We start from the raw sequence: 116430 nt of genomic DNA, 5'->3' as shown, positions 1-116430 counted from the left end.
TAAGCCACGGCAGGCCAAAGACGATGTCGTATTCGAGGTCGGTGACGTAGCATAACATTTGCTCGTGATGATCGCCTATGACTACGTCTACAGGGGCCGCGTGTGTAATCTGCCGCGCAGTGGCCGTTCCATCTCCCAGTGTTAGTCGTCGGCTTTGCGTCAAAGGGATCAGGGGTATTGTGTATTTGCGTGTGAATTTCCAGTCAAGAAAGAGAGAGGTGGAAGCAGAATCTACAAGGCCTCGAGCCTTTCTCTGTTGTATCATTACGGGTAACACTATGTGAGGGTACACAGCTGGCTGTTGCTTATCCAGTGCGCATGCCGATATCTTAAGCTCCTCACTATAGTCTGTTACCGTCTCTTGCGTTCCGTGTCTCTCAATCTCATGCTCTTTCTGTCCTAGGAAGTTCGGGTGACCGCTGTCTACCACGCTTAGGCAGCGGTCGTGCCATTTCCCTGCCGCGGATCGGCGGCTAGGGAACTGAGGTTCGCGTTCGGATTCGGCGTGGTATTGCGTGGACGCGGTGGGCGATAGTCGCCATCGTACCCATACATTGGGCATTCAGGGTTGGTCGACACGTGAGAACCTGTACGGCAGCGGTAGCACTTACCCTGCTTCTTAAGGTCTTCGCGCTGCTCACGGTTGAGCGTAGGCAGGTTCTGTAGATGTGTCGGCAGATCCTCCTTCTTCTTGGTACCAGCGTACTGTAGTGGGCGCTGTACCAAGGCACCTGCTACACCGGCAGCGGCACTAGCAACTGCGTTGCCGTTGTTCTGGTTGTTCTGGCCGCCATTGCTGTTCGAGTTGCCATTGCCCCGGGGGCGCTCCTTCTGCGGGTATAGTCGATCTGTCTCGTAGAAACTCTCGTCCAGTGCGGTGCACTCCTCGATAACGTCTTGCATGCTGTCTAGGCGGCGGTCGACTTCGCGGTCGCCGAAGGTCTTGATGAAGTACTTGCGGTTCAGTCGGTTACGGAACAGCATGAGCTCGGTCTCATCGGTCCATGACATCCAGGCGCGCAACTTCGAGTAGCGGGCATGGAAGGCTACAAAGGTTTCGCCTTGTTCTTGCTTGCAGGTAGCAATGTCAACCATAGCCTTGGTTCCCTCATTGCGTGTGCCATATTGGCGTGTCATCCAGTCTAATAACTCTTCTCCAGTCTTGAACTCGTTGAAGGACTGCTGTCCAGGCACAGGGATCCTCGGCTTGATGCTTCGCTGAGGATCACCTTGTGTCCACCCATACACGAAGCGCAGACCATCTGCCTCAGTGCGGAAGGTTGCTACAGTCAGCTTTAGGAGAACACTGCTGTACCAGCTGTCGAAATTGGGGTCGTCATCGTTCTTGAAGTGCTTAGGGTCGGGCACACCCTTGCCGATCTCCATGCCGCGAGTGAGGGTGCGGTCAATGGTGAAGAGACGTTCTGGAAGGTCAACCAGTGGTGTCTGGGTGCGGGTGTTGCGCATTCTCGAGTCACGACTGTTGTTGGGTCCTGGTCGCGGACGGTCGTTGTCACGTCCTCGGCCATTGTCGCCACGGTCATCGTCGTCTCCATCGTTATCGTTATCACCACCACCGCCACCGCCCCCTCCACCAGCAGCTTCGCGATACCTACGCAATAGCTGCTCGAGTGAGGTCTCGCGTGGGCGGGAACGAGAGGGTCGGCGGCCTGAGCGGCCCCTACCTCCGTTCTGTGTGGTGTCTCCTGCCTCAAGCCGAGCCTTCAGGTCATCGACTTCTTGTTGTAGGGCCTGGTTCTTCGCCTCAGCATCTTGTGCCTTCTTCTTCTCCTTCTCGCAGATCTCGCTGAACTGCTTGCACAGGTTGTTGGCTTCCTTGTATTTCTTCCCCAGCTCTTGCAACTTAGCTGGGTCGCAATCCTTCTTGCTCTTGAGATCTGCTGCCATTTTCTGTGTGACAAGCTCTTCACTTCGCAGCATCTTGTAGATGCGGTCGTATTCGGTGTACAGCGTGGTGTACTGGGTGTTCTGGAGGTCGTTGGCTCGCTCCATTACATCGAGTTGTCTGCCCTTAGTAATTGCCGTGTTGACTGCTTGTAGCACGAAGTCGTGGGTGGTCTTCGGGTGTTGGGATGCAAGGGTCGTGAGGTTGTCTGGGGTGACATTCTGGTATTCGGATGCGAGAATGTGTTCTGCCTCGTCGAGTGATAGATACACCTCGTCTGGGTCGCCGCCTGGGTTCTCTTCGAGCTTGAACTCGAACAGTTCTGTAAAGTCAATCTCACCACCTTCTTCTCGCTCGAAGGCCTTCTGGTAAGCTTTATCAATCTCTTGTTGTAGCGCGACACCGGTGTCTACTGTGACCCGCCGGTTGTCGTCCTGTGTCTGACTCTGAGGAAAAGAGGAGAGGTCGGGGAAAAGAGATGTGCGCTGCTTGCTTTTGCCCTTAGGCTTAGGTGGCGGTCGCATGCCGCCGTTCGCTGTTTGTGAAGTCATGTTGTCTGGGTTCGGGGGAGGCGTGACGGTGCCTGTATCCTGACTGTCTACGAGCGCGCGACCACCTGCTGATGGTGTCGCCGCGTTGCGTTCTCTAGGCATCTGCGCGCTGTGCGCCTTACCGTGTTCTGTGTTCTGATGCGGCTCTGCGCGTTCTCGAGTTCTGCGGTTCTGTCTGTTCCTGTTGTTACGCGTCCCTTACCTAGATCCGCGATCTGGGTAGTAAGGTAGAACAAACTGTAAGGGCGCGCGTACCATAGGGTCCGAATGAGATAGTTGTTGTTCTACGAAGCTACGAAAGAGGAGCGCGAGGCGCGGCGAAGTTATAAAGTAAAGCCAAGCCGCGCTAACCCGATGCAGAAGGTCCGCGGTTCAGCCGGGCCGACGCAGCTACAGTGAGGGGTCGCGGGCTGCCCGTGACAACGACTAATACTAGGAGATAGAACGGCTACTACGCGGTAGATTATACACGCGGCCCTTATAGACGTAGTTATCGGCGATTATTACGAGTAAATGTTATACTACGTTACCGACCTCGAATACGATATCGTCTTTAGCCTACCGTAGCTTATAGCGTATAACCTAGACATCTTCTAGGAGACAGGCGAGGTGGCATTTAGATCGGATTACTACTTTAGTCACTGTCTATAGAATAAGACATCGACAATAGTATAATCCCTAAACTACCGCGAGAAGAAGAAGTAGGTACTAGTACGGTATAGACTAGAGCCCTTTACTAGAGAAGTAGCGAGCTTTATAGCAGGAGGGGTAGAGCTAAACGTCTTATTATATGACCTAGAAGACATAGACGATAAAGAAGTGGACTACTAGGGCGTTTCTTAACGCGCGTAGGGAATGTACGCGTACCGGCCTAGGGCTAAGTACTTCTATATTATGCCTACTAGGCGTAAGAGCGACGGCGGAGAGCTTAAGCTAAGTATAATAGCTACTAATAATCTAGACTAATTCTTGAACAAGCAGTTCAATCATAACCTAAAGGAGAAGTTACCGCCGATATACTACGATATTACGGACGCTTTCTTAGCTAAGGATCATGAAGGACTCCCACCTCACCGACTAGGCGTAGATCATGAGATTCACATTAAGCCTGATGGTCCACAAGAGCTACTATACCGCAAGCCCTACGGCCTAGCTAAGAAGGAGAACGAGGCAGTTAAGAAATAGCTAGACGAGTAAACATCTAAAGGGAAGGTACGGAAAGTAGGGTAAAAGACGAGCTAGTCTCCTGTACTAGTACTAGTAGTACGTAAGCCTAGAGGTAGGCTACGTGGTTATATCGACTATAGAGGATTAAATACGATCACTATTAAGAACCGGTATCCGATTCCCTTGATATAAGAGACGCTTAACCGTATATACGGTAAGAAGTACTTTACGAAGCTAGACATTATAGTAGCCTTTAATAAGTTACGGATAGCTAAAGGGCACGAGTAGTTAACGGCGTTTACGACACGATACGGTATCTACGAGTGTCTAGTGTTACTATTCGGCTTATATAACGGACTAGTATCGTTCTAATTATACATTAATAAGGTCTTATAAGAACACCTAGACGACTTTGTGTCGGCCTACCTAGATAACATACTTATCTTTAGTGACACCTTAGAGGAGCATATTAAACACGTACGGAAGGTTCTTACTAAGCTACGCGATGTAGGACTTGTAGTAGACATCGAGAAAAGCGAATTCTACTAATAGAAGGTGAAGTATCTTAGGCTAATTATAACCTCTAACGGCATCGAGATAGACCCCGAGAAACTCGAATATATTTAGACATAGGAAGCTCCTAAGAACCTAAAGGATGTCTAGGCCTTCCTTAGATTTGCCAACTTCTATAGGCGGTTCATCGAAGCATTTTCGTATATAGCTACTCCTCTTATAAACCTGACTAAGTCGGACGGACTAAGCAATCATAAGAACAGAAGGATTCAATAGTCACTAGATTGCTAACGAGCCTTTAACAATTTGAAAGCTACGTTTAGTAAAGCCGGTATACTCGTACATTATGTACTAGGTAGGGAAACAGTAGTAGAGACAGATTCTTTAGATTTTATAAACGCTAGCGTACTTTCGTAGTATAACGAGAATAGTATACTACATCCTATAGCCTTCTACTCGAAGAAGTTAAGTCTATAGGAGTGTAATTATAAAATCTATAACAAGGAACTATTAGCTATTATTAAGGCTTTTAAGGAATAGAGACCCGAGCTCGCCTACGAGGTAGATAATAAGGACTTATAGCTAGTTAAGATTTATACCGACTATAAGAACCTAGAATACTTTATAAAGACAAAGTAGCTAAATCGGCGACAAGCGCGTTAGGCTAAGTTCTTGTTATAGTTCAACTTTAAGATAATATACCGTCTAGGACTTTAAGGTATAAAGCTAGATAGCCTAACGAGACGTAGCTAGGACCTTCCGTAGAGGGTAGACGACCCTCGGAACTAGCATTAGCATCAGATATTACTACCTCCTAAGCGATTCCTTAAGATCGCCTTACTATAGGTAATAGTAGAAGATACGCCGGAAGAAGAGGAACTAGTATAGCTAAACCCTAAAGCTAAAGAGTTTATGCCTATAGAACGAGATGCGCCTACTAAATAACCGGCGACGCGTAAAAGTTAGCGGGAAGCCGAACTCGAGTATCGAATATCGACGGCGTACGTAACCGATAACGAGCTTAAGACCGCGATTAAGGACCTATAGAAAGACCGTACTCCTATACTACTATAGAGAGCGAAGATTCACCTAGTACACTATAAAGTAGATAGCGACCTACTATATATTCGAAATTAATACGACGGCTAGAGCTTATAGGTACTAAATGACTAAGCCTTATAGACTAGGATAATCAAGATAAACTATAACGCTCTAGTAGTAGGCTATCTAGGACGAGCTCGTACTTATAAACTCGTAGTACGTGAATTCTACTAGCCTAGATTAGCGAGATCCGTATATAGATATACCGTAAATTGCCGTACCTACCGTATAACAAAATCTCTATACTCCTAGCTACTAGGATTATTATAGCTACTTCCTGTTCTAGATCGGCCTTAGAAACATATTATAGTCGACTTCGTTATCGGACTCCTAGATAGCACTCTTAACGGTATAGTCTATAACAATATTATAACCGTTACTAATAGGCTTACTAAGGAAGTCGAGCTAATCCCTATTAGCGCGATGACAGTATAGAATACGGTAAGGCTTTTCCTTAAATATATGTTCTATCGGCGCGGGTTTCCTAACACTATTATATTAGACTATAGTAAGTAGTAGGTTACTACCTTCTAGAAGAAACTCTATAAGATACTCCGTATAAATCGTAAGCTAAGTTCTTCGTATCACCTAGAAACTAATAGATAGTTAGAACGTACTAACTAGGCGATAGAACAGTATCTTCGTATATTTACTAATAAGGTATAGGATGACTAGGTAGAATAGCTATACCTTGCTTAGTTCGCGATTAACAATTACCTATCTAAGACTACTAGTATGTCGCCGTTCTACGCTACCTTAGGCTATAACCCTAAGTTTATAGAGCGAGTTGACCTAAACGCTAGAAAGGAGGGAGGACTAACTACTCTCTAGCAACTAGATACGCGATTAGTAGAAACCTTTATACGTCGAATTTACGAGCTTTATAAGCACCTTTAAGAGAATATACGAATGTTATAAGCTCCCTAAGTAGAAGTAGTAAACCGCTACCGAAGCATTCCTCTAGACTATAAGGTAGGTAATTAGGTATATCTTAGTACTAAGAATATCTATACGACTCGACTATCTAAGAAGCTAGATAGGAGATATACCGGCCCTTACTAGATTACGGAAGTTATACCGGCTAGACTCTCTTATCGACTGAAACTATTAGACGCTCTAGTAGGACTTAATAACTGCTTCTACACCTTACTACTATAACGAGCCGACCACCCCGATTTCCTACTACTTAAAGGGCAGTATCTAGCGCCGCTACTACCGATAACTATTAAACCTAACACTACTAAGGCTAATATAGTAGCCGATATAGTAGTAGTACCTACGTATATATACGAGGTAGAAAAGATCCTTAATATATACACCCGTAAGCGGGTAGGTAAGGTGAAGAAGGGGTATAAGCGTAAGGTAGATATATAGTATAAGGTGAGATAGGCTAGATATTAGAACGAGGAGGATAGTAAGACCTAGTAACCTATAGAGGATATACTTAAACACGTAGCCGCCGCTATTATAGACTTTTACTATAACCGGCCGGAGTTGTCTACGCCTATAGGCTTCGTAGCTCTATCTAACTAGTCCCTACTAGCTACTAAGGTGCTCGGGCTTAATACGATTAGGGTCATTCCGAAAGACATCGTTACGAATAAGTCGCCTCGAGCCTTACCTCTAATAGAATCTACTCCGTATATATTCGATACTCGAGTAGAGCCTATAGAGCCTATAATAATACCTAACTTTAGTTATAAGAATTATACGTAAGTACTAGCCGAAGACAGACTTAGGTCTAGGGTAAGCTAGCTAACTAGGCAATATGTTTCTTAAAGGAAGCTAGTCGAGGATAGTCTTAATAGAGCGAATACAATGTTATCGGATGACGATAGGGCACTAGAGGATAATTAGGCGTTTACGCGATTATAGAGCTTAATAGGTAAGTGGCCTTATAAGGTAGATAACGCTTAGAGGACTAAGGTGTGTTTTAGGAAGGGGGGTACTATTACAGGTAGCCCGCGACCCCTTACTATAGTTACGTCGGCCCGGCTAAACCGCGGACCTTCCGTATCGGGTTAGCGCGGCTTAGCTTTGCTTTATAACTTCGCCGCGCCTCGCGCTCCTCTTTCGTAGCTTCGTAGAATAATAACTATCTCGTTCGGACCCTATAGTACGCGCGCCCTTATACGTTACTATCGATATAGTACTTCGTCTTTATATAGTTCGAAGCACTAGTCGTAGAGACGTTAGTCTTATAGATGCCCTTCTCTTTTCTACTAGCGCTATAGTATAGCTTATAGAGCTTGTATTCGAGCCTATCTTTGTCCTTAATAGGCTAGCTGTAGTTCTAAATAAATAATAAGTGGTTACGGTCTTATAAGGTACGGCAATAGGCCTTTAGTCGCGTCTAATCTAGCTGGTTAAGCAAGTCGTACTTTCTCTTCCCTAGTACCTTAGATATGTCAGCTTTATTGCTTACGGCGTCGATCTCGATAGTCGGCGCGAATAGATCTTTATTATCTAGTACGGTTGAAAGCACACTGCGAGTTTCAACTTGCTACGAGTCTATGTTGTGGTATAGTAAGGTCGTGAAGTTGATGCTTGGAGGTTGAGATAGACGCGTCGGAATTAAGAAGTCGGGAAAACTGAAGCGGGAAAGCACGTGACCATCGGTACGTGATCCGATTGGCTTAGAGATAGGTCCGCACTTCCTAGAATTCTACCTTCTTAGATCGACATGACCTTGAATATCATTAACAACACCTTATAAAACGACACAGACATGCTCACAAGGCTTGCAAACGAAGGAGAAAACACCGCTTGATTGTTTGAAAATACTGACTAAGCTATAGGCTTCCAACTTGCTTGCTTGTGACAAGGCTTGATTGCAAACCTTGGAGAATGACTTGCTTGTTGATCAGACTGATCGTGCTCGACAAGCTGCTTCTTATGGCATGAAGTCGTTCGAGCCAGAGCTGCTGTTCTTTTTGTCTCCGAAGCAGTCTTTCGCTGATTAGGCTTCCGGTGACTGTGCTACAGCAATTGTGAAGACGTTGCCTCCCCAAACCACTGCAACTTTCACATGAGTAACGGTCTGTTCAGTTCGCATAATGCAGCCAGTGAAGCGACGGAGCAGTGCGGAGTATTCACTAAGATTGTCGGCTGCAGCATAATCATCGCGATATTAAGCCGTACCTCCATCCTCGACATCAGAGTAGATCTGCCCAGCGCGATTAATACGAATGTCTCTCCTCTTTTTGCCATCTTTGCTGCCAAGGGACGTATGCCTCGTCCAAGCATAATATACCTCCGACTCCCCCTCACCCCTGAACAGCACTCCTAGCATGAATGGCGCAGTCAATGAAGCACCCAAAATAGTTGCAGAGACCACATATTTGGCTGGAGCAGTGGTGAGTCCGACTCAGGTTCGAGTCAGGTCTCCTTTGCTCTGCCTTGAGCTTTTCGAGCTAGGAACGCTGTTCTTTTTGCACACAATGCAGCTTTTGCTCACAGATCTCATCATTGGGATCTCGTCAGTAATAGAATGTCCCTTCAAGCACCATGCAGTGACCTTGAAGTACGATTCTCGACAGCATCCCGGGGCTAGGTGGCGCAGTCAATGAGGCAAATTCCAATCGCGGGTAGAGATTGCATAGATTGTAGCGTTGCAAAAGTCCCGATCCTTGCCACATGCCATCTTTGGGTAGACTTGCGAGAAGCCAGTATGGCACTCAGGTCAGCCTTGCTATCCTTTCTGTCAACGACGTGATCCTTTTGCACGCTGCCTTACCTTTACGACTCTCACAAGCCGACACATCGGCACCAATCTTGATAGACCATGTCGAGATCTGCTCCTCGACAACAACCCTGGCCTGGATGGCTCAGTTAGTAGGGCACTCTCAATACCGATGCTCATACTGACTGCTACGTCTGACTCTGCGAGAAGCATAAGGGTACCATCATTGTGCTGGTCCAGGGTTTCCTGTCCACCATCCGGACCAGAGTGGTTGTTCTTTTTGCTCGTGCCTCTGATAACCTTCTTTCCTGCATTTTTGACTGGGTTTGTCGTGCGATGTGAGCCTGAAAGATCAGGACTATATACCAAACGAACCCACATGCCCCTCGACAGTCGCTTTAGGTCGAATGGCGCAGTCAAGGAGTAATGGATACTTTCTGCCGCGGTGCCGATACATTCTTCGGCGTATCTAGAACATTGCAGTTCTGGTAGGACGATGGGTGTACGAATGGTTATCCGAGCTAAGGTGGCTGTTTTTTTGCTCGTTCTTGTCACGCTGTTCGAAGTTGATAGGCATTGAACCGTCGCTTTGAGCGGAACACGCAGCATCGAAGCCGCTGCATCGTTGTAAGATATCTCTTCCCACATCTACATCCTACCATGACGCATCCCATCATGTCTCCGCCGCACCATAACAAATGCCATCCCAACAACTCCTCTTATGCGCCTTCTCACTTCATGCCTCCCCATCCCACCATACATCATTTCGATCACCTCTTCCTCTCAAAATACCCACTCGAACTCATAACCGCGACACTCTGATCCATAATCGTCTCCCCCACCCAGAGGTAATTCTCAATCCACTTCTTGATCGAGGGCGATTCGCTGAACGTGTCGGGCTTCAGGCTGGGACTGGGGTGTTAGGTCAGATCAAAGTGTACTTTGTTTGTCTGGCCTGTTCGAGCTTGCGTGTTGTGGGAGAGGTATCATGGACGCGAGGGAGTCTGAGGCTCGGGACTTACGTGAGACCTGTTGATCGCTTTACGCCAGCGAGGAAGGCGGAGACGAGGACGGCGTCGAAGGTGTAGTGGGCGAGGCGGCCGAGCTGTGGAGGTGGTTAGTGGGAGGGTGGAGGGTCGGGATGAGTGGTGTGGCATACGACCATGGCTGCTTGAGGTTGGGGCGCTGTGCGCCGGGTGTGTCGGGAGCGCGCAGAGGTGAGGCTTGGCCAGATGCTGATGATGGAGCGAGGGGAGGTGCTGGGCACGGGTATAGAGCACGCGACTGAGGTGTGGGATGTTGTGCGGGTAATCGATATGGTTGCTATGGATGAAGCTATGAACATCGATGTCGGCGCATGCACGCTAGCTCGTCGACACGTGACAGAGACCATGCAGGGATGCCGAAGCTCCGGTCCGCGCGCTTGGTCAACTCAATTTGCGATTTCTTCTGCGGCGCAGATCTGGATAAGATAAGGAACAAGGCGGCGGTGCAGCAGAAGGAAAAGTGCGTCACGCACGTCCCAGACAAGAAGAAAAGCTATTGCAGGACGCGGGATCAGTTTCAGCATCAAGTCATTCGATGGATGATCGGGTGGTCGCTGTACCAATGATTCGTCCCACGCGGGAGTCGGAGTTGGTATCCCTGGTTCATGTGCTTGATTTTGGCTGGGCTGCTTATTACACGCCGTATCCAAGCTCTCAGCAGTTTTTTGGCGTGTTGAGCTCCTGTAGCGGGGCCTGATCACTTGTTCACCGACTGACGGCCTTGAAGTCCATTACACTCCTACTCATCCTACCTCTCTCGTACAAGCCATCCACCTTTGGTTCCCTGATCGCAAGTGATTGAAGAGCAGCATACTGACCCCTTCAGCCAAGTCGGGGAACACGTGGCTGCGACGCGCCTGATCAGTTGCTGAGGACCCCCACCTGCCGAAGTGCTAGCCCACGGCCAGCAACAACTTTTTCCTATACTACGACACACCACCCACACCCCTCCCTACACAGTCTACGAACAAGACAGCAAGATGGGTGATTCGCTCGTTCACCAGGAGTATGGCCGCACTCGTGTGCAATGGCTCGCCTCGCTCAACACCGAGTACAACCCTCCCAACCAGTTCCGCCGGACGAGCATCATTTGCACAATCGGTAGGCATAGCAATGACTGATTACACGAAGAGGTAGCTAACACAGTATTGCAGGCCCAAAGACCAACTCTGCTGAGAAGATCAACATGCTCCGCCAAGCAGGTCTCAACGTTGTGCGCATGAACTTCTCCCACGGCAGCTACGACTACCACCAATCCGTCATCGACAACGCCCGCAAGGCCGAGAAAGAGCTCGAAGGCCGTCCCGTCGCCATCGCCCTCGACACCAAGGGCCCCGAGATCCGAACAGGCAACACACCCGGTGACGAGGACATTCCCATCTCCGCCGGCACCGAGATCAACATTACCACCGACGAGAAGTACGCCACTGAGAGCGACAACAAGAACATGTACGTCGACTACAAGAACATCACAAAGGTCATTGAGAAGGGACGCATCATCTATGTGGATGACGGTGTTCTTGCGTTTGAGGTGTTGGAGGTTGTGGATGAGAAGACGCTGAAGTGCAAGACGATCAACAATGGCAAGATTAGCAGCAAGAAGGGTGTGAATCTTCCAAAGACGGATGTTGATCTCCCTGCTCTGTCAGAGAAGGACAAGGCAGATCTCAGATTCGGTGAGTGCAGACTTGAAAGAAGCCAGCTAGGCAAAAGATCAGGGTCGGATAGTGCAAAACGCATCCGCCTCGAGCTCCCAGCTGAGTGACCTTGCTAACATTTGTTTTCCCAGGTGTCAAGAACAACGTCGACATGGTCTTCGCCAGCTTCATCCGCCGAAAGGAGGACATCCTGGCCATCCGCGAAGTGCTCGGAGAGGACGGCAAGGACATTCAGATCATCGCCAAGATCGAGAACCAGCAGGGAGTCAACAACTTCGACGAGATTCTCAAGGTCACTGACGGTGTCATGGTCGCTCGTGGTGACTTGGGTATTGAGATCCCACCAGCTCAGGTCTTCATCGCACAGAAGATGATGATCACCAAGTGCAACATTGCCGGCAAGCCGGTCATTTGCGCCACACAGATGCTTGAGAGCATGACATACAACCCACGTCCAACACGTGCTGAAGTCAGCGATGTTGGCAACGCTGTTCTGGACGGTGCCGACTGTGTCATGCTGTCGGGAGAGACAGCCAAGGGTAACTACCCCAAGGAGGCTGTCACCATGATGAGCGACACTTGCTTGTTGGCAGAGGTCGCCATCCCATACATCAACGCATTCGACGAGCTCAAGCAGCTTGCACCACGACCAGTTCCTACCACCGAAAGTGTCGCAATGGCTGCCGTGTCCTCTTCTCTCGAGCAGAACGCAGGCGCCATCTTGGTGCTGACCACATCCGGAAGCACCGCGCGTCTTCTGTCGAAGTACCGCCCAGTTTGCCCGGTAAGTCACGCAATGCTCTACAACTGCGACGTCTTGATCACCTGCTAACATTATATCTTCACAGATCATCATGGTCACCCGAAACGCCAGTGCCTCCCGCTACTCCCACCTCTACCGTGGCGTCTATCCCTTCCACTACGCACAAGAGAAGCCCGATTTCACCAAGACCCCCTGGCAAGAAGACGTTGACGCCCGTCTCAAGTGGGGCATCAAGAACGCCATCCGTCTGGGCGTGCTCAAGAAGGGCGACGCAGTCGTCTGTGTACAAGGCTGGAGAGGCGGAATGGGCCACACCAACACTATCCGTGTCGTGCCGGCCGAGGACGACTTGGGTCTCGATCAGAATGCTTAGGCGCCTTTCGATTACATGAGGCTCTTGTGCAAGTCTAGCGTGAGCACGCCGGTCGCGACGACGCCGGTGCTGAAGCCGATGGAGGCTGTGCCCGTGCTGAAGTCGATGGAGGCTGTGCCGGTGGTGCATCCTACGTTGGGTGTGGACTGGATTCCTAGACCGAGCTCTGGACTGCGTATGGCTGTGACGACTACTTCGGAAAGCTGAACGACATTCCACAGCACATAGCGATGAAACATACCGATAGAGATATGAGGCATGTGGGTGGTATGGCATGGCATGGCATGAAATGGTGTGAATGTGTCAATGGAGTTCTGTGTTCATGCGATGCGATGTGATGCGATGCGATGCGAGATAGGTAGTTAAATGATACCATGGATTTTCACATGTTCGATGAGCTACGACTTCCATCCCCCATCGATCTCTCCGACCAGTATGTTCGCCGGACATGATTAGCTATCACCTTCCAAGACTTCCCTCTAACATCGAGCCATATGATATCGTCGACCCGCCTCCTCCAGCCCCTTTTTCCTTCACACATTCTGCCCCTTCGCCCGCTCCTTTACACCCTCCATCTTCCCACTCAACATCGCATGCAGCGCTCCATTATCACTCGCCCACTTCGCCACCGCCAATGCACTTTCCATCCACTTAAACGCCGCTCCATGGTCTCCATTCACGAAGAGATCGATGCCGTGGTTGAAGCTCGTGGCGGCCAGGTAGTGGATTTCGGATTGTGGGTAGGGGTCGTGTTTACCTTTGTAGCCATTCTGTGTCATGAGCGCGGCTTGGGTTAGGAGTTTGTAGGAGAAAGATGTAGCCGTATCTGCAGCGGATTCATGATCGAGGCACAAGATGAAAGTGAAGCGGACCCAGCGGGCGACTTTTTGGATGTTTTTGTCGCGTTTCCAGGTTTCGTTGATGCAGCGTTGGAGGAGCTGGAGTAGTTGTTCGGTGTGTTCGTGTTCATGTTGATGTTCATGTTCGTGGGCTGTTTGGGTTCTGGCGTCGAGGTGAGAGTGTATGATGATGAGCAAGTCGGCGAGCGAGTCCCAGCGTTCGACGTCTTTGGTGTTGAGGCAGTCGGTCAAGGTTTGGGATAGTCTGTGCCATTGGTCCAGGTGCAGGATGCATTCGAGTTCGAATTTGAGGATGGTGAAGGTGTGTTCTTGGTCCGTGGGATGGGTCTGGCTGGCTTGGACTTTCTTGAAGGTGTCGATGCGTTGTTGAGCGTGGAGGAAGCATTGTTGTTTGTATTCGGGGTTGTTGTCGGTTGAGCGTGCTTTGACGATGAGGGCTGTTGTGGAGAGGTAGGCGCAGAGTAGTTTATATTCTTCGACACGCTCTTGCTGTCGGAGTGCTGCGTCGTTGGGGTAGTGGTCCAAGAAACTTGCGCAGACGTCGAGCAGTCGCATAACGTGTTCAGGATCGGCAGCCGGGCAGAGGCGCACGGCTAGGTTGTATGCGTTTTTGCTCCACCATTGCACTTCGCTTCGCCATTGTTGTTGAGGTAGCTGTTTCAGCTCCTCCATACTGCGTCCTGCCGTTTCGAAGATCTTGACAGCTTCTTGAGCCAGTAGGTCCATGCACTGACCTTGTCCATCGGTCTCCGACATGATGAGTCGTGCTGTACAACGAAGTAAAGATGGTAGGTGTACTCCGGGCGGTCTTTGGTCCAGTATTGCTTGCAGCGCTGCCACTGCCATTGGTCGCATCTCTGATCTCTGTGCTTCCAGAGCACATGCATAAAGATGCGTGGGATCCGTATTGGCATGCTTCATGACGATCTGAAGACTGCTCATGGCGAGCTGTTCGTCTTTCGAGCCCAGAGCAAGCTTGAAAGCCAGATACCGGGTCTGACTGTCGTTTTGTGCGGCTGTAGGCATTTGGAAGAACGCCTCTCGAGCGGCGGGAACGTTGCCATTGTCGAGCGCGAGGCGCATGAGTTTTCTGTCATTGTCAGAAAGAACTCTCATCTCGCAGGATCACCCTTCCTCACCTGCCGATTCGACCCTTATTCACATGACCTGCGTTGTCAAAAGCTGGGTGAATCATCATTTGGCACCATCCGTAGGCCTCCTCGTTGTTGAACTTGGTGCTGGCCTTCCAGAGCAAAGTCTGCATTGCATGTGTGGCCTTCGTTGAAAGGCGAGGATGTCCATTGTTTCTCATTGTGTCGAGCAATTCTGTCAGGCTGGTGGGGAAGGCTTGCAGTGAAGTGTTGGGCTGTGATGTTGCAATCAGGACATAAGTCATGAGTGCTTTCTCTAGCCAGGTGTTCGCAGTTTCGTGCTCGTCCACTGCTGGCAATAGCCTTGTGCAGATCAAAGCTCGCAGGGCGACGAACGCTGCTGGTGGTGAAGTTTGACATGCTTTGCGCAATGTCCGCATCGTCCTTGACCCAGGTCAGCCAGCGCTTTCATCTTGACACATGGCTATCGAACTCACATCTTCACGCTGTCTTCGCTGAGCATGGTCAGCTGGACGACATTGAGTAAAGTACGCGGTATCTCTTCGGAGTCAGTTTCGGGCTGATGCGCCAGGATCTTGTACCGCAGGATCGGTATAGCAACACGATGGCCGAGACTATGCGTGGCCTGGAGGCTATCGGCAACCTCCAGAGCACGTTGGCTCTTCCGTAACGCCAGAAGTCGCTCGCCTTTCTCGTGTCAGTATGCTATGGTCAAGAATGGCAGAATTCGTCTCACTGTAGGATATGCCAATACTCAGCCGTAGATCTGCAGCCTCTGCGCTGATTGTATCCTCATCCGAGGCGTCCAGCGCCGCGAAAGCGCGATCAAACCATTTGAGAGCGTCTTCCCCCTTGTCGTTGTCGCTGAGCGACTTGGCGATGTCGTAGAAAAGATCGGCTGCCTTGACGATGATTCCGTTGGCTTCAGATGAGCCAGTGAGCTGAACCTTGCCATAGAAGAGTTCTCCCATGTCCAGGCGATTCGACTTCCAAACATGCAACAACCTCAGTAGGTGATATTCGCTGGCCAAAGTCTTCGGTATAGATTCCTGATGAACATCTTGGTGGTCCTGCTCAGGAAGAGCTATCAGCGGTTCTGGCTCCGAATTCTCCTCGATGTACAAGGAGCATAGTTCGAGTGCAATGAGTGCGAGGTCCAGCTGGCCTTTGTCGAGACACAACTTCGATGCCCTCAGTGCTATCCTCAAAACTCTGATCTTCTGCTCGGGGGTCTTCGGGCGTCGGGTCGAAGTACACTGCGCGGCGTGAACCAAAGCCAGCGCAAAGAGGCGGACGAGTGCGCACAATCGTGCGGTGCCATCGGGTGGCTGCCTTGCGTCTGGTTGAGATGGCTGAGCATTGGCGAGATCAGTCGAAGCGTTCCATATCTCTGTTCCGAGAAGGTCCAACGTCTTTCCTCGACCTCCCGAAGTAACGTTGATGTTGGCGGCAGGTACCTGCTTCGAATGCCGTTCCAGTTCTGCCTGCAAGGTTGGTGGTACACTGCCGCGGTTTTGTAGGATTTGATGCAGCCTTGAGCCGGTATCTAAGATGGTATCAGTATGGAGGTGAGCGCGGATGGTGTGTTGAATGCCATCGCCCGACCAATGATCGCTGAAACGAGCTTGTCAGCAGTGCTCTTCTTCGCCGCTTTCGCTTGAGCCATGTGCTGTGGTTGCGGCGGTGGCGATCGAGATATGGCGAGCAGGTGTATATGCAAGTCCTAACATGTAGAATCGTGCGTGCTGTCCAAATGTCGATGCATGTTGTGCAGGTCGTGAAGGACACGAGAGAAGTGAAGTTGCATGTTTCCACGCGCTAACCTGCAATACGCGAGATGGTGCCTTCCAAAACAGCCATTTCATCCTTGCGCCTGCCTTCGCGGTCAACTCAGCCCCACATGCTCGTCTCTAACAAGGCATCTACAGCATCACCACCAGCTCATAGACGTCTGCTCAAGCCTACATGTACACGTCGCCGTCGTCCATCCGAAGTATTGACCATCAATATGCGAGAACGATCACCCAGCGGTGGCGCCAAGTATACCAATGCCATCATCGACGGATGACACGAAGAATGTCTCCGGCTACCAAGAGCTTTCATCTCAGCAAAAGCAAGAGTGAGGAAACACTGCAGGAAGTAGCGATCAGAAGCTCCCGTACCATCCGGCGCCAAGGTGCGTGTCTGACTGCGCAAGAAACGCCATCATGGCAAGCCACCGTCCCTCGCTCCAACGCTAGACATTCCGCCTTTTCGCAAGAATGCATCTCGCTGACAGCTTCTCGCTTGTTGTATGAAGAAGAGAGCACCCTTTCTGAATGACGGCCACCGTAGGCAGAACACACAGCAGGTTCTTCGCAAGCCCTTACCAGCAGATTCTGCTTTCAGCCATTGCCAAGCGGCCAAGCCCAGTTTATCGAAGTTGTCACGCCTTTTGTCTGTGTCTTTCTCTTGTCGTGTTGGCTGCTTGGCTGCTGTTTGTCAACGCATGCCTTCTCTGGCCATGCTTGCGCCCAAGATGCCCTCTTCCTCGTGCGATGGTCACGCAGCTACAGCAGTAAGCAGGCAGACGAGTTTGTCCGCAATCGTTCGCTTACACGACGAAACATGCAAAGTCTTGGAAGGGCAAGTGGTTCTGTGGTTGGCTGGCGGTACGACGTCTTCTTGTGGCATTGCAAGCACAAGCCACGATTGGCAAGATCGGTCCGTCTTCGAATGCGGCATTCGCACAATCTGTCCGATAGCAGAAATGACTACATACGTACGTGTGGGACCTGAATACTCGACACGAGCCTTGGTGTTGTTCTAGTCGGCGTGACAAAAGGCGTGTCGGGAAAGTGGTCGGTGACGAAGACACTCTGGGTTTTCGCATGCTTGGACGTACGCACTTGGCGCTTGTCGAAGCTGGACGACAATCAGCACATGTGCATTGCCAAGTAGTCTTCGTGCTCTACAAGTGCGCGAGAAACGAACGCGGTGTCAAGAAGGCAACCTTTGTTGTGCTGTGGAACAGCGGAGGTGCGACTTGTAGGACCCCTTGCTGCGCCTTGGCGGTGGAAGCTGTGCTGCGCTCCCTCATCTCTTCCCGCGTAAACGCCGTCTAGGTATTCTTGAGTATCAAGACATACACCACCGCCCGGAGCGCAACATGCGGCGCGGCAGGCAAAGACGCGTCGCAGATGTCTGGGCAAAGCCAATGAGGCCTGCAACGGCGATCCTTGGACCTGCAAACCAGCTGCGCCTGTGCTTGGTCTGCCGATTTATCTTTGGGGATGCCAAGCTCATGCCTCTTCTACTTCCTTGGCCGCCAAGGTCTTTTCAAGAAGATGCGTCGCGGCGATGTGGTACTTATGAGCTGTCACCACCCCGTGCGACTGCCGCACTGCTATCGTGACTCCACTTGGTTCATGTCTATCTCATCATCACCCTCAGCCAGAGCTCATCAACCGCTTCAACCTGGCTGCTAACATGATCGATTCCACCTTGGCACCAAGAGCCAATGACCAAGGGTTGGGCGATGCCGTAGCAAGTGATCCGTTTGCGACGCCTACGCTGAACCCAGCCGACCTGCCAACTCCGCCAGCACCCGCCGCACAGTTACCGTATCGAGTGCAACGAGACGAGTCGACGAGTCGACCAAGTACACTATATGGTGGGCCGCATCATGAGCAAGCTGCCTACCCATACAAGTCTGCGTCGATGTCCTCTGCTGGGAACAGCTCCACCATGACACCAATCTCATCAATCGATTTGGAGAAGGCGAGTCTTGGGAGGGAAATCCGCCAACAAAAGCATCACAGTATAAGCCGCGATCAAGAAAGCCGGGATCGACGGATAAGAGATCCTGAGAAGGCGGCAGCGGCAAGAGACTCGCGTAGTCGTTCAATACGGCACGAGACAGACAGAGTGGCTTATCTGGAAGAGGGCGAGGAATTGGACGAGAGAGAGTTGCAAGAGAAGAAGGCCGGCAAGATTCTGCTCTTTCTCGCAGGGCCGGTTGTGGTTCTATCGTTCTTGAACGCCATCTGGACCTTCATATCGCTCTTCATCACCGCCATGGCTCAACCAGTACGACTCTGCGCTCGACGACCGACGTTTGGCCAACAGTTAGGCGGACTGCTCGGACCAGCCTTGAATCTACAACTGAGAAGGCTATACACCCCACTTACACCACATGCCGACGAAGATACATCATATCGACCTGGGATGCTTTTGGTAGTCCAGCTTCTTTCGCCATTTCTCAGCCTCGGCATGATGGTCGCTGCGTGGGTCGTGGCAGTGTTCTGGCTGTCGTCTGCGGTCGTAGGAGATCCAGCGGGTACGGACAAGCGTGATGACGGGAAGGAGACTGTATTGGTACTGCGAGGGTGGTGGGAGACGTGGCTTGAGAAGGCTATTCAGGAAGAGTGACTTTGGAGCACGCAGCTTGTGCTTAATGTTTGATGACCGATGATTGGGTTTAGCGTTGGAGCTGGAGGCGTTACGAAACTTGATACCACATCTGTTATGTGTATTACATACTTGCTGAATGGCTGCTTGAGAGGCAGAGTTGATAAGATCAGAATGTTCGCTACTGTGATGTTGAGATCAGTGTCAGTCTCACTCCAATTCCAATTATGACTTTGCTCTGTGCACATTTTCACACAGTTGGAACGCAAAGTCTTCACATTGACATACGCTGATACAGGCATGTTCAGATGCCGTCAACTCTGCATACAGTTCCGGATGATCGCCATTGATCGACCGCTCTGCATGCTGCGTAGTTGTCAGCGCCAAGTCTGATGTTGCTGACCAGCTGAGTGGTAACTTCAACAAAAACACAGAACCTTCCGTCTTCGACATGTAACTCGATTACCCATGTCTCCGCATTGTATAACATCTATCGCGATGGGTGTCATATGTCCGGTGATCACCACTCGTAGAACTTCCGCTTCGGGACAACTTTCACGAGCCGCCAAGACTTTCTCGGCTTCACTGCAAAACTTCAACGGCATCAACACCGCGGTGATTGACGGGCATGAAGATCGTTCTAGGAGTTTGTGGGGATTGTTAGGAGCATGGAGAAGGATCTGGCTGTATGAAATTGGCGCAGGATCGTTTTGCAAAAGAGAAAGATGGAAAAGTATTCTACTCCTTCTACCTTGAGCTAGAGACCAAAAAGAAATGTCTTGTAAAGCCGCTTGGTGCTCCTCGACAGGGAATCGAACCCTAGATAATTGTCAGGATTGGCATAAAGTGCTGCAAAGCGCTTGAACGGACCTGGTCTCCCGCGACTTGCGAATCGGTTGATTGACAAGCGGCTGCAAACTGTTAGAATGCGCAAGTCAACGGTCTTGATCGAGAGCTTTACAAATCATAGCCACTAGACCATCGGGGACGTTAATGCAGTACATTAGATGGTAGATGATTGATGATGGGAGCTCCAAAACAAATATATAGCTCGTAATATGGTAGAGCGGCTTTTGAGCTCCAGTCCCTTGCACAACCCACCTAAGAACACTCCTCTGCCTTCTTTAATACTTCTTAACAGCCCTTCTAACGATTGAGAACTCACATGATCGATGTTGAGCCAGGCACAAGCCCTACGGGCCCCTGGACTGGAATTATGCATTCTCTACAATCCCGGCGATGAGACTGTCCCGACGGCAAGGACAAGGCTCAGAAAGCATTCTGCTACCTGACAGGAAGTACTACGTGATCAAGAAGTGCTGCGATATGTAGCTGGTATAATGCCACTAACCCAGTGCGGTATAATATTCCTACTGGCCAAGATCCGGCCACTAGCATATAGGCCTTCCGGACGTCAACCTATGAACATCTCCGGACATCGTAGCCGTAAAGGCTGTTGCTATCGCATCCAACGAAGACTATCTGTCAGCTTTCAGCCTGAGTGTAGGAGTGTCACGATACGAGCCATTGTTTGGAACAGCCCAATAGCATCCGAACGAGCATATTACACCATACTTGCGACAGCAGGATCTGAGCATCACATCGGCACCAAGATCATGAAACTGTCTCGCTGGCTGAATCGACTTACGGTTTCGACAGATGCAGATCTGACATACACGTACCGCGTCAGTGGGGCTGCACTTTATCACCCAAAGTTGAAGAGTATGCAACCTGTGCTTCAAGGCAGAAGAGGAGAGACATACTTGCAACCGCCACATCATGTGCTTCAACCTTTAGTCGCTGCCTCTGCATCGTACTGATCGGTCTGAACTGCCATCTAGGACGAAGTGAGCGAAGTAGTCCCCTGGAAGCGTATGGACCAGGACTTTTCCTTTGGCTTTCAAGAAGCAATGAAAATATGCTAGCCACATCTAGTCTTCCTCAATCAGTGGCAGCGTACTGATCAGGCCGTCGATCACATATGGCACATCCATCGAGCTTATAACCTGGATGTATCAGCTGCATCAGTACCACACTCGCGAGGAGAGTAGCTCCTTCTGCTGAGCTATACAAAGGCAACAGCCATCATTCACGGAAGCTACTATATGCTTTGGCGGTCATGCTGTGTGTAAGTAGGCATTGCTTGATGTGACGGGACGACTCTCATCACTCGCTACGACTTCCAACGATACCGATACCTTCGCTGAGCCTTGCTACATGGAAACCACGATAGAAATAATGGAAGTGTGCTGAAGTTGGAAGCGATCAATGCAGTCTCTCCATGCCTATGCCTTAGACGACTCTGCAGTCAACGACTAGCGTGTGCACGGGCTTCAACTCACATGCCACAACACAAGCAACATACCGTATGCACGCGAACGCACCAAGAAAACGACAAGACAGATCCTCATCGAACATGTCAAGGTTGTCACTCACCATTTAAATACTACGGCAGGCTATCGCCCGCCAAACAGTGGCTCAAAGTGACCGTCCTCGTCAGCAAACAGCAAAATCATCGTACCATCACCACACTTTCGCAAGCATCAGCGGAGCTGTAATCGAGAAAGTTACACTTCTTCCCCAACCCTGTGTACCACCATAAACCTCGACCTCATCCACCTTACAAAGCTCACCCCACCTCCCCAACACCCTCTGACTCCACCACAATCTCCACCTCCCTCTGCCTCTCTCCCAGCCTCACCAGCCATAACCTCTTAGCTCTACTTCCACCCCAAGGAAACTCCGGATTCAGATCGATCTCGACGTCCTCCACTTGATCGACTCAGCCTGTTCTGAGAATATCAATCCACATCATGTCCGTCAAAGCGGAGTTGAAGACGAAGTATCGACGCGTGAGATGCATCTATAAGTCCTCATGACAGATATAGTGGTTTGTGACGAGGAGGCTGCTACCGGAACCTTGACTTCGGCGTTGGATGCTGTGGGAATGAGGGTAACGGGTTTCGAGGACTGTGAGGTTATAGATTTTGTTTCGAGTTTCCGGCCGGTGGTGGGAGCTTTCTGAGGAAGGCGGAGTGCTTTGGCGGGTTGGTTTGCACAGGAGGGGTTTCCTTGACGTACTCACTGAGCGGCTTGGGTCTGGAAGGTGGTCGTCGATGGGAGAAGATGTTGTGGGGGTTTTGGGTTGGTAGGAGTCTTTGGGAGAGACCCATGAGTGGTTCGTCTCGGGGTCCTCTGCGCAGGGTAGAGCAGTGGCGTCTGCGGTGCTGAGGCATGACCATAGGTGTGGTTTTTGATAATAGTGTTGAGAGAACAGTTAGAGGCTGCAATATGCGGTGTGGGCCTGTTTTGTGAGTAGCTATAACACTGGACACTCCCGTCGAGTCGCTCTTCTAGCCAACAATGTCTTTATTCAAGCGTTCTCACCAAACTGCTCGATCAACCCGGGGTCGCAAGATGCTTCCCAGAACCGCAAAATCAACCCCTAGCCTTCCCTCTAACCACAATGACAGCACCAGTCTGCTCAATCCTCCAGCCAGCATTCCTGAGAGCCTTACTCACAGCTGGACCAAGCTTACTCCTTCCACCTTCGCTATGCCGCCCCAGCCCAACCACAATGTTGTACCCAGCCTGTCGTTCATCAGCCCCCCTTCTTCCATCAACACGATGCTCTCCAAGATTGGTCCACCATTGCTCAACTCTCTGCTGGGAGATTCTAACACCATTCAGAACGTCGACGCCGTGGAGGTCCAGCTGGTTTCTTGTTGATTGGGACGCTGCTAGTTGGTCTGCTGCTGCCGCGGAGGCTTTCGATGATAGCGCTGCGTAGTCGCGACCGACTTGACCGTAGTATGCAGCGGCACCTCCCATGAGGCGGTCCGACTTCGCCCTTCGGTGAGCGGCGTACGCTTGCGATAGTGCTGCGCTCCTAGCTGCAGCGTATGCAGACGCACGGTCGGCTGAGCTTGATCCATCAATGGGTGAGGCATCTAGTGATGACCTTGACACTGTTCTGTCGTCGTAGTCCGAGTCGTCGATCTTGGGTCTGACATAATTTGGTACTATCTTGATGCCGCCAGTGGTGCCGGTAGGCCGGGTCGTCAAAGCTTTGGCAAGCTCATGTGCTGCCGCTGTCGATGGATGTGTCAAGCGAACAAGGGCTGTCCTGTACTCGAATGCTATCGTCGGAAACTCGGTGCCCAGATCATGCACGTTGACTGCTATGATGGGATCGTTCTCGAGCTCAGGCTTCGCATTCAGGTTGTCCTTGAGTACCGCTCCAATGGTCTGAGCAAGCGATGCAGAATGCTTATAGTAGATTGAAGCCACCGAGGAGAAACTCAGTCCTGTCCGGCTGGTAATGTATTCGATGCCCATGTTCGAGTCCTGCCACTGATTCACTGGCCCAGCAGGTGACTCCGTTGGCGAGGGCAAGGAACTCGATCGTGTCTCGTCGAGGTATCTGACTTTGTTCGCCTTGGTCTTTTTCTTGCGACCTCTCTTCGCTATGTTCTCCTCTGAGAATGCATCAATGCCCTTAGCCGCTATGCGCGATCCGTCCTCGCTGTTCTCTGCCTCGTCAAGCCATATGTGGTTCAGCAGCTCATCGAACGCCGCATGCCATTTGCCGTTGCACTTCCTCAGGGTATATTGTATCTTCTGCCGGCTGACGCGATCTTGCAATACTGCCTCCAATCGCACAATCTTCGTCTCTTCATCCGCATTCTCCAGGTCTTCAGCTATGTCGCCATGTATAGGTGTGCTGCTTCCCTCGCTTTGCAGGTCAATGGACGAGACATCATTTGACAAGCTGGTCAAGTCTGTCTCGCGCGACAGTGATGTGCTTGTTCCAGGACATGAATCAGGTCGAGTCGCGTTGAGAAGCTCTCCATCTCGAGCACCTCCAGTACCAGACGCGTCGAAGCCTGCCGCTTCCTCTACCAGTGCCGACTCTTTCAAAGGCTCGAGGATGGCTCTTGCTTCTTGAACGTTACTCTCTACATTCAAGTCAAAGTCGGACACGATCGCAGATAACAGGGCAGGGTCGAGAGGTGGGCCTGAAGAGGTGGTTAGCATCTATCAGGAGTCGAGATTGTGGTAGGCTTCGTACAGTATTCAGCCTGCGACAAGATCTGTTACTACCGTCTGTACCATCACAGCGACAACTTCCTCTTACCTCGAGTCTGGCAAAAGTATCACCCATCTTCGATATCTTGATAGAAAGTCTTGGAGCCTGGCTTTCGCGTTGCCATTATGCTGGTCGGATAGCGCCAACCATTGAGTACATCGAGCCGAGTTCGTATTGCGAGCATATGCGGTGTAGATGTCTGTAGGTGGGATGTGCAGCAGTGTCGAGAAAGATATATAGCGAAACAATGACGCTTTGAGGGCCAGAGAGACTCGAGATTCGGGACCCACCACCACGCTCCCCGGCAAAAGTCGAAACCATTTCGGGTATCGACGGCGATGTCAGTTTCCTCATCAAGTGATCAACCAAATATCAACCACATTACAACATCACTTCTGAAGCACTGGAGGCTATCGGAGTCAGAAGTCGACGACTGAAATCCACCCGGTGAACATGCCAGCCGCAGACTCACCAGCACTGATAGTGGCGAGATACCTGAAGGCCAACAACTACAACGAGGTACGCACTTGAACTCATCTCGAGAAATGATCACTGACATCTGACAAGATCTAGACATTCGAAGCCTTCATACAGGAAGTCGGCTTGCCATACGACTCGGGCAATGTGAGCAAGGGAGATCTCACGCTCGAAACACTGCTAGAGGAGAAGAAGACATTTGATATCTCAGTCCAATTCGAGAAGTTGGGTGTCGATGATGGGACTAACAATACCGGCTGGACGTCTCCAGCTCCTTCAAATGCTGTTGAAGTAGCTAGTTTGCCAACCACGTCGAATATCCTGAGTGCTCGGATCGAGCATCTTGTAGATGGCGACGAGTCCGCTCAGCCTATCCTGTTGGCATCGACAGCAGACAGAAGACTGCATCTTCTAGATGGATCAGGCGAATTGCAGTCTTCACTTGTCGGCATGCACGACTCGCCCGTACTGTCATGCACAGCACTCGGTAGGAGCCACCTCTTAACCTCATCCATGTCCGGCCAACTCCACGTCAGCGACCTCAAAGGCCAAGTCATCGAGAAGCGACGGGACCATCTCAAGTACGTGGTCAAAGTCGCTGTCTACCAGGAAGGCACAGACGACACCATTGTCGCCACAGCGGGTTGGGATGGCAAGATCCTGATCTACAGACCGACAGACATCACTTTAGGAGAGCCAAAGGCAACGATCACCTTGCCCACCAAGCCGGAGGCGATGCTATTCGTTCGACATCCTGATAATGGCAGGCCAGTGCTACTGGTAGGACGGACAGACTCCAGCTTCATCTTCTACTACAGCGTCGAAGATGAGCCACGACTGCTGGGAAAGCAGAATCTTGCACCGCATTCGAATGCTTGGGTTGCCTTCACACCATCCTCGATGGAGCTATGCCCGACAGATCCATCTCTGGTAGCAGTGGGCACGTCCACAGTTCCTTCGATGAAGTTGCTCATCGTGAAGCTGCTCTTCCCGCCCTGGACCGCCGACACAGTCATCCCAGCCCAACTATTGCGAACATCACTCCTCGACGACGGCCCAGCGACCGAGACCCAAGCATCACAAGCAAGAGCAGCACTGGCCACAGCAGACCGGGAGGCAGCAGTGATCCTCATCCACTGCACAACACACGCGCCGCAGACGGCATACTCAACTCCCGCGGTAGCTTGGAGACCTGACGGCAGTGGAGTGTGGATCAATGGTGACGATGGTGCGGTGAGAGGCATCGAAGCCAGCACAGGTAAGGTGATCGCTACGCTCCAGGGTCATGAAGCGGGCTCGAAAGTGCGGTGTCTGTGTGCTGGAGTCGTTAAGGATGCGGATGGGGAGAGGGAGATTTTGGTGAGTGGTGGGTTTGATCAGAAGCTCATTTTGTGGAAAGTGTGATCGATTTAGGTCTTGCGGCTCGATGGCGTCTGGACACAGTGTCGAGTCAGTACGCTGTCTCTCTTCGATGATGCTGCCAATGCAACCGTACATGCGTCGAGACCTCTTATGGCTTGCGGCCGATGCTCGGAAGATGGCCAGGCATGGAGATCTCGAAGATCATGGACGCAGGGTTGTTGAGCTTGGAGATGAGGGGAAATCTTGGGGATGGGAGGGATGGCAGTGGAGCGCTCCCATCGCAACCACGCTCCCACAATCTCCACGCCCATCTCACGCCCTTCACAGATCATCCATAGCATTGAGGAAAGTCCCTCACGGCCTCGTGCACGCCATGATACATGTTGAGCGCCTTGGCCCCATGCCACTTCGCACAACCAACAAGCCTCTCACCCACAATCACCTCATCCACCTCATCCCTTCACACACCATAGTCCAGAGCACGTCCCGACGCACAGATCACGCACTGCATGACCGGGCATCAAGTCCAAACGTGCAGTCGCGTGAGGCGAAAGCTCAACGATGATGAGATGTGGCGGTCATACCACCGAGAGGGCTGCAGTGCTGCTTGACGTGCAGTCGAAAAACACCCAATCACAGCGTGCGAGGCGGTGGTGGCGGTGGTGGTGATGGCTGGCGAAGTAGAGAAGGACCGAAGACGAAACCTTTCAGGCGCTGTAGAACGGTAGCCGTTGTTGCCGCTGTTCTAGTGCGCTTCTAGCGCGGCTTGGGTTACCGGGCGATGGCGACGGCAACTGCAGGCTTTGTGGGAGAGTCCTGTTGGCGAGCATCACCACTTCTCCCGGGAAGAAGTACACACGGTACAGTCTCAGGTGATGTGGTCTTGGCTACGAGATGCGGCAGAGGAGAGGGGTATGGTGTCTGTATGTGATGTGAGCACGAATGGACAGGACGAGATCTACGGGTTGAAGATAACCAGATTGCGAAGATCTCTTCTTTGCGACTTCTTCTCGAACTCCACTCGCTGCTGTGCACCCACCCACCGGCATCGAGTTCATGCCATCAGGCAAAACTATCACCCTAGCCATGCGAACGCCACGGCCCTATGCGCGGAGCCCCATGGAGATTGAGCACGACCTTGAACCTATGGAGACGCATTCACAGCAAAGTGACGGGCCGATTGTGATTCTGGAAAAGCAGCCTCGACTCCAAACTTCACCGACTAGCTGCAGACTTCCCGCCTGCCAAGGAGGAGCTACGATTGCAGTAGCGTGAACTTACTGCGTAGTAGACTTGCCTGAACGGTGGACTTCACGATGGTAAGTGGGAATGGTGGTCTTGGAGCGCGGTATAGCGAGGTGAGTGAGTTTGGTATAAGATGTGGTTGTCCTTCCATCATGATATTGCTCATCATCCAGCACAAACAGCCAACCAACGAGCTTGTTCATAGTCGGTCTTTCATTACCGATACAATCAGGTCTCTCTCTTGCAATCCCAGCATCGTTTGCCTGTGATCGAACGATACCGGACGTCCATTACCCGCTCCTTGCAACAACCATCGACATTACTATACCGCTACCCCACGACAACATCACAACCCACTCACTACAATGGCAGGCGGTGGCATGCCCACAGATGCCCCTGGCGTTGCTGGGGGTTACCTCACCGGCAAGAAATTGATCTACCCTCTCTGTCTGGTCATCTCGCTCTTCTTCCTCTGGGGCTTCTCCTACGGTCTCCTCGATGTAAGTAAGATCGGGTACAGAAGCTTTGACGAGACGCCCGCGACTCGGGACGCTCATCGCTCCTGCCGCCCACACTTGGAGACATTTCGGCTAACATACCATAGGTCCTGAACAAGCACTTCCAAACGGTCCTCGGCGTCACCCGTCTCGAATCTACCGGTCTCCAGGTCATGTACTTCGGTGGCGGTTACCTCGTCTTCTCGCCGATCGCCGCTGAGGTCCTGAAGCGCAGAGGCTACCGCTTCACGATCATCATGGGACTCTGCCTCTACTCTCTCGGCGCCATCATGTTCTGGCCCACTGCACATTTTTCATCGCCATCGAATGAGAAGGCAGCTTTCGGCGGCTTCCTGGTCTGCACCTGGGTCATCGCTTGCGGTCTTGCAACTCTTGAAACCTCCGCCAACAGCTACGCTGTCGTCATCGGACACCCTGCCACGGCATCTGCCAGGCTTCAGTTCTGTCAATCGTGGAATGGCGTCGCTTCCTTCATTGGACCACTGATCGCATCCAAGGCTTTCTTCTCCGGCGAGAACCAGAACTCCCTCACAAACGTCCAGTACGTCTACCTCGCTGTAGCTTGCGCAGGTGCCGCCGTCGGTATCCTGTTCTTCTTCAGCAAGCTCCCAGAAGTCGCCGAGGCCAAGGTCCGCTCCGCATCTATCGTTGCAGCTGATTCCGAAGAGCTCGGTATCGACCAGTATGGCAACACCTTCGCCCAGCGACCACTTTACAAGGAGTACACGATGATCTTCGGCTTTATCGCCCAGTTCGCCTATGTCGGTGCTCAGGTCACTTGTGCGACTTTCTTCATCAACTACGCTACCGAGGCTGCTACCTACACCACTGCCCAGGCTTCCAACATGCTGTCATATGCGCTGATCGTCTTCACCGTTGGTCGATTCGTGGCTACCGCTTTGGCCACCGTCTTCGAGTCCAACTTCATCCTGACAGTGTACGCTTGCTGCGCTATCGCTCTGACTGCGTACGTCTCCAACGGTACTGGCAATGCTGGTGTTGGTGTTCTTATCACCATCTTCTTCTTCATGGCGCCGATGTACCCAACTATCTTCACCCTCGGAACTGCCAACCTTGGCAAGAACACTCGTCGCGGAGCCGGTATCCTGGTTATGGGAGTCTCTGGCGGAGCTGTCTTCCCTCCAATCCAGGGCGCCATCGCCGACGCCGCCTCCACCAAAATCTCCTACCTCGTCCCCATGGTCGGCTTCATCGTTGTTCTGATGTTCGCCGCCGTCTCTTGGGTTCAACACGGCTACCACTTCCTCCGCGTCAAGGGCGAGAACATCGTCGCCGCCTCCCTCGAAGGCGGTGCCCTCGGTGGAGTCGTCCAGACAGTCCACTACGACGAGCGCAAGCTCTCTGTCGCTGACGCAGAGGCGATCCGCAACTCTAGCCTTGGCGGCGCACGTCTCAACACCGTCACTGGAGGGTACAATATCAACACTGAGAAGAATGGCGAGCGCATTCGGTCGTCGAGTATCAGTGGTGCGCATGTGGAGACTGTGGATCATAGCTATAAGCTTAAGATGTAGAGTACAGTGAAGGGATGGGAGGGATGGGTGGGGAGTATATTGCATGGCATGGCGTTTTGTGATGGCATTTTCTGGTGGGGATCTGGACGATTCATGGGTGATGAGATACCAATCGAGTTTGACGATGAGTTGAGTTCTTGTATATACTTGCTTAATAACGGCTGAACGCTTCAAAGCACAATATCCCTCGACTTCCTGATATCCGGCTGAACAAAGAGACATGGCTTTGCTGACTTAGTGCAGCAAACAGGCCGTGGACCATATATCCTCCCGCCCTCCGCTCCCGGGCAGTTTCCACATACTTCATCAATCAGATGCCTAGAGCATCGCGACTGTCCTCTGTGCGACGCCAAAGCCCCATTCCAAATGTCCTCCCGAGCAAACACCAAGGCATCCGATCTGTCAATGCAAGCACCCAGCACGTTGCATTCGACAGTGACAGCTGCTGAACGTGTTGAGTACACGTGAATGCCGCTGAAGATAACATTTGCACATGGTGATTGAGAGTGTGAGCTGGACTCCATCGGTCAACGTTGTTACTTCAGCGACTGAGATGGGCCGGTGCTATCAGATGCTGCTCATTATGACTGCACGTGCAGGACAAACCTGGAATGGAGCATGAGCGAGCTTGATGAGACTTTTCGTCTATTTTATACACCAGCTCGACGAACGGTAACAGTATAACAACCACCAAAGTGACACTCCTAAGAAACACTACCAACTACTGAAGAAGGCAACCTCGACATCCACACCAATGACTAAGTTTGTACCTCCAGCGTATACTACCAACCGCCCGAAATCACAACCTCGAAACCCACCACCAACCCCCCAACCAATCGGCAAACACCACCCTCACCGCCACCATGCTGTTCGCCTTCCTCACCACTCTCGTCCTCCTCATCGCCACCACTGTCGGAGCACCAACAACACTCGACCCAAACCCAGATGTCCTAGCCACCCTCAACTCAAAAACTTCGACATCATCCTCCCGCCTTCTCGTCCCAGCCCCGAACACCCAGAACTGCCTCGCAGCCAAGCACGGCGTCGGCAACACAGTCCGCGTCTGCTACACCATCACCATCGGCGCGATCTTCGACGACGGCAAGGGCTGCGACGGCGTCCACGACCACGTTGATTCCGTGAGTCCTCCTTTCCACAAATACAAATTCTCGAGACGGTGGCTGACTGATGATCTAGGGCACCGACGGCCGTCTCAACCACTACACCTGGGAATGCACCGGCGAGAGCGGTGATGGTAATGAGGATTACACGCGCCTGTACTTTTGTCTGCTGGGAAGCAAGGATGTGAGTGGGATGAATGAGGAGTTGGAGGTGTGCTATCCGATGGTTAATGGGTTCAATTGTCCTAAGGATGAGAGAGGGGAACTTCGCTGTTGCCTAAACCTGTGCTTGGAGGTCGACGGAGATGACTTATGGGATGGCTGGCTCATCATCAACCATGTACTGCCTCGCGGGCTCGGTGAGAGACCGAGGAGATGTACTCCTGTCGACCACGACAGTCCAAGTGGGCGAAGACTCGCAGATACAAGAAGAACAGCTCAATACAACCTCCTTCCTCGTCGTCATCTTCAGACGTGTGGCATTGCGGCCGTATGCATCCTTCTGCACGTCCGAGTGAACGCCTGGACTGGGACAAGATCGCTTCTGTTCGCTCCTGTTAGTAGCAGCCACATTGAAGCTCGAAGCCACGTCCATTCACTGCATCCCATGCTCTCCGTAACACCCGCCGTCTATACAATCCCGACTTCGCACTCACACTTACACACAAACCTCGACCTCAGCGTCGCAACCACCACCATCACCACCGGACACTAAGCACACCACCACCCAAGACCCTCCCACTCCACCATGCCATCTCGCGACTTCACCTTCGACCCCTCCATCAAAGTACTCCGCGAACCAGGCCTCCCGCGCGCATCCCGCATCCCGCCTCACCCGCACCGAAGCCATTCCCATCTCCACCAATCGACTCCAGAGCCTCACAGAGGACCGCGCCGCAGCATTACGAAACTCCACTCAAGCGGTCAAGGATGCCATGGATGATTGTTTTCGCCGGCAAAAGATCGAGGTCTCTGAGGCGCAGCTGGCCGCCAACACGATGACATGGCCTGGGAGGATGGTGGCGAGTTCGAGGGGTCTGGTGGGTGGTAAGATGGGTAAGTTGGGGGCGAAGTTGTCCGTGGAGAGGTTGCTGGATGAGGATGCTGTGCGGATTGCTTGAGGAGGGTAGAGAGAGCGTCGGGGAGGGGTAGAAGGAAGAGGATGAGGAGAGGGGAGGCTGCAAATCACTGGCAGATGATTAAGAGGCAATTGAGTCCAGTGTGTGGCTCAACGCTTGCTTCTCCTGAACATACTGTGGTCGACCGTGGCCGCGAAGATAATGGTAGCAACCACCGGGCCTTGTTCACTTGATTTCTCCAGACCAGGTACATACCGGCGGCGGATATTCCTCTTTACATACCTCAAACCAGCCGCACACGAGTATTCACCTCACACACCAAGACCCACCTTAAAAAGGCGGCCACAAGTTCCAAAACAAATCTCATTTGATCACCCTTCTCTATGTAACTCCCTCCGCTTTCCAACACTCCCACACCCGTCTAATAAACCTCAAGGACATACCTCAACTCCTCCTTCAACCTCTCAATCTCCTTAGCACCACTAACCTTCTTCCTCCCCTCAGCCTTCGCCTGCACCTCCACCGCCTCCTCCAACACATTCGTCACATCCGGCACGGGCCACGTCGGCCCGCAAAGATAAAACGCGCCCTCCTCCTTCAAATATGTCCGTCGGATATCCGACAATGTCTCACGCATGCGGTCCTGGATATAAATTTTCTGCGGCTGATCACGGGAGAAAGCGCAGCCGAGGAGCGTGATAATGCCGGCATCTTGGTACGCCTCCCATTCTTCGCCGTAGAGGTATTCTTCCCGCTGGTGGCGAGAGCCCATGTAGAGGAAGACGTCGCCGATGGGCATACCCTGGTCGCGCTGCCATGCGCGTTCCTGGACGAAAGCGCGGAAGGGGGCGAGACCTGTGCCGAGACCGGCCATAATGATGGGTTGGGTTGTCTTTGGTGGGAGCTTCATGACGGAAGGCTTGACGGAGACGGTGACCTTGGCGCCGACGGGCAAGCCGTTGAGGTAGCGGGTGGCTTGACCGAAGCGATCGCGGCCCTTGGGGTCGACCCAGTTGACGGTGACGATGAGGAGGCTGACGCTGTTGGGTGTGACCTTTTGAGACGAGGCGATGGAGTACTCGCGGCGTTTCATTGGTGCGACGATGCGGACGATTTCGTGGAAGCTGGGGTGTGCGGATGGGAAGTCGAGGAGGACATCAGCGTAGGTTACGGTGTCGACTTCGGCGCGGCGCTTGAATTCTTGCTGGGCTTCTTGGTTGCCGCCGGTACCGAGGAGAAGCAGTTCGGTCTTCTCCTTGTCATCGTCGGCGAACTCGGCGAGAGCCTCGTAGAAACGCTTTGGTGGACGACCGAAGATGTCGACGTTTTGCATCATCGCTTGGTAGACGGTGCGGTTCTCGAAGACAGAAGGATCCTCGCGAGACGGAACTTCGACAATCTCCTCTGGGTTGAGGCCGTACCACTTGATGAAGGTCTCGACTTCAGTCTTGTCGTTCTCGGCGTGAATGCCGAGAGCCTCACCGATCTCGTACTTGACACCACTGTTACCCAGATCGAACTCGATGTGGAAGATGTTACGGTCGTAGGTCTCTGGTGTGAGTCGTCTGTGCTCCTTGACGGTAGCAACGGCAGTCTTGACAGTGAGTTCTGGTCGGAGAGCAGTAGTCGTGCCGTAAGCCTCCTTGAAAGCAAGACCCTTGGCAGCGACCTTCCAGTCGTGCAGCTCAGTCGGAACATCTTCGTCAAGGTCTTCGAACGAAGCGTAGCTGTTGACGTTGAGATCCTTGGTATCTGGAACGGCCTCGTTCTCCTCGAGCTCAACGGTGAGCCAGTGCTCTGGAACCTCGACTTGCTTGAGAGCCTCCTCGAGCTGCTGTGAAAGAGTGTCCAGAACGTCGCCAGCAGCGGACGTCTTCAGCTTCTTCAAGCCAGACTCGAAAAGCTCTGCCTTGGCCAGCTTGAGGAAAGCAAGCTGGAGCAGATACGATTCCAGCTCACTGTCCTCCTCAACCTTGGAGATCTTCGCAGGATCAAGAACGTATAGCGAAAGGTGCTTGGTAGCGATAGCCTTCCTCACTGGCGTCGAGAGCTTCTTCTCAGCATCTTCGTCCTTCCAACCAGCAGCCTTGAGCAGCACGATACCACCCTCCTTGATGCTGCTGATGATATTGTACTCCTTCAGGAGCTTATCACTGCCAACAACGACAACATCGGCATCTTTGACACTGTACGGAGCCTCGATGCTCTTCGACGATGTGCGAATGTCGCTTCGAACAACACCTCCCTGCACAAGGTTGTCGTGACCAGTGCGAACAGCCACATTCTGTGCGCTATCGTCCGAAAGTAGTTGTCCGAGCAAGACGGGAGCCGTGACGCTCTTGCTGGCGTCGACATCCCAGAAGGTGTACTGCTTGGTATCCTTCGATGTCAGGTTCAGCGGCGAATCAATGTCCATAGCATCGCCAGACTTAGCACCCAGTCGTCGGAGGAGATTCTCGACCTTAGCCACGGTCCACACCGTCTCGCGGGCGTACTTCACATCGTACACAGCCGGTGCCCGCCCAGAAGAAACACTGCCAAAGTTAACAGCAGCCAGGACATCCGCATAAAGACTGCTCGTAACGCTGTGATCCTGCACACCAGCCTGACCCTTGACCTGTCCAAGGACAGTAACCTGCTGTGCGCTTGCTGGTAGAGCCAGGAGGAAGTCCTCCTCAATGAAAGGCCTGTAGATCCTCACATTGATCACACCAACCTTGACACCCCGCTCAGCCAGCGCATCCGCAACCTGCGCCGTAAGGCTTCCCTCAACCGTGCCGAAGACGACCAGGACATGATCCGCCTGCTCGTGTCCATGGTATTCGAACGCCTTGTACTCCGTGCCCAACTCCGCATTGAAAGCCAGCAGCAATTTACTCATCTTGCCCTCATGCGTGAACCTCTTACTCCCCAGATCCTCCCTCACCACCTCCAGCACACTATCATACGTCCTCTTCAACGCCTCCGTGCCCAACACATCCACAACCCTCGTCGTCTCCCTCCCCACCGTAATCCCATCGTACGCATGAATAGCCGGGAGCGCATTGCTCATCAACAGCGCCAGCAGACTCATATGCTGCACCTCATACGCGCTCTTACTGCTCACCAGCCCGAGTCCCAGCTCTTCCGCAATATTCAGCGAGCTGACATAGTCCGTCACAAAGCCCTTGCCAGCCTCATACTCCACAGCCGCAACCTGCAACGCCGTGGGGTTCGCGACGTCGTACAGGAGACTCAACTGATCGAGACTCCCTCGCAGAAAATCCAGCGATCCAGCGGAAGCAATGATGCTCTGCGGCACCGCTCGTTTCGCCAGATCAAAGTCCGGCGAGAACATATACCCCAACGCCAACGCTCCTGCACCACTCCTCGTCTGCAGCTGCTGCACGCCCGTAACATCGCCGTATCCATTCCTGCTCCCCTCTTGACTCCATCGTATCGCAGCCTTATCAAGGTCGAAAGTCTCCGGGCTGAAGGAGAACAATTTATCGCTAAGTGCATACGCGACCTGCTGCACAAGAGTCTGCGCCGTAATATACGTCGGGCCAGAAATGCTCTTCAAAGCAACAGTCTGACCAAAAGGTGCCGTCGTCGCCTGCTTCGAGTCCGAGTGCATCGCCGACGACCCGGACGCAGCGATTGGCGCGATGGGATTGTGCATGGTTCGTAGCCAATTGTGCGTCTTTGCACGTCTTTTGGCCTTGGATATGCTCGGAACACCTTCAAATGGGTGTTTCTAATGACAATATTGTCGCTGAAAGTCTTAAAGGACGACGAACACTTTTCGCGACGGCTCCGAGAGGCGGCGAACAGTGTCTGGCCAATTTCTCAGCAGAAAAGTCGAGCACGCAATCGCCCGTGATCGGCCATTGAGCCACGAGCGCCTTTGAGCCGCAAGGGAAATTGTGGAGACTTTCAGATGCCGTTGATTAAGGGACTGGAATGTCACTTTCACATGTGCTGTCCATTCTTGGCAATCTCTTCTCTTTGTTCAATCGAGACTTGGTCATAGATATGAAGAATTGCAAAGCACCGTTTCAACACAGCATCAATTCCTCGCACACAACGCACTCGACTAGGGTATAAAGGTAAAAGAAAAGCAGGCAAAATGCAATGCATGCCCTCATCAACCAGTGGTGCAACATCGTCCACTCTCAAACTCCATCCTTTGTGCTCGCTTCCCTCGCATATCCTTTCTGCTCTACCGCACCTGACTCCTCGACATCGTCCTCAACAAGTCGACCGAGTGAATCGAAGCTGATCGTCGATAATCTGTATCACATCACAAAGACTCAGCATAACAGTTCATGATAGATATCATCGTCTACTTCGCAGGGGCAGCAGCAGCGGGAGTCTCTTCAGTGGTAGAACCTTCAGGGTAATCAGCCAAAGGGCCAGAAGTAGCACTCATGCCTGGTGCTGCTTTGTAGGTCGGTGCTGACGCTGGAGTTTCCTGCGCCGTTTCTTTCTCGTCGCCGGTGAGCGGTTTGGTCAATGTGTTGCCAGCAGCGGTCTCCGTTGGCTTTGCGTCAGTCGCTGGAGCGGCTGCGCTGGTCTCCTTTGGCACTTGGCCGGCGGGCTGGGCGGTTGTGCTGTTTGGTGCTACAGAGGAGATGGTCGCGTTTGCGGCCGACTGTGCTGGGTCATTGGCTGGTGCGTTCGAGCTGGCTGGGTCAAGCTTCGAGGCTGCCAGTGTGTTGTACTCGGTCTTTGGCGCAGTCAGAGGGTTGCTTGCTGCGGTTGTAGTAGGTGGAGCGTTCCCCTTTGCGCCGTCGGTCACTGCGAGTGTGTCAATAATGCCTCTCCTATCCTTTCCCATCTCGTGTGATATACCTGGTGCTGCGGGGCTCGAGTCTGTGTTGCCAACGTCCTTCGCAGGTACTGCAGGTGCGGCATCTTTCTCTACAGCTGAGACTGGCGCGGAGCCGGCTGCTGGTGTGGTCGAAACAGGCGACACACCTTGTGCCTCGAATCTCGTGGTCGCATCGTTTGCGCCGTCTGGTGGGCCCGGTTGCGCTGCGTGGTTAACTGGGACAGCTTCTTGTGGTTTGCTGTGCTCGCCAGTCGCTAGAGGGTGGGTAGCGGGCAGAGGCTTGTTTGTGTCTGCTGCTGCGCCAGTCTGCTGTTGGGTTGCGGGAGGCGGGGAGGCTGGGGCTTGCGATTGCGATGCCGGCTGTTGCTGGGCGGCGGTGCCAGTCTGGCTCGTTTGCGTGGTCGGCGCAGAGGTGTCTTGCTTCTTGTTCTTGCCGCGCTTGAAGAGGCCCTTGAAGAGCTTCTTCACGTTGTCGACAGCATCAGGAGCTGTGCGGCATGGCTGATAAGCTGACTGTCGCACGCAGACTGAAGCGTTGGGAGCTTGACTTACGAACGCCCGGCATGGTGGGCTGTGCTTTGCGACTCGCGCTGGGACTTCTCACTGCTGGTCACCGTCGTCGCAAGTGCATATACGTAGCTCGAGTGTCGAGGTTGAGGAGCAGTCGCACGCAGTGGCCGGCTTCAGCTGAGCTTGCACGCTATGTAGTAGTAGAGTTGAGAGACCTCGTGCTCGATCCTTCTGTTCAGTTGGTCTCAGTCGCAAGTAAGGTGCTCACGCCGGTCAACGCTTCCGCTCGACGCCGCCGCTTCCCAAGAGAAGTCGCGATCGCGTGTCCCGCTGCAAGCAAACGATCAATTTCACTAAATGAGGGCATGCTATTTCAATTCAGCGGGTCAACATCGTGACTTGCCTCCGCTCGTCCAGAGAGCAATTTCATGTGACCTTGCGTCTTTGCAGGAGGGTGAGCTACGATCTCGCTATGGCTATCACCCTCCCAGAATAGTAACAAAGTGGACCACGCAACTATAACAGCTCCTCCTGCAGCTCTACCGGATGTCACACGCCGAAACTCCGTTTCTCGTCCAGCCACTCCCGTGGAGAGAGCGCTCGGCTGCTGCACAGCTGTTTGTGGAGCCGTGTCACGCGCGAGAAACGCTGTGTTTCAGCTGCGCTTCCAGACAACGGCTCATCGCGTCCTCGGAATCGGCTTTTACTCTCAGCCCTCGAGCCTCCTTCATGACTCGTTTACCATTCCAGTCATTGGAACCCGTGATTCATCCCCAGCATACTCGACGATTTGCATGTGCATGAGCCAGGGTCGTCGTTCATCTCGTCGTATTCTTCTTGGCCCAAGGAGCTGCTGTTGGCGCCATTCCTTGAGCAGGCATTCGCTGGGTATTCGCCCAAGGCGCTGCCGTACCCGTGGCCGGCATGCCCATGTTCGATGCCGGCATTGGCCTCCCTGGACCACCACTCGATGACGCCCACGGAGCTCTAGTCGAAGGCATACCGGTGCTTGCTTGCATTTGGGACATTGCAGCACTGCCAGATTTTGCCCAAGGAGCTGTAGTACCAGGCGTATTTGTCACCGCTGGTGGTACATCCTTGCTTTGCAGTGGTTGCTGCTGTGAATGTACACTTGACGGTGCTGCAGTCGCTTGCGGGTCCTTCTCCCATTGGAAAAGACTCCCAAATGGAAAATGCTGCACCACTGGGAACTTGCCCAAGACCTCTGCGGCGTACATTTTGAGCATGCCCTTGTTGATTTTGCCCCAGCCAGCCGTGATGCCACTAATGTTGTAAAGTGTAGGCGAATGCTCCCAGAATGGTCCTTTCTTGACATCGTGAATGAATTGTATGGCGGAAAAGTACATGTTCGAGTCTTTGAAGTCTACTACCATGGTCTTGTCGGCCACAGAGGATGGCGAAGGAGCTCCTGGCAGGCACCCTTCGGTGGGTGCGAGTGAAGTGTGGTCATCCTCTGCGATGGCGGGTCCGAGCTGTGCTGAACCGAAAATATAAGGCAGGAAGCTATGGTCGTCAAGGCCCCAGACGCCATGCGATCCTGCTGGCTCCAAGGTGTAGGTCACGATAAGTCGACGAACAAGATCGAGGTATGGCTGAATGATGCCTACCACAATCGCGCGCTCCTCGCCAACCTCGAAGACGCCTAGCTTCCATAGGCATGCTAAAAAGGCAAGAAAGCTGAGCTCATGCCCCGTGCCATTGTCTAGTCGTTGCGCACTTCCAAAGCTGCCCAGCAGATAGGCTTGGAGCTCGTCTTTCCCTCCAAGTCGCTGTTCGTCGTGGTGCACTCGATGTAGCACAAAGTCCAGGTGGTTATCCAGAAGTGCTGATGTACAATCCTCGGCCAGTGCATACCATTTCCGAAAGGCGACATTTCCAAATCTTCGTGGTCCTGTGTCTGGTGGCGCTTCCTCGATCAGCTTTGAAAGATCGGCCAGGAGCTGTCGAATCTTCAGGACAGCTGACGAGAGTTCCGGGAGTTTGTCAAGAACACAAGCATCGGTCTTGCCATCTGCTCGCTTAATCGGAAAGATTGCTCTGTTGAGCTGTAATAGCCATTGTGTAATGTCCCGATAGGCAGTCGACGTAAAGAAGAAGGCCAGGTCATCTCCATCGTTGATCTTCTTCGATGGAGTCTCAAACTTGTGTAGCGCGATGTCATCGAGCTGCCCCAGAGTTGGCAAGGGTTTGATGGTAGCCATAAGAAAGGTCATTGATGTTGAAACATTGAAGTCATTTCTAGAGGCGATTCTAGAAAGCGCGCTAAGTTTGGGCGGGGCCGAGATAGCGGAAACCTCATCGTCGCTGCAGGAACCGCGCCAACTTCGAACTTCATCAACACTCCTACAACATGTAGACGGCCAATGGGTGAGCCAGCCACGTTGTTGGCAGCGATGACAAGACCTTACACATCGTCGCCCATGATCAGACGCGCCCTCGAGCAAGCCAGAGCTGTCAACCGACGCAAGTCTGATCTGAAAGGCACAGCACAGTCGGGAGACGCGACGAGCAACATTGTGAGCGAAGCCAATGGGCTTGTAGAGCACCTTGGAGATGAACTACCCGATGCCATTGGGTATACAAGTGCAGACGACCAGCAGAGTGCTGAGCACCAACTGTTGGCAGAAACAAATGCTAGACCCACTGCTCCAACAACTCAGCGTATTCGAAAAGAAGGTAAACTAAGGAAGGTCGGCCACATTGGTCTCGGTGCCAGCTCTCAACGACGTCTGGGAAAGACTACAAAAGCGCGCCCGGATCAATATGACTTAGGCGGTTCTCCTCAGAAGCCACGACATGCACCGACTGGTCTGCTGGATGGACCGCCGCAGCCATCGCCACTGAAGAAACAACGCAAGGCTCAGCAAGCTGAACAAGCTCGTGCACTGGCAGCGACGACTACCCTTAACGACGCAACGAGTACGTTGCAAGTGCCACCTTCCGACCTGGTGGAGACCGAGGGTGCTGCCATCCCACGACGTTCGCCACGCAAATCTAAAGGTAGCGAGCGAGGCCAGTCGCCACAGGTGATGGTCAAGCAAGGCCACCTCGATGCACATGATATTCTTCCCGACGCTACACAGGTACATGCCGGTGAGTCTGGGCGGACTGAACCCAACGAAGACGAGCCAGCACAGTCGTCACCTCAAAAGAGATCTCATGGCAGGCCGCGAAAGCACAGGGAAGAAGCCGCTGGGTGCATCGAAGCTCGCGGTACAGCCTTGGGGCCACAAGAACAACAGCCAGTTTCACCCACTCCAGCAGGACAGCGCTCGTCTGGAACAAAGCGCGACTCAGCTGGAGCACACGAAGTGCAAAGTGCCATTCCCGAGGAAGTACCCACGAAGTCTCATGCCGAACAACCACCCCCTGTTGGCGAGCTCGATCCGGAGGAGGATCAGGAACCTGTCGGCACCGATGAGCCCAGGAACGAGCCCGGTCCGCCGAGAATAGACAGGGTACGAACGACGGGGCTCCTTCCCGAGAATACGCCCGACAACATCGTGGAAGATACTGAGCTTGACGCACGGCCAACACAGCAAGCACAGAAGCGTAAGCGACTTCCTGAGCAGGCAAACACATCCACAAAACGTCAACAGAAGGAGCGTCGATTCACATCCCAGGCAGATGTACCCCAGACTACCGATGCATCGATTGGAGAGCTCGAGGCCAACCAAGATGACGAGAATGATCAAAGGCTACTTGGGCAATGGCAGGCTCTGAACAGAATATTTCGCAGCGTGAAGAAAGTCGGAGTCACTGTCAAAGATGGAGAGGAGCAAGATCCTGTCAGGCTCGATCTGAAAGCCCAGGACGTTATCGAGATCAAGCGTTTATGTTCGAAGGCGAAGGACGTCTTGTTACGTTTCCGGGACGAACCAGGCAGTAGGAACGACCTTCCAGATCCTCCGGAAGAACTAGATGAGGTATGTGGACTCAGTTTGGATTTTGACATAGCGCATACTAATGAATACTAGATCAGGGCTCGGATACGTGGTCTTTGTGGCAAGAATGGCGACTATCCTCCCAACTTCAGCTCTAGGCGCAAGCCATTGGACATATACTTCCACTTGATACCTAGGATTCTGGTCAGACTGCTGCGGACTATGGTTCAAGTCTACTATGATACGGACAAGCGAACCGGCGATGCAGCTAGTGATCTGACTGAAGCTCATCTCACCACGATCGCAGACTTCATTGGCGTAATCCGACTTATGGGGGCAGGAGCTGAGCTCTACACTGCCCGCCCTGACACCGAGCTGGCGCTGGTCAAGTCGGTCAAGAACGGCCTACTGGTCCCTTTACGGAACGTTAGATCTGTTTTCAAGGAACATCTCGCTAAGTGCGGGCGTGCTCGACAAGCTGAAGCTCGTCGCCTTGAAAGAGAACAAGAAGACGCTCGACAAGAACAACGCGAACAGCAAGATAAACGACACAAAGCCGAGCGAGCTAAGCTTCTCAAGAAGTGGATGTCCCTCCACGATCATCGTCGCTTTGTAGAACGTGGTCTCATCTCCCGCGAGAAGCAGAAACATCTACGATTCCCCGATCCCGCCGAGGCTGAACTCGAGTACGATGCAACAGGCGGGCATTTTCAACGACAAACAGTCTTCCCAGCTCGAATCGGTCCTCCACCCGCCGCGGCCGCCAAAGCTCGAGCTGCGATCTGGCCCTTGAAGGCAATAGAAGCTCTATCACACGGCCTGGAGCGTCACGCAGGACCCCTGGTATATGAGAACATCTTCTCCGAGCATTGTCGCGATGCACGGGGTATGTTAAACCAGTACAACGTGACTGAAATTGTTATCGCTGCAGCCGATCTGAAGCCGCTGCTGGAGCAGTTCGACATGAACGAGCTGGGGTATGTGAGGGAATGGATCGATAGTATACCGGTGTGGCCGAAGGTGTATCAATATGTTGATGAGGAGGACGGGATGGAAGACGAGGCGGTCGAGAATCATGTTGACGGTACTGGCGAGGGGTAAGATGCTCAACACGATGAGGTTGATTGTCCGAACGAGGGAGTTAAGAATCCTTTATTGCGCCCTGAAGATCTCGGACGATGTACAGTATTCGTAGTCGTACTGTACAGTAGTCGTATGGGACAGCTCGCCGATGAAGGAGCGGCTGCGCACTTGACATGACATAATGTCGCAGAACAACGTTGGAGTGGACATCAAGGTTTCACATGTCTCTTCAGAAGATCCTTCGTTCCTTAATTCGCGCAGCGACCGCGAATGAAAAGCACGAAGGCATCATCGCCCACATCATTTCAAGTCGTAGCACCACAGCCATGCTGACATGTCCCGCTGGTACATATGTACTACCTAGCTACACGTACAGACAACAATGATGTGGCAGTGCCACCTTGCCACCGTGCTGAGTAACCAATTCCCTTATACTGCAGCTGAAAGCATGCCGTGACCCGGGTAGCGTGTATCCATTCGTACCCGAACGAGCCGTTCGATCTGTGATGCGGCCGCGGGAGCACCGAAGCCGCGCGATGCCGGTTGGATGCTTGTTCCTTCAGCGCTGCGTGTGTTTGCACTGCCTCTGGTGGGACCTGAGGCGTCCAGATGACAGGAGCATATGTGAGAGATTTTGTGGGCGAAGGATGGATCTTTCGCGGTTCCCGGGTAGGACGTCATTCTTTGGTGAGCTGAAGCAGCAGCAGCCAGCAGCCACTCCGTGTAATCCGAGCGAGAGGAAACGGTCGTGATACATCGTATTACCTTGCACTTTAACGCCTCTGTGGTATAATTACTACTAGTAGTCCCTCTCTTCCTTGGCTAGGTGCCCTCCTCTCCTTGCTCTTGTCTCGCTTCAACAACAACGACAGCACACAGCAGGTATCAGTACCACACCCCAGCATTACTCACTACCACTAGCATGAAGCAGACAGCATTCATAGCTGCAGCTTCACTGCTCGGCTCCGCTGCAGGTACGCGACCAACATCCCAGTTGGCACTCAACCACTGACACTACACCACCAGCCAACCCATACCCCCATCAACTCGACGCAGAAGCCGCAGTCGGCGCTCTCGCCCTCCTTAAACGCGCGCTTCCAGCCAACGCGCCGCATGGATACACACCTCAAACGACCGCCTGTCCAGCAGCGACGCCCACGATCCGAAGCGCGGCGAGGTTATCGCCGAACGAGACAGAATGGCTGCAAGTACGAAGGAACGCGACGTTGGATCCCATGAAGGAGTTGCTAGGGCGCATGAATATCGCGGGCTTCGACGCGAATCAGTATATCAACGATCACCAAAACAATGCAAGCGCGCTGCCTAATATCGGGATTGCGATCTCAGGAGGTGGATACCGTGCCATGTTGAATGGTGCCGGTGTTTTACATGCGTTTGACTCTAGGACGCCGAACTCGACGAGTGCTGGACAATTGGGTGGGTTGCTGCAGGCGGCGACGTACCTCTCTGGGTTGTCGGGTGGAAGTTGGTTGGTTGGATCACTTTATTCGAACAACTTTACCTCGGTGAACCAAATCCTTGCTATGGATACGGACGCTGATGACAGTGGAGATGTGTGGCAGTTGGGGAATAGTATCTTTGAGGGTCCGGAATCTGGCGGCATTCAGCTGTTGAGCAGTGTGAACTACTACTCAGCGCTGCTTGATCAGGTCCATGGAAAGGAAGATGCCGGCTTCAATACTACCATCACGGATTACTGGGGTCGTGCACTAGCATATCAGCTTGTCAATGCTACGAATGGAGGGCCCGAGTACACATTCTCGTCGATTGCGCGTCAGGACTGGTTCACGCAAGGTACTGCGCCGCTTCCGCTTATCGTTGCGGATGGGAGAAATCCAGGCGAGCTCCTCGTTGGAACCAACTCGACCATCTACACGATCAACCCCTGGGAGCTGGGATCAGATGATCCGACCGTCTACGGTCATGCTCCCCTCCGATATGTTGGCACGAACTTCACAAATGGATCTCCTCTGAACAACGACCGCTGCGTGGTGGGTTTCGACAGCGTCAGCTACGTGATGGGAACTAGCAGCTCCCTCTTCAACGCCATCCTGACGACAGTCGGTGCCGTCAACACCACAGACCTGCTCTCAGATGCGCTCAAGTCAGCCCTCGAAGCAATCCTCAAGCCCATTGGCGCCGACAACGAAGACATTGCCGATTGGGTCAACCCCTTCCTCGGCTACAACAACGACACGAACCCCGTCGCCGGCTTAGAAACCCTCACCCTCGTCGACGGCGGCGAAGACGGCCAAAACATCCCCCTCCACCCTCTAATCCAGCCAAACCGCCACGTCGACGTAATCTTCGCCGTTGACACCTCCGCCGACACAAACGCTTCCCTCCCCACCAACGCCTCCTCCACCGGCTGGCCCGATGGCGTCTCCATCATCACAACCTACGAGCGCAGCCTAGCAGAAATCGGAAACAACACCGCCTTCCCCGCCGTCCCAGATATCAACACTTTCTTCAACCTAGGCCTGAACAACAACATCACCTTCTTCGGCTGCGACGCCGCTAATATCTCCGGCCAGGCACCACTCGTTGTGTACATGCCCAACGCCCCGTACGTCTACTTCTCCAACACCAGCACCTACAAAATGGACTACAACGACACCGAGCGCAACGCCATGATCCTCAACGGCTACAACCTCGCCACCCAAGGCAACTCCTCCCTCGATGCGGAATGGCCTGCCTGCGTCGGCTGCGCCATCCTCAGCCGCAGTTTCGGCAGGACGAACACGGACGTGCCAGAAGTTTGCACCCAGTGCTTCTCGAGGTACTGCTGGGATGGAAGGGTCGATTCGAGCCCGCCGGGGGATTATACTCCGCCGTATAAGCTGGGAGAGGAGAATGTGTTGAAGGTGACGAGTAGTGCAAGCAGGGAGTGGGAGGTAAGTGTTTTTGTGGCGATGAGTGCGGCTTTTATGGTGGGGGCTTTTGTTATTTGATGATAAGTTGGGGAGAGATGTAATGGAACAGGGGATTTGGATGTGATTTGATACCCAGGGTCAAATTTCGGGATAGAGAGATTCTAGGGGATTTAGGATTGGATGATGTTTTATGAGATCTTCTTGTTTGTTTGTTCTGTGGACTTCTGCGGAAGATTTGGAAATCTGTGCTTGTACAACCCGTCCGAGAGGGAAGTGTAGCTGACGAAATGAGTGTCGCCACCCCATTTACGTGGGTGCCTTCCACGATCTCCGCAGCACCTCTTAGTAATGTGGCGTCCTCCAAAGCAAAGAGAAGTCGATACGCTGGCGCCTTTGTACTCACACCGCACGCCATTCAATCCGTAGACACTCCATCCATCCGAATATCAGTGAAGTGCTCAGCCCAGGCTCCACTCTCCACCCCCACCCCCCTCCGCCGCCATAATCCTGACCTATACCAATATCTTTGTCGAGAACAGCTTTGCCGCTTATGCGACTACTCCTCGCCAGATCTATTGTAACTAATCGTCATCGTCCTTCTCGACGAACTCCTGAACGCGCCGCGCGAGATCTGCGATGCCGAAGATGACAAGCAGGCCGACTAGCATCCCAGAGAGTAAGGTGGAGGAGTCGAGGGTCTGGTGCGTTTCTGTTAGTAGGTTATGAAGTAGGAGGAGGGTGGAGAGGTCGAGTGCACAGTTGACGTACCAGGGGGTGTGAGGTGGTGGCGGGTGGGTCCTTGGTGTGGGCGTGGGTGAAGATGTTGAAGGAGTTGATGGGGCTGGGGCAGGTGATGGTGGTGGTGGTAGCGTTGCGGATGGTCTTGCAGTTCTGCGGGATGCCGTGGAGGTTGAGGACTTCGTCGGAGGTGATGATGATGGTGTTTGGGTTTGCCATCATGGTGGTGGTGTCTTGTTGTGATGAGGCGGGTGGTCGGGTCCTAGATGTTGGTGTTGCAGGGAAGGTCTGGAGGTGCTTTTTGTAGAAGTGTATCACCAGTAGCGGACGCACGAGAAGGAGGAACGGCGGTGGGGTCCTTGCGCGGCATGTGAAAGAGAAAGTTTCCTCGAGGCGTTCATCTCGAGCAAAGCTCATAATGTCACAGCAGCGAACGTCGCACTTCGCACTATCTATACTCGACAGCTCCGGTAATGCTGAAAGAAAATCTGATGCCTGATATCAGCCACAGCGCCGACCATGCTGCACGAACATGAGTCTTCAGAGTTACAGCAAGGCGCAAAGAGATCCCACCTGAGGTCTCGAGGTACGGATGCAAAAAGCTTGCACTCTCGTGAATAGCGTCTCGTCATATGTCCATTATCACGATAGCAAAAAGCTGCCTCCAACCCAGGACTCGACCTCCCAACCCCAGAACAGCAAAAGAAACCCCACCTGAACCGAATCAGATGGGGTCAAGAAACATCAACTTGTAATGACAAGCTGCTGAAATACTGGATAACCTAATCTCCTATGCTTATGGCGGGAGATTTTGTCGCTATGGTCTTGTTTGCGCAGAGCGTTCACTGCGGGTTATGCCAACAATTCAGACTGTTTACTTGATTGGTAAGCTTCATCTTGAACATGTATATATAGGCTAGTACGGGAGCGGCCGCGCTGCATGTGAAGACCTGAATTTATCGGATGCCCGGGTTTTCAGGTTTACAATCTGCCTTTGATGCTTTGGTCCTCGCCAAGAATGTGGTAGCGGCGACGACCTGTCTCGTCTTGTCGGCGGGCTTCGATGATGGCGCGGCCGTTGCTGCTTATGACCGGTCTTGAGTCTCCAACCGGCAGGATGATCGTCAGACCGTTCTCAACCCATGGCGGGAGGAAAACGCCAGTCTCTATCTCGAAGCTCACTCGGACCTCGGTAGCGGAGGCTGCGTAGCTGAGGGTGAACTTCGCAATCCGAGCCGGAGGTGGCGAGATGCCATCATCCTCGAGCCAGATATTGCTGAACACAGTCCCATCCGCCAAATGCTCCGGCGCAGGGAAGATCTCAAGGCCACGCCAGTCATCAGCAGGAAGCTTCGCCTCATTGATTTTATCCCCAGAAGCCACCACTTGCTTGTTCTTACCAACAGGTATCGCACCACCAATCTTCGCAAGGAGCGGTATGCTGTTCTTCCAAGGCGAGGCAATGGCATGCCACTGTCCTGCTGGAAGATATTGGTACGGCGCACTGAGGTTGAGAAAGCCGGGGTCTGAAGCGCTGCGCTTGGGTGCATAGATCTTGCCTTCGGTGGCTCCAGGTGCGTAGACGCCACCAACCAGCAAGCTATCGCCAAGCCAGTACTGCTGCTCGCCGTCCTTGAGTACTCTGCTCGTCCAGACTTCTGGGTCCGACTCGTAGCCCCAACCGACCCAGCGCTGAGGCGGCATAGCCGTGAGATGGCTCTGTAGCATCAAGCTGTATCGGTATGGGATCAGCTCGTACAATCGTCGGATAGCTTTCCGCACTTCGGGAATGATCTCGGGATACATCCACGGCTCGATGACATCTCCCACAAGATTATCATCACCAGTCTTGTAGCAATTGATAGCGAAGCGAGGGCTGTGAATCCCAAGCTGGATCCAGCGGAGTAGGAGTTCAGGCGTGGGCTGAGGTCCTTCGAATCCACCGATATCGTGGCCGTAACACTGCATCAAGCACATGCCAGCAGTCAACGAAAGTGCATTGGCCCCACGCATGCCGTCCCAACTCGTGATGTTGTCGCCGGACCAAGAGCTGCAGGAGTACTTCATTGTGCCAGCGGTGGCGCTCCGCGTCAGTACGAAAGGTCTCTCATCTGGCCGGACCTCTAGCAGAGCATCATGCGAAGCTTTGCCATGGAGTTCCGTGTGCATTGCACGACCCCATAGACCAAGGTCGCTACGCGGCTCTTTGATGTCCTTCACACTTTCCTGGTCCAAGGAGAGCTGCCATGTGTCGTCCGGCACGACGTACTCGTTGTTGTCATTCCACATGCAGTCCATGCCGATTTGCCGCAACTCCTTCACGCCGTTATACCAGAAGTCGTAGCCAGCCTTTGATGTAAAGTCAATGTGACCACCTTCACCACTCTCACCACCACCAGCACTCCACAATCGAGCAATACCCGAGCCGCCTGTATTCAGGTCCTTGAACAAAGCTCCGGCTTTGACAAGCTTCTCATATTCCGGGTGGCTGCCCAGGATATAAGGCTTGATGTTTGCAATCAACCTGATTCCCTTTGCATGGAACGCATCGCAGAAGCTCTTCGGATCGGGAAAACGATGTCTGTTCCAGGTAAAGACATTCCTCGTCTTTGGCTCCGTTTCAGCAACAGTATAGCCCGACGACATCTGAAAGCCTGAACACGGGATGTCGTGCTTCTCGAGCTTGCTCGCCCACTCCAGCAGTGCGTCGCTCGCACGCGGCTCGTCGAGCATGGAGTATTTCATGCCACCTCCAAGGTAGCCGAAAGCCCATCTTGGTACTAGGAGCGGGTAGCCAACGAGGTCTGCGTAGATGGTGATCACTTCTTGGAGCGTCTTGCCAATGAGAATGTACTGCTCCAATCCGCCATGGTCCTGGCGATACACCTTGAAGAATCCCCACATACCGTCCATCTCCGAGCCAACAGAGTAATGTCCTCGTGAGTGAGACGCCGAGAAAGTCGCAACCACGCCTTCTGGTCCTGCGCGAATGAGAAGTGGAATGTGCTTGTACATTGGATCAGTTCGATGCACATCATAGCCGAACGAGTCCGTCGCCGATAAGGTAAAGTGCCGATTCGACAGATCCATTGGAGCTGCCTTCTCCCCAAGCCCAACATGAAGACTGCCTCCAAAGTAGCGGGTATAGTGAGCAACACCACTCCCATCCAGAACGTAGGAGCGGTTGGGCAAATCTGTGTGCAGTGGCTGCTGGCCTGCGAATCCCACAGAGACGATAGGCACGCCACTCCAGTCTACTGTTGCCTCAATATCATTGTATGTGAAAGTCTTGGAATTCGCGCCAGACTTGGTCGTGGCGTAAGTGGTAGCATGAGCTTTCGGTCTTGCCGCACTTGGGAAGGGTGGAAGTGGATGTGTATCTGAAGTGAACGTCGTCCGGAACAGACCTGGTCGTATAGCCTCAAAGGTGAAGTCTACTGCTTGGTTCCTCTCGTTGCTTCGTAGATGGACTGATGATGAAGTCGATGTAGGTCCATGCTCCAAGCTATACGACTTGGGTATGAACTCTTGCTGTGGCATCTCGACGACCGTGTTGACGATGTTAGTCGTATTAGACTCTTCTCGAGTTTCGAGAGTCCAATGTTGCAAGAGAAGCGACCTCTAGTTATGCTTCTTCAATGTGGTGGTGAGACCAAACGCTTCAAGCTAGGTGGACTTTGGTGGAGCCAATGGAGAGCTCCTGCTCACTCGCGTGTTGAGAAACTTCTCGATAGGGCATATGGACCAGATCGACACATCATCGGACGACGATATCCCGTTGAGGTCCAGGATTGATACAGCATCCCAAGTACCTGCAATTGCCGCTCTACAGCCAAGTGATCTATCATCAGTCTTTCCAGCCGAAATGCGACGCTACGCAGGAAAGAAGGCATGATCGGTTGGTTGCCCTTATAGGCTTTCCGCTCTGCTGAGGAGCTTCCGAGTGGGCCAAGAACCGAGCATTGGCAGGATCCTTCGGTGTTCAAGGGTCACATCTCCGAGAAAGTGGTCGCTTAAGGTGGGGAAGGGACAATTGATCGGCTACTACCACATGCTCTCCACGGGGTATCGTGCGATGTATCTGGGGATGGTGGAGCATTGGCATGGATCGGTGTGCTGATATAGACATACCGTTGTCTGTCCGGCTGCTTCGTTTGGTTCGCTTTAGTCCTGCTGCGAACACTCCGCCATCATCCCATTTGGTTGGAAGAAACAAAGCCCATCATGGCTCATATCAGAGATGAGACCGATGTCGAGATGGTCGCGCACGGAACATACAAGCCTCACGACATCCACGCCGAGACTATCGAGGCGATTGACACCAATGTTGCTAGAAAAGACAAGGCAGCGCAACTTCTGCAAGCAGCCGGACACTCCGTCGTTGTAACACCAGAGGAGAACAAACGGATCCTGCGAACGATCGATTGGCACATCCTGCCCATTATCCTTGCAATCTACTACCTCCAGTCTTCAGATAAGACAGCGCTGTCGTATGCTTCAGTCTTCGGCATCGTTCAAGATCTGAACCTGGTAGGCCAGGAGTACAGCTGGTCCGGCGCGATCGTCTACGTCGCACAATTGATATGGCAACCGGTCATTGCATACTTCTTGGTCAAGCTACCTCTTGCGAAGTTCTGCGCTGCGATGGTGTTCTGTTGGGGTGCGACTCTATGCGGTATGACGGCCTCGAAGAACTTCGGCGGTTTGATGGCATCGCGATTTATCCTTGGATCGTTCGAAGCGTCTGTCGCTCCAACCTTCATCGCCCTTGTCCAGATGTGATATCGAAGGAGTGAGCAGACGAATCGCAACGCAGCTTGGTACTCAATGTTGGGCATCGTCAATATCGTACGTTTCTCGCCATGTCTCGGTGGTTATTTTCACTGACAAAGAGCATTTTGGCAGTCTCTTGAGCTACGGCCTGGCCAAGATTAAGTCGGACACGCTACGACCGTTCCAGATCATCTTTCTGTTCTGTGGACTGCTCACTGTGGCCTTCTCGGTCGTCGTCTTCTTGTTCCTGCCAGACTCGCCAATGACAGCCCGCTTCCTGAAGGGCGATGACAAACTTATGGCCGTAGAACGATTACGAATGAACCAGATGGGTGTGTCATCTGGCGTATGGCGTTGGGACCACGTCAAAGAGTGCGTCCTCGATCCAAAGACCTGGATCTGGTTCGCCATGCTGACGGCTGTTTCCATACCGAGTGGTGGCATCACCACTTTCGGCCCTCTGATAGTCCAATCTTTCGGCTTTGACCCTTTCACGACAATCCTCTTCAACATGCCGTTCGGAGCAGTGCAGTTGGTTGCCACCCTGGGCGGCGCCTGGGCTGCGACTCGCTGGAGGGCGAAGTCACCAATCCTGGCTGTCTTGTGCATACCTCCTATCATTGGCGTATCGTTGCTGCTGAAGATCGAGCATACACCAGGCAACCGAGGCGTGCTTCTATTCGCGTACTATATCACCAGTGTGTATCCCGCGATCTCTCCTTTGATCTACAGCTGGTCTGGCCAGAATACTGGTGGTGACACGAAAAGAAAGGTCACCACCGGCATACTCTTTATTGGCGCCTCGGCAGGAAACATTCTTGGTCCTAACCTCTACCGCATGGACCAGAGACCCAGGTACACCGATGGTCTTGTGAGCAACCTTGCAATGTTCATCCTGATCATCATCCTCGTTGCCGTCGGTGTCGGCTGGATTCGATTTCTTAACATGAGACATGCAAAGGCCAGAGAGCGTGTCGGCAAGTCCGCGAACGTTGTAGACCTGTCAATGGAAAGCAAGTATGCTCTGCAGTCCAAGGGAGAAATTGTAAACGATGTTCAGGGCGCTGGTGTCGGCGACAAAGCCTTCGATGACATGACGGACCTCAAGAATGAGGATTTTATCTATGTATATTAGTGTCCGCATAGCCCTGGCGACAGCACGTAGCTCAAGCAGTAGCACCGAAGTCGAGAAACAGATCTTGCCAGTCGAACGGAATGTAGCAGAGATTCAAGCCTGGGAAGTCCCACTCGAGGGTGAACTCCTTGGGCACGAAGCTCTGAAAGTCTATGTCGCTAGACTCTGTCGATTCGCGTGCCTGGCCGTGTCGTGCACAGCGTCGAATGGCGCGCTGAATGTGGTCAGCAAAGTATATCCATCCAGTAGTAGGCGCGCTGTGCAAACTCACCTCGCACTTCTCCACTGTTTGCAAAAGGATCCGTATATAACTGATGTTCGTGCCCATGCCAGCTTTGTCCAGTTCTGCTAGAAAGGCGCGAGCTTCCGACAGTCGTAGTGCCAGCGTGTCGATGTGGTCACCAAGCAGTATTCCAAGCCTGAGGACAATGAGCACACTGAAGGCATTCTTAGCCCAGACAAACTCCATAGCATACTTGAGGTTCGCCACATACGGCTTCGTGGAAACATTTCCTGGCATCTCTACATTGGTCAGCAGCAGTTGCAGGTGGTGTTCCGAAGCAGCTTTGGCCGCGACTGCAATATTGCGTTGGGCGTCTGTCATGAACGCTATGTTCTCCACGCCAGAAGCTGTCAAAGCTGGAAGATGTAGAGTGAGGACAGCCCACGCATGCTGTATCTGGAGGTTCAGTAGCATGACCGGATGCTCTGTAGTCATGGTGGTGTCGTTGAGCTCGATGGCGTGCCACTCGGAAAGCCACATCCTGAGGTCGAGCAAGGAGCCAGCCATTGTTTGCGAGATTTGGACTTGGTCAGTAGCTCCTGGCGAGCCGCTCGCGACGCTGCTATAGAAAGAGGACCGAATGGCGTTCAGCTCGACTTGTGCAAAAAGGCGCAGATCTGTTGTCGTCCGTTGGCTGTGACTGATCAAGGCGCGTATACGGCGCGGCGACGACCGTATATAGACACTTGGTGGCTTACCGCCGTCGAGCGACAGTATTTGGTCGAGGACAAACACTGCAAACCAGACTCTAGCTTGCCGAAATAGCATGGCGATGTCGCCCGCTCTGTCCTGATTATTGGCGATTGTCATCGCAAAGAGGTCGTCCAGGCGATCCGGAAGTCCCGCATTCACCGCAGCTTTCAAAGCAACGTCCGACAAGACTGCACCACTCTCAGAGAACGAAGCAATCACTAGAAGAGCCTGTATGTCCTCCATTCGTGGCATGGCATGCGAGACCTGTGACATGAGCAGGACAAGATCAGACGTACGCCGTCGCAGGAGACTCGATAATGCTTGATACTGCTTCGATAGAACACCCGTGGCTGCTCGGCAGCCGTAAGTAACTATCGCGTCGAACAAAACATTTGACCGTGTCCTGACGCTGTCGTAAGTGTCGAAGGCAGGATCGAACGCCGGGATGAAGCGATCACACCCTAGAAAGAAGGTCTCAAACCAGTACCTGGCATCTTGCACAGACACTACGCCGGCTGCAACAAGGTCCAGCGTCGGCGGGTGCCTGATGGCGAAGCTCGACAGGCCTGTAAACGTGCCAGGTACCGAGAAGCTCGAGCGCTGCTGTGTCGGAGCCGTGTCTGCTTGAGATGGGCCAGAAACGTAACTGGCCGCTGGCGATGTCTGTCCATGAGCAGAGTCCAATCGTCCTTGAAGGTAGGAAATCGTGCTCTCAAGCCTTTCGAATCGTTCAGCAATTGGATCCTTGGGCCTTTCGATGTACACACAATCGACCCCAGTACTCACACATCGACTGCATGGCCGGTTCTCGTCGCACCGGAGCTTCGAACGGCGACATGCTGAACATGCCTTCGGGATCCGTCGCTTCTTCGCGGGAGGTGATGCCTCCTCAGCCGGCTGATCCATTTGAGACCAAAGGCGCGTGCTTGGCTAGATATACCATTGAGGCCATTACTTCCATCATCATTGAGTTGACAACAATCCAGCCTTGAGACGTGCGTAGGCGGATGTCGGCATTTGGTCGCGCCAGGAAGAGGAGGACGAGTTGCGTGGAGAAGCGAAAGGTGGAAAGCGCGGCCAAGAAGCCCCGAGACGAGGCCAAGAAGCCCCGAGACGAGGCCAAAGACTTCCTTTCACGACTTCCTTTTCCATCATCACTATCTTACATCACAAAACCAGAACGGCAGTCCAACAACACGAAGTATCAGCTGCTTTTCATGCACGGTGAAGGATGTTGTCAAGCTTGAGCATGCCGTACAACATGAAAAGATTCAGCAAGTGCCCAGTCCGGCAAAGACAGATTCAGATCTTGGGTCAGATGCAAAGAGATTGCTCCAGCACCAGATCCTGAACCTCAAAAAGCCTGGTCAGACATTTGGCCCCGTGTCCTATGACCCCACGTCGCCACCAGCCACGCGTAAGTTGAAATTCTAAGAGCGTCGAGCGCCAAGGCATTCACAGTGCCAAAGACTCCTATACAACGACGCAGTAGAAGTGCTGAATCGCAGCCTACGAACTCCAACACAGCATACACTAAGAGATTATCGGGAGGGAATGCGCAACCTGAACATGCGTCAGACTATGTACGAAGCCCGGCATGGAAAGCTATCGGGTCCAAATGATCTCTGACCAGTGCAGGGGAGCACTGGCTAACTTCAGAATACTGTAGTGGCGTAGGCGTGGCGTAGATGAGGACTTGGTCAAGTAGTGGACGAAGGAATCTGCTGCTTTACCGAGCGACGTCCCGAGTAGGGCGAGGAGATGAGAGGACATGTTTTGGAGTTGAGCATGAAGCGATTCGAAGTGGTGGCGGTTGGAAGAGAAGTGACATTGCGATTGAGGTGAGTTACGATGAATGTCACTTTCAGAGAGTGTTCAAGCAGTACGGCGGGCTCGCAGGATAGTGCAGCATCTCGGCTCTCAACTAGACTGCTTGACAATCTCTCTCTCAACGGCTTCCCGAGCGTCCTATGTCAAACCAAGCAAAGTCCTTTCTCCGTCATCTAGCGAGCTGTGTAGTAGCGCAACTCCACAACCCAGCAAGGCGGCTGTACCCTAGTGTCTCGTGCATCATCCTCTCAGATCTCCACACGATTACGACTCTGGAGCACTGCCACCAAGAAGCCCGTACGACAGCGACTAGTACACATGCATCATCCTCGCGGATCTCCACATGTTTTTTGTTGTACTTCTCGCTGCCGTGTCTTCTTCTGCAATGCTGGGCTGTTGGCACATCTCTACCCGCTCACGACTTGGTCAACTGAACCGGCCCCGGAATCGCTAGTCCGGCCTTCAACAGAGCCTCGTCCCTGTTCCTCCCGAGATCGTTAATGGCATCCTTCAACCTCTTTTGACCGGCTGTAGTGTCGTGCACAGTGTCGATGATCTCTGCGAATTGGCGGATCCAAGGTGATGGAACAGCCGCTTTTGCCTTTGCAAGCTGTTCTTTGTCGAAGTTGGCATTTGTGTACTTCTTCCTGAGCAGATCGTCGATTTTGCTCATCATTGTCTGACGTATCGTGTCTCTTGCGCCCTCTCGAAGCCAACTCTGAGCCGTCTGTATGTATTGCACGAAGGGGTCTGTCTCATTGTCCTTGTTGGCCTCCGTACTAACCGATTGACCTGATGAGGTAGGAGTTGGCTGAGATTTCTTCGGCTGCGCCGACCGCTGTGATTGCTGTGATCGCGGCTTCAGGCTTCCACGATGCTGCCATCCGCCCTTGATGCCTTCCATCTTTTCCTCGAATCTGACGCGGCTGTCGACCATCTTTGCAAACCATTGCGCAATCCTCCCAAGTTTCTCTTCCTTCTTTCTCTTCTCTTCGATTGCTGTAGCGAGCTGTTGCTCGGCCTTCTCACGCGCGTCTTTCTCAAACTTCAGAGACTGCGCTTGTATCACATTGTTCCTCTCCAGTTGTTTGATCTCCTTTTCCGCAGGCGTTTTGTGCGTGCCAAAGATATCTGGCTTGGCAGATGCACCTGCTCCTTGGGTGGAGTTAGACTGCCCGGCGGTCTGCTCGCTCACGACTAGTCTCCTCTTGAGCTCGACCACAATCTCGTTCTGCTCTTGAGACTTTGCTTCAAAGCTCTCGAGTGCCTCGCCGAGCTCTTGCTTCATTGCCGACATATCTTTCCGAGCATGTTCCAGCAAGGTGTCGGCGGTTTTTAGCGCTCGTACTACTCGACCTGTGGTCTCTCGCTGCTGCTCCAGCTGATCAGTCAAGCGCTTGTTACTCACCTCGAGCAACTTTGTCTTCTGTGAAAGTGCCTCAACTTCAGCAAAGTGCGGCTTGATATCCTCGATCGTCTGGGCCACCAGATTGTCTTTCATGTTCAACTTCTCCTGCATCTCCTCGATCGTCAGCTGTGAGTCTCGCAATTCGCTCTCAAGAGCAGATTTCTTCCCCAACCAGCTCATCTTCTCTGCCACGCGGTCAATTTCAGTCTCGACCATATTGTCGAGCAATTGCTTGGTCCTAGCGTGTTGCTTCTCCTCGTGATCAAGCAATGTCTTCGCCCTGTCGTGTTGCTTCTGACCATGGCTCAAAGCAGAGCGCGCCGCCGCTTTTGAAGCCTTGAGATGCCTCTTCAACGCCACAGTCTTTCTGACAAGGTTGGTGTTCGCCTCATTTCGCGTAGCAAGCTCCTTTTGCGTTTCGCACTGCTGCTTTCGTGCATTCACAATCGCCAGATTTTTCTGCTCCAGCTGATGGTTGTGCTTTCGAAACCTGGTCGCGTGATGGTTCTCCAAATGGCCCGTCTTCCTGCGTGTTGAGCGGCTCAAGATCTTCTACTGCTGTAGAGCCAAGATCATCCTCCATGCCTGTATCTTCCGCATGCGCCGGTCCTGTCTCGGCAACATCCGACGACTGCACGTTGGGGTTGCCATCCTCGCCGACGTGTTCCCGCGTTGGACAGTCTTGATTAGAGCACATCGTGCCCGAGTAGAACCAGTCACAGGCAACGCACTTCGTATACGCGACGCTGTTGTCGATGTCGGCTGGCATCCTGTCGGTGAAAACTTTCAAATCCCGCGCGAGACAGCTGGCGCAGAAGTCCCCATCGCGCCGAGAGCTACATGAAGGACAGGGGCTCTTGGACTCAGCATCAGTCACTGTCGTCGAGTTCGTGACCTTGGCGTCGGCTGCAGCAAGCGTACGATCGACACGTGCTTTCTCGTGTAGGCAGGTCCGGTTCCGACACTTGCCATCGTCGAGACCGCGACCACATGGACAATACCGAGCGTCATGATTCGCCGTGGGCACTGTGTCGTCACCATTGGGTTGCTGTGTGGCAGTAGCCTGCGCTTGCTCAATACCTTGCATCTGGCCTTGCTCCACACCTTCCATCCCCTCTTGCGCAATGCCCTCCATCTGTTCTCCGTCCATACCCTCCATATTCTCATCCTGTACAGTTGCTTGCTCCACTTGTGAAGTCTGTGGATCCGGTGTTTGTGCAAAGATCGGCGCCGGATCATTAAGCAAGTTCTGTCCGAGTTGCGCAAAAGGGTTGCTCTGGAACGGGTTCGACGATGTAGTCCCCGGAACCACCGGAGTTGGTACAAACACAGAGCTCGGTGCTGGACCATTCGATGAGTTCTGCGCAAATGGCGCAAAGAATGTACCCTGGAATGGATTCGAAGATGCCGCGGCAGTATCATGCTGTAGTATGATCTGGGTCGGTTCAAATGCAGAGCTCGGCGCTGGAACATTGGATGAGTTCTGCCCGAATGTGACAGATGGAGCATTGCCAAACACATTCGTGGGTGGGATGACAGCATGTTCCTGAGTAGTCGTGGTGTTTACCGCAGCTTTCTTGACAGCTGCCTTTGCACCGGGCTTCCTGTGTGTCGATGCTGCTTTGGGCACACTCTGCGAGGGGCGAGGTATGTTGGGACGTGCAAAATCGAAGCCAGATGCGAATGTGGTGGAGGCTATCGCGCCGAAAGGGGTTGGCTGGCTCTGCTGTGATGGTTCGTTCGATCCTGAGGCTGGCGTGCCAGCAGAGCCAAATAAGGCCGAAGTGACAGGCTGTGCTGGTGGCTGTTGCTGTAGATTCTGTTGCGAGGTCGATGTGCCACAGAAATTAATCGAAGTTGGCTGGGCGGGCTGTACTGGTGGCGGTGGCTGCACATTCTGCTGCGAGGCTGCCGAGCCTCCGAACCCAAACAACTTCCGCTCTGTCGTAGCCTGCTGCGAGGTCGTCGCGTTACCATCGCCGAACAAACCCGTCGGCATGGACAGAGCCACCTTTTGCTCCTCAGAAAGCTGCTGTGACTTGCCTTTAGCCTTTGCGATTGGTCCAGCCCCGGGCTCCGAAATCGAGCCCTGTCGACACGAACAGTCTTTCACCTTCTCCTGGGCAGCTGTAAGCTCAGCTTTAACCTTGTTGAGCTCCGTCTCCTTGGCCTCATCAGCTGCCTTCTGCTTCTTAGCTTGCTGCTCGAGCTCCTTCTGCTTCACCTCATCAGCTTTCTTCTTCTTCTCAGCCTCCTGCTCCAGCTCAGCGATACGATCAGCCTGTGATTTGGCACGGTCTTGGCTCTCCTTCTGCTTCACCTCATCAGCCTCCTTGTTCTCCTCAGCTTGCTCCTCAAGCTCTGCGATACGATCAGCCTGGTTCTTCGCACGCTCTTCACTCTCCTTCCTTTCCTTCGCCACCTTCTCATCCAGATCCTTCTTCTCCTGCTCAAGAAGCTGATATTTCCGCTCCTCTTCTGCCACATCATTCTCTCTCGCCGTCTTCTCAGCATCAAGAGTTTTCTGTAGGGTCGTCAACTTCCCGTTAAACTCGGCGACTTCCTTCCCCCGAGCAGTCTTCTCGGCAGAAAGCTCATCGCCCAGTGTTTTGACTTGTTCGCTGAGCTCGACGATATCCTTATCCTTCGAGTCGAGCTCTGTACGAGTCTCTGCATATAGACGTCGTTCGTCGGCGATGGCTTCTTGCGCTGTGTCCTCCGCGGTCTTGAGCTGTGTTTGGAGTTCGGTGTTGGCATCGTTCAGCTCTTCGATAGAAGCATCCCTTCTGCCAACTCTATCTTTCGTCTTCTGGTGCTCCTGCTGCTCCAGTTCCAGCTGCCTTCGAGCGTTCGCCTCCGTAGCATCAGTCTGCTTCTTCGCATTGGCGGCGTCAGTCTGGAGCTTGGCGATCTCATTGTTCCTCGAGGTCAGATCATTTCGAGTGCTGTTATGATCGCGTGTCTCCTTCTGCAGCTTGGTGGTGAGTTCTCGATTCTTGTTCTCCTGCGATGCCAGGAGCTTTTGGACCTCCTTCTCACGCTGTTCAGATAGCTTCGTCTTCTCATCAAGTTGCTTCTTCAACTCGCTAATCTGCTCGACGTAGTAATGATCCGGCCTCCTCGCATCATCTCTCTCCTTTCTTGCTTCGGCAAGCTGGATCTCGAGCCGTTCCTCCCTCTCTCTCGACACTCGGGCGACCGCTTCTCTAGCATATTCCAGCTTACGGTCATGATCATCGCCCATGCCGATCGCGTTGTGATGAAGGTCATCCTTAGCATTCCGTAGTCGCTGATGTGCTTCTGCCATCTTGCCTTGGAGCAAGGATATCTGTCGCTTGCACTCCGCAATGCTCTCGGCGGTGCTGTCGCCCTCAAGACTTTTCTTCTCATCTCTGAGATCACGAACGTCCGCTTCCAAGTCCGAGATTGTGGCTAGAAGAGTTTCTTTCTCTTCACTGTCAAGCTGTGTACGCGCTTCTCCACGGGATGGTGCAGTGCACAGAGCTTGCAGTGAGGCGTTGTCATCTTCGAGTGTCTTCTTTTCCTCCTCAAGCTCATGGACGTGCGCTTTCAAATCCCTGATCTCGACCAAGTAATTTGTCTCCTCGTCCTCGTCGCCTTCGTCGTCCTTCTCCGACTCTGCCCCGTCCGCTTTGGATGAAGCATCATTCAACTCCTCCTGCTCCGCACTCTCCTCAGTACCAACCGACCGCACTCTGAAATGCCGCACAGCGCAAAGACCCACAGTCACTATCAAGCCGATGGCCACGGCGACGGTGATGTTAGAAACCATTGCTGCTAATCTTCCCTCCTTATCGCTGTACCTGCAGCAACTATACTCGCCCAGTGAAGTCTGCGAAACTCATGCAAAAAGATGCAGCGAACTGCGATGCAGAAAGTCTGCTCTTCGAAACGATCATCCGTGCACAGAAACAAAGAACCACTGTGTCATGCGTTAGCGCAATTAAAGATACAGTTCCGCTCATTCACTGCCATGTGCAACAAAGAATATCACCACAAAGAAATCAATACCGGCCTTATGTGCCTGTAAGAGGAAGGTATCATGCTCCTCACATCTAGCCTTCTACATCCAGAAGGTCAGTGATTTGGAGAAAAGTCTTGGCAGCCACATGCTCGATTGCAAGAGAAGGGCAGAACGTCGAACAAGCCTCACCTTACCGACTGCGCCCCAGCACATACATCAAAGCCCCATCTCAAGATCCGCAAACCGCTCTTCCCCTCCATCCAGATCCTCCGCCTCCGGCTTTTAACACCCCAATCCACCTCTCCAAGGTTTCTTCCCCTCAGCCTTCGACTGCTTGAGCCGTTCCATCGCCTCGCCGCCGTGCGCTACAGGCGAGACAATCAGCGACGAAACAATCTCCACAAGCTCCGCATGCGCCTCACTCTCCCTTTTCAATCGCGCCTTTTCCCTCTTCCGATTCCGTTCCTCCATCTCCTCCGCCGCCGCCGCCGCCGCCGCCTCTTTCGACTTCGTCACTGCATCGTTGGCAGTTCTGCTCAAGAGCTGAAGCAAGACTGTTGAGACTTTCGTGATGAATTGGCCAACTATGGATCGGATCCGTGCTGCGTCTTCTTGGCTGTGTCCTTCCAGCTTGCCGTCGAAGAAGTTCAGTACCATTTCGGGATTCACGGGTACTTCATCGTTCCAGTTTGTGTCGAGGCCCAGAGTGCGCGTGATGTCGTTAGTCAAGCCAGCCACGTAGAAGCTTTGGAGTTCGAGGATCTTGAACCAGGTGTTAGAAACTCGCTACTTTTGTTCCCTTTCTGCGCTCAAGACTTCCGAGAGATTCTGGACTCTGCCTTCGAGGGATGAGATGTATGTTTGTTGCCTGTGATGTTCTCTTGTGGACGTGTACGTGTACCCGCGGAGCTCTTTGCTGCAGTAGAAGCTCTCCAGGTCGTGCTTTGCTTTCCGAGCCGCCTTCAGCGCAGCGTCTCTCTCGTGAACGAGGACATTAGCTTCGGTGTGCATTCGCTTGGCTTGCTCTTCCGTGGCAATGATGCTCTCCGCCAGATGATTTCCCAAGTCAGTGATAGTCTCCGTCAGACGCTGTGTCGCATGCTCGTGAACGCTACGTAGAGCTGCCAGCTCCTGGTTCTGTGTCTCGATATTTTGGTTGCAGGCTGCCATCAGAATGTCTTTTTGACGCAGCTGAGCACTCAAGTCAACCAATTCGCCCTCAACGTAAGCACTGTGGCGCTTCTCCTCATTCACATCAGACTGAAGACTTTTGATCCGAGCATTCTTGATCGCCAGCTCCTCTTTCCAATGGTTCTTCTTGCGTGACGTTACTGGCACGCGGGGCATCGCCATGCGAGTCTTCTGCGTGCGACCTCTTGTCCAGTCGCCAACGATGATGGTTCCAGTCTTTGAAGACTCGCTGAAGCAGAAGCCAACCAGCCCACCAATTAAGAGACAAGTGATCAGTGAGAGTATCGAATAGCCATGCTCGCTGAGATATGCGGATGCGAGTGTCAAGAAAGGTCCAATAGGTCCTGCGATTGCCTGCGAACCTCGTTGTATGGCGGCATGATCGGGTAGATATCGAACAAGATGGAGATGGTCCGTAGCGAGTGACAGTATCGGCAGCATTTGAGCTGAATAGCTTGGTCCTGGAAGATGTGTGTTCAGGCCTCCTCTAGCGGAGCAGCATCAGGCAGGAAGCGGTACCACGGAATATGCTCTAGTATCATGATGCTGGGTAGTGTGTCTTTGGAAGTGTGCAACTTGATGGCCTTGGCATGCACGCCTGAAGCATCGAAGGGCTCCCCAAGCAGCTCAGATAACTTCTGCTTCATGGAGAATCTACGTCGCGAACCACATTTCCAGACGCAGGTGCACGTAGTCCAGACGTGCCCTAAGCGTCTGAGCAACAAAGAGCTCTTTGACACTTGGTTACGATGGCATCTTTCTTCTTTCTCATGCGGATTTGGCAAGCTCGCTTGTCCGCGCATATCCATGACTACCGGCAGTCAGCAACATGATATCGCAATCATTGATGGAAGTAGAGTGGCAGAATAGCTGGCTGGCTTATAGGCTCGGTTCCCGCTGTCAAAGTAATCAATACGTTAATTCAAAAGCGCGCAGTTCCGCGGCTCGTCGAGTCGTCTTGAGTGCGCAAGGCCGATGGCACAGATCCTCGTGTGGTCCGGATGATACAGCATCAACAGCAGACCACGTCTCCAAGCGCCGGGTCGATAACGCTGACATAGTCGTCCCACCAAGCTGCACGTATCAACCAACGGCAAGCGTAGGCGACAGGCAGGACATGTGTGGTCCGGCTGTTGTGAATGGCGTCCAGAACCACGGCAGGCGCGTCAGGGTACAGGCGGTCAGTGGTTCTGAGTTCATGTGCATGGCTACGCCTGTCTGTGGCTGCGGAGAAATGCAGTCACACGCGCGGTGATGGCGCAGATCAAGGCGAGATGCATGTGAAGTGTAGAACTATCTCTTTCTCCAAGGCGGGGTCGCGGGTCACGGGTCGCGGGTCACGGGTCACGGGTCGCGGGTCGCGGGTCACGGGTCGCGGGTCGCGGCGTCACAGCAACTGCGCATCGAGGCTCGTGCTCACAATGTGAGATTGAGGTGGGACGTTGCTTGCACGTTGCTTGGAAGCGAGGGTCGTGTCGTTACTCAACGGAATTGCATGCGGTGGCAGGCTGCTTGTGATTCTCAGTCGCGATTGAATGACATTTGATACCAAGTGTGTTGTTCCTTGAAGACGAGTCCAATCATTGAACCGACGTCCGTCACTGCCTGCAGGCATGAGCTAGAAGCTCCAGTCCAGAGCTGCCATCCACCCGCCGATCCTCAGACCGAGTGCTCTACGAAGCCATTCTCTCGCGCCATTGTGCTTCCCTTCCACCACATATCGCCGCCATGGCGGACGGGGAGGATGTGTACTGCACCGTGCGTATCAGCGAGCGGAAAGGCGTGGCGATATCTTAGCTGATCTCCATCTAGTTGGCCATTGGAGATGCGTATCTACCGGGTACGGACTGCCTTCACATGCGACCAATGCAACAGCACTGACCGATATGCACGATCCTAGGCGCAGCAGTACTGTCCCATTCCTTACGAGATGCCGGCACCAAGAAGAAGCTGGCATGCCTCATTGTGCAGGACAGCCTACGATCGAGTACCATCGACGAGCTGCGCGTGAGCTACACCCATGCAACACACTTGCCTACACGCACAACGACATGCTGATGATGGTGGGTAGTCGCTCTACAACTATGTCATCCCTATCGAACGCATCGCCAACCCGAACCCTGCGAACCTCTACCTCATGAACCGACCTGACCTGCTCTACACCTTCACCAAGATCGAGCTATGGCGCCAGACGCAGTTCCGCAAGATCGTATACATTGACGCAGACGTCGTCGCGCTGAGAGCGCCCGAAGAGCTGTTCGACATCACCGAGCCCTTCGCAGCAGCACCAGACGTTGGCTGGCCCGATGCCTTCAACACTGGTGTCATGGTCATTACACCACACATGGGCGAGTACCATGCGCTGAAGGGATTGGCAGCGGCAGGAGACAGCTTCGACGGCGCAGATCAAGGTCTGCTTAATCAATACTTTGAACATCGCCCATGGAAGAGGATCAGCTTTACCTACAACACCACGCCGAGCGCCAACTACCAATACGCGCCGGCATATCGATACTTCAAGAGGGATATCAGCATCGTACACTTTATCGGTAGTGAAAAGCCATGGCAGCGCAGCAGGTCAGCACAAGGGACGCCGGGCGCCTTTCAAGAGATGTTGAGCAGATGGTGGGCAGTTTATGACAGGCATTTCCATGTCTCGGTGAGTATGGGTGTGACATCAAGACAGGCTAATGCTAAGAGCTGGCGTACAGACAGCGGACTATACTGCATATGGGCAACGGAACGAAGTCACCCGCCATGTCCATGAAGGCTTCCAACCTCAGCAACACGAAAGTTACTCTGCTGCAGCCTACCCAATCGACTCAACCGGACCTGCGCCACCACCCGATCAGTCACACCACCATCCACCGGGTACTACCACACCTTTGATGACAGAACCCGGCGAGCCGGCGGAGAACATCAGTCAAGGTCATCGTGAGCCCACTCCCACTGTCGAGCAACGCAGGTTCTCAGCGCCTCAAATGGAGTGGGACGCAACTCGTGGAGCGCCTCCGATTGAGTCGAAACCTGAAGCGGCTAACTTCCCTACTCAGCAATACGACTTTAATACCAATCCAGAACCCTTCCGTCCTCCGAAGTCGTATCCCGAGCCACCAAAAGACATGTGGTATCCAGTGCCTCAAAAGCCACAGGAAGAAGAAAAGCCGAAACCTATATTCCCGTGGGAGGAGCGGCAAGACTCCAAGCCGACAAGAAGGTTCTTCGACGATGAGCCTCTGCCGCTTCCGCCTGTACTGGAGCGTGAAGCGGAGCGATATATGGACGAACTGGAGGTGACCATGGAGCCCGTCACACCTACCATCAAAGTCAATGACATTGACACTTGGGCATCGTTCGCCCAGACCAGGAACGCATGGGATGAAGTTGCTGGTATCAACGACTACGTTCGTGCACTTACCGCATTCCAGAAGAACCGCGGCCAAGTGCAAGTCGTACAGGAGAACACACCATCGACAGTGCCGTCGCAACAGCACGTCTTGTCTCCGACCAATGAACCTGATCCGGAAGATTTGGTCGAGGCCATTGAGAAGCGGAGGGAGAGTCTGATCCTGACAGACTTCCCAACTTCGATCGAGCGACCATCTTTGCCTGTCACACCAGCACCTCGGCGACGGCAAACTTTCTGGGGCGAGGAGCGTGACCATGTAGGCGATCTGCCAGGTGCAGAGGGAGTTCCAGAACAAGCGGATTGGGTATGTCCAAATTGTGGTTTCGTCCTGCATGCGAAACCCATCGTGACTGCCTCTTCCACCAAGCCTTTACACACTACTGCATTGCTTGACGAATTTTGAACCATTAGCATAGCTGTGACTTTTGTCTGTTTCTGCATCATCGAATGTCCTGCGAAGCGGCTTCCCACTGCGAGACCCCAACGAGAGGAGAACTTGAGCTAACTCATCTGCCCTTAGGACCCGAGCACTCAACTGGAACAGCTCCGCCGCAGCTCGCTGATGGGAGCCAGTGATCTGAAATTACCAGACCGAAGACTTTCAAAACGAGAGATGCCGACATCAGCAGCTCCCATCACAGAAGGCGCGCTGAATCACCCTCACGTTCCGATTGCTAAGAGCAGCGGGAGCTCCGGGGCAACGTCTCAGTCTCACTCCTCCTCAGGCAGCACAGGGAGCCACACATATGGCTTGGATGGCACGAGCTCCACCTCTCAGATGTCACAGCGCAGCAGTGAGAGCACAGCATCACAGGAGACTTCGATCAATACTGCGATCAACTCGAGCTCGACGAGTATCACCGAGGCCGACAAACCGGTCTTCTCGACTCCAGGCTTCAGCAAGGTTGAAAGGAGTGCGATGGTGCCTGGCGAAGCGGTGGCCGCTGACGAGGTCGACATGAAGAATGCGGAAAACTACACGACGTCGAAAGAGTCGAGCTCCTCGTTCTTCTCATCGTCGTCATCTTCAAAGCAAGAAGGTTCTTCTTCCTTCTTCAGCTCCTCGTCTTCTAGAAACGAGGCCTCGAACTTCTTCGGAGACGACGTGGTGTCACCTACACAGGTTACCACAACCACGGAGCCGGACGGGAAGGACTTTCCTGGCGCTTTCCCATCAGAATTGGGATGAATAGAGATCGACGAAAGACAACGAATATAATGGGCGGCTGGAGGCTCTCGTATATATCTGTAACGACAGCCTGGGATTATATGAATGGAGGGAGTTGTCTCTTTCGCAGGGCGGGCATAATGACTTTAATCTTCAGCACAAAAAGCCATCTTCCTGCGGCACACGGTTATGGTCATGTTCTGAACATCATTTCTTCAGCGTGCATGCATCAGCATAGCACAGCACAGTACAGCACAGCACTTTTGGATAAGGCAGATCCATGCAACTTTCGACACTCGGGTACTTTTTGCATAACATAGATGATAACTTAATGTATCACTTGCACAACAAAGGCATAGATAGCATAACTCCCAACTTTCACATCTTCTCACGAGTCACGCCTCCATGGGCGTCGATCAAGCATCATCACCACGACAACAGGCGAAAACACTTCTACCCCAGCATCACCCATTGGCGAAAGCGTCCTCGGTCCAAATAGTCATCTCACCAGACCCTCGGAAAAAAAAAACAAATCTCAATGGCTAGCACCACTTCGAATCCTAACAAAGTCTAACCTCAATCTCCCCCCTCCCCCTGACCAGGGTGCTGACAGCAGAAATCAGACCGCACCGATGAAATGCCATCGCACGAGCAAACAAATAAATAAAACAAAATAAAAAACTTCTTCCCGTCTCGTTCTTTTCTTCACGATGATGACTCTTTTGAAAATGTGCCTCTTGCCTTCATGTTTCTCGCTACTGTAGCAAGATGCTATGCTATGCTATGCTATGCTATGCCATCTATCTATCAATCATTCGACCGGAAAAATGCACCGCCCACAAGAACGCCAAACTGCCACCAACCAAACCCGTTCATCGATATCGTCGAATCCACCACAGCCATCATCTAGACCTTTGCCGCCCATGGAGACTGCCTCACGACGATACGATGGATTCCAATAGAGTTTTCCGCCGCCCATGAGCATGACCAGAAGCGCGAGTGCCACGACCTCTCTCTCCGCAGGAACCACGGGTAAGCAAAACTTCTCCGCGGCCAAAGGTTTGACCCAATTGGCGTTCTGGAGCACCCACTGCAGACATCGAGTCCACCAGAAGCAGCCATGTCCAGCCGTCGAGATCGTCCAGTGGCCCGTTTCGACAGCACGTATGTTCTGCATCAAGAATGATGCATCTTCTTCCACGGCAACGCCGTACTCGACTTCCACCCAAAATCCTGCAGTCACCTCTGATCTGATGCTGGCTTCTTCTCCTCCTCCCCAGACTCCCGCTTCGCAACACTATCCCTGCGTCGTGTCTAACGACCATAACCCTGCGGCCCCGCCATCCCCATACTCATCGCCAAATGGTTCCTCTGGTGGAAAGCGCCGATAGGTTGGAAGCCCCTGTCGCTCAGTCAGTACCGCCATCCATCCACCTTCAATTTCTCGCATTCGATAGCACAACTTACTTGGCAAGATCAATCGGCTCATCATCTCCATCATCCGCAGTATGGTATCCATTGACATGACCAACGTGGCCATTGTACGAGGAGTTCGTGGTGTACGAGGAATTCCCAGCCGGACGCGCGCTCTCGAAACTGTTTGCCACAGATGTCTGAGGCAGCTCGTGTCTTGGCGCAGGCTGTGAGGACTGGCTGACTGTAGTGGGTGGAGTCTGCTGCTGGACGACTGGAGCAGCGCCAGATTCCTCACCAGCAGGTGGAGTCTTCTCGTGCTCACTGCTCTGCTCCTTGCCGGAATTGGCAAGCTGAGTGAGACTCTTGGCGACGGCAGTGGCAGGTCTGCTCACGGTCGGACTTGCGTCGAGAGCATTGAGTGTGCTGTGCGGTCGGGGTGGACTGCTGGAACTGATCACAGGACTACGCCTCGACTCTTCATCTTCTCTCGGCTTCTCGATAGTGGCTGACACATTCTTCTCGACAGGCGAGCTCTCGCCATCATCTTCGACATCGTTCCTCGCAGCAGCCTTGTCCTTCTTGAGCGTAGGGAATGACGGCGTCTTCAGCGGGCTGACATCGAACGGCTTGAAAGGCGTGCTGCCCACAAGGCCATCCATCTTCCAGAATGGCGCTGGGCTGCTGAATTGTATGAAGTCACTTGGTCGTCTCAGCGTGCTTGGTGGTGCAAGACGCTGCGAAGCACGTAGTGGGAATGGCGTGTCGAGCGGTCCAGCACGCACATCATCGTTCACATAAAGCGCAGGAGGTGAGCCTGCCGCATTTGCAATGGCATTCAAGCCGTTTCTAGGCGTGGAGCGCTGGGGATAGTCGTAGTCGACAAGGCCATTGCCCTCAATACCGAGGCCTACGCTACTGTCAGGGTGTCTGTTCGCTGGGTGGCGTGAACCACGATCCGGAGTGTAAGCCTCCTGTGTGGTGGGGTAGGCGGGATGGTAAGTATTGAGTGGTGGCGTGATGTCCTCGTCTCTCTTGAGCCCCGAGCGAAGTCCCATCGGACTAGTTGGCGAACCCAAGGTGCTCTGAGTACCGGGAATCGGATTCGGTCTCCTGCAGCCCTTCATGCCTTGCTGCACGAAGCTGTCAAACTCTGCTGGCTCAATCATCCACTTCATGCCCTTGCCAGGCTCGTCAGTACGGCGTGCGATCTTGCCAAAAGCCTTGTTCAAGCTCAAATTGTGACGGATACTGTTTTGCCAGCCACCAGTGTTGAAGCGATAGAAAGCATAGTTGGCCATGATCCACTTGTAGATGTTGTTCAGTGTCATTTGCTGTTCTGGGGTGCTCAAGATGGCCATTCCTATCAACTGCGCGTAAGAGTGCGGTGGTTTGAGATCTTTGGCACTGTCAGCTGCGTAGTCTATGCTCTCGGTAGACTCCATCATTACGCCTCGAGCGTAGTTGGCGGCGGGTGACGACTTGACGTAAGATGTTTGTGTACGCATTGGTGTTCCGGGAGGTGGGTACACGTTTGCTCGCTGCGAGTGTGGGTGTGATCGATGCTGTTGTTGTCCCTGATTGCTCTGTTGCTGCCCTGGATAATCAGACTGATACATGCCGGGATCTTGCAGATGACTGCGGCCAGTGGAATGGATATGTGCGCGGCCGTGAACATTACGACCATCATCTTCTGCATCGTCCTCGTCTTCGGATGACTTCTGAGCTTGCTTGATGATCGAAGCATCCCAGATTGGTCCTTCGCTTTCAGCAGTGGGTGTGGTGATGAAGGCCATCTGAGTGTTAGCAATCTCAATGACACTGCCATTCCGCAGCCTAGTCTTGCTTCCTCGCCTGCAGAAGTTGTTATCCACACGGAGACCATTGCGACCATTGACCATGATGATCCACTCGGCACTCTCAGGCTCATACTTGATGGTCGCGTGCAATCTCGAGATCTGACGGTCCGGACCAAGATCGATGTGGACTTCTGCCCGTGCGGTTGGCGTGCCCTCATGTCCGTTACCGTCGCCATTGTGCAGACGCTCGAGGGCTTCAGGACGGCCAATATTGACCTCAATGTGACTTATGATGTACACCCAGTCACGACCGGCAATCTTGCCGTATCCAGGGACACTCTCTTGGCCCTCGAGAAGTTCATTAGCAAAGTCCTCAGTTGCATTGACAGGCTTGTCAGCGACCTTCAAGCTCTGGATGATCTCTTGCTCGGTTGGAGTGGAAGGCTCAGTCTCGTTGTCGCTGTGCTCGTGTGCTTCGGTGCCTTCGGTGTCCTCGCGGTCGAGGGTGCGGGTATCCTTCACTTTACGTCTGGTATTGCGAGAGGCAGGCGCACTGTTGTCTGTGCCTCGAGTACGCTTTCGCGAGCCACGAGAGGGAGTTGCTATGGCGTCTGCGGCATCGATGTCGGATGGCTGGTCGTGAAGCTCGGTAGCCGCAGGGGCCTTTCGGACTCGAGTCTTGCCTTTGCGTCCGGAAGGCGGCATGGTGGCGGCGGAGAGAGAAATGGGTGTACGTGAGAGGGGATTTGATTATGGGGTGGGAGGGTGGTGGTGATGGTGGTGACGCCCGAGGAAGGGAAGGATCGCGGCGGGCGAAGTTGCGACGCGCAAAAAAGGCGCGTTGTCGGGTGCCTGCGGCGGCGGATGGCTTGAGGATTATGGTGATGGAGGTGAAATCGAGCAGGGTAAACGCAGCATGCCTCTATCTGATTGATAGGGCAAGCAGGTTGTGTGTGTTGCGCTTGACGTATGTGTCGTTGTATTTACTGCGAGGTTGCGACGCGTTATGGAGAAAGGCAACTTCCGTGCAGGACAGGCCCTGTCGTCAGGCTTGGCGGAGACCGCCGTTTTTCCTTCCAACGGCTTTCCGAGTCTACCTGTTCCAGAAATATATTCAAGTCCACAACGATTACCCAGTGATCCAGCGACAGAGTGGCATAGAGGACAATGGTCAATCAGTCCGACACAATCATAACAAACAACCAAGGAACACACTGCCATCACGACGTCCGAATCATGAGCCTTTCCCAGCAATCCAGCCACAGCAAATGCCAACATAGATGTTTGCAACCCCTAACCACCGGACACTTCTGTCCACGTATCCCCTTTCCGCACGCGCACCTCCCATCATAAAAGTGCACTCGTCACGGGAGGAGATTCCAGTGATTCCCCCCCTCATACCTTCCACCGGTACCCTTGCATCTCCCGTGGACGGCTGTCTCGCTCCCGCTTCCGCGAAGGAGACGGGAATCACAGCACAGCACATGAGACAGGAGGCAGGAGAGTTCAATAGCACGTGAATCGATCGACCGTAACAATATCATATCCAAGACATATCACAAACCATCGATTGTGATATCTGTATACACACATAAGTGGTCCGTAGTCACTGCAGTAGTAGTGGTAGTAAAATGCCCTCGCTTGCAAGTGATGCAAATCACAAGTGTGATGGATGAATCAATGATCGCTGCTACATGCTTCGTCTCGCTTTCGAGCTTGTGCCTGCTTCTTATTCCAAAAACAAGAGAAGACGCCATGCTCGAATGCCCAAGCCCCAAAAAATAACCTGACCACAAAAAAAAAAGAAGACTCGTGTCGTATTGATCTCCAAAGACCGCTCTCGCTTGCTCTTCTTCGCTCGCTTGTCCTTAGATCATTTGTATAAATATTGTTTTCCCGGACAATAAATCCTTCTCACGCTCTCCCTTCCTCCATGGTTTTCTTCACTTGTCCACATGGAGATTGTTTTACAGCTCGTTGAAAGGCTCTAGGCATGACGGCTGGAGACTTCCGGAGACCATATAAGCCAGGCATGCTACGCACGAGGCGCATCACGACTCGGCGGGAACGAGATCGCCTTTTTCTCGAGCCAGTGTGTTGCATCGGAGACTGTGCCGGTGACGGTCCTGGTGGGGATACTGGAGACTGAACTGGTAGCTGCGCTGGAGGCGGCTCTCTTGACGGCTCTGAAGCGACACTCATAGTGTCTGTAGCCTCATTGATGGCAATGTGGGAGTCTTCGGTGGCTGGTGCTGGGCTTGTTGGGATTGAACCTGGTGGCGTTGCCATTGGAGTAGGAAGCTGTCCATTATCGAGTAACCGCGTCGTATCTTTTGCGGCAATAGGCGTAGGAGGAGCCAAATACCAGTCAGTGAAGAGGATCTCGCTCAACTCTTCAGCGAGAGCACGCTGAAGCTCCGACTAGAAACCGTGAATGCTCCTATTACGATCAAACGGGTTCCTGAACTTGATCTCGTTGGTGTTCTCCACGCCACGTAGCAGATCGATGTTCTCAATGGATGAGCCATCTCTCGACACGTACGTTGGCGCACCCTTCCAGATGCCGAAGTCGACAATCAGAATCCGTCCATCCTGGCTGGTTGCAACGATCCGACGGTAATCTGACTTGGCCGCCAGCATCCAGCTCGTCGTCCACTCCTCGCCTCGCCAGAGTTCCTGGCCATTCTCAAAGTCGTATACTCGCAGGTCAAGATCATAACTTCCTGACACGACACGGCTGTTCGCGCTGTCGAGCCACAGTGACCTGACAAGCTGTGAATGGCCGGTGAATTGCATCACCTCTCGGCCAGTGTCCGTCTCGAATTTGTACGTGATGTTGTCGTTACCACCAGCAAGTACATATTTCATGTCTTCCGAGAACTCCACTGCTGCAAGGCCTCGTTCCTTTGCGCTGAACTCTTTGATCAATTTCATCTGGTTGAGATCCCATAGCCTGGCAATGCCATCGCCACTAGCGCTAACAAGCAGGTGGCCGCGAAGCTGGACGGCATTCACCGGTCCCCTATGACCTGTCAACTCTCCCTTGGGCTCATACGTCTCGCGGTCCCAGACGATGATCCTGGAATCCTTGGAGCATGAGACAATATGCTTGGCATCGAGAGCAACATCAAGAACTCCGCCGCTGTGCTTCCTTAGTCGCTTGATTGGTTGATAAGTCTTGACATCCCAAACCAATAGATCGGAGTCCGAAGACCCCGTGACCAGGATCTCCTCGTCATACTGCAGACAAAGAATGCTGGCATCGTGCCATTCTTTGGGGGTGTGGTAAATGCTTTCGCCGTATGCAGTGCCGTTGACGCTCGCAGTAGCCATGTGGAAAGATGGGTAGTCGACCGTACGGAGCACCTTAGGCCCCAGCACTGGCTTGACGTTAGGACCGCCAATGACTCGGAGGCATTGGAAGGTGTTGATGTCCCAGACGCGGATGGTGCGATCACGTGACCCTGTGATGATCTTCTCTTCGTCAAACTGCAGACAGTAGACGCTGTCGGTGTGACCTGAAAGATAAACTGCCTTTCCGGCGTCGTGTGCTCCAGCGCGCCAGTTGTCTTCCAGCTGGACACGTGCCTTGTACATCTTCCTCCACTCTTGCTTGAACTTGTTTGGTCGACCTACGCCAACGCCGCCAACCTGAACGGGGGCGGGATCGGTGAGGATCTTACGCTGGTATCGCCTGAGGAATGCTGCGCGCCATACGGATGTGTTGTTGGTCATTTCTCTCCACTTTGAGTTGACCATCTCCGCTCGGATGAGGTCCTGAACGTTAAGGTACTCGAAGATTTGAAGAGCGATCTCGTCGGGAAGTCTCTGTGTGATGTCCATAGTTGGGGGTAGTGATTGTGGTGAGACTGTGTCCATATCAATATCTCCGTCTCTGTCACGAATGGATGCTGCAGAATCGCCGTATGCTGACAAATCTGCACCACTGTCTGCGGCACTGCTGAGTGAACCCAAACGACTGCGACGTGCTTGAAGATCATCCTGAGTAGGCATCTCCCAGTTGCCTTGGTCCCAGGAAAGTGCGGAGCTACCATTGTTGCACTTGGCTGCTGCCTTTCGTGCGTTGTCGCCGCCCGGTGCGGAAAGAATGGTCGGCGTCTGATGGTTGCGCGTGCTTGCGGCTCGATGAGGAAGGCTGTTCGCGGGAGCAGGCGTGTCTTTGCGATCTGATGAGGAGTGCATCCATGTCGGTCTGTATTTCCTTGGACGCTCGTCAGTCTGGCGTGCACTTCGCTTTGAAGGAGAAATCGGCAACCTGTTTGCAGAGGGGCCTACGGACGTTGTTGATGTCGCTGCTTCTGGAGCGCTCGCTTCCTCGACCCTGTGTGGAGTGCTTGACCTCCTGGATCGACCGCCAATGGCTGCTGGAAGCTGTTGACACTTGGACATGGTTTCCTGGAAGTTGGTCACTCCTTTGCGATAGTGCTTCGACCATCTCCGACTCAAGGTCCCCGAGTCCTTTGCATCATCCGCGGATGTGTTGTCATGTGTTTCGTTTGCCATTGGGACACCGTGAGCAGAAGCACGCGGTCCCTTACGACGTTGCTTGGCCCTCATGCGCTCCAAATGTGGACCTTCGGCCAGTTCGTGAACTTGGTCTTCTGACCTCGGACGCGATTGCTCCTCGGTCGGCTGTTGAATCTTGGTGAAGGGGGCTTCCATGTAATCGACACTGTATGGCGACTTCTTGCGAGTGACCCATCTCGATTGCCCGGGTGGCATCATGGGCAGGTGGACGTCACGCGCAGTGTCATCCCTCGACAACCGCCTCTGACCAAATGTGCTGGACCCGGCTTCGGAGGCACGTGGTGTCAGTTCGCCGTCTGACTTCTCCTCCTCGCTGATGGTGTCGGCTGTCAATATCGAAGACGAGCCCGAGGAGTGGACGGTGTGCGGCCGTGTTTCGGGGAAGTGCTGTCGGTGGCATGCCGCGGATGCCTCAAAAGGAGACTGCATACTGATATGCGCGCCCTCGCGGGCAGAACGTGGACCAAGATGAAGGGGGGGTGTAGGAGAGGGTGTTTCCGCCGTCCAGCAGGATGGGGTTGTTGTGAAGGATGCGAAGGTCAAGTCAGCTGATCAGCCCGCAGCGTTTCGGGTGTGGTGCGCTGAAGGCCAATGCGGTGCTGTGCTCGCTCGCTGAGTGGTGTCCAAGGTGCAAGGCAAGGAAACGATATAAAACAAGTCCAATGTCGCGATAAATCACAGGCTCGGAGTGTTGGACTCGAGCGGTGGCGCGCAGAGTCGCGGCTGAAGCAGGGAGGGCCTGGGGAAGGTGGTTGAAAGAGTGTCGAGCCCTGAGCAGTGAGAGAATGAAGGACAAGCCGGATGTGTTTCTGCGACTCCGAGATGAGGGTGAACACCCTACCAACGGTCGATCTCAGGCGGCCTAATATGGAAATGTGCGTATGGCAACTTGTTCGTCTCGACTCCGCACGCGGCCAGGGTGTATGTAATAATGGTAATGCTTACTGGGCGTGTCTCCAGAGGCGTGGCAGCGGGCGGAGGGATAAAGAGTGGTGTACTATATGGGCCAGGCCGCATCTGGGCGGTCACGGCAGTGGCTCGCATGAGTCGCATCCAGCGGCGAGGATTGAGAAACTAAACTCTGCCTTGCCACGGCGTACCTAGAGAGGCACGTCGTCACCCGGGCCTCAACCTACCAGCAAGCTCTACCGTACCGTGCTATGCTCGACCTTGGCTTTGCCTCCCTCTCACATCATTCACTCCCACAATAGTCCTACAGCCAGTCGTCGCTGTCCTGACGAAACATCCTCCTGCGTCAAGGCTGACAGCATCGTCACTCACACCCGATTTTAGCCACGGCACGCCCACTGGCCCGAGCCAACTCATCCAGTGACATCCACACCCAAACGACAGCTGCAGGACAGCGCTGCACCCTCTGCATAGGTCAGCTGAAACCGCAAGCACCGTGTTCGGGAAGCGTGTTGCAAACTATGCCCACGCCTACTTCGGTCGTGCCGTGGTTCTACACGCTCTTCTTCTTGTACATTGAGCCCGTGGCGACGGCAGTTGGCGCATACTATGCCCACCTCGATCAATCCGCCTACATGACCTTGACCATGGAGATGGCTCGTCCGGCCACCGCTGGCCTATTGGGCGTCTCGATGCAAGAGAGCATTGTTCTCACTCAGCTCGCGAACATGTATTTCGTCTTTGTACGTCGCACGCATTGCCACATTCCTGTCTCCCTCAGCTTACACAAATACACAAGGCCTTGAACGAAGCATTGGTCCTGCGAGCGACTACTGATCGCCGCGTTTGGAGCATTTTCCTCTTTGGACTGCTAGTTGCCGACTTTGGCCATCTATACAGCGTCAAAGCAGTCGGCTGGGACGTCTACTACCGTTTCTGGGCCTGGAACTCAATGTAAGCATCCGAGACCTCCTCAATCGATATAATAGCAAGACACTGATTCGAGTCTGATGTGCAAAGATACTGGGGCAATCTAGGATTCGTCTACATTGGTGCCACAATGCGCACTGCGTTTCTGCTTGGCCTCGGCCTTCCATCAACCCCAACAAGCCGCGACAAGCTGAAGCCTTGAGTACATACATCGGCAATGCGCATGAACCGCGTGCCATCACCTCCTTTCAGCTGGAGGACGTCGGAAGATGACGCGCATAGCTGGCATGTCGTACAGCTGCCGACATCCTTGGCCAGTCGCATGATCACAGACAGATCCAGCTGATCGGCAAGGTTTACTTCGGGCCGCATATACCCACGGTGACCACGGCCTTCCAAGGCAACTCGATCCTGCACTGCGTCTGATGTAAATCAGTCTCGCCAGTGTGGTACAGTAGATGGGGGCGGCTGTGCTTGCCGGATTGCTGGAAAGGAAAGCTTGGCCAAGACAATGCCTCGTACATGTCGCAGCAGTACCTTACAATTATGCTTACCACAGTGTTCCACTCACTTCACTTCCATCAGCTTCTAAAGCCATAACTTACCACTTCCCATGGCACGGGCGAATCCGATATCGAATTCACAGGTCAGATTACCTCTGACACAGGCTCGAACTTACCAAACAAACCGTGAACCACACGTTCCAGCGACCATATCCTCGGACCTTGCGCCCTGCCGATTTGTTTCGGCAAGTGCACTTACTCATTGGCATGTGATTGGAGACCTCAAAGACGAAACAATCCCGAGGCGTGGTTCGAAGGAGCACGCTTGACGGCATCAAAGCCAGACTATCGCAGACGATTACACTTTGCAGGATCCAGACCACCTCAACGTCAGAATGTAGACCGCACAACACTTGCTGTGTCGTTAAGCGTGCAGAGTAGACGTGAAAGTATTGTCAGATCTTGCACCAAGCCCATCGCAGGGCACACACGCCTCTCGATCGCTGGTGTACACGTCCCCCGGGCTCACCACATCATCATAGAAGCTCGAAACGTAGCCGGTCCGCAGAGAAAGAAGACGTGAAGATGGAGCTACATTACTCGCAGCAGAACAACGACAGAGCTTGAAAGAGAAAGCGTTCCTACCACACCTCAGACACACAGTAGATCCAACAGCCAACAAGTAGAAGTTCCGACAGCAGTACCAACAGCAACAATCACCCTGTCCCAAACCCTAGCCAGCGCAGAACGAAATCGAAAAATGTCACTAAAGAATCAAACACGATCTCATCAATCACGGGCGATGCGCATCGATGCGATGGGTAGGAATTCGCCACATCACATCGCCTATACCTATACCTATACGAAATTGCTGATTTATAACTCAACTAGGCATCCGTCGGCGCTGCCTATCGGCCCACCGTCTGGCAAAGCAACAGATCCCAGCAAACCTCACTCATCCTGCCCCGCCCGCTCCTCCGAAGACAAACTAGGAGGTAGCCAATCTTGTGCCATGAAATCTCCAAGCCCTCTGACAAGCGGCAAATGTGCTACACTACACCACATTGCAGATGTTTCAAGAGTACCTAGGTAGGTACAGCCAAGTCGAGGCTGCCGTTCGTTAAGAAGGGCGTGGAGGAACTGGGGCGTGTGTGCTACTTTCACTTCCACAAAGCACCCCCAAAGGACCCTAGAAATCTTCCCACACCATATCCTCCAAGCCATCTTTCTACTAACATTACCCCCCTAAGTCCCCGACCGACACTCACAATACTCCCAAAAAATGTGCTGTTGGCGGTTGTGAACCTCCAAAGGTAAGCGTAGCGGAGTGGAGCTCTCTACCAACCCTTCTAGACTGCAAAGTAGCGTGCGATCCACGCTACCGCTACCCGACGTACAGTGCTTATTATACGACGACATAGGCGTTAGCGACGAGTATATGTTTGCGAGTTCGCCAACAGGCACAGTGCGGTAGGTCACGTGACCCTAAAACTTGAAAGTTGACCAATCAGAGCGGGCGCCAAGGCTAGTTGAGGGCTGGTATAGAGCTTCACTCCCTCGTTGACGCCTCACCTACGTACTCGCAAGCTCGTACTCCGGTGTGGCTAGCGCTCGGTCGCTACGCTTAATCAACCACCACGATCGCCACAAACATCCACCGGGTTCCACATCCACCATCCCACATCCGTCCTCCATCCTCAACATCCAGAATGCAGGTCACGGACACCCCGGAGGAAAAATCCTAACCCATCACACTCGAGCCCAGTGCGGGCTCCAGCCTCCAAGTTCCCCCCAACCCCCTTCCTAGGGGAGAGCCCGGGCGGTATATCCCGCTAGCGCTAGCGCTAGCAAAAGCCGAGTGCAGCAGGGGACCAATATTTATAACAGCAGGCGTTATCGGAGCAGGAGTCGTGTCGACGCAGTTTTCTCTACGAGGTAAAGGGGTTGGTGTGTGTGTGTGTGATGGAACAGCTGTAATGATGATTTACTTCATGGCTGGCTGGGATGGAGGGAGCTATTGATTTGCCTGAGGATGTGGGCGCGGAGGCGGCTGCATAGATATTAAGTTAAGGGGAGCGGGCTACGATTAAAGCAAAGGCGTTGGATGTGGTGCTGCCGACGGCGCAGAGGAGGTTGTTGGGTTTTTGATAGAATGTGGGGGGAGAGAGGTGTGGAATGGGAGAGTGTTTTGTTTGTTGGGGGGTTAGATATCGAGAGATTCAGGGCTAGACTTCAAAAGTCATATGTGAGCAACGAAAGCAGTCCGCCTATCGATTGCGTGGTGGCGTGGGGTGAAGTCGATTGTATGAAGGTGTTGGAACACGTGAGAACGTTCATGACCTCTTCGTGGCAGTCACTGTGTTCGTTGGGAGGACGTAGTGGTGGAAGAGGGTATGGAGTAGGGGGTCAGTAGAGTGAGATGAGGTGTCAAGGTGATGTTTGTAGTTGTGTTCATATTCATCCCATGGCCGTACTCCGCGCCATGTTGCCTTGGTATATGAAAACCATCGCACTCAAAAAGAAATCTCATCGCAGTACAAAACGCTCATCAATCATGCCATCCCATCTCAAGAACACAACTCCATCTATGCCTTCGACTTTTCATCACCCATGCTCGACTGCGTGAGGTAACGCTCAAACACCTTGGCCTCCAAATCCACACTTCCCGACCGGCCGGCCTTCTGCGCCTTCTGCGCCTTCTGCCTCCTGAAGTACACTCTCTTGCACCACTTCCACGCCTCAATACCAAGGAAGAAGAGGGCGCTAGCAACAAATACGATACCCCACTCCCATGAGATACCCGTGTGCCTAAACACCTGTCCAGAGATGACTGGAATATACAGGATCGGGAAGATGAGCGCGAAGCCGGCGACGATGGCCCAGAAGAGGAATTGGTTCCTCCACACGACGCGCATCCAGTTGGTGAAGTAGTGCGTTGAGTTGGGCGTCATGCGGAAGAAGGACCGGCGCATATCGACCACTTCCCACGCCAAGAAGAGCGAGAACCAGGTCAGGCATGCGAAGCAGGTTGCTCGTGCGCGGAAGATTGTTCCGCAGCCATCGCCAATGGATTCGTTGCAGCGGATACCGATCTGGCCTCCGCCCCAGGGGTAGAGCACGAGGACGAAAGCAGTCAGACAGAGCGCGGCGATCCAGATACCGTACACGACCATATCGACTAGGAGTTCGATGGTGAAGATACCGCGCTTGAGGTTCTGCGGTGGACGCGAGAGGACATCTGGGGCTTTCTCTTGGAAGCCGAGACCCATGTCTGGAATACCGGAAGTGATCATGATGACCCAGAGAATTTCGATTGGAGAGATGGGGAAGACGGAGAGATTCTCGTCGTCCTTGAAGACGAGGCCGATGAGCAGGACACACGCTTGCGAGATGTTCTGGGCCAACAGGTGAAGGACGAATCGCTGGATGTTGTCGAATGTGCGGCGGCCTTCTTCGACGGCGGCGAGGATACTGGCGAAGTTGTCGTCTGTGAGGATGATGTCTGAGGCGTCCTTTGCAACGTCTGATCCAGCTTGACCCATGGCAATACCGACGTCGGCGCGTTTGAGGGAGGGGCTGTCGTTGACGCCGTCACCAGTCATGGCGCAGAATTTGTTGCGGCGATGGAGAGCTTCGATCATGCGGACCTTGGTGTTTGGTGCGCAGCGGGCGATGACGAGCGGTAGTACGGGCAGATTATCGATTTGGTCGTCAGTTAGAGCGTCGAACTGTGAGGCAGTCATGACCATAGAGTCTGCGACGTCTTTGCTGATGTCTGACATGTTGCGTGGGAGAATGCCGACTTGGCCAGCAATCGCTCGTGCGGTACCGGGGTGGTCACCAGTCAGCATGTGGACTTCGATACCGGCTTCGTGGCAACGGCGGACAGAGGGAGCAGACTCGGGGCGTGGTGGATCGTAGAGACCGACGAGGCCGCGGAAGACGAGGTCGTTCTCGACTTTGCTGCGGTCGATCTCCTTGCCTTCGACGTAGGATTCGTTGTAGTCGCGGCTGGCGAGGGCGAGGACACGAAGACCGTGCTTTGCGAGGGCCTCCATGTTCTGAAGGACCTCATCGCGGTACTCCTCTGTTATTTCGACGGAATCACCCTTCTTGTTGTTGTAGGTCGTGCATGATGCAATGACTCGCTCAACAGCGCCCTTGGTGAAGGCGTACATCTTGTCAGTGTGGAGATCCTTGTAGATGACACTCATCTTCTTGACATCGGAGTCGAATGGGAACTCGACGAGGAGCTTCATGGCTGGGTTGTCTCCACCCACAGAGGCTCGTCTGTTCCACTGGAAACGGGATGCAAAGACCTGAATGGCAATCTCAGTGGGGTCACCACGAGCATTCCAAGTGCCAGAGTCAGTTTGGTGGACAGTTGCGAGATTGGCGAGAGAAGCAACACGAAGGTAGTCTTTCAGTGCTTCACTGTTCTGCAACAGCTCGGCGTATGATGATTGCTTATCCTTCTCTTGAGGTTCAATGTGCTGTGGCTCTTTCTCGGAGAACGAGATAGCACCCTTGGTAGGGTTGAATGCCTCGTCCGACTCTTCAATCGTGTATGTGCCCTCGGCAGGAATCCATGCCTTCTTTGCGACCATCTTGCCTTGAGTCAAAGTGCCCGTCTTGTCGGAACAAATATCAGTGACACCGCCAAGTGCCTCGAGGGATCGCAGGTTTCGGACAATGACATGACGCTCGACCATTCTGTTTGTGCCAGCAGCCATGGTAATCGTGAGGACCACAACGAGGGAAGCTGGAATCATGGATAGACCAGTCGCAACAGCGTAGATGATGACCTCGCGCTGGTTGCGGAAGTCGTTGGCTGCCAGGACGATGACAGCACAAATAACAGCAATGATGAAGAGAAGGCAAGCCAGTCGGGAAAGCTTCTTCTGAAGAGGCGTGCCGACGTTGACTCCAAGAAAGTGGCCAACGGCATCGCCCATCGTGAGAAGAGCAGCTTGTACGTAGCGGTACGGCTTGGCTTTGCCATCTTCATTGCGCTTGACGGGTCGAACTCTGCTGTCCTTCTTTCGTAGGGCAGCTGCGATAGTGCCGATCTCAGTGTGCATGCCGGTCGCGAAAACAATGCCAGATGCACGTCCCTTGGTAACGGTAGAAGAGCTGTATGCTACATTCAATCGGTCGCCAGGTCCAGTCTCGGTGTCGAAAACATCATTGTGTGCCTTTCGCACTGGAAGAGATTCGCCAGTAAGTAAGGCCTCGTCGGTTTCAAAATTGACAGCGTCAATGAGTCTGACATCTGCTGGGATTGTATCTCCGGTCTTGAGCTCGACAAGATCACCTGGGACGATTTCGACAGTGGCAATGCTGTTGGATTGGCCATTGCGGACAGCCTGGGCTGTAGGGGAGCTGAGAGAGCGGAGTGAGTCCATAGTCTTCTCAGCTTGGAATTCCTGGAAGAAGCCGACTGTGATGTTGATGAAGATGACACCTGCCACGACGCCTCCCTCAATCCATGACTGAATCGCAAACGATACTATCATAGCAATGATGAGGACCAAAGTCATGGCATTGGCGATTTGTCGGACGAGGATCTTCCCTGGGTTGACCTTCTTGCCATCCCCCAGCTCGTTGCGGCCGAACTCCTCGAGCCTCTTGCTGGCCTCGCTCGCGTTGAGACCATCGTCGATATCGGCCTGGAGCTCTTCTGCCACCTCCTTCCATTTCAGTGCGTGAGGTGGTTTGGACAGTGGCTTGTTCGATTGTCCGGAGACGTGGCTATCAGCCACTTGCTTAGGTTCCTGGCCCATCCTGCCTGTCAACCATGTAGCGAGTGGTAAGCTGACCTTTGTTGATGGGGTGGACGAGGAATGTGATGTCGGTGTGGGGTAAGTAGTAAGGGTGGAAACGAATGCTTTGTTCTCGCGAAGACCTTTGATGTGGTCCTTTGCAATATGATGCCGTGGCTGGAATGCCGTCCGCGGAGGGGAAGCGTACTTATGTATCTGGGCATCGACAGCATTGTTCCGCGGCGGTGGATGAGTGACAAGACGGGTTCTTGGCTACCCAAGAACTCTTTGAGCAGAATGAGTCTTGGCGACTGCAAACTGCCACCCAGAACTCTATCCGAGCAGCGATATCTGCTGACTGGCACAGCATTTCGCCCCGGGCTCAAACATCTTACAGCTGTGCTATCCGAGTCGCTGCTTACCGAGTCCCAAAGCACTAGTCTGCTCCAATGCCGTTGGTGTTTCTGCCTCTGACAGCGGGAGTTGGTCCCCCCAGGCCGCGTGGTAGCCGTCAATGGCATCATGGCAGACGTTGGTGTAGATGTGGCGTAAGTGCCAAGGGTGGAGCGGAAACGCAGAGGAGAGTTTGGATGCGCGCAACACGTGCTGGCCAAGAGACTAAGACATCATGTCGCCTTCCAGACCGTTCGCATTGGCTCAGGGAAGGGCGCCGAGAGGTTGAAAGCTTGGGGAATGCAAAGTTGACGTATGGTTGCAGCGATACTGCTCCGGTTTTAGCTGGCCGAACAAGACTTCCAAGACCACCACGACTCCATAATTCCGTGCAGAGCAGGCGACGGTACGCTCGGTACGATAGTCAGCTGAACCCGCTGAGCCAGAATGCTGAGATGGAAGGATGGGAGAAGGTGGTAAGACTACATGATTACTGCCTCGCGGAGATGTGTGCCGTATCTGACCGGCCTCTCGTCGGCTAACCTCGCTTAGATCTACAGTCTACCGCGTGCTCTCATTTTCTCGGGCCGAAGTCCACCATATGCCATCTCTCTGTGCCTTCTTGCTTCCTCCTGCTTTGCCACATCCACTGCCAAGATGTTCGACCGGCTCTTCCGTTTCGAGATGCATGCACGAAATCGTGAAAGCAATGCAGAGGGACGTTGAGCGGTGTGGCGAAGCTTTCGAGTCTGGCTCAGATGATGAGTCAAGATCATCTCTATGTCATGCATACGTCCTACAAGCTTGAAAGATCATACACAAGCAACATCCGGTGCCCGGACAAACTGCCTTCGACAAAGCAAGAGACCCCCAAAAGCTTTTGTGCCATGGACTCAGCGTGTCTACCGACTTCGAGGCGGCGTTCATAACAGCCAAGTGGTATCAAGCACTGACAGCAAGCTTCACTGATCCATCACTTCTGCAGGCTGCGGTGAGTGGACCCCATCTAGTACATCGAAAGATCGAAGTGCGAGTGACCGCAATCGACCCTGGCATATTTGTTGCTCCCTCCTTTTGGCACCCAACGACACTCAAACGCATACCGCCCAGCACAAGGGCGACATGCTACCAACCTCGCGTACCTGCAGAGCCCGTCTTGTGGAAGTGCATGATGGTCACGCAGTGGTTTGTAAATCGTAATTCGACTTCCTCTATGCATCTTCCTTCAATACAGACCAGACATGGAGTCCTCAATCGTTGCAGCAGCGCCTTGTACCGTCTCTCACTTCCGCCCAGAAGACTTATTGACGCCCAGAACTCTACCGCTTTCGGTGTCAAGCATGGCTACTCTTTTTAATCTTTCCAGAACTCGCCATGCCATTCATGAATGGGAACACTACCAACATGATCTGCCCTGCTGATCTGTGGCCGAGGACGACTTTCCTGTCGGTCCGTACGTATATCCTTCGTGGTGGAGCACTTCTATCGCCGCTGGCAGCCCAACGACAACGACGATGACTTCTGGATCTGCGATGCAGCCCCGCTTTGCAACTGTATCGCCCTCAACAATAACAGGTCGGACAGTGGAGGCACGCCTTGATCAGCTTCTCGGTCTTTTCATCACGCTCTTATTGCGAATTCTACTCTGCCTTGCTCAGTCGTGTCTGGTCGCAGAGCACTGATATCGAGCGATGTTGGTCTCATCGAGATTCCGCGGGCGTCTTGATGACCCCGGCAGCCGCAGCTGCCGTACAACACATCAGATCCAAAGCTGAGCGACCAGCTGGCGTGGCTTGAACTTCGCACCAACGAGGATGGCCCACCAGATAACAGCTGAGCGACTGTTACTGGAACTCGAAAGATAGAGAGCAACCACATTCGCAGAATGCAACCATGTCATCGAATAGCACCACCACAGGAAGCACGATAGCCAGCGCCATCTGCAACTCGTTCCTGACTAAACTGTCTGGAGTATGTGGTGTCCCTAGCTCATACAGCAGGACCCGGCTCCGTTCCTCAAACAATTCGGTTCTAGCCAGCGAGATGTGCGAACACAAAGCTTAAAGAAGGAAGGCGTCCTTCCGCTTTGGTGACAAATGCTGGCTGACCTAATGCTTTAGATACAGATCTTGGCCTCAACATGCACTCACAAGAAGCTGAAGATTTGTGTTTGCGAGGTCGCCACGCAGAAGAGGACTTACCAAGCAATAGACCACTTCTATATGAAGGCGAAAACGCCCAAGCGCCAGGGACATCATGCAATCAGACAGTCATTTCAACGATGAAGAAGACGAAGGGAACAAGTGTGAGGAAGGATGAGTCAACAGAAGAGAGCAACTCCAACGCACCGCCGACCAGACCTACCAGCTTCGAATTCGTATCCTTCGGCGATGCAAGCCAACCTCGCGACCCAGGAGCACGGAGCAAGATCCGCCGCCATGCAATGAAAGATATCGGCTACCGGAGACGCAAACCCAAGAAGCAACGATACTTGAACATCTCCCTGGACATACCTGCCGACGTCGAGACGCTTCAGAGCCTCCGAGCCACATCACCCCAGGCAGCAATAGGCGGAGGCGGCGTGCATACATTCTTCAAATTCCCGGTGGACCTCGACGACATCGGCAAAGCCTTGGTGGCCAACATGTGGCGCGACATTGGCGATTGCCTTCAGACCGCGCATCGAAGAGACTGGTGGCCGGTTGGCATCGCAGATGAGGCGACATTTTATCAGATCCTGGCCAATTCGGAGCTACATCTTGAGGGTACTAGGAATCCTCATAGACTCAGCAAGGAGACGCCACTCTCGATTCACTACCACCAGATCGCTATATCGTCTGTTCGAAAACGCCTTGCCGCTAACCCGGATGATGTGAGTGACGGTCTTATTGGATGTATCAGCGGTTTTCTTGTGTATCCTGAGATCGCTGGTGTGTTTGATCGATGGTTGCCACAGAGGAAGGGAATACTGGAAGCTATTGGGACGAGGGAGGGTGGACTGGACTCGCTTGAGAAGCACTTGCGAAGGTCAATATCGTGGTGAGCATGGAAAGCGCCGCTGAAGACTGACCAAAGCTGACGCTGTCCAGGGTCGAACTCAGAGGCTCGTTTACGCAGGACATACCATCCATCATCCCGCTACCACAGTACTGGATCGACGTGCATCGGATCGAAAGCGCAGACAACGCCAGCATGCCGGCATGCTTCTCCATCGATCTCCAGCACGCTTGGCAACAACATTTCCCCAACGACACCGCCTTCCTCCACATCTTCACATCCCTCGCGGAGCTCAACACTCGCGCCAGCCTGAACAAACAAGGTTTGCGAAAAGAAGACTTCTTCTACGACGGCATCGTCGTCTCGGCGAACGTTCTAACCCATGAGCTCTTCTGCCTCAGACCAGCAGAGGACGCTAGCTTGGGCATCAACAGCCGCCGGATCTTGGAAGCATGTCGTCTCGCACTCCTGGTGTTCATTGCTGCGGTCTACAAGCAGTACGGCGCACATCCGCTGAAAGCGGTTGTGCATCTGGGGAAGTTGCGGGAGTTGCTTTCGCAGAGTGATGTGGAATGGGATGGGCTGGAATATGTTCAAATGTGGGTAATTGCGATGGGAGCAATGGAGGCTTACGATGAGGGGATGAGGGAGTGGTTTGTTGGAGAGCTGGTGAGGGTCATAAAGGAGCGGGAATTGGACGTGGATGAGGTGATGAGAGGGGTGACGAGTGTCTTGTGGGTAGCGGAGCTGTTTGAACAGAAGGGAGGGATGCTGAGGGGCTGGATTGAGCAGCGACAGTATATACCTTTCCAGGCATTGTAGCAATGGGTGTTGAAAGCGATGTCCATCACTGACAGAAACGCTGCACTGGAATTGACCTGGGGCGGACTCCAGTCCGAGCAATGACGTCGAAAATCCGTCAATGTCGAAGCCAAAACAGAGCTCTCGATCAGCACAAAGCACCATCACCTAACACTTCTAAAACACTCCCAGTCTTACCTGATAACCACAACCAACACACCAAAATGGCCGCCCTACGAAGATGCCTGCAGTCCACCCGCCAACCCTTCACAACCCGCCATGCCCTCTCCACACGCTCCTTCACAAGCACCTCAATACGACCCAACGACAAGCAAAACATGATGGACAAAGACAGCATCAACACCGACTCGCGCGAATACAGCAAAACAGGCGGTGACGACTCAACAGCAGCGACCGAAGATGCTGCTTTCAACCCGAACAAAACATCGCCGGAGGAGGAGCACGCGACTGCGAGTCGAGAGTCGGGAGGGGTATGAGTACATATCAGTGAGAGGGGGGACAAGAAGGGATGCTAATGGTGGCACAGGAGAGCAATAACCCGCTAAATGTCAGCCCGGCGAATAAGGAGATCAGCGACCCGAACAATCAGCAGAAGGGAGGTGCGACGGGAAGTCCGAGTGAGACGGGGCAGGGAGGAGGGAGGGAGAGGAGCTCGGGTGGTGGTAGTCCGAAGAAGAGTGGAGGGGGAAAGTCAGGTGGTGGGCCACTGTGAGAGGAGATGGAGGAGCAGGAGATCAGAAGGAGTCGAGAATGAGGCGTTGGATGAAGCATTGTAGATATGGCACTACTATGGAAGTCGGAAGACGATTACTGTGAAGCCGCATTTGAGCATGTGGAATGGAGTGAATTTATGGAAGAGGTGATACTCATCGACATCGCACAGTTCAATGAGGTGCTGGGAAAGGCGGCACGAGAGATAAAACGGATTGTTCCCTTTGGCACGCTCGCTAATAGAAAGAAGCCTCACGCACAGCAATACCTGGAGATGGCCCCTTCGACTGGCCCGAGTGAATACAAACCAGTGTTGACATGGCTATCGGAGCAAGAAATGACTGACACTCGGAGTCCCTCACGAGTAGGCAGATCTTCGGCGAACTCCGCTATCAGCACGATTACGACACCAACGCCATATCGCACGCTATGGCGATATCCTGCAGGCTCGCCTTGACAGCTCCCAGACCTCGATCTTTGACCTTTCAATGAGATCGTAGAATCGTAGCCAAGGTTCTCATGCATTCTCGGCGAATGACAAGCTGGATACAGCCTAAGATACCGCGGACCTGGATCTTGCTATAGACGATCGAACAGCATGTCTGATGAGGCGACTGGATTCACACATACAGTGGTCAACCGTGCAGATGTGTCTGCCATGCCGCGTCCCAACGAGGACTCGCTGTTGCACTAGCACGACATATCAAAGGTATAAGCTTCGTGATGTGCAACTTCATGCTTATTTTGTACCTCCCTTCGACTTGCTCGAGTTCCATCTCTTGGTAGCAATATGGTGGCCATCACTCATACCATCGTCGCCCTGGGCGCTTGGCTCAACCTCGCAGCGGCAACGATCTCGCGTCTGGAAGCTGCTCATATTCCACGAACGCTTGAGTATGTGGTCAAGCCGAAAGTGGTCATTATATCTATGTTGTGAGTAAGATCCACTGAAAACCTTCCTATCTCACTGATCGCTCCCAATCAGCACCCCAGAAGCTGAAGTCTGGTACGGCATCGAAGAGTTCAACCTACTAGGTTTGAACATCACAGTGCCTGGCCTATCACCACTCTTCCCGAACGTCCACTGCACCGCCGATGGCGACGTTTGTCAGGTCATCACAGGAGAAGGCGAAATCAACGCCGCAACCACAATCGCCTCCTTCGTCCGCTCTCCTCGCTTCGACCTGACAACATCCTACTTCATGATCGCCGGCATCGCCGGCGTGAACCCAGAAGTCGCCACGATCTGCTCCGTCACTTTCGCCCGCTACGCAGTCCAAGTCGCGCTCCAATACGAATTCGATATCCGTGACCTCCCTGCGCTCCACCACAAGGCAGCACTTCCCCAGATGAGTACCCACAAGACATCTACGGCACCGAAGTCTTCGAAGTCAACCAGAACCTCCAACACCTCGCCGCCTCATTTGCGAGGACCGCAACTCTAAACGACAGCTCGAACGCCATAGCATACCGCGCCCATTACGCCGCCTCACCCGCCTACACAGCCGCCACCCTCGGCCCCTCCATCATCGAATGCGACGGCGCCACCTCAGACGTCTACTACAGCGGCTCCCTCCTCTCCAGCGCTTTCAGCAACTACACCACGCTCCTCACCAACGGGAGCGGGACCTACTGCACCACGTCGCAGGAAGATAGCGCCACTCTTGAAGCCTTGACACGCGCGGCTGTCGACAACGTCGTGGATTTCTCACGCATAATCATCATGAGAACTGTATCAGATTTCGATCGTCCGTACCCCGGTGAGGCGGCGACGACGAATTTGTTCTATGCCGAGCAGGGCGCTTTCGAGCCTGCTGTGAAGAAGTTGTATTTGGCGGGTGTGAAGGTTATCGAGGGGATTTTGGAGGGGTGGAATGGGACGTTTAAGCGTGGGGTTGAGGCTGGGAATTATGTCGGTGAGTGTGCACAGACGTTGCGTGTGGTTTGGTGGGGAGATGCTGATGAGATTTATAGGTGATATTTTTGGGACGTTGGGTGGGATGCCGGATTTTGGGCCGTATGCGCGTGAGAGGAAGTGAGTCTCGCGAGTACTATGCTTATGAGGGTTGGATAGAGACTGATATGGTGCTAGGCAAGTCCTCACGAAACGGAGTGCGAAGGCAAGGAGAGGCGGTGTCAAGATCCGACACTCAGCATAGCCAGCCTACGATATTAACCCGAGTCCGGCTAACTCATTTCTCCTCCTGGTCTTTATCCTCCCGGTCTTCCTTACCCCCATTCTTCTTCCCCTGGTCCTTCTCCCCCTCGTCTTCCTTCCTCTGATCTTTCCTCCCTGGGACTCTGCTCCAGTCGAACGGTACTGCCTCATCCAGCATCGGCTGATACACTTCATGATTATACGCCACGGCGACGGCATTTGCCCGTATCAACTCCTCTCGCTCTGATAGGCGCTCAGGCTCAGGCTGAGGCGGTAGTTTCTGTGGCAAGTTTTGTTCTCCCCCGAGTAAGTCAATGAGCTGTTCTAAGCGGGTTGGTTGAGGAGCGGGTGTTGTGGTGTTCGTGGTTGGTTGTGCAGCTGGAGATGTGCCAGTCGAGGACTGTTGGACATCGGTCGATGCTTGGGTGGTGTTGTTGTCTTGATCCGGTCGCTCCTGTGCGTCGGCCCATCCGTAGGACTCAGCTTTGGGGTGATCGCCTGGAGCTTTGAAAGCTTTCTCAGGAGGCGACATGATGCTGGTAAGTAAGCAAATGCAGTAAAGAGTGGCACGTGCTGGCTTTTAGCCTCTTATATATTGGCAAATGTGTTTGGCCCCTTGTGTGCTGCAAAAGTATGCGTGGACAAGGACAATGCCGAGGAGCAAAATGTGCTGCAGCCACAAGCACCAGCAGATTCTGGACCGGATGGAACGTGATCACTGATATTCCAGTTCTCTCGCGACAATGGAATGATGACTACGCACCGAATACTCCAGCTCATTCAATTTCTACCGCAGCAGGGCACAAGCAACGACAGAATAGCCTCGCAACCCCCATCATGCACCACACCATATCACAGCCGGAAGCACCGACTTACGTCTCTACTCCTGGTCCTCCCTATACCTAGTATAACAAGCTGGCAGAATCCCACACGGTCCACAAAGCCATTGCCTTTCCGGCTCTGCTTCCAACTTAACACACTTCCAATGCCACCACTGCTTCTCGCAATCGAGATTCGCGCACACGATAGTTCGATCGTCTTGGACTTTACCATTACACTTGCACAACTTCTTCTTCTTCTCCAGCTTATCTTTCTTCTTGGATCTGGTCGATGCAGCAGGAGGGCCTACGTCTTCCTCTTCATCAGCAGCGTTGGCTTTGTCGGCCTTGGAACGGAGCTTTTCAGAGCGCCGTTGTCGGTCTACTAAGGGTGAAGAACGTTGTGAGCCATCTTCGGAAGGTTGGATGTCTTCTGAGTCTTGGTCTTGGTTGGATACTGGCGAGCGGCCCATGGCTCTTCTCCGCGAGGTACGGCTGCGATCGCTGGGTGTCTCAGCGGCATTTTCTTGTATATCGTTGCTATCTTCGGTGCCGGTGGAGGAGGTAACGGGGCTAATGTTCGATGATCTGGACATATTCCAAGTATGGCTTTCTGTCAACATCCCGAGCGACGTATCGTTCACACATATAACGTCCCCCAGTACCAGGAAGTGTTTGCACTGTATTGAGACCGCCTCTTTGTCACGTCTTGATACAGGCCTACCAGATTGCTGTAGCAAGCAAGGATCAAGACATGGTGCCGCGCACCAGACGCTAGCTTTGACTATTAGCCATTGTAGGTACCCGTATGTGCCTTTCACGAGAGCCGTCCATCCCATGCTGGCCCCATGCTCGGAATCGCCCAAGGGTCCAAGTGAGTAGACTTACAATGCCGTTGCCATGTTGATGCCAAAGCGAATGGACATCTGCACCAGTGAGCTACACTGCGTGACTCAAGATCTCGCCCAGGGTCTCGTCACTGGTAACGTCTGATACCATACGAAAGAACCACCACCTCACGCCAAGCCCACGTTCCCTCCACTCATAGATCTTGATCCTGCTACTCCCTGAGCTTCGCAACATTCCCGATGTAGGGAAAGGTATGAAGGCTTGAAGCGCGCGAGAGAGCTGGGTACCTCAAGTGTATATAAGCGGCCGACGCAACGCAACAGCAGCCCTATCCTCTCCACTAGGCCACTCGAAGCATATCATCCCTCATCTGCCGCGCCCAAAATCACAAGCCAACCCTCCCTTCACCAAGAAACTGCATGTAATCTCTCTCCTCATCCCCCTAGAACCCACCACGCACATTCTCCACCTCCGCCTCAATATCCAAACGCTGAAAATGCTTCCCCATAATCAACCCACTCCACTCCCTCGCATTGTGCTCCTCACCCGCATCGACGAGGAGCACATACGCACGAGCCGAAGAGCGGTTAGCGGGAGCTTCGCCCGTGCTCCCGTCGATCTCGAAGTGTTGCTGTGCGTCGATTTTGCGGACCTGAAAGCATGTGATCAGCATGTGGTATGGACCATTAGGTGAATAGCGAGATGCCAAGTGATAGGCAAGCGCCTCGTTGTGAACTTACCTCATTCGCACGCTCAGTCTCCGCCTCGCCGAAGAGGACCTTACAGAACGCCATGATGTCGGTGGCGTCGTGGATGTGGGTTACGGTTGTCATGATCGCGTCAAGGATCTGGTCCTTGACGGCGGCCGAGAGTGTTGCTGCGAGGGGCCGGGGAGTCATGTTGAGGAGATTGGCTGGAGTGTGTTAGTATGACGGCGGCGCTATGAAGAGGATGTAGGTCTATTACTTACGTGAAGAGACGTATAAGCTTGTGAGGTCATAGTGGTGTGTAGAGATTGTTGTAGAAGAGGGGTAGCGATCCTGATGTCGTGTTAGGTGGTGTGTACCTTCTGCGGTGATCGGGTGGACGTCGTAGATGTTTATAAGTCGTTACAAGGTAGAAGTGGTTTTATAGATCTGTGGAAAGGTCCGCAAGGGCGAGAAGGCCAACGTTTCGGCGGCCATTTTGCATTCACTCACATGTTCGTGAGCTGAGCGCGGTGAAAGAAATGACCATATTTTTGAGGGTACATTGTCAGCGGACGTGGAGCGGGATATGCCAGCCGTGATTGTTTGCTCGAAGCTTGCTATTGACTGGATTCAGAGAAAAATACTCTGCCAGCATGGTTCGCGCTTTATAGTAACTCACTGCTTGAGTTTGGGCGACCGTGCATCATTTCCAGCCGAGCTAGGCTGCCGCTCGTATCTGGATGAATGCTGCCATTCCATTTCTCACATCTACGCTCACTGCCTCGCGACAGCAGCAAACACCGCGCAGTCAACGCACCACCACATTCCCTCCGGACCCCAATCGAGGTCGATACACTTTCGATGAAACCACACCCTCTCACAGACATCGTGGTCGCACATCACCATACGCCCGTCGCTCTCTTTGCCCTCGCACGTGCAGTTTCCGACAGTCGTAGCCGGCACAGACTGCTTCTTATTGACCTTGTTGCGTACTCTGCACCCCTCCCTTTCGAGGAAATCGGCAATGTCTCCGACCTGCGCTTGCGCGCCATCATCGCCATCGCGCTGAACTTGTTTTGCGTGGCGGGCTGGATTACGTATTTTCACTGTGCTGCGACCAGCATTATCGTTTGTCTCCACTAAGCCTTCTTTGGGTGGCGTGCCATTCCCTTCCGGGGCCGGATTCGCTTTGACGTTAGAGCGGATGCGCTCGCGAGTATCTGATGAATCCGACATTGTCGATAGATAGCGACGAAGAAGGTGTGGCTAAATGTTATGTAGCTCATACATGGAGGATTGAGTTGGCGCAAAAAAGCTTGTGATGTGCTTGCTGTAGAAGGCCTTATCCCTTTGTGTCCCCTGTCAGTAGAGCGCTTCCTTTAGTCTCGATCGTGCTGTCTGCTGCGTTCCAGATGCTCCTATACCTGGACTGCTGCATCAAGTCCCAACTCGTACCCATATCTACACGAACTGCCGTCATCGTTCTCTACAATGGTCCGTGCAACCATCCCACACCATCTACACCTGTCACGCTCTCTAGCCAAAGCTGCCACCTGTCGAAATCTTCTGTACAGTATTCATAATTGCAAGTCCCGTGCGCCTCGCTAACTTCATCAACCAAAATCCATATCATGCTGCGACCTCTCGGATTCCAGAACGTTCATGGTGTGCCACCTCATCGTCCACTACCTGCGAGGTCAAGCGTCAGCACATACTCTATCATTAGAGTGGTAGCCGGCCTCCCGTTACGGACAAGGCAGGACATCTTATGGCAGCCTTTCGAGGCTCTGAAAGGGCATAGCAGAGCCGTCACCTGGAACACCTCAAGCATCCGCAGGCACTGCAAACTCTATCGTGACTCCATACACTGCAACTTACCAGTCTTTCTTGAACGTTCGGGAGACCGCTCAGGCTCCTCTGCGATTGCAGATTCCTCGTCGTCATCGCTCTCGTCTTCTGACCTAGAGTTACCATGTTAGCCCAGATCCGCCAGCACTCCCTCCAAGTATCGACACTTACCGATCACCCGACTCAAGATTCGCCCCACGGATCCCGAAGCTCAGCAGAAATCCAATGAACGAGATGCCCGCAAATATACCGAAAGCCATGAGCTCGCCCTTCGGCTTGACGTACATCGCGGCGGTGAAGAGGCCTCCGCTGACGAAGGGACCGACCGCTCGACCTCCTGCAGACAGTGTCTGCGCCAATCCGTTCAATGACCCTAGCACGGCGTGCGAAGGCGCCGAATTGGTGATGAGCAACAACGCACTCGTCAAGCCACCAACACCAGCCAAAGTCTTGATGATCAGAACAGCACCCAGTTCAGCCCAGAGCCAGATTTCCCCAGCCGTTGTGTCTTCACCCTTGCCACTGGCTCCATCTTTATATCCCACGAAAGGCATGAGAAAGAAGGCAATCACAAAGCCTGCCAGACCAGCTCGGTAGGTAATGCGGTTGCCGATTTTGCTTCTTATTCTTTCGAAGACCCCAGCCTGGAAGATGATGGTGATGGCGCCTGCGATGGCAAGACTCGTGCCCACTTCTTCAGGACTCAAGTTCCTTCCAGTCGGCGGTTTCGCTTCGCTGAAGATCGGGAATAAGGAGTTATAGCTTATATTACTCAATTGGAAGATCAGGTACGTCACCAAGAGGAGGATCAAGTCCCTGTTCAGGATATCCTTCCACTCAAGAGTCTCGTTGTTGGCGGTTGCGAAAATCTGGTCAAGGTGGTTCTCATCCTCATCTTCATCGTCGTCGTCATCATCGTCATCATCGTCCACCGCTGTATCTGTGGAGCTCACAGCTTGGTAGTTGTGGGTCTCATGCGCACTTTTGCTGGCGCGTCTCACGTATGTCGGTCTCCTTGAATTGCCTGCAAACTGCCACATCCAAGCGAATATACTCGTGATTCTCTTCTTCAGCGGCGGTAGGTCCTCACTCGTATCCAGAGATTCCTTGAGGAAGATGGCCGTCAAGATGAAGTCGATGATCAGCACCGTCGCTGCGAAAAGGTTCGGTAGCAAGTAAGGATACGGATTCGCCTGTCCCTTGTTGAACGGATTCTCCCTCAGCACCAACAGTCCACCAAGCAAAGGCCCCGTAATACCACCAATGCCGTATATCACCGGCAAGTACGTGAACGCCTGACTCTGGTTTGATCTGTCCGTTATCTCTCCTAGGCAGGTACTGATCACGCCCTGGTTGCCATTGACCAGACCCATCAACGCTTGCACCATAATCGCCTGCCATAGCCTCCTGCTAAATCCGAAAGCCACAAAACATGCCGCTGTCAAGATCGTCCCGGTCAGCACAACAGGTTTCCGCCCTATCCTGTCACTCAACCACCCCCACATGAAATTCGTCGCAAACTGTGCCCCGGCAAATGCACTTGCTATTATCCCCACGTACAGCCCAATCTTCGCCTCATCTACCTCCGGGAAACTACTCGCCATATCCGGGAGGTAGGGACTTATGCTGTTCAACGCCGTCTGCTCCGCCAGTGCTATCACCGCCAATATCGCGAGCTGTCCTTTCGGTAGAGGTGTTTCGTGATGCTGCTGGGAATCGTGCGAGTCGGTTCTGGTAAGAGTTGGCGAGGGAGGTCCTTCGGGGCCTCCATTCTGCCTCATGCCGTCCTTCTTCGGGGGAGGCTTGCCGGCGCTTTTGGGCGGAGGTGTTGGGAAGGTCTGGTAGTGGAGGGTGGACGACGTGCGGTGGTGGAGGAGGGGTGCGTTGTGCCTTCTGCTAGAGCCGTTGGGCTGAGAGGCCGAGCCGCTTGGCATGGCGGTGGTGGAGGAGGAGGACGAGAGCTGCTATCGCGGTGCTTGGGCTGGGATCCCTCGGATGTTTCGATGGGTAGGGTCGGGTAGAGTCGGTGGTATGGGATTGTTTTATCGGATTCGTCATTCCAGCAGATCTATCTTCGTCTTTCACTCTCTCCTGTGACCAGGCTGTGATATGTACAACACTCCATCGCGTAGTCGTGGAAGTTGTAGGCCAGAAATCTCGATCCACCGCGACCAATGACGACGTTGTGGCTCAGTTTCTACTCGAATTTGACCAGCAGCCAACTGGACAATACTGGACTTTGATGAGGCTGTGCACCGCCCGCGCCAAATCTCTACCGGTAGTTCTACCCGGAAGAAGCAGCCAGACTTTGAACACGCACCAGAACAGCACTGGGCTCCATCGACACTGGAGTTGACATTGAGGTAGCGAGCGTTTCCCACTCCTTCACCAGCGGTGAGGCACTGTTGGTCGGCAGACGAGTTCAAGGCTCAGTCAGGCAACATGCCATGGAACTCACATCCCTGGGGCCGTCTCGTGCTGACCGCATACTACACAAAGGCAATCTCTCTCGACGAGCTCGCAAAGCAGATCTTGGCGACGTCAGTACTCCATCTGGACTGGGAACCCGTGAATCGAAGTGTTGAAGTGGTCACGAGGGGTGATTCGCAGAGACATGATCGATACCCCTCCTTCGATACATCCACTTAACGGCCGTACACCGTCTTCATGCCTGTCATAGGAAACGAACGTCTTCAGCAGAGCCGCCCTACCTGGTAATCATGGATTGAACCCATGCGTGCCATGATACCTCGGGGATACCCTGGTCAAGCTCGAAGCTAATAGCTAATAAGTATCACGTTAGAAGTGTGGGAAGTTATTGTACGGGCTCATATAGGGTGTTTCAAAAGCAGGTTGTGTATTGCATGTGTCTATCTAGAATAGACAGGTGTTGCTCTTGGAGAGGCTGCAGGTGACTAATCAGTCACCTGATTCTTGGCGTACGTGTCCTCAAGTTTTGATGATAGGATGTTGCCCATGTGCACGCTCGGATCGCGACACACCCCCTCAGCTCGTGCGCTGGAGTGAATGAGCTGATTCCCATGTGGTCGCGTGCACCCTGTCATAACCACACCCCTACCTATGGCAGTGACGTCAGGCCCTCGGTGTTGCTGCTGCTACAGTGAGGGTAAGTCAGCTGTTTCAAGTGAAGTGAGCTGAGGTGAGTGAGGTGAGCTTTGTACCCCTTCCCTCATTCCTCACTCTCACTGCTGCCATTGTTACCTATATAATAAAGCATAGATTGTGTGACTGTTGCCGGTAAGATGGCTCAGGTGATGGTCCCGTTGCACGGACTGTCACTTGAGTGTGCAATCATCTCACCCACCGGCAAACATCAGAAGTCCTGATTTCAATCCAGGGGTAGGCTTAGTCCTATCGTATGCTTAAACATATATTGTCGTCCGCTCAACTTATTGAATTGTCCGATAATTGCTCTGTGCCAAGTTATTTCGCTCCGGCGAGTAGTAAGAGAGCTCGCTCTGCCCCTAAGGAGTATAAGATACTAGTTAGTGGCGTAATGCACTAGGCTGTCTACGACAGAGCTTGCACTATATAAGGTGTAATAGAGCTCCAATAGGCAACACCGGAGCAACGGTATTGGAAAGTTAAAAAGGCACCTTCGGGGTGCCTTACTTTCTACACTCTTAAAGGTCATTACCTTAGAGTAGTGACACCTTTTTGTTTTGGGCAAGTGTGTACTATATATAAGGTGCGAAAGTAGCGGATGATGTGGTTATAGTAATAAGGTAGTAGTGTTGTTACTAGTAGCAAGTTAGAGGCGTTTCTCGCGTTCTAATTAGACGCGCTGCTTTTGTCGCGCGCGCGTACGCTACTACTAGTAATAGGGGTGTTTCTCGCCCTTACGCTATTAGCTAATAGGAGTCCAAGAAACACCTGTTAATAATAGTGCTAGGGCCGTACCGGTAAATAGTAGATACTTTGCCCTAGCTTCGTTATCGTCTATAGTATTAGTAGCTACTAGTAGCTATATTTCGGGGCTTCTAGAGAGGTGTCCGTAAAGATAAAGCCGTTCGGTGTTCGTTTCGAGATAAGGTAAGGCCGCTACTATGGGCTCCTTAGGCGTCTAGTAGCCCGTTACCTCCTAATACGGCTATAGAGGGCACTAAGATACCTAGATCTACGCCTTTACTAGTGTTAAGAACATATAGGCCGTAGGACAAGTATATAGGTATAGATGTGTTATATAACTAGATTACGTGACTAGGGTTTACTAGCCTATAGGCTAGTAAACATCCGGACACCTAGTATCTACCTATACTAATACTAGCGATACTATATATAGATATAGAGCGCTACTTTCTATAAGAGCTAGACCCGCTACGTAGGCCACTGCCCCTAGGACTAAGGGAGTTCTACCTTATTTAATCTAGATAGCTTAAAGCTCTCTTCACCCTATTTCTTTAGCTCTAAACGCCGCGGAGGTGCCTAGCTACATTAGGCAACTCCTAGGCAATAGCAGCCTAGGCTACGGTACTAACGGCGCCTACGGCCCTATAGGCGAAGCCCCCCTAAGACAACTAGCAGCAACTTATAGAGGACGTAAAAAGTATAGAAACTAACGATTAGCTCCCTTACCGGTCTCTATAGGTAATGATCTCTTAGCTACGTACGGCGCTTATACTATCGTATTACCGAGGGCAATAAGAAATAAGGACGACGTCCTAGGCGATTAGTAAGGCCACCCGGAATCAACACCCCTATAGCTAGGTATCGGTCGCGGTATCGATACTAGGCCCCCGCCTAACGTACGATGTAGTTACGATCCGTATTATAGTAAAGGAAGACTAGGCCGAAGTTACGAAGCTATCGAACAAGGAGCTCGCCTAACGAATCAACTAACTAGGGGTAGTCGTAGTGAACTAACAGTCTAACGGCACTCTATAGATCTATACTAGCTCTACTACTACTAGGAGGTACCTAGAGGTATAGCTATAGTGGGCATCTAAGGTTGCGGTATTAGCGAAGGTCTTAACGAAACAATTCACGATCCTAGTCTACTATATACCTAAGGAGTTTGACCTAACTAACTAGGGTCACCTACGCGCTCTCTAAGAGGACAACCCGGTCACTCTTAACTCTCTAATCTAGAAGGCGACTTGGCTCTATAGGAAATGGCTAGAAGGCAAGAAGGCCTCGGCGCTAATAGTATAGCTATAAGACGCGAAAGCGGCGGATCTAGCGATAGAACAAGGCCTAGTCTAGTAATATAGCCTTAAGATAGTAGAAAAGTACTCCTTATCCTTTCGTGTCCTCTAATACTTTAAATGCTAACAGTATAGACACTAAACCTATACGTGCATAAACAAGTAGGCCTGCTCGAACTATATAGGAGACTATATATCTAGGGACTATATATCGACTACGAGACGGTACGCGAACTGTCCGGGGCACTACCTATCGTATAGTACGGAATGCCTATAGCGGAAACTAGCGAAAAACAAGGCAATCATAAACAGAACCGTCGCCCTAAGATTCTACGGCGACCGTAAGGCTAGCCTATACCGGAACTAACTAGCGGCGGTCGGGTATAAGCGCCCTAGGGCCGAGAACGATATAAAGGATACGTAACCTAGGGCGTACGGGAGGCCACGTGCTCTACTAGCTACGGCGAGGGAATCTAACTAGGCCCGGCTCCCCTTTAGTACATAGCCGATAGGCGTAGACTAGGACGTATAGGGTAGTAGGATATAGGACGATATAGAGGAAATGATTGTCGATGCCGATAACTAGCCTCGACACGCTTAGTATCATCTAGTATAACGTTAACTATAGTAAGGATATAGTCTAGAACCATTTCCTATACGAGGCGGACCCGCGCGTCTACTACGTCCTTACAATCTAGGAGCTATAGATTAACCCGTACTATAAGGGACTAACGACCTATAAGTCACTAGGCTATACGACATACCTACGAGGCGATGGCAGACCCCGTACGTGCTTCTATGTCAGCAAGGACATACTAGAATTCGACTAGGAGGTAGTATACTACGTAGACGAAGAAGGCGGGGGCGATATTACCTCCCTCTACGTAGGTAGCACCTAGATACACAACCTATATATACAACCGCTAGCCTCGAGGTCTAGCCGCGACCTAGGGGTCTATAGACACCTAGACAGTACGCTTAAGAGACAAGGGTGCTATATCGTAGTAGGAGACTTCAACATATACTACCCTTCCTAGGAAAGCCTTATATAGCCGTACCCTATAGCCGACGAAGTACTCGACTTGATAGCGAGCAACGTAATTGCCCTTAATACCCCGAAGGACCTAGGCACCTAGAAGAGAGGGGGACTCTAAGGCACGATCGACCTCTCCTAGATCTCAGATAGCTACTACTATACGGTAACCTACTATAGGATCGAACATGAACTCGAGGCGTCGTCAGACTATATACTAGTCAGGACCTCTATTACGATATAGATACAACGTACACTAGCGAGAACCCCTAAGCTAAACTAGGGAAAGGCCTACTAGGCCAACATCTAGGCGTACCTCGATAACTCTAAGAGGCTAGTCTAGATCGCGTAGTAGTAATATAATAGTAAAGACGAGATAGACGAAGTAGTCTAGGGGTTAATAGACGAAATAAAAAAAGCGACCTTACTTTACGTTCCGCTTGCCTAACTAACGACATAGTCTAAACTATACTAGACGCCGGAGTGCACTACGGTAGTAAGAGAAGCAAGGAGAGCCCGCCGGGTATAGACGAGTAGCTATAGCGAGGAGGCCTAGAACGTATATAGGGAGGCATACTAACAGAAGAAAGCTATAATACGGAGGGAGAAAGTAGTCGGCTAGAGGGCTATAGTAGAAGAAATCGCCGGTAAGCTAGAGAGGATGTAGAAGCTAGCGAAATGGGCCCGACAGGACCCTATATAGGGCCCCTCCTTCTCTATCCTAGCGCTATAATCGCCTAGTAGCCCGGTTAGCGACCCCGAGGCTAAGGCGCGTCTACTAGCTAGCAAGTTCTTCCTACCCCTAGTCGAGGCTAATCTAAGCGACATAAACAGCTCTACTCCCCTAGCCCCTAGTATCGCGGTCTAATAGGAGGTGTCCGAGGGAGAAGTTGCCGCTATACTAAGGAAGTTACCGGCGAAGAAAGCCCTAGGGCCGGATAGGATCCTAAACGAGCTACTAAAGAAGTATAGAGATCAACTAGCCCTAGTAGTTATAGCGATCTTTAACGCCTGCCTATAGACCGGATACTACCCGATAGCTTTTAAACAATCGACGACAGTGGTCCTACGTAAGCCGTAGAAGGAAGACTATACGTAGGTGAAGTCGTACCGCCTAATTGCGCTCCTTAACACTCTTAGGAAGGCGCTTAAGAAGCTAGTTATAACGAGACTCTCCGAGGCGGTAGAGGAACACTCCCTACTCCCGGACACCTAGATAGGTACGCGCCTATAGCGATCGACGCTATCTACGATAGAACTTATCACCTCTTAGGTAAAGGCTATCTAGTATAAGAATAGGGACAAGGTGGCTTCCTTACTTAGCCTAGATATATCGGGAGCCTTCGACTACGTATCACACCCGCGGCTACTCTATATCCTAAGGTCGAAAGGACTCCCTAAGTGGCTTGTCAACTTCGTACGGTCCTACCTCTAAAACCGTAGTACGTCGATCCTAGTCGGCTAGTACAGAAGCCCATTTCAAGTAGTCTATACTAGAATCCCGTAAGGCTTAACGCTAGTACCTATTCTGTTCCTCTTCTTTATAGCGACGCTACTCCTAGCCCTAGAATCCTAGAACACCGCTACGAGCGGCTTCGTAGACGACACAAATATCCTAGCGTAGTCTTCCTCGACTAAGGAGAACTATAGGCTACTAGAAGAGAAGCACAAGATCTACGAGGACTAGGCTAGGAGGTACGGGGCTCGGTTTGCCCTAGAAAAGTACAATCTAATATACTTTACGCGCCGGCCACGGTTCTATAATATACAAGCTTCTATCTAGATATAGGGGCACACGACTAACCCGGCAAATCAGCTTAGGATCCTCGGACTATAGGTGGACCCGGCGCTACGGTAGAGGAAGTACGTATAGGCAATATTACGGAAAGCTAAACAGAATATAGTATTATACTAGAGGCTCACTACGTCTATATAGGGGGCGGACTTCCGGTAGTCACGACTTCTATATACGGCTATTATACGGCCAGTCCTTACCTATAGTAGCTAAGTGTAGTCCTTAGGCGAGAGGGCCTACCTATCGAAGGGACTCGTCGCGCCGCTAGCGAAGATCTAAAACTAATGCCTAAGGAAGGTCACCGGGGTATATAAGTCGACACTAACGAGGATACTTAAGCACGAGACCGCTATACCGCCGATCGACCTATATATCTAGGGACTACGGACCTCCTACTTAGGTAAGTCGGCACAGTACCTAGTATAGAAGGTCATCGCTAGTACAGTCGTAAGGGCCCGCGAATTAGTACTAGCGTATAAGGGCATTCGACCCGGAAACGAGCCGAACTACCGGGTAAGGGACGAATAGCTAGTAATATAATAGGAAGGTAAGAAATCGTTTATAGAGCAACTATAGAAAGAGAGGTGGAACAACTAGGTTATAGGGTATAGTAGACGCCCTTAGCTAGCGGGACAACCTAAGGAGTGGTTAGCTACAAAATCCGCGGTTAAGTACCCCCCGAAGCTTATCTACTACCGCCTTACGAGGGCATAGAGTAGTATAGCAACCTAACTACGAAGCGAACACATCGGCCTCTAGGGGTACCTATTATAGAGGAAGGTTCTAGGATACACGAATACTAGCTGCCCCTACGGCTATCGCTCCTAGAACGTACGGTACGTACTCCTCGTCTATCCGAGGTGGTCGCTAGGAAGGGGGGAGTAGATAGTAAAGGCGAGGAACCGGACGATTAGGGCACTTCTTAACAACGCTAAAGACCTACGGCGCATTACGAACTAGATACTAGAGAAGGGCTGGCTAGAACAGTACCGCCTAGTAGGAGCAGTATAGGAAGAGAGGACACGACGTAGCGCGACGAGACCGGCTAGGAGCGGGGGCTAACGGGGTAGTGACATAGACTACGTACGTTTAGAGGGAAAGCTAATCTAGATAAGGAGTAGTCGGGGGCGGGAAGGGTTTTCACCTATTCGGGTTTCCCTTTGTATATAACAATAGATATATACCTATATAGGCCGGATAGGGTCCTAGAACAGGGGAATAACAAATCTATCTATCTATATATAGATACACGCTACCCTATTAGGTCCTTCTTCGTCTTTTGTATAATCCGCCGTCTTCTACTACTACGTAACTCGTACCTATTTAATAGGTTATAAGCCCGGGTTAGTAACTCGGTATTTCACCCTCGACAAAGTCGTATTAGAGTTATTCCTCTTTAGAATAAAAGGAAGGCAGACTAGAGGCCGTACCCGTATTATATAGGAAGCTATAGCCGTACTATAGGTGTATATAAGACGTGAAAGAGCCTAGTAAGGCACTATTAGACTCCGAGTTAGGGAGTCTATACTAATACCTTAGACAAGTAGGCGAGCTTACTAAGAAGAGTCGCTCTCCGGACATCGCGTTCGTATCGACTAACTATTTATTCTAAGAGAGCCGTAGTGTCTTAGAAACCCCCTCTACTAAGAGAGTTACGCTATAGTGTCTTAGTACTAATATAATCCTTCGACTTTCCTCCCCTTCCCGGCGGATAGCTATCCTCTCCGCTATTAACCTCGCGTTCGTTTTATCCTATTTCGATCCGATCGCGTACGACCAAATATATCGTTTTACCTAAGGGTAGCTAACCTGTCCCTTAACTTACAAAAAATAGAGAACGAGACTAGGTTTATAAGAAATGAGTAGCACCTGTTCTAATAAGAGAGAACTACGAAATATAGTTCAAGCTAATAAGAATACACCTAGTATTAAAGTAGGTTAACTAGGTCCTCGAAGACATTATTACGGACATTCCCGCTATAACCCTATCTATAGCGACACCCTCTATATTATCGGAGTCATCCCTTCCTTTAGATCAAGCGATAAGGAAGGTATCGTATAGACGGTACAATATAACGGCCCTATATAAGATGTATATCTATCTGTCGACAGATGACCTAGAGATAATATACGAGATCCGGTATATAAAGGAGTTGTAGGAATAGGCTAAAGCTAAATACAAGAGAAGACTTCTCGCTACTAGAAGAAGTTTGCTTTAGCAATACACCAATTTCGTGATAACAGAGGACTAGTTAATAGATAACGCCTAGCAGGAGCTTAGCTTAATTATAAGGAGGGCTATTTTAATCTCGCCTTAGTTCTAAGATATTAAGACTAAGGACAGAAAGATCTAGCAACTCTTAGTAGCTCTACTAGACTCATTTGGCTCAATTCGCGATGTAATTAATGCCTAGGTGAATCTCTTACTATAAGACATTCTTGCAATTCTTAGGGAGAAGCAAGAATCAATGATTTATTAAGGGACAGCTATGTTCGCTAAGAAGGGTTTCTAGGGCAAGCTTACGTACTATCTCTACGGTAGTAACTATTTTATAAGTAAGTGCCCACACCTTTCTATAGCTTAGTAGGCTGTTAGGAACAAGGACAAACTAGCTAGGGTTACCTACCCTACTAAGAGATAACCGTTACTACCTCGTAGGAGGTCATTATTACTAAACCTTCGTAATGTCCTTAAGGTAATAACGGACCTTATAAAGTAGATAAAGGAGAGCCGTAAGCCAAAGGCCTCCTCTAGTAAGCCTATAAGGGCCTATACGACCTAGGAAGACGTATTAGACCCTAAGATACTATTAGAAGATAATAATGTTGATAAGGTTACCTATTCTACTATAGAAGCTAAAGGTAAGTACCCCTCGTCCAAGTAGTTGCTTAACTCTTATACATCATTATATATGACTAACTAAGATTTACTATTCAGGACACTAAAGCCTCTTTAAAAGAGGAAGTAGATCAAGGTTAGGGGTGGCTATCTACAAGCTATATATATAGGAAGTGTAGTAATAGGTAGTCCTTCTAGAAAGCAAATTGTCTTAGAAAATGTCCTGTTTATTCCTAGCCTTAGAGTTAGTCTTATTTCGTAGAATTAGTTTAGCTAATAGTTTGCTATCTAACTACCTAGTTTCACCCTAAAATCCTTGTCTAGTAAACCCGTTATCTAGACCAAACTTCGAGGAGGAGTACCGTTTATCTACTCGATCTCGGGCATTCTTAAGCTATAGTATACTAGTATACTCTCTTAAGAACGTAACGGTACCGCTATAGCTAACACTAAGTCCGAAGATTAGTAGGAGCTATAGTATAGAAGATGTATACACCTTAGTAAGGGACTGCTAAGAAACCTGTATAGAGTTACTAATAAGAAAGATCCTATTCCTATTCCTTCTAAACACTAGAATTGTAAGGTCTGCTCCCTTATAAACATAAGGAAGTTCAAAGGACCTACTATAGAGAGGAAAGGGGAGAGGCTGGCCCTTATCTCTATTGATATCTATAGGCCTTTTTAGGGCGTAGTCTCTAGGCTAGGATACAAATATTAGCTTAAGATTATAGACAACATCTCTAGGAAGAAGTAGGTAATCCCTTTAAAGGCTAGGAGCGACGCTCCTATAGCCCTACGGGATGAGAAGGTCTAGGCAGAACGGTAGTCAAGGTGCTTTCTATCTACGATCCGTAGTAATAGTACAAAGGAAATTCTCGCCTTACTAAAAGAGTAGGAGAAGGAGTTTAGTACTTAGATAGACACAACTGATTCCTATAACTGTCTTCAAAATAGACCTATAGAAAGGTCAATTTAAGCCTCTAAGAACATAGTCCGGGCTATGCTTAAAGACTCTAGTATACTAGTTAAGTTCTAGCTAGAAGCTTTATAAGCATAGACTGTGATTAGAAATAGACTGCCTAATAGTCCGATCATTGATAGTATTGCTCTTTTACTAGAAGAAGCCTTTACTAGCTAAGTACCGTTAGTCGACCATTTCCGCGTCTAGGGATACAAAGCTATAGTCTATATAGACCTAAGAGCCTAACCTTAAGGCTTAAGGAGAGACAAGTTAATAAACCGAGGAAAAGAAGCCGTGTTTATAGGCTACTTAGAAAACACTACAAAACAATAGCTGTTCTAGGATCCCGATATAAAAGCAATAAAAGCGTATAGTCACGTCGACTAGTTTAAGAATAAGAAGGGGGGAGATATAGATCTTAGTATCACCTTTACTAACTAGCCGAGTCGAGCGCTATAGCGTAATCCTATTAGGAGGAAGCCCTTTAGGGCGAAGTTTTCCGATAGGGGATTATTAGAGACACCGTTACGAAGGCTAGGAGAAAATATAGCGGTTTTAATACTATCGAAGGCCGATAACGGTAGATCTATATAGAACCTACCTAAGTTTTTAACACTATAACAACCGCTATCTATATAACTTCCCCCTCCCCTAAAGGATATTAGGGAATACTAGAAGTTTAGAGATCAGGGTACTCTAATAAAAGAAAAAGAAGATGTCGTTCAGTTCGACCTATCCGAATATCTAGCGCCACCTTAGGTTATAGGCAACAAGAGGTTAAGGGGGACGGAGATAATAGTCCTATAAGGTAGCCGTAGGAGACCCCGAATAGGGACATATATAGAGAGAGGTAATCGAGAACGAACTTATTACCTTAGTAAGTAATAACACCTAGGAAGCAGTTGTACCGCTAAAGGGTGCGAATCTAATTACTTCTAGGTGGGTCTTTGATATGAAAAGAATGATTAGTAGAGCTATTAAGAAGTTCAAGGCAAGACTAGTTATAAGAGGGTTTTTATAGAAATATAGGGTTGACTTCGAAGAGACCTTTACACCTACTATTAGACATAATACTCTCCGAGTATTTATGGCAGTAGTGTGTAAGAGAGATCTCGAGATGCACCTAGTAGATATGAATAATGCTTTTACCTAAAGTAGCCTTCTTAAAGACATCTATATAATCCTACCCCTAGGAGTTGAAGCACCTCTAAACATAGTGTTTAAGGTCCTACGAAGCCTTTATAGGCTTAAGCAAGCAGCTAGAGACTAGAACAAGCTCTGTGTTACGAAGCTAGAGAAGATTAGATTTACCTAGTCCTAGGTAGATCTATATCTACTTATCTATACGGATAGAGACCTTATAGTCCTTACCTATATAGATGACATACCTATTATAGCTCCGAAGCTATTAGATGTTTAGTAGTTTAAGGCTGAGCTTAGAAAAGTGTTTAAGATTAAAGATCTTAGTAAACCTACAAAGATCCTTAGAATAAGGATTATAAGAGACAGGTCCTAAGGTACTTTAAAGCTTGATTAAGGACACTATGTCCACGCTAACTTAGCCAAGATAAACATAGCTAGAGAGAAGGCTACGCTAATCTACTTACCTATAGAGAGCTACGAGCATTTAGTACCTACGGTACCTATAGATAAGAGGTATAATAAACAGGATTACTAGAGCTATAATAGTACCTAGATGTAGCTAATAACAATAACAAGGCTAGACTTAGCATTCCCCCTTAGAAGAATTAGCTCATTTGTTACGAATCCCTCGTAGTAGTATATAAAGGCTTTAAAGAAGCTCTCCCGATATCTACGGTCGTACTTAGACCTAGGTCTTATATATAGAAAGGGAGGGGGCAATCTCTAGGGATACTCGGACTCTGACTACGCTATAGACAAAGTGGATAGAGTCTTAATTCTAGGATACGCGTGGTTCCTTTGTAGATCACCTATGTCCTAGATAAGTAGGAAGTAGAAGTCTATTATAACATTAATAATAGAAGCTGAGTTCATAGCTATAACGTAGCCGTAAAGTAGTCACAATTTCTTACTACTGTCCTTAGGGAAACGAGGTGCCTAGAACTAGTAGGAAAGAGCTCTTTCTAGCCGAGTATAAGGGTAAGCAAGGGCACTATTAACGAGCTAAGGCTAGTCAAGCTTATAGGTAATAACTAAGCCGCTTTAATACTTATTAAAGATGCCTATATACATAAAAGGTCAAAGCATATTAATGTTGTATATAACTATATTAGGCATCTCTAGTAGTAGAAGAAGATTGTAGTAGACTACTACTATATAAAGGACATAGCTACTAATAGGTTAATAAAGCCCCTTAATAGCTAGTAGTTCTAAAACTTTATAAGGCAGCTCTAGCTTACGTAAAGGGATTATAGGAGACTATATAGCCTAAGTAGGAGTGTTAAGAACATATAGGCCGTAGGACAAGCATATAGGTGTAGATGTGTTATATAACTAGATTACGTAACTAGGGTTTACTAGCCTATAGGCTAGCAAACATCCGGACACCTAGTATCTACCTATACTAACACTAGCAATACTATATATAGATACACGCTATCCTATTAGGTCCTTCTTCGTCTTTCGTATAATCCGCCGTCTTCTACTACTACGTAACTCGTACCTATTTAATAACTAGCTATATTAAGTAGCTTAACGAAGTGCTTATACTTCTGTAGTAGAAGCAGCTTAGTCAGCCCGTCTATAGATATGTCGTTAGTACTAAGATACTTAATCTTAATGTCTCCGCGCTAGTCTCGCTATCGGAGCTAGTAGTAGTAGATATTAACGTAGCGTAGCTTCGTATTAAGCTTTTGCCCTTATTAGTTAATAAGGCGGATAGTCTACGTATTATCGTAGTATAAGTAGGTACGCTAATTAAACTAAAGGTATATCTTAGCGAAGACTCGTTCCTACTATATAAGCTCTAAGGCGGCTTACGAAAGCCCGAGTAGCTTAGCCTCTATTAAGGACTTAGTAATAGTGATTTGTTTAGATGCCTTATAATCTACTACTCTACTAATAAAGACCTAGCTATTAAGCTAGTCCTATTATTCTTTATACCGTAGGACGCGTCCGATACTCTAAAGAACTCGTAGTTACTACCGAGGTGTTCTAGTTAGCTATAAAGGCTAGTGATATATTTACTAGCGCTATATATAAGGCAGAGGTTCTTAGTCTCTAGGAGATAGCGTAAGTACTAATCTATAAGCTTAAGGTATGTCTTAGTTAGCTTAGTTAGATACTATAATAGTATAGATAAGAAAAAGGCGATATTAGGCCGCGTATATATAGCGGCGAAGTTAAGAGATCCTATACGTTATTAGTACGTAAGGATAGCGATAGAGGTGTCACGGTCCTAGGCCTTATCAATAGTCAGCTAGTATATAGGTCACGTGACCGCGCGTTACTAGCGCGCCTCGGCTATATATAACCTCGGCGTACCTCGCGCTCCTCTTTCCTACGTACCTAGCTACTTTATATTAATACGATTATAAATCGTTATACTTAGCTAGGTCTCTATATCCGTAGAAGAGCTACGACGGGATCTATAAGAGCGTAGATTATTAGTAACCGCGATAAGAAATCGCGGCGTACGATAGAAGAGTACGACGTAGTATAAGAGACTACCTTAGGCTAAGTAGTACCTAATATATGTTACGGATCGGTTTGGGGAAGCTCCAGCCAACCAATCGATGCCTAGACACTAGTGGGAGAATCCGAAACTGATCAGCTCAGAGACCTTGGCAACTGAGCGCTCAGTCTGATCAGTATGACTCAGTGATCAGTCTGATCAGTATGCTCAGTGATCAGTCTGATCAGTTTGATCAGTTACGCCAAGACACGGCACTATATAGACGACGCTCTTTTGCAAGTAGATAGGAGCCTCGTGCTCAACTCATTTCAAGTATACACCATATACTGTTTGGGACCACTACCTTCTCAACGAGTCAGAGACATCATTGCAAAGATCCAAGCCCGGTTGGGATAACGTACAGCGGTTCCTAACAACTTTGAGCACCACCACCAGGGCCCTTTGTATATGTCTGGGAGAGACGCTACCCGGAGTCCGTCACGACAACAGCCACAGTCAACTGGCATCACGGAACGAATGAGCGAAATGTCGATTACTGGAAGCGGAAAACGATCAACACCCTCTGCAAGCTCGAACAGCATGCACGAGTTCACCAAGGCACCTAAGGTGTCACCACCGGAGACGTTCGATGGGACACAAGGGAAGCTGGAGGCTTTTCAGCTGCAGGTTCAGCTGTACCTCTACTTCAACGCCCAACAGTTTAATGGCGAGGCCTCTAAGGTCTTGTACGCCGCATCCTTCCTAAGGGGCAGGGCAGCCCGGGGATTCAGACCATACCTCAAAGACTGGCTCAACAACCAGGACGAAGGAGACAACCCGAAGACAGAAACCCGGAAGATATTTGCCGACTACGATGAGTTCGAGATCAAACTGAATGATCTCTACGGGGTACCTAACGAGGAGGTTCATGCCGACCGACATATCCGACAACTCCGACAAAACACCTCAGTCGCCGTATACGCCTCTGAGTTCCAAGGATATGCCGCCGACCTCGAGTGGAACGACGCAGCGTTTCGTTCCCAGTTCTACCTAGGCTTGAAGGACAACGTCAAAGCCGAATTATCTCGAAACTCCAGTCTCACCAGCTTGGCCGCGATGGTCAAGGCTGCAAAGGAAATCGACGAGAGACTCCAGGAATTGAAGTACGACCGATTCGTACAGCCTGGATTCCAGAGACCCGCGAGAGGCGGAAGAGGGGGCTTCAAGGCCAGAAGTCACGACCCTGATTATGGAGATCCAATGGAACTCGACGCCACGGAAAGGCGCGGACGAAGCAAGCAGTTAACAAGAGATCTAACTTGCTATGCATGTGGAAAGAAAGGCCACTATGCTAGAGACTGTCCAAAGAAGAATGTTGTCAGCCGCGAGTTCAATGCGATGGATCGGGCGACAGCGACAAAGACGTACCAGGAATGCGAGGATTTCTTCTCGAAATCTGCCTAGCAGAAACGACCTGACGACAAAGGCATCAAACAGCGGCTTCTTGATTTGATGACCTAGGACACAGAAGTCAACAACAGCAACGGATAAAAGACTACTGGAACAATAACTTACGACGATGAGGCCAGAGGAGGCACGACCCAAGGAAAAGAAGGATCGCACAGCTGGTTCCAATCCTGGACCGACATCTGCCAAGGATCGAATTCCTTGTACGACGACGCGGTCTCCACCCCAGCAGACTCCTCCACTTCTTCCTCCTCCGCCGCCTCGAGATCTTCGAGCTCCTTCGCTACGGCGTCGTCGGCCTTGCCGGACGCGAGGCGAAGCTGTTTGCGAAGACGGATCTTCTTCGCCTTTTGGCGAATAATGCGCTGAGCGAGCTCGGCCTGCTGATGGAGAAGCTCCACCTCCTTCTCCTCCGCACGCTCGAGGTCTCGCTGGAGGCCATCACGAACGTCGCGAAACTTCGTCCACTCGGGTGCGGATAAGGTCACGTCGCAATCAGAGTAACCCTTCCTCACACACTCCGAGCATTTTCCCGACCGGGGCGAAACGACACATTTTGGGCGCTGCTCGGTGGCAGCGACTCGAGCGGACCGACAGTGATGGCAGGGGGCCATCTCGATACCGGATCGTTGTATGTCGACAGCAAGGGCTTGTCGACGGAGGGAACTTTTGGAAGAAATGGAAGGAGGAGACATTGCGATGCCCAGGCAAACGATGAAGAACAGCGGGCTTATGTGAGAAGTTCCGGGACGGAACTAAGCTAGAAGGGGGATGGTGTTACGGATCGGTATGGGGAAGCTCCAGCCAACCAATCGATGCCTAGACACTAGTGGGAGAATCCGAAACTGATCAGCTCAGAGACCTTGGCAACTGAGCGCTCAGTCTGATCAGTATGACTCAGTGATCAGTCTGATCAGTATGCTCAGTGATCAGTCTGATCAGTTTGATCAGTTACGCCAAGACACGGCACTATATAGACGACGCTCTTTTGCAAGTAGATAGGAGCCTCGTGCTCAACTCATTTCAAGTATACACCATATACTGTTTGGGACCACTACCTTCTCAACGAGTCAGAGACATCATTGCAAAGATCCAAGCCCGGTTGGGATAACGTACAGCGGTTCCTAACAACTTTGAGCACCACCACCAGGGCCCTTTGTATATGTCTGGGAGAGACGCTACCCGGAGTCCGTCACGACAACAGCCACAGTCAACTGGCATCACGGAACGAATGAGCGAAATGTCGATTACTGGAAGCGGAAAACGATCAACACCCTCTGCAAGCTCGAACAGCATGCACGAGTTCACCAAGGCACCTAAGGTGTCACCACCGGAGACGTTCGATGGGACACAAGGGAAGCTGGAGGCTTTTCAGCTGCAGGTTCAGCTGTACCTCTACTTCAACGCCCAACAGTTTAATGGCGAGGCCTCTAAGGTCTTGTACGCCGCATCCTTCCTAAGGGGCAGGGCAGCCCGGGGATTCAGACCATACCTCAAAGACTGGCTCAACAACCAGGACGAAGGAGACAACCCGAAGACAGAAACCCGGAAGATATTTGCCGACTACGATGAGTTCGAGATCAAACTGAATGATCTCTACGGGGTACCTAACGAGGAGGTTCATGCCGACCGACATATCCGACAACTCCGACAAAACACCTCAGTCGCCGTATACGCCTCTGAGTTCCAAGGATATGCCGCCGACCTCGAGTGGAACGACGCAGCGTTTCGTTCCCAGTTCTACCTAGGCTTGAAGGACAACGTCAAAGCCGAATTATCTCGAAACTCCAGTCTCACCAGCTTGGCCGCGATGGTCAAGGCTGCAAAGGAAATCGACGAGAGACTCCAGGAATTGAAGTACGACCGATTCGTACAGCCTGGATTCCAGAGACCCGCGAGAGGCGGAAGAGGGGGCTTCAAGGCCAGAAGTCACGACCCTGATTATGGAGATCCAATGGAACTCGACGCCACGGAAAGGCGCGGACGAAGCAAGCAGTTAACAAGAGATCTAACTTGCTATGCATGTGGAAAGAAAGGCCACTATGCTAGAGACTGTCCAAAGAAGAATGTTGTCAGCCGCGAGTTCAATGCGATGGATCGGGCGACAGCGACAAAGACGTACCAGGAATGCGAGGATTTCTTCTCGAAATCTGCCTAGCAGAAACGACCTGACGACAAAGGCATCAAACAGCGGCTTCTTGATTTGATGACCTAGGACACAGAAGTCAACAACAGCAACGGATAAAAGACTACTGGAACAATAACTTACGACGATGAGGCCAGAGGAGGCACGACCCAAGGAAAAGAAGGATCGCACAGCTGGTTCCAATCCTGGACCGACATCTGCCAAGGATCGAATTCCTTGTACGACGACGCGGTCTCCACCCCAGCAGACTCCTCCACTTCTTCCTCCTCCGCCGCCTCGAGATCTTCGAGCTCCTTCGCTACGGCGTCGTCGGCCTTGCCGGACGCGAGGCGAAGCTGTTTGCGAAGACGGATCTTCTTCGCCTTTTGGCGAATAATGCGCTGAGCGAGCTCGGCCTGCTGATGGAGAAGCTCCACCTCCTTCTCCTCCGCACGCTCGAGGTCTCGCTGGAGGCCATCACGAACGTCGCGAAACTTCGTCCACTCGGGTGCGGATAAGGTCACGTCGCAATCAGAGTAACCCTTCCTCACACACTCCGAGCATTTTCCCGACCGGGGCGAAACGACACATTTTGGGCGCTGCTCGGTGGCAGCGACTCGAGCGGACCGACAGTGATGGCAGGGGGCCATCTCGATACCGGATCGTTGTATGTCGACAGCAAGGGCTTGTCGACGGAGGGAACTTTTGGAAGAAATGGAAGGAGGAGACATTGCGATGCCCAGGCAAACGATGAAGAACAGCGGGCTTATGTGAGAAGTTCCGGGACGGAACTAAGCTAGAAGGGGGATGGTGTTACGGATCGGTATGGGGAAGCTCCAGCCAACCAATCGATGCCTAGACACTAGTGGGAGAATCCGAAACTGATCAGCTCAGAGACCTTGGCAACTGAGCGCTCAGTCTGATCAGTATGACTCAGTGATCAGTCTGATCAGTATGCTCAGTGATCAGTCTGATCAGTTTGATCAGTTACGCCAAGACACGGCACTATATAGACGACGCTCTTTTGCAAGTAGATAGGAGCCTCGTGCTCAACTCATTTCAAGTATACACCATATACTGTTTGGGACCACTACCTTCTCAACGAGTCAGAGACATCATTGCAAAGATCCAAGCCCGGTTGGGATAACGTACAGCGGTTCCTAACAACTTTGAGCACCACCACCAGGGCCCTTTGTATATGTCTGGGAGAGACGCTACCCGGAGTCCGTCACGACAACAGCCACAGTCAACTGGCATCACGGAACGAATGAGCGAAATGTCGATTACTGGAAGCGGAAAACGATCAACACCCTCTGCAAGCTCGAACAGCATGCACGAGTTCACCAAGGCACCTAAGGTGTCACCACCGGAGACGTTCGATGGGACACAAGGGAAGCTGGAGGCTTTTCAGCTGCAGGTTCAGCTGTACCTCTACTTCAACGCCCAACAGTTTAATGGCGAGGCCTCTAAGGTCTTGTACGCCGCATCCTTCCTAAGGGGCAGGGCAGCCCGGGGATTCAGACCATACCTCAAAGACTGGCTCAACAACCAGGACGAAGGAGACAACCCGAAGACAGAAACCCGGAAGATATTTGCCGACTACGATGAGTTCGAGATCAAACTGAATGATCTCTACGGGGTACCTAACGAGGAGGTTCATGCCGACCGACATATCCGACAACTCCGACAAAACACCTCAGTCGCCGTATACGCCTCTGAGTTCCAAGGATATGCCGCCGACCTCGAGTGGAACGACGCAGCGTTTCGTTCCCAGTTCTACCTAGGCTTGAAGGACAACGTCAAAGCCGAATTATCTCGAAACTCCAGTCTCACCAGCTTGGCCGCGATGGTCAAGGCTGCAAAGGAAATCGACGAGAGACTCCAGGAATTGAAGTACGACCGATTCGTACAGCCTGGATTCCAGAGACCCGCGAGAGGCGGAAGAGGGGGCTTCAAGGCCAGAAGTCACGACCCTGATTATGGAGATCCAATGGAACTCGACGCCACGGAAAGGCGCGGACGAAGCAAGCAGTTAACAAGAGATCTAACTTGCTATGCATGTGGAAAGAAAGGCCACTATGCTAGAGACTGTCCAAAGAAGAATGTTGTCAGCCGCGAGTTCAATGCGATGGATCGGGCGACAGCGACAAAGACGTACCAGGAATGCGAGGATTTCTTCTCGAAATCTGCCTAGCAGAAACGACCTGACGACAAAGGCATCAAACAGCGGCTTCTTGATTTGATGACCTAGGACACAGAAGTCAACAACAGCAACGGATAAAAGACTACTGGAACAATAACTTACGACGATGAGGCCAGAGGAGGCACGACCCAAGGAAAAGAAGGATCGCACAGCTGGTTCCAATCCTGGACCGACATCTGCCAAGGATCGAATTCCTTGTACGACGACGCGGTCTCCACCCCAGCAGACTCCTCCACTTCTTCCTCCTCCGCCGCCTCGAGATCTTCGAGCTCCTTCGCTACGGCGTCGTCGGCCTTGCCGGACGCGAGGCGAAGCTGTTTGCGAAGACGGATCTTCTTCGCCTTTTGGCGAATAATGCGCTGAGCGAGCTCGGCCTGCTGATGGAGAAGCTCCACCTCCTTCTCCTCCGCACGCTCGAGGTCTCGCTGGAGGCCATCACGAACGTCGCGAAACTTCGTCCACTCGGGTGCGGATAAGGTCACGTCGCAATCAGAGTAACCCTTCCTCACACACTCCGAGCATTTTCCCGACCGGGGCGAAACGACACATTTTGGGCGCTGCTCGGTGGCAGCGACTCGAGCGGACCGACAGTGATGGCAGGGGGCCATCTCGATACCGGATCGTTGTATGTCGACAGCAAGGGCTTGTCGACGGAGGGAACTTTTGGAAGAAATGGAAGGAGGAGACATTGCGATGCCCAGGCAAACGATGAAGAACAGCGGGCTTATGTGAGAAGTTCCGGGACGGAACTAAGCTAGAAGGGGGATGGTGTTACGGATCGGTATGGGGAAGCTCCAGCCAACCAATCGATGCCTAGACACTAGTGGGAGAATCCGAAACTGATCAGCTCAGAGACCTTGGCAACTGAGCGCTCAGTCTGATCAGTATGACTCAGTGATCAGTCTGATCAGTATGCTCAGTGATCAGTCTGATCAGTTTGATCAGTTACGCCAAGACACGGCACTATATAGACGACGCTCTTTTGCAAGTAGATAGGAGCCTCGTGCTCAACTCATTTCAAGTATACACCATATACTGTTTGGGACCACTACCTTCTCAACGAGTCAGAGACATCATTGCAAAGATCCAAGCCCGGTTGGGATAACGTACAGCGGTTCCTAACAACTTTGAGCACCACCACCAGGGCCCTTTGTATATGTCTGGGAGAGACGCTACCCGGAGTCCGTCACGACAACAGCCACAGTCAACTGGCATCACGGAACGAATGAGCGAAATGTCGATTACTGGAAGCGGAAAACGATCAACACCCTCTGCAAGCTCGAACAGCATGCACGAGTTCACCAAGGCACCTAAGGTGTCACCACCGGAGACGTTCGATGGGACACAAGGGAAGCTGGAGGCTTTTCAGCTGCAGGTTCAGCTGTACCTCTACTTCAACGCCCAACAGTTTAATGGCGAGGCCTCTAAGGTCTTGTACGCCGCATCCTTCCTAAGGGGCAGGGCAGCCCGGGGATTCAGACCATACCTCAAAGACTGGCTCAACAACCAGGACGAAGGAGACAACCCGAAGACAGAAACCCGGAAGATATTTGCCGACTACGATGAGTTCGAGATCAAACTGAATGATCTCTACGGGGTACCTAACGAGGAGGTTCATGCCGACCGACATATCCGACAACTCCGACAAAACACCTCAGTCGCCGTATACGCCTCTGAGTTCCAAGGATATGCCGCCGACCTCGAGTGGAACGACGCAGCGTTTCGTTCCCAGTTCTACCTAGGCTTGAAGGACAACGTCAAAGCCGAATTATCTCGAAACTCCAGTCTCACCAGCTTGGCCGCGATGGTCAAGGCTGCAAAGGAAATCGACGAGAGACTCCAGGAATTGAAGTACGACCGATTCGTACAGCCTGGATTCCAGAGACCCGCGAGAGGCGGAAGAGGGGGCTTCAAGGCCAGAAGTCACGACCCTGATTATGGAGATCCAATGGAACTCGACGCCACGGAAAGGCGCGGACGAAGCAAGCAGTTAACAAGAGATCTAACTTGCTATGCATGTGGAAAGAAAGGCCACTATGCTAGAGACTGTCCAAAGAAGAATGTTGTCAGCCGCGAGTTCAATGCGATGGATCGGGCGACAGCGACAAAGACGTACCAGGAATGCGAGGATTTCTTCTCGAAATCTGCCTAGCAGAAACGACCTGACGACAAAGGCATCAAACAGCGGCTTCTTGATTTGATGACCTAGGACACAGAAGTCAACAACAGCAACGGATAAAAGACTACTGGAACAATAACTTACGACGATGAGGCCAGAGGAGGCACGACCCAAGGAAAAGAAGGATCGCACAGCTGGTTCCAATCCTGGACCGACATCTGCCAAGGATCGAATTCCTTGTACGACGACGCGGTCTCCACCCCAGCAGACTCCTCCACTTCTTCCTCCTCCGCCGCCTCGAGATCTTCGAGCTCCTTCGCTACGGCGTCGTCGGCCTTGCCGGACGCGAGGCGAAGCTGTTTGCGAAGACGGATCTTCTTCGCCTTTTGGCGAATAATGCGCTGAGCGAGCTCGGCCTGCTGATGGAGAAGCTCCACCTCCTTCTCCTCCGCACGCTCGAGGTCTCGCTGGAGGCCATCACGAACGTCGCGAAACTTCGTCCACTCGGGTGCGGATAAGGTCACGTCGCAATCAGAGTAACCCTTCCTCACACACTCCGAGCATTTTCCCGACCGGGGCGAAACGACACATTTTGGGCGCTGCTCGGTGGCAGC

General features: G+C 52.1%; 32 protein-coding genes across 32 annotated transcripts; 13 read left to right on the top strand and 19 right to left on the bottom strand.

Moving 5' to 3' along the window:
• Window positions 1–9690: 9690 nt before the first annotated feature.
• Window positions 9691–10313, bottom strand: CLAFUR5_02293 (uncharacterized protein; the record flags this gene model as incomplete). Its single annotated transcript, XM_047901441.1, has 3 exons — window positions 9691–9832; window positions 9943–10025; window positions 10080–10313. 3 exons carry the CDS (start codon window positions 10311–10313, stop codon window positions 9691–9693), a joined length of 459 nt encoding a protein of 152 aa, XP_047755824.1.
• A 633-nt stretch (window positions 10314–10946) lies between these two features.
• Window positions 10947–12760, top strand: CLAFUR5_02292 (Pyruvate kinase; the record flags this gene model as incomplete). Its single annotated transcript, XM_047901440.1, has 4 exons — window positions 10947–11067; window positions 11121–11642; window positions 11756–12408; window positions 12473–12760. 4 exons carry the CDS (start codon window positions 10947–10949, stop codon window positions 12758–12760), a joined length of 1584 nt encoding a protein of 527 aa, XP_047755825.1.
• Window positions 12761–13293: 533 nt separating this feature from the next.
• CLAFUR5_02291 (uncharacterized protein) lies at window positions 13294–16398 on the bottom strand (the record flags this gene model as incomplete). The annotated part of the gene is made up of 5 exons (XM_047901439.1): window positions 13294–14710; window positions 14760–15155; window positions 15209–15419; window positions 15469–16278; window positions 16338–16398. The coding sequence occupies 5 exons, from the start codon at window positions 16396–16398 to the stop codon at window positions 13294–13296; spliced, it is 2895 nt and encodes a 964-aa protein (XP_047755822.1).
• A 1802-nt stretch (window positions 16399–18200) lies between these two features.
• CLAFUR5_02290 (uncharacterized protein) lies at window positions 18201–19142 on the top strand (the record flags this gene model as incomplete). Its single annotated transcript, XM_047901438.1, has 1 exon — window positions 18201–19142. One exon carries the CDS (start codon window positions 18201–18203, stop codon window positions 19140–19142), a length of 942 nt encoding a protein of 313 aa, XP_047755823.1.
• Window positions 19143–22559: 3417 nt separating this feature from the next.
• Window positions 22560–24285, bottom strand: CLAFUR5_02289 (Smr domain-containing protein; the record flags this gene model as incomplete). Its single annotated transcript, XM_047901437.1, has 3 exons — window positions 22560–24139; window positions 24193–24214; window positions 24259–24285. The coding sequence occupies 3 exons, from the start codon at window positions 24283–24285 to the stop codon at window positions 22560–22562; spliced, it is 1629 nt and encodes a 542-aa protein (XP_047757035.1).
• A 378-nt stretch (window positions 24286–24663) lies between these two features.
• CLAFUR5_02288 (uncharacterized protein) lies at window positions 24664–26091 on the top strand (the record flags this gene model as incomplete). Its single annotated transcript, XM_047901436.1, has 2 exons — window positions 24664–24729; window positions 24784–26091. The coding sequence occupies 2 exons, from the start codon at window positions 24664–24666 to the stop codon at window positions 26089–26091; spliced, it is 1374 nt and encodes a 457-aa protein (XP_047757034.1).
• Window positions 26092–27659: 1568 nt separating this feature from the next.
• Window positions 27660–29347, top strand: CLAFUR5_02287 (L-fucose-proton symporter; the record flags this gene model as incomplete). The annotated part of the gene is made up of 2 exons (XM_047901435.1): window positions 27660–27794; window positions 27899–29347. The coding sequence occupies 2 exons, from the start codon at window positions 27660–27662 to the stop codon at window positions 29345–29347; spliced, it is 1584 nt and encodes a 527-aa protein (XP_047757041.1).
• Window positions 29348–30210: 863 nt separating this feature from the next.
• CLAFUR5_02286 (uncharacterized protein) lies at window positions 30211–30749 on the top strand (the record flags this gene model as incomplete). Its single annotated transcript, XM_047901434.1, has 3 exons — window positions 30211–30486; window positions 30545–30679; window positions 30729–30749. 3 exons carry the CDS (start codon window positions 30211–30213, stop codon window positions 30747–30749), a joined length of 432 nt encoding a protein of 143 aa, XP_047757040.1.
• Window positions 30750–31968: 1219 nt separating this feature from the next.
• On the bottom strand, window positions 31969–35208 carry CLAFUR5_02285 (Sulfite reductase [NADPH] flavoprotein component; the record flags this gene model as incomplete). Its single annotated transcript, XM_047901433.1, has 1 exon — window positions 31969–35208. The coding sequence occupies one exon, from the start codon at window positions 35206–35208 to the stop codon at window positions 31969–31971; it is 3240 nt and encodes a 1079-aa protein (XP_047757043.1).
• A 663-nt stretch (window positions 35209–35871) lies between these two features.
• Window positions 35872–36925, bottom strand: CLAFUR5_02284 (uncharacterized protein; the record flags this gene model as incomplete). Its single annotated transcript, XM_047901432.1, has 3 exons — window positions 35872–36326; window positions 36381–36848; window positions 36913–36925. 3 exons carry the CDS (start codon window positions 36923–36925, stop codon window positions 35872–35874), a joined length of 936 nt encoding a protein of 311 aa, XP_047757042.1.
• Window positions 36926–37688: 763 nt separating this feature from the next.
• Window positions 37689–39104, bottom strand: CLAFUR5_02283 (Serine/threonine-protein phosphatase 2A activator 1; the record flags this gene model as incomplete). Its single annotated transcript, XM_047901431.1, has 1 exon — window positions 37689–39104. One exon carries the CDS (start codon window positions 39102–39104, stop codon window positions 37689–37691), a length of 1416 nt encoding a protein of 471 aa, XP_047757037.1.
• Window positions 39105–39284: 180 nt separating this feature from the next.
• CLAFUR5_02282 (Lysophospholipase 1) lies at window positions 39285–44830 on the top strand (the record flags this gene model as incomplete). The annotated part of the gene is made up of 4 exons (XM_047901430.1): window positions 39285–40817; window positions 40869–41852; window positions 42790–42832; window positions 42885–44830. 4 exons carry the CDS (start codon window positions 39285–39287, stop codon window positions 44828–44830), a joined length of 4506 nt encoding a protein of 1501 aa, XP_047757036.1.
• Window positions 44831–45333: 503 nt separating this feature from the next.
• CLAFUR5_02281 (uncharacterized protein) lies at window positions 45334–45907 on the bottom strand (the record flags this gene model as incomplete). The annotated part of the gene is made up of 2 exons (XM_047901429.1): window positions 45334–45450; window positions 45521–45907. The coding sequence occupies 2 exons, from the start codon at window positions 45905–45907 to the stop codon at window positions 45334–45336; spliced, it is 504 nt and encodes a 167-aa protein (XP_047757039.1).
• Window positions 45908–46471: 564 nt separating this feature from the next.
• On the bottom strand, window positions 46472–49030 carry CLAFUR5_02280 (Alpha-glucosidase 2; the record flags this gene model as incomplete). Its single annotated transcript, XM_047901428.1, has 1 exon — window positions 46472–49030. One exon carries the CDS (start codon window positions 49028–49030, stop codon window positions 46472–46474), a length of 2559 nt encoding a protein of 852 aa, XP_047757038.1.
• A 684-nt stretch (window positions 49031–49714) lies between these two features.
• On the top strand, window positions 49715–51398 carry CLAFUR5_02279 (uncharacterized protein; the record flags this gene model as incomplete). Its single annotated transcript, XM_047901427.1, is given in 3 exon segments — window positions 49715–50268; window positions 50281–50338; window positions 50385–51398. The coding sequence occupies 3 exon segments, from the start codon at window positions 49715–49717 to the stop codon at window positions 51396–51398; spliced, it is 1626 nt and encodes a 541-aa protein (XP_047755387.1).
• Window positions 51399–51429: 31 nt separating this feature from the next.
• On the bottom strand, window positions 51430–53280 carry CLAFUR5_02278 (uncharacterized protein; the record flags this gene model as incomplete). The annotated part of the gene is made up of 2 exons (XM_047901426.1): window positions 51430–51612; window positions 51670–53280. 2 exons carry the CDS (start codon window positions 53278–53280, stop codon window positions 51430–51432), a joined length of 1794 nt encoding a protein of 597 aa, XP_047756714.1.
• Window positions 53281–54619: 1339 nt separating this feature from the next.
• CLAFUR5_20141 (uncharacterized protein) lies at window positions 54620–59405 on the bottom strand (the record flags this gene model as incomplete). The annotated part of the gene is made up of 2 exons (XM_059462978.1): window positions 54620–56035; window positions 56103–59405. 2 exons carry the CDS (start codon window positions 59403–59405, stop codon window positions 54620–54622), a joined length of 4719 nt encoding a protein of 1572 aa, XP_059318883.1.
• A 978-nt stretch (window positions 59406–60383) lies between these two features.
• CLAFUR5_02277 (uncharacterized protein) lies at window positions 60384–61229 on the bottom strand (the record flags this gene model as incomplete). Its single annotated transcript, XM_047901425.1, has 1 exon — window positions 60384–61229. One exon carries the CDS (start codon window positions 61227–61229, stop codon window positions 60384–60386), a length of 846 nt encoding a protein of 281 aa, XP_047755393.1.
• Window positions 61230–62516: 1287 nt separating this feature from the next.
• CLAFUR5_02276 (Glycogenin-1) lies at window positions 62517–64600 on the top strand (the record flags this gene model as incomplete). Its single annotated transcript, XM_047901424.1, has 5 exons — window positions 62517–62546; window positions 62601–62628; window positions 62689–62795; window positions 62860–63447; window positions 63500–64600. The coding sequence occupies 5 exons, from the start codon at window positions 62517–62519 to the stop codon at window positions 64598–64600; spliced, it is 1854 nt and encodes a 617-aa protein (XP_047755394.1).
• A 375-nt stretch (window positions 64601–64975) lies between these two features.
• Window positions 64976–65386, top strand: CLAFUR5_02275 (uncharacterized protein; the record flags this gene model as incomplete). Its single annotated transcript, XM_047901423.1, has 1 exon — window positions 64976–65386. The coding sequence occupies one exon, from the start codon at window positions 64976–64978 to the stop codon at window positions 65384–65386; it is 411 nt and encodes a 136-aa protein (XP_047755395.1).
• A 1293-nt stretch (window positions 65387–66679) lies between these two features.
• CLAFUR5_02274 (Fork head 1) lies at window positions 66680–69282 on the bottom strand (the record flags this gene model as incomplete). The annotated part of the gene is made up of 2 exons (XM_047901422.1): window positions 66680–66767; window positions 66833–69282. The coding sequence occupies 2 exons, from the start codon at window positions 69280–69282 to the stop codon at window positions 66680–66682; spliced, it is 2538 nt and encodes an 845-aa protein (XP_047756715.1).
• Window positions 69283–70998: 1716 nt separating this feature from the next.
• Window positions 70999–73554, bottom strand: CLAFUR5_02273 (F-box/WD repeat-containing protein 1A; the record flags this gene model as incomplete). Its single annotated transcript, XM_047901421.1, has 1 exon — window positions 70999–73554. The coding sequence occupies one exon, from the start codon at window positions 73552–73554 to the stop codon at window positions 70999–71001; it is 2556 nt and encodes an 851-aa protein (XP_047755389.1).
• Window positions 73555–74555: 1001 nt separating this feature from the next.
• Window positions 74556–75166, top strand: CLAFUR5_02272 (uncharacterized protein; the record flags this gene model as incomplete). The annotated part of the gene is made up of 3 exons (XM_047901420.1): window positions 74556–74777; window positions 74816–74988; window positions 75055–75166. The coding sequence occupies 3 exons, from the start codon at window positions 74556–74558 to the stop codon at window positions 75164–75166; spliced, it is 507 nt and encodes a 168-aa protein (XP_047756867.1).
• Window positions 75167–78052: 2886 nt separating this feature from the next.
• Window positions 78053–81250, bottom strand: CLAFUR5_02271 (Sodium transport ATPase 5; the record flags this gene model as incomplete). The annotated part of the gene is made up of 1 exon (XM_047901419.1): window positions 78053–81250. The coding sequence occupies one exon, from the start codon at window positions 81248–81250 to the stop codon at window positions 78053–78055; it is 3198 nt and encodes a 1065-aa protein (XP_047755391.1).
• A 2653-nt stretch (window positions 81251–83903) lies between these two features.
• Window positions 83904–85441, top strand: CLAFUR5_02270 (uncharacterized protein; the record flags this gene model as incomplete). Its single annotated transcript, XM_047901418.1, has 2 exons — window positions 83904–84661; window positions 84712–85441. The coding sequence occupies 2 exons, from the start codon at window positions 83904–83906 to the stop codon at window positions 85439–85441; spliced, it is 1488 nt and encodes a 495-aa protein (XP_047755392.1).
• Window positions 85442–85644: 203 nt separating this feature from the next.
• CLAFUR5_02269 (uncharacterized protein) lies at window positions 85645–86153 on the top strand (the record flags this gene model as incomplete). Its single annotated transcript, XM_047901417.1, has 2 exons — window positions 85645–85911; window positions 85968–86153. The coding sequence occupies 2 exons, from the start codon at window positions 85645–85647 to the stop codon at window positions 86151–86153; spliced, it is 453 nt and encodes a 150-aa protein (XP_047756580.1).
• Window positions 86154–86942: 789 nt separating this feature from the next.
• CLAFUR5_02268 (Purine nucleoside permease) lies at window positions 86943–88311 on the top strand (the record flags this gene model as incomplete). Its single annotated transcript, XM_047901416.1, has 5 exons — window positions 86943–87085; window positions 87138–87460; window positions 87502–88068; window positions 88127–88187; window positions 88245–88311. The coding sequence occupies 5 exons, from the start codon at window positions 86943–86945 to the stop codon at window positions 88309–88311; spliced, it is 1161 nt and encodes a 386-aa protein (XP_047756579.1).
• Window positions 88312–88344: 33 nt separating this feature from the next.
• CLAFUR5_02267 (uncharacterized protein) lies at window positions 88345–88842 on the bottom strand (the record flags this gene model as incomplete). Its single annotated transcript, XM_047901415.1, has 1 exon — window positions 88345–88842. The coding sequence occupies one exon, from the start codon at window positions 88840–88842 to the stop codon at window positions 88345–88347; it is 498 nt and encodes a 165-aa protein (XP_047756574.1).
• Window positions 88843–89190: 348 nt separating this feature from the next.
• CLAFUR5_02266 (uncharacterized protein) lies at window positions 89191–89724 on the bottom strand (the record flags this gene model as incomplete). The annotated part of the gene is made up of 1 exon (XM_047901414.1): window positions 89191–89724. The coding sequence occupies one exon, from the start codon at window positions 89722–89724 to the stop codon at window positions 89191–89193; it is 534 nt and encodes a 177-aa protein (XP_047756573.1).
• A 695-nt stretch (window positions 89725–90419) lies between these two features.
• On the bottom strand, window positions 90420–90876 carry CLAFUR5_02265 (uncharacterized protein; the record flags this gene model as incomplete). Its single annotated transcript, XM_047901413.1, has 2 exons — window positions 90420–90629; window positions 90718–90876. The coding sequence occupies 2 exons, from the start codon at window positions 90874–90876 to the stop codon at window positions 90420–90422; spliced, it is 369 nt and encodes a 122-aa protein (XP_047756572.1).
• Window positions 90877–91440: 564 nt separating this feature from the next.
• CLAFUR5_02264 (uncharacterized protein) lies at window positions 91441–91902 on the bottom strand (the record flags this gene model as incomplete). Its single annotated transcript, XM_047901412.1, has 1 exon — window positions 91441–91902. One exon carries the CDS (start codon window positions 91900–91902, stop codon window positions 91441–91443), a length of 462 nt encoding a protein of 153 aa, XP_047756571.1.
• Window positions 91903–92341: 439 nt separating this feature from the next.
• On the bottom strand, window positions 92342–94448 carry CLAFUR5_02263 (uncharacterized protein; the record flags this gene model as incomplete). Its single annotated transcript, XM_047901411.1, has 3 exons — window positions 92342–92355; window positions 92545–92627; window positions 92686–94448. 3 exons carry the CDS (start codon window positions 94446–94448, stop codon window positions 92342–92344), a joined length of 1860 nt encoding a protein of 619 aa, XP_047756578.1.
• Window positions 94449–116430: the final 21982 nt, after the last annotated feature.

Source organism: Fulvia fulva, chromosome 1, assembly GCF_020509005.1.
Source record: "Fulvia fulva chromosome 1, complete sequence".
In the NCBI taxonomy this organism is placed as follows: domain Eukaryota; kingdom Fungi; phylum Ascomycota; class Dothideomycetes; order Mycosphaerellales; family Mycosphaerellaceae; genus Fulvia; species Fulvia fulva.
Note: the sequence above shows the minus strand (reverse complement) of the source record. Positions and strands in the feature narration are given on the sequence as shown.